The sequence below is a fragment of the Pongo abelii genome, chromosome 2 (genome assembly GCF_028885655.2).
Source record: "Pongo abelii isolate AG06213 chromosome 2, NHGRI_mPonAbe1-v2.0_pri, whole genome shotgun sequence".
Lineage (NCBI taxonomy): Eukaryota > Metazoa > Chordata > Mammalia > Primates > Hominidae > Pongo > Pongo abelii.
Window position 1 is genome coordinate 197,186,898 of NC_085928.1, and position 144,179 is coordinate 197,331,076.

Sequence of the window (144,179 nt, forward strand, 5' to 3'; positions counted from 1 at the left end):
CAAGGTTTTAGAAAGTGAGATGGTGGCACTCAGTAAAGAAGAGCTTCTTAGTAGCCAGGGGTTAGAGAGTGCTGCTACTACTGGATAATGAGCTCCATGTCACTGGAAATATTCACATTCAGGCTGGGTAACTGCTTGGCTCTCAATAGGCATTGGTTATTACTTGGATTTCAGAGGCAACCCTAATCCCAGATCACTGGGTCTGTCTAAAGATAGACGGTGAAGTCTCCCCATTCTATATGAAGAACCACCTTCTCACTAAATTAAAATCTGATTATTTTATGCCTATTTATGTCTTCATATGAAATGTGTCAGAGTCAATGGCACATCTGATCAGGATTAGACTAGATAATTTCCAAGATTCCTTTTACTCCATAATTCTGTTCTATACATCTTTGTATTTTCAGGTCATGTGGTAGAGACTCAGCCAAAGTGACTGAGTGCAAATATGATTCAGGTTTATTCTGTGGCCACTGTGAAATACACATCTGCTGTCCAGAGCAGTTTCCTCTCATTTCCAAAACAGAGGACTAAGTTGTCTTGTTTTATTGCTTTTCTTGGAAAGGTCACGCTCAGAGGCAGGGCAAGTGTATATCAGAATGGATTTTTTTTTCTCCTCCTTCCTCTACTTTCTTTCTTCCTTTTTACCCTAGTGAGTAGAGGTCTTTGATATAATAGAATGAAGGGACATAAACTTTGTTAGCATAGTAAGAAGTGACAGCTATGCAATGGAATGTGGTCAGTGTTAGTGGGAGAAAGGTTATTAGCTTACAGATACTCTACACTGAAGGTTGAAGCAAAGTCCTGAAGAGAAAGTAGAAGAGCAGAAGAGATCAAAGAGAAGACCTAGAAAGGAGGCCAGAAAAATAATGGGAAGTTCTGGACATGCATTCTAGGTGGACTCTCAGTGGACCTATTAGAGACTTGATGGAAGAGTAAAGGAAAGTTGTATCCTGTCCTCTGAACTCCATGAGTATGCCATTCAACTACAGTAAGATGGTCTGATAATGTACAGTGACTTCATTTCCTACTAGACCTTCCATGAACTGTTATTAGGGTTGAACAGTTGCATATCTTTCCAAAACTGCTTCAGGAAGAATCTCTTGGGGGTATAATCTGAAGATACATTCCCATAGTAGTGGCTGCTTGGCAACAGGAACATGCTTAAGGCTCAGTCTTCATGTCCTAAGCCAAAGGCTCGGGGTTAGTGTGGGTCACCTGGTTATTGACATTCACTGGATATGAAATGAGTGAGACTTATTTATCTCTATATCCCATGTGTACAGTATAGAGCCTGGCACATGGTAGTTGATAATTCAGAGTTTTTTAAAAAACAAATAAATGAATAAAATTTTTGCTTCCCCACATGTAACGTTGCCTTGCCCCTTCTTCAGAATAAGGGGAAGGGAGCTGTCTTTTATTCTAGATCAAATATCCTGAAAATAGGGAAATTAGTTTTTGAGGACTTGATGATTTCTCTCAAGTGTGCCCTTCTTCACTTCCTGGACCATGGCACTGTTCCCTTGGTAATATCCACAAAACATTTTCTGATGAACGCTTTTCTCAAAGACAAGATCTTGCACTTGAAAAAAAAAAAAAAAGCACAGAGACTGGGCACAGTGGTGCATGCCTGTAGTCTTAGAACTTTGGGAGGCTGAGGTGGGAAGATCACGTGAGCCCAGGAGTTTGAGACCAGCCTAGGCAACATAGTGAGACCCTACCTCTACAAAAATAAATAAATAAATAAATAAATAATCAGCTGATCATGATGGTGCATGCCTGTAGTCCCAGTTATTTGGGAGGCTGACTTGGGAGGATCACTTGAGCCCAGGGGATCAAGGCTGCAGTGAACCATGATTGAACCACTGCACTCCAGTCTGAGTGACAGAGTGAGAACCTGTCTCAAAAAACATAGAAAAAACAAAGCACATAGACTGGGCACAGTGGTGTGTGCCTGTAATTCCAGCTACTCAGGAGGCTGAAAAGGAGGATTGCTTGAGCCTGAGAGTTCAAGAGTTACCTGGGCAACATAGAGAGACCCCATCTCTGAAAAAAAAAGCACAGAGTTTTATGGGGATAAAACTTCAAGAGAATGAAGATTGGGGGACTTTGGATTTTGGGTTGTATATCTCTGAAGGGCCCTCGCTGATGATAGGCACATATGCCTCACAAAATTGAGCAGGAGCTTGGAAAAGAAGTTCAATGGTTGCTGTCGGGGTGGAGGGGAATCAGAGGAAGAGATTCTTATAAATCATGACTGGGCATGCAGAGGTGGGTGGTACTGGCAGGCTGGGTACCTGTAATGCTTTCCTTTGCTTTGTTCCAAAGGGAGCAGCCCTGCTGTTCCTATCTGGCTATGTTTTGGGATTGGACTTGCTGGATTAGTTTACTCTTTGGCTACTTTGCCTTTTTGATCCTTAGTTTGCTTTTTTTTTTGTTTTGTTTTGTTTTGCAATATAATGTCTACCTCTATCTACATCACAGAATTTGACATAGTGTTCTCAAGGCACTAAGCTCTTTGAAGGATGAAGGAAAATAATCAGGTACTGTGGTAGAAAGTCTCCAAAGATGACTGCCACAAATTACTTCCCTTCCTATAGGCACAGGCAATTTCCCCATCAAGAGCTGAAGTTTATTTCCCATTCCCTGAAGTCAGGCTGGCCCTGTGATTGCTTTCATCAACAGAATATGACAGGAGTGATGTTCTGGGACTTCTGATGCTAGCCTTAAGGAGGACTGGAAGCTTCCATTTATTCTTCCTAGAATGAATCTTCTTGGAAACAAACTACCATGTAGTGAAGAAGCCTAAGCAGCTAAAAGGAAAGACCCAAGTGGAGAAATACCATAATAGTGAATAAGGCATTATGAAAGTTCACAAATGGCAGAGGCATTGTGGAGAGGGAAGGGAAGTCCATATTCACGGTAATTGTTTCTTCCAGTGAAAACAAAAGTCTACCCCTTCCTTGATGGAAATTGTCCAGTGTAATCAACTTGCCACCAGGTCATTGGTTGGTTCCCCAAGGAATCATGCCCCAATCAATGGTTCAGTGTCGATCTCTCTCTGTTCTTGGAATTTGAGCATTGTATTAGTCCATTCTTGCACTGCTGAAAAGAAATACCTGAGACTGGGTAATTTATTAATATAAAGAAAAGAGGTTTAATTGGCTCAGGGTTCCATAGGCTGTACAGGTAGCATAGCTGAGGAGGCCTTAGGAAACTTACAATCATGATGGAAGGTGAAGCAAAGCAGGCTTGTCTTACGTGGCCGGAGCAGGAGGAAGAGAGAGTGAAGCGGGAGGTGCTACACTCATTTAAACAACAAGATTTCATGAGAACTCACTATCACCAGAACAGCAAGGGGGAAATCCACCCCTACAATCCAATCACCTCCCACCAGGACCCTCTTCCAACATTGGGGATTACAATTCGACATGAGATTTGGGTGGGGACACAAATCCAAAGCATATCAGACCCTCAGCAGTGGATTTAGAGAATTCCTTATATACCATTGTGATATTCCATATAGCATTGCTTCTGCCTGGCAACTCATTTCAACATAAAGGAAATCTGGCAATGAGCTCACACTCATGAAATTCATTAGTCTTAACTATATCACCCATAATCCTGAAGCAGTTGGCCTGATTGAACAATGTGGTGATCTTTGGAAGACTCAGTTATAGAAACAGCTGGGGGACAGGACCTTGCAGGGCTAGGATAATGTTCTCCAGGATGTGGTACATGCTCAGAATTAGCAACCACGATGATATAGTGCTTAGTTCCAAGAATTAAAGGGTAGAATGCAGTGGCTCTCTCAAAATTACCCCTAATGGTAAACTAGTTTTGTTTTCTTTTCTTTCTATACCCACAACTTTGAGCTCTGCTATTTTAGAAATCTTAGTTCCCAAGGAAAAAAAATGTTTCCGTTAGAGAAGAAAATTAAAAATTCCTTTAAAGTTGAGACCACTACATGGGCTCTTAATATCATGAAATCAACAGATGGAGGGGCTTACTGTTCTGGCCCAGCAATGTTGGGGCATTCTGGAAAGAAACAGTCTTTGTTTTGGGACTGTGAGGCACATTTAGATCTTTGGTACAGGATACCAGTAGAAACTTCCAATCATGGGTCCAGCCCTAAAACACACCCCTCCTTCTTCTCAAATGCCATTTAGGGATAGAAAATTGCACATAGCTGAGAATTTTTCATGAGTGCATCATTTCAAGAAAAAAAATTAGAGGCTTGTTTTTTCTTTTCATTGCTCTATTTTCTAGTTGGGAACTTAATTTAAAGCATTTTATCCACTTAAAACATGATCACAAACTTTAAGAAATTGGCCAGGGTGAGGCCAACAGCTTTAGAGATGTCTGAATTGGCATTCTCTAAATTGTAGATTCCATGGTGTCAGAGATCATTTGATAGAGAGCAAGTTGCAATACCACAGTATTTTTTTCTGTCTTGATAGAAATTTTTATTAGAGAAAATACTCTGCTATCCAGAAGAATGCATTATATTGGCCTCTGCACAGCAAGCTTGGGTTCTAAATAAAACTTAATTTGTGCCAATGGGGATTGCATCAGCTGGTTACACACACACACACACACACACACACCCCTCTGGTGATTCTTACTTTGTCTTCTGTCATCATAGTGTTTATTGTAGCAACACCTGCAAAATACTTCTAGAGGATTTGTTCTGGGTAGCACTGTTTGTTATAAGCTCCTCTCAGCTTCACGTATTTTCTGGGAAGGTCCACAGACCCCATTCTCATTTTGGCCAGTAGCTCCCACCTGTGGCAGTTCCCATCATATCTGTGAGGTTAGTCAAACGAGTTTACTTATTTAGGTGTTGGTTGCCTTAATTCAGAGGTAAGAATACTGACTTGAAGGACTGAAAGTTTAATGAAGGGTCCTGAAGAACTTAAAAGTTTTTCCCAATGCCAGCCAGGTGAGATGGCTCATGCCTGTGATCTTAGCACTTTGGGAGGCGGAGGCAGGAGGTTTGCTTAAGCCCAGGAGTTTGAGACCAGCCTGGGCAACACAGCAAGACCCCGTCTCTACATAAAAAATGGGTTTTCCAATGTTAATGTTCAGTGGCTTGATATATTTAATTTCTGTCCTTCTTGCTGTGTTCAGTACAAATCTAGTAGAGGCACCTCCCCAGAGATCGTCAACTATATAGCAGGTCCCAGGAGACAGAGTCTGGCTCCAGGCATTACCTGCCATGCCTCTTTAGAAGCTTCCCTCTTCCAACCAGTGGCCTCCATCCTACCTCCTGCCCTCCCAGGATTCAGTTTTCTAAGTATAAAGCTGTTTGAAACCATATATGACTAAAGTTAGAGGGGACCTTACCTTTGTCATCTACCCTAATTATTCATTGAACAGACGGACAAACTGAGGCCAAGGGAAATTAGTGACTTGCCCAAGGTCACAATGTTAGCCAGGAGCAGAGCTGGGCTATGTGTCTCCTGACTCCCAGTTCAGTGCTCTCTCCATTGAGCCAAGATGCCTGGCATTAAATGATTGAGGCTTTACAGTGTTGCTGTGCCTAGAGATGACTTTCTGTACCATATTTTCTTTGGTAAGATTTCAAGCTAAATATCTCTCTCAGCTCTAAAATATTTACACCGAGTATCAGGGGCCTGTGGACACCATTGCTTCATTAAGTTTGGCAGCAGAGGCAGCATCCCCAGCAGTAGCAGGGAGCCTGGTGGGTCAAGTACAACTCACTCCTCTTCTGGGGAGATGTGGCCTCACTGTGGGGGGGCCCAGTGAACCATTTGCTGAAATGATATAAACTTCATTTGCAATTCTTCGGGTCTGTAATGGCCATGTAAATGATGAAACACACATTTAGTTAGCAGATGTTATGTTCTAGATTCCATGCGGAGCATCACAATGGTCAAAGCTGGGGCTTTGTAGACAGTCATATAGGTTCAAGTCCCAGTTCAACTAGTTATTAGCTGTTAAATCTTGCGCAAGTTATCTAACCTCTAGACTTTAGCTTACGTATCTGTAAAATGGAGCTGCTGCTGATATTACCTACCTGTCAAGATTGTTACTGACTGAAATAAGTTAATATTTATAAACCACCAGAACAATGCTTTCTAAGCACTTACCAGGTAAGTGCTATATAGTGATTGCTATATAGTAAGTGCTGTATAGTGATTGCTGTTACTATGCAAATTAAAAATATATTCACATAAAACATTAACATGTATTTTTGCTAGGATGAAAAGATACAGATTACATATATTAGAATTGCTACCTATGAGGCTATATGGAATTTTTTTTTTTTTAAAGCGGCCAGGCACGGTGACTCATGTCTGTAATCCCAGCACTTTGGGATGCCAAGGCAGGCAGATCACCTGAGGTCAGGAGTTTGAGACCAGTCTGGCCAACATGGTGAAATCCCATCTCTACTGAAAATACAAAATCAGACAGGTGTGGTGACACATGCCTGTAATCCCAGTTACTTGGGAGGTTGAGGCAAGAGAATCACTTGAACCCGGGAGGTGGAGGTTGCCATGAGTCGAGATTGTGCCATTGCACTCCAGCCTGGGCAACAGAGCGAGACTCTGTCTCAACAACAACAACAACAACAAAACAACCAGGCAAGCCATTCTAAAGCCACTCACTGCTTTTAATCACAGCAGATACTGTTTTGTTATTATCCCACTGAGAAGATGAATAAACTGAGGTTAAAACAGTGTAAATCAAGGCATCAAACATTCATGAAGCAGCAGGAGAAGCACTTGGAAGATGGTTTCTGGTATCAGATGGGTGATTTTTAGGTCCTTCTTTTTCATCACTAAACTTCAAGATCTGCTGGCTGTCCAAAATTCATACTGTTTGAAGAGCCTGCTCAGATTCTGCTAGCCACACCAAGCTTTTGGAGAGAGTGGAGTCAAGATATGTGTTTTCCAATTGTAGGAAGTGTTGTCTCTAATGCTTGCAATGAGCTTCGTCAACAAGTTTTATACAAATAGATGGCAAGAGTGTAATGTGAGAAACTGAAATAAAACCAAAATGTCCTAAAAGACAGGATGGGCTAAATAAATTATGCCTATCCATATAACAGAATATAGGTAGCCTATAATGTACTACTACGGAACATGACCTAGAAAAATATTCATGATATATTATTTTCTTAAAATGTCACAAATTGGTATATAGAATATATGTGGTGTGCAGAATGTGTGTGTATACACACACATATACACATGTACATGTACAGAAAAATGGTAAGCGGGATGTACATATCATAATGTTAACAGTAGTCATCTCGGGTGGGGTATTATGGAAGAGTCTTTTCTTTCATCTATATTTTGTATTTTTTCTAGAATAAACCCATATGATTTTTTAAAAGGAAAAATAATTTATTAAACATAGCAGCAGAGGCATGTATAGTAAAGGCTGTTTTGCCTGTGGGTGGTGCTCCTCTTCTGCACTTCTATAATCAGCTTGGAAATAATCTTGTCTGCTCCTGCCTGGCTGATGCAATGCTCCTACCTTTGTGCACAGGTGACTGTTCTTGCACAAGGCCATTGCAGCATGGATCTTATTGCACAGTTATTCAGTACACAGTCAGCTACAAGCACTGACATAGAGCTTGGCACATGTCTGCAAACCCTACGCACATGCTCGGATATGTTTGAAATGAATGAATTAACGAACTGGTCTGGGGTCAACAGCTTGAATTTATTTGTATACAGGCTCTGCCATTTATAGGCTGGGTGAGTCCCAGGCTCCTGATCTGTACTGCAGCAATAGTAATCATAACTTAAGAGACCTCCAATTGTGTTTTGAAAATGGCAAAGTGCTGGTCACAAGATGGCTGGAGAAGCCGAGAGAGAGTTTATTATTATTGCTCCATCTACTAACAAATTTACATCTCCCCATCCCTCATTTCTCCTTGGCTGCCTAAGGCATCATGGTTACCATAGCAGCCAGATGCTGATGATGCCTCCAGGGGGCAGCAAGGTGAAACTGAGCCAGTTCCCAAGTCCTCACCTCCCCATACTCTTTCCAGGCCAGGGTGAGATGGTCTGAAGCTCAATCTCTGGTCAGGTCCCCCACTCTGTCTTGGATCATTTAGACCCACAAACTCTGCCTCTGCAGTCTCAGTTCAGGGCCTTGAAACACCTCTTCAGAGACTCCCTCCTCCCCAAGCTCTGTCTTCTGGCGCCCTGCCTGGTTGCCGTGGAAACAGGTTCCACTGCGGACAAAGGAGGGAGCTGGGTCCTGCTTCCTCCTGGTCTTGTCGATGAGGATTTTTAGACCGTGGAGACTGCGCTGCCCTGCCCTGCACCTACCCTCACTCTCCGTGTTCTCACTAAGGTGGAAATTGCCTTCCCTCACTACTGACGAGAGCATGTGTAAAAGTGTGACCACAGACGAGTGGAAGAAAGTCTTCTATGAGAAGATGGAGGAGGCAAAGCCGGCTGACAGCTGGGACCTCATCATAGACCCCAACCTCAAGCACAATGTGCTGAGCCCTGGTTGGAAGCAGTACCTGGAGTTGCATGCTTCAGGCAGGTGAGTAGCCCAGGAAGGTGGATTCCTGCAGGCCGCCTCTAGGTCCCTAGCTCTGGGGCACCTTCCAAGGAGAGGAAGATTACGTAGAACCCAAGTGTTTAGCTTCAATCTCACTATTAGGCTGGCGTAGACTGGAAGTCAGAGAAAGAGTCCCTAACTGGGAACTAAGACACTTGAGTTGGATTTCAGCTCTTCTACTCTCTGAGTCACAATTTTTCCATCTGGAAAATAAAGACATAGAATATACGTATGAGCCCTACACACTGACATTTTACATATTTTCTATTTTAACAATCTCTTAAAAAGTTGTTTAAAACCAGAGAAGAAGGGTTTGAGGCCCCCTGGGGGTCGAGACGTCTGTGCTCTGGTCCTGGGACCAGTTTAAATCTATTTAACTCAACTTAATTTCACTTAAAATATTGAATACATGAGATGTGCCAGAAACTGGCTCTACCACTGGCTCCATGGCTCTTGAGGAACTCGATTTTCTTTTTGGACCTGGCTTTCTCCTTTTGTACAGTGAGAGGTTAGCCTGTGGTCGACAGAGCAGCAGGATCGGCATCACCTGGAATTTGTTAGGAAAGCAGAATCTTGGGCCCCTTTTAGACCTGAATCAGAATCTGATTTCAAGAAGAGTTCTAGCTGATTAGTATGTAAAAACTATCTGAGATGAATTTCTAGCACTCTTGTTCATGGGTCCAGAGTGTAGGGGCTTACCTTTGAGACGTAAGATGGGGAGGCTGAGTGGTGCAGCCTGGAAGTCAGAAGCAAGGCCTTCCTGCCTGCCCTGGTTCAGCCAATTCACTTCAATTCAGGAAACATTACTGGGCACCTGTTTTGTGCTGGGTGCCGGCTCTGCCTCTAGCTGTGTGTACATGGATGCCTCTCTCACTCTCTTTGTCTCAGCATAAAACAAAAGATTAATTAGCTGATTTCCAGGTCCCTCTAGTTATGACATTTTTCAATCCAGGTTTTGTAGTCTGGTTCCTGAGAGGAGGAAACAGTCCCCAAAAGATGTGAGTGAACAAGAAGAGAATGAAAATGTGAAGCTCCTAAACCGGCTGACAGGAGGGGTTTCAAGGGCTGGACACTTACAGGCAGGACTCAGGAGCTTCTTGAAGACCTGGAAGGCTGTGGGGGCTGAGTGGGGAGGGCTTGTGGCTGCCCCAGACCTGGCTGGGGACCTGTAATCCCCAGCTGGCCCCAGTCAGGCCTGGGAGACTACAGGCCTTGGGGATCTGGGCACAGACTGCCTCCACCTCCAGGCCTTGTGATGCATTAACTCTGACACTGGCCTGGACGCTGATAGCTAGTAATGGTGTCATTTTCTCCTGATTTGGATCTAGCCTGTTCACAGTGAGTGTTAACAGATAGAACTGTGCAGATGGATTATGTGTTTCTTATCTGGTGTGAGAAGGAAGGACTCACCTCGTGCACCACGCGCATTTTGCAGGTGAGGAATAAGAATGACGCCCAGCGCTGGGGTGGTGGGAGTTAGGCCTCTGGAAAGCACTGAGGAGGTAGAGCACTGCTGGATGCCAGGTGACATCCTGAGGAACCTGCTGTAGTCCTAGGCGCACTCGCGAGGCTGAGTGGCTTCCTGGGGAAAGCTAATGAACCCACGGCGCCGGCAACACACTTCCTCCACCTCCAGGCTCTGCTTAGCCCCCACGTGCCCTCACGCCATTCCTAGGGCTGTTTCCACCACCTCTGCCCGTCTTCTATTCCTCCCTCTCCTCCCGTCTCCGCAGGTTCCACTGCTCCTGGTGCTGGCACACCTGGCAGTCGCCCTACGTGGTCATCCTTTTCCACATGTTCCTGGACCGCGCCCAGCGGGCGGGCTCGGTGCGCATGCGCGTCTTCAAGCAGCTGTGCTATGAGTGTGGCACCGCGCGGCTGGACGAGTCCAGCATGCTGGAGGAGAACATCGAGGGCCTGGTGGACAACCTCATCACCAGCCTGCGCGAGCAGTGCTACGGCGAGCGTGGTGGCCAGTACCGCATCCACGTGGCCAGCCGCCAGGACAACCGGCGGCACCGCGGAGAGTTCTGCGAGGCCTGCCAGGAGGGCATCGTGCACTGGAAGCCCAGCGAGAAGCTGCTGGAGGAGGAGGCGACCACCTACACCTTCTCCCGGGCGCCCAGCCCCACCAAGTCGCAGGACGAGACGGGCTCAGGCTGGAACTTCTGCTCGATCCCCTGGTGCTTGTTTTGGGCCACGGTCCTGCTGCTGATCATCTACCTGCAGTTCTCCTTCCGTAGCTCCGTATAAGATTCCGTGGTTGGGCCCAGAGCCTGTCGAGGGTGCCAGTTAGCTGATGGCAGGGCAGAGGAGAGACGTGGGTTGAGAATAGTGTCAACTTCTAGCGCTGGTGATGCCACTGACTCAGTGGGGATCTTGGACAAATTGTACAGTTTTTCCATCTATAAAACTTAGGGTTTGGGCAAGATCATTGGTTTATCATAGTGAAACCCAGGACCCCAAAGTTCTGCGTAGGTGCCTCAGAGACTTTTGGATTTGGCAAGTAGGCTAAGCTAGTGGGTGTCTCCAACTCCTGGTCTAAACACCCATCCTCCAACTCCTACCTCCTCCTCTTGCTTCGATCAGAACAGCTTTACTTTAGATGGGGTTCCATTTAAGATTTTTGTACCAAAAAAAAAAAAAAGTTTAGCTACTTTTAAAAAGTTTGAAAATTAGAGGACTGGGTGATCTCAAAAGGGCTTTCCACAGTAATGAGCTCGACCTTGCTCTTATTAGTCCCTCACCCCTGCCCCTCTTGATCTCCCACTTTCTCTAGCTGCAGCCTTAAATTAGCTTCTTTGCCCAGCCTGTGAGTCTCATCCGTGATTCTGCCTTCACACATGCAGCAGAGGTTTCCCTTGAAGTGCGAGAAGTGGGAGATCAGGCTGTTCCTTTGCTGCCAGGTACACAGGGTCTCTTGCTTTTGTTCTTCAGATTCCAGCTTCTTTCCACTCCGGGCAGATTCTGGGGTCTGCCTGCCTGAAAGATGGTGGTTGGGGTGGGGTCTCATAGAGGTAGGCTTCTCACCCACTGCGTATGAACTGGCAGAGAATTTAGGGGAGGTTTAGAAGACAGAGTCTTAGAAGCAAAGCACAAAATCTCTGAGAAGCATTATAATGGAGGGTCTTCAGAGTTCAGGGACCAAGTCTAGCAGATTCTCAGCAGTGCTGATGGCCAGAATTCAGCAGCAGGGGCCTGGCCTCCTGGGTTCTTTGCTGAAATTATAGTTGAATGGCTTTCTCACATTGGCCAAGCACGAGGCCTCTTGCCAAAGATCAGCTGTCCCCTAAAGCCGCAGGGATGGGGTATCTTCAGCAAGAGAGAGGGCGTTAAAGATGTAAAATTCTTTGTCCATGGGGAAGTACACAGATATGTGGGAGAACCTTACAAGGCTCTAAAATGAGATGTGATATGGCTTGAAATGGGAGGACAGACTTTCTGACAGTGGGGGGTCTGGAATGGAATTGGTGGGGATAGGCAGCAAGCTGCACTTTTGAGGGGCCTCATTTACCCCACCTCTGTTAAAAACTTGACTACTCTCCTCTTTAATAGAAAGTCACCATCATCTGTAGTGATGGAGGAAGGGGGTCACTTATATAAAGATGGGACACTTTAATAAAGACAGGATATCTTCCGTAAGGCTTAGTAGTCATTAATGTGTGTTTGAGATTCCCCCACTGTCCCAGATCTGTAATGAGTTATTGGTCCCCTCCATCCCGCCACCCTGTCTCCCCTTTTCTCCTTTCTGCCCCCAGACCCCACTGCCACATGAGGCTCTATCTAGCTCCAGTTTTGGGCCAATCTTGTCCACAGTCAGGAGGGATGGAAGTCAGTCATTCAGGGGATCAGCATAAGGTCAGTTTTACTCCTATCCTGGCTTGAATTCAAGTAAGCAGCGATGGCTTCCTTTACTTCATTCACAGAGTATTTATTTCTTCCTCTAGTCCGCATATTCTGAACACCTGCTATCTAGCAAGTCCTGATTTACTTGCTAGACAGTAGGTGTTCAGAATATGCAGACTAGAGGAAGAAATGAATACTGTGGGTGCAGCGGAATATAGGGGGTGCTCTCTGGTTTCTCAGACATCTCTGCTTGCTACAGAAGTTTTCAGCCCCGGCTGTACTTCAGAAATTCTGGGGAGATTTTAAAGAAATATAAGTACTTAGCCTCTACCCCAGACCAATGGGATCAAAATTTGGGGGAAGTGGGACCTGAGCATCTGAATTAGAATAAAACACCCAGGTGATTGACCTGTACTGCCTGGTGTAGTGCCTTCTAACTGAGGGATAGACTTCCTTTTGCATCTAGTTTTATGAAAAATGAGCCCTGAGATCTTCCTTGATGATTTGCCCTGGATTCTTTAGGACTGGGGCTCAGCTTCCCTTTCTCTAGCTGCCGTACTCACTCCCTAGCCTGTGCTCTGGGGATTTCACCACCCCTCACACTCCCTTGCTCCTGCAGGTTTGCTGCTACAATGGCTGTGTTCTGCTCTGAGAGTCTTTGTCACTGAGCTCTGCCACCCTTGCTGGGACATTATTAAAACTTGTTATAATTACTCACCCCTGCTAGGATGTAAGTTCCAAAAAGCATACACTCCATGGATTTCATTCACCTCTATTGAATGCATAACAAATGTTCAATAAAAATGTATTAAACGAATAAATGAACCAATAAGCTGAGCCACCTCCAGCCAGATCCTCACCTCTCTAGCATATTATGCTTGTGACAATATTCAGTGTCTCCTTCTCACTTCACCACTCATTCTTTCTAGGTCTTGAACTTATATATCCCAGAGCAAATCAGTTTAAATTAAGGTACTTGAAGTAGGAACGAGCTTTGTTTTTATTTTTGTTTTGTTTTAAGATGATAGCATGGGGTCATGTGAAGGGCCCTGAACCCTGCATTGGGAGCTGTGGGTCCTCATTTGACTTTAGTTGGGTTCTGCTGGGACTGTAGGGGGGTCATTATTCTCTCTGGGTCTCTGGGTCTTAGATGCTCTTACGATATGAAGCATTCTGAAGTCTGTCTTTGTGCCACCCTGTATTAGCCCATATAAAGCATTTTTACACACTTTCCAATGACAAGTTCTCCAGCCTGTATTTGAGCACCCCCAGTGACAGGAGATTATTACCACACAAGGCAGCTCATGCCATCTTTGGATAGTTCTGCCTTTTAAAGAAGACTTTTTCCTTTTAAGCCTCCCTCAAAAGGGTTTGAATTTTTTCACTTTCTGGTTCTAGTTCTCACAAGCCGGATCCCACAGGGGAGGATGTTTCCTGTTCCCCATACAGATCTTTTCTCAGCACTGCAGCCAGGGCTATCCTTTTAACCTAAGTCAGATCCTGCCATTCTTGTGCTCCCTTTTGTGTTCTGTAAAAGCCAAGTCCTGCAAGGCCAAACGTGATGTGGCTTCAGCCATGTTACTGACATCTTCTAGTACTCTTTGCCCTCATTTCTGTAGCTACCCTGGTTTCTTTGCTGTTCCCCAAATACATAGGCATGTACGTGCTTAGGGCCTTCTTCTACCTGTTCCCTCTGCCTGGAATGGTCTTTCCCAAGAAATTCACTTATCTTACTTTCTGACCTCCCTCAAGTGTTGGCTCAAGTCTCAACTCAGATGCTCTTCTCAGACCTTCTACTTCATGCTGTCACCTGTTTCCCCACCCCACCCTCTCGCTCCTGATTTGCCTTGCGCTTACCTTAGCCTATGTTTTCAGAAAGCAGAAGTGAAGGCAGAGGTTTATGTGGTAGTACTTGACTGGGGAGCATGACCTCAGAAAGCTGGAGTAAGACAGGGGGAGCACAGCAAAGCAGGAGGGAAATCCAATGGAAGGAGGCCTTGTCAAGTTGGCCATCTCCACTGGTGAAGGGTTGTTCAGTCCCACAGAACCATCTGAGAAGCCAGATGAAATGCATCTCCAGAAATAGGAACACTTTGACACTGTTGGTGGAACTGTAAACTAGTTCAACCATTGTGGAAGTCAGTGTGGCGATTCCTCAGGGATCTAGAACTAGAAATACCATTTGACCCAGCCATCCCATTACTGGGTATATACCCAAAGGATTATAAATCATGCCGCTATAAAGACACATGCACACGTATGTTTATTGCGGCACTATTCACAATAGCAAAGACTTGGAACCAACCAAAATGTCCAAGAAGGATAGACTGGATTAAGAAAATGTGGCACATATACACCATGGAATACTATGCAGCCATAAAAAATGATGAGTTCATGTCCTTTGTAGGGACATGGATGAAACTGGAAACCATCATTCTCAGCAAACTATCACAAGGACAAAAAACCAAACACCGCATGTTCTCACTCATAGGTGGGAATTGAACAATGAGAACACATGGACACAGGAAGGGGAACATCACACTCCAGGGACTGTTGTGGGGTGGGAGGAGGGGGGAGGGATAGCATTAGGAGATACACCTAATGCTAAATGACGAGTTAATGGGTGCAGCACACCAACATGGCACATGTATACATATGTAACAAACCTGCACATTGTGCACATGTACCCTAAAACTTAAAGTATAATAATAATAAAATAAAAAAACCCGGATATTTACATATATCCATATGTATATATATATATTCCCCCCCCCCAAAAAAAAAGAAATGCATCTCCAGATCACTTGGGGGTAAAGGGCTATCTATCCCCTGGCTCCTGTCTTCCAATAGCTGAAGGTTGCCCCATAGGATGTTAACTTCCCTCCACTCTGGGTTGTGGTACACTAACTGAATGAAAACATGAATGAGTAAGTGCTGAAAGGGTATCAGAAGACAAGGTTAGTGTCCTTGCTCTGACTTTCTCAAGGTACAAGTCCCAGTTTCTGACTTTTGCTGTCCTCTTCTGGTTGGGTTTCTTTCTGGGGGCCCAGCATCCACTCCACATCTTTTAAAAATAGCACTCTGACTTCCTTTTCCAGGAATTACCTGTCCCCCATGCAATATAACATGGTGGGATATCAAGGAACTCTGCACCTCCCCTCAACTCCCAAGCAAGGAGCACATGCCCTAAGAGAAATTGATTGGAATTTCAATGATGAGCAAAGTGATAAAAACACTAAAAATGGATGGAGCCTATCAATTCCAGTGGTGGCCCCCGACATGATTGTAAAATTGTTTCTGTTGTTTTTGCTATTCATGTCCCCTGCATGGCCAATTTTTTTTTTTTTTTTTTTTTTTTTTTTGAGATGGAGTCTAGCACTGTCGCCCAGGCTGGAGTGCAGTGGCACGATCTCGGCTCAGTGCAAGCTCCGCCTCCTGGATTCAAGCGATTCTCCTGCCTCAGCCTCCTGAGTAGCTGGGACTACAGGTGCCCGCCACCACGTGTGGCTAATTTTTTTGTATTTTTATTAGAGACGGGGTTTCACCGTGTTAGCCAGGATGGTCTCGACAGCATGGCCAAATTTTGTCGTTTGCTGAGACTTGTTCTCCACTCTTCTTTATGATTCTGCGAACTTTCCCCATAGCTTTTCAATACTTTCTCTTTTATGCTTAAATCAGCTGCCATCTCTGTGTGTTTCAACCAAAGGACTCTGACTGATATACCAGGACTTCTCCATTGGGTCAACTCTGATGATGAAAGCTCAGACCAGAGCTCCATCTGCCCTCTCCCTGGACCTTCAACTTCTCTGTTCTCTGTGCTGAAGCGCCTGCCTCAACCGCACACATTCCCCTCCAAGTCTTTCCTTTCCTTTTCTTTTCTTTTTCTATTTTTTTTTTTGAGATGGAGTTTCGCTCTTTCACCCAGGCTGGAGTGAAGTGGTGTGATCTTGGCTCACTGTAACCTCCGCCTCCCTGGTTCAAGCGATTCTCCTGCCTCAGCCTTCCAAGTAGCTGGGATTATAGGTGCCCGCCACCATGCCCAGCTAATTTTTGTGTTTTTAGTAGAGACGGGGTTTTCCCATGTTGGCCAGGCTGGTCTCAAACTCCTGACTTCGGGTGATTCACCTGCCTCAGCTGCTCAAAGTGCTAGGATTACAGGCATGAACCACCACGCCCAGCCAAATCCTGCCTTTTCTCCTTCCATTTACAATGAGATGTTTCAAGGACTGTTCATAGGCTGCCTCCATATTTACACTTCCAGTTAATTCTGCAGGCTAGAGTTCACCCCACAATGTTGCAGAAATTGTCCTCATCCAGCTCACAATCAGGCATCTTATGGCTACATACAATGAACACATTTAAACCTTATTTTTCTTGGCCTCTCACAGGAGTTCAACACTATTGACCAACTCCAAACACTCGCTTTACTTGGTTTCAGGGACACGCACCCTCCTGATTTACCTTCAGCTTTTCTGTCTCCTTCCTCTCTTCTTCACAGGTTTCTCTCCCTCTGCCTGCCTCCTGAATGTTGGTATTCTTTAGGCTCCAATTCCAAGTCTTAGTCTCTTTGATCGTCTCATATTTGTCCATGTCCTCTGGCTGATTGAATCAATTCTGAGTGTTCTTTAATATCTGTATGCTAATGACTCAAATATACATCTCAAGGCATAAATTTTCTTTTGGACTTCTTACATTTATGTTCTGGTTGACATCTCTGTTTGACTGTTTCACAGGCATTTCAAAGTTAACATGTCCTAACTGACTCTAAAATATGTTTTCCCTCTGGTGTTCCATAAAATTTTTTATTTTAACCGTTTTTAATTGTGCAATTCAGTGACATTAAGTACATTCACATTGCTGTGTAACCATCACTGCTGTTTATCTCCAGAAACTTTTCATCACCCCAAACTGAAACTATCAAATCATTTCACAGCCCCATGACAACCATCATTCAACTTTCTGTCTACGAGTTTGACTATTTTACCTGGTTTACTTTAATATATACAGAGTCATTTATTTTCTTCCCCTCATCTTTATTTCAAGCAACGACTTCATGTTTCCAGTGGCATAGTAGCCACAATATTTGTCCTTCTGTATCTGGCTTATTTCACTTAGTATAATATTTTCAAGGTACGTAATATTAAAGCATGTATCACAATTTCCTTCCTTTTTAAGGTTGAATTGTATTTCCTTGAATGTATATATGACATTTTGTTTATTTATTTTGTCTTAGTCCATTTTCTGTTCTTACAACAGAATACCCGAAACTGTGTAATTTATAAAGCAAAGAAATATATTTCTTACAGTTATGCAGGCTCAGGAGTCTAAGGATGAGGCGCTGCATCTAATGAGGGCCTTCTTGTTGGTGGGGACTCTTTATGGCATCACAAGGTGGCATCACAAGGTGGCATCACATGGCAAGGGGCTTAGCATGCTAATGTGCTCACTCAGGTCTTTCTTCTTTTTCTTATAAAGCCACCAGTTCTCCTCCCATGATAACTCATTAATCCATTAACCTATTAATCCATGAATGGATTACTCCATTTGCGAGGCAAAGCCTTCATGACCCGATCACCTTTTATAAGCCCCACCTTTCAATACTGCCACATTGGGGATGAAGTTTCGATATGAGTTTTTGAGAGGACACTCAAACCATAGCATTCTGTCCTAGCCCCTAAAAACTCATGTCCTTCCCACATACAGAGACATATATTCCATCTGCATAGCTCCAAAGTCTTAACTTGGTCCAGCAGCAAGTTAAAAGTTCAAAGTCCTAAGTCTTATATATAAGCCTGTGAAATCAAAACAAAATATCTACTTCTAATATACAATGGTGGGACAAGCATATGGTACACATTCCTATTCCAAAAGGGAGAAATAGAAAAGAAAGAGGGGGTAACAGGCTCTAAGCAACTCAGAAACCCAGGAAAGTAGACATTGGGTCTTAAGACTCCAGAATGATCTCCTTTGACTCCATTTCTGGCATCCCCTACACACTGGTATGGGGGTTGGGCCTGACAAGCCTTGGGCCCCTCTGCCTCTGAAGCTTGATTGGGGTCTGTCCACCCAGCTCTTCCAGGCTGGGGTCTTGGTGGAATTCCAGTCCCAGAGCTCCATGAGGCATTGCCCTACTGAAGACCTTCTGCAGCAGCTCTGACCCTACATTTCTGCTTGGCATTGTTCTAGTAGAGGCTCTCTGTGGTGGCTCTACTGTCATGACAAGTCTTTGTCTGTGCTGTCAGGTTATCAATGACATTTTCTGAAACTTAGATGAAGGCTTAATAAGCCTCCACAGCTCTTGCTTCTTGCAAGTCAGCAGAATTAGCACCATGTGGATGCTGCCAAGGTTTATGACTTACCCCACAGATCTGCAGCATGAGCCACACCTTGGCCTGCTTGAGTTCTTGCGGGGGTGGCGTCAGAGTACTGTGCCAGGGCACAGAGTCTGGAGGTGGTCTTGGGCAGTAAGCCCATAGAAAGTGCAGGGGCTTGCTCCCTGAAACCATTCTGCCCTCCTAGGCCTCTGGGTCTGTGATAAGAGGGGCAGCCTTGAAAATCTCTGAAATGCCTCTGAGGTCTTTCTTCCATTGTCTTGAGGAATAGCACCTGGCTCCCTTCTAGCCGTGCTAATCTCTTCAGCAAATGGCCTCTGGGCTACATCCTTGCTTTTTCACTTTTTACATGGCCGGGCTGATAAATTTTCAAATGTTTCCACTCTGCTTATCTTTTAATTATAAATTCTTCCAATTATTATTTTTGTTCCTCAGCCTCAGTGTAAGCTGCCAAAAGTAACCATGCAGCTGCTTGTTTTGCTTAGAAATTTATTCTGCCAGATACCTTAGCTCATCACTCCCAAGTTTGGCCTTCCACAGAGTTCTTGAGTGTGGACACAGTTCAGCCAAGTTCTTTGCAAATTTATAACAAAGATGGCTTTTATTCCAGTTTCAAATACTTTGTTCCTCAGTTCTATTTGAAACCTCATCAGAATGGCCTTTACTGTTCATATTTCCATCAGCACTCTGGTCATGACCACTTAACCAGTCTCTAAAGAGTTTCAAACTTTCCCTAGTCTTTTTGTCTTCTAAGCCTTCATCAGAATCTAGGCATTTCCTAGACTGCTCCTCCAAATTCTTTCAGCCTTTGCCCATTACCTGATTCTAAAGCCAATTCCACATTTTCAGGTATTCATTACAAGCAGCACCCCACTCCTTGGTACCAATTTTCTCTCTTAGTCTGTTTTCTGTTGCTTCTAACAGGATACCTAAAACTCCATTCATCCATTGAAAAACATTTGAATTGTTTCCACTTTTGCCTATTGTGAATAATGCTTCTACAAACATTAGTGGACAATGATTCATCTGTTTGAATTCTTGCTTTCAATTCTTTAGGTAATTTTGTTGTTGTTCAAAATGGGGCATTTGGAGTACAGCCACCTCTTCCAGTCTTTTCAGGCTGGCTTTGTGCCAGAGAAGCCCTTCACTAATTAGCTGGGCGTGCCCTGTACCTAGGGATCAGCTAGAGGTGAAAGCTTAAAGTCTTTTCAGTTCTTTTATGAGCATGCATCTTGCCTGGGCCTATGGCTTTTTCATTTTCCTAGTATACAGGCCTGCTTTTGAATGTCTTCATTTCCCAGAGTCTCACTCCAGCTTCTCCTCTGGGTCTTAGATGATCTATTGTGTAGCTCCACCTGTAAGGTCTCGCCACAGGTGTCTGTGGATCTGTAGTTTCCTTGAAGCTTTTTAAAGCAGACTCCCATGCCTGCGACCCTAGGTTAAAGAGGGAGATTAGCCCTCCAGGCAGCCCCACAAAGATGTTAAAACATTGCAAATAAGGTCTGATCTGCTCCTTCTGTTCTGAGGGAGGATATTGGGCATGGGCTGCTGCATCTCCCTGTGCCACACCAGGGAAAGGGTGGGTCTAGGGTGAATAAAAACACCATGAATTTCGTGATGTTTTGAATGAATGTGGCTTTTTCTTGACTGAGCATTCACTTCTTTGCTGTGGACCTTTTACCATTTTCCAACACTCCTATAAAGTTAATTTCATCGAGTTTCTGGTTGTTTTAATGTTTCTATGAGGGGAACATGGGTTTGGATCTGCCTCGTCTGCCATTTCACTGCAACACACTCAACTGTTCTCCCTGTTCTTGTCTTCCTACAACCCGGCCTCCACACAGGGCCATAATGATACCTCACACATGCTGTTCCATCTGTTCCTCTTTTCTCTTTGCCAGGCTAATTCCAACTCATTCCGTTTCCAGCCTACACTCTTTCCTCTTCATTTTATCCATTCAAGAATAGAATAGATGATCCTGCTAAGAACACGTATATTTTCCTCTGCTTTCCATTTCATAGGGTCCCCTTCCAACTGCAAGACTTTATGATTCTCAAAGTCTACTTAGGGAAGCAAGTATTTACAGAGTCATGGGATGTTAGAGTTGGAAGAACCATTAAAGGCTCAATCACTTCATTTCAAAAATGACAAAATGTGATGAGAGTGTGGGAGTAACTAACCCCAGGGCCTACTGTCAGGTGATGGTAGAGCAAAGCATCCAAGTCTCACCTAGTTTTAGTCCAGAACTGTTTCCCAAGACTCTTCCTGATCTGCTAGGAAGATGTTTCAATCTAAGGAGGCCTCACCTGCCTCTCTTATTGCCTGTTATACTTGTTGCAGATGGGGAATTCTGGGTTTGCTCATGGGCTTTGCTTCTGTCTCAGCAAAGATTTCTCTGTGATGATTCTTTCTTTGCACACATTGCCACATGCCACATAATGAACTTGTTAGATGTATCTTATGTGTTATAAATAAACTCCTCAGGGAAATTCCTGGATCCTGGGCCTCTCCCCCTGGAGCTTTTGTTTGCTTGTCTTGATGTTCAAGCCAGGAAGAGAACTACAAGCACTGAATTATAGTTCCAGAGGCTGAAATTCTTGGTGTAGGGTTGGGAAAAATTGTTGCCTTTATTGCTTTCCTCATGCCCATCTGGACAGAGGACCAGCTCAATGGGAGGATTCCTCCTGGGGGTCAGGAGCCCTGAGAACTGAGAGGACTGCCAAGTAAGGAATATGTCCGACATAGTAAGTCCATAGACTATCAGAGCTTTAAGACAATTTAGAGATGCTTTGAGCTAGGGCCCTTGTTTTGCAGATGAGAAACTGAATCCCAGAGAAATTAGGAAATTTGTCCAGCATTGTATATCATGGGGTAAGAGAAGATCATGAAATTTGGGGTCAGCAAACGCTTGAATGCTGGTTTTGCTACTTACCAGCTCTGTAACCTTAAGCAAGCCTCATTTTCCTCTTCATCAAAATGGAAATAATCCTATCTGCCTTGGAGGGCTATTGCCAGGAATAAAGAATACCCTGTCTGTGATAATGCCTGCTATAGGGCATATGCTCACTGAATGCTCATGCTCTTCTTTCATCCTCTTTCCCTTTTAATTTGCAGCTTCCTCTTTGAGTCCTGAAAGGCTCTTTTTTCTCTGTTATTTCAGTTAAGCTTGGTTGGTAAATACTTGAAAAAAAAAAAAAAAAGACAAGGGTTAACTTTGCAGCTTTGAAATGGTTTATTTATTAACTGTAGAGTTATTTATTTTCTTCCCTCATATTTATTTCAAAGCAATGATTTCATTTTTCCAGAAGCACGATGGCTACTCTTCATTCTTCAAAGATAGCTGTTTAAAAAAATCTCTTTAAACAGAAAACACCAGTAATTTTCTGGGCTCCATTCCCATTGGCTGGAATACCCCAGAGGAATTTAGTTCTTTTCCAAGTCCCATTCTGGTTCTCTGTGGGACTCCTAGCTAAGGAATTTCCTTTGGAGTCATTTTTGGCATTGCTTGGGTACTGCCACATGCACCAGGGAAATGAAATCTGCCTGTTATATGACTATGCCGTTACAGAGTCCTGTAGAGGTGGTTGCATTAGTGGTTGTGGTATAGAAGAGCTCATTGGCCTAGGAGTCAGAAAACCTGGATTTCAGACCTGGTTTAACCATTATGTAGGCTGCTGGCCTTGGGCGACGTAGTCTTTTCTCTCCCCTAGATATCAGTTTCCTTATTTGTAAAGCAATCAGATAAAGTGCCCGAAGGGTCTCTGCCAGCTTTGACCTTAATCACAAACTGCTACTTAGCCTTATTTTGGGGAAGGAGGGGAATTTGGAATGGTGTCCTAACCCTGACCCTTCCAACAGGTCACCTGATTGTTACCCCAGGATTTCAGTCTGCCTAGGTTGGTTTGGTGTTTGACCCTCTTATCTGAAATCTTCATAACATCTTTCTTTCCTTTCTTATCTGGAAACAAACATGTGTCTTACTCTCTGACTTTTCTCTAAAGGAATTCAAGTTTTTAAAGGCAGTTACCTTGAGAGGTGTTGTCTTATACAAGAACTTGGGTGGTAGTGATGAAATTTCAGTCTTTTTCTTAGCCTTTCACTTCTTTTAAAATAAGCCCAATAATCCTACATCACCATCTTAATAGGGTCATAATGATATTTACAGAATGTAGTAAAATATTCCCTATTTTCAAGATTCATTCATTTAATGGATGTTTATTGAGTGCATATTATGTGTCAGATATTTTTCTAGGCACTTGGGGATATGGCAGAGAGAAGAGCTACTAAATTGCTGTTATTGTGGATAGAGGAGCTAGACAATACACAATATAAGTTGAGATGTGTGGTATATTAGATAGCATTACATACTAAGAAGAAGAACAAAGTAGGCAAGGGAGATAGGAAGGGTAGGGAATGAAGTTACAATCTAAATTGGGTAGTGAGGGAAGGCCTTACTAAGAAGATGACACTGGGGAAAAAAAAGAAGAAGGAAACGAATAAGAGGAATGGCATGTGCCAAGGCCCTGAGGCAGGAGTATCCTGAAATGTTAATACATGAGGAGGCTAATGTGTGCAGTAGGACCAGAGTGGTAATGGGGATCAGGTCATTGTCAGAACATTGGTTTTTAATCTGAATTAGATAGGAAGCCACTGGAGAAGTTGAGTGGCAGGGTGTTGTTACCCAATTTACTGTCACCAAGTTGATAATAGACCACAGAGATACAAGAATGAAAGAGGAAATATTAGCCAGGAGGCTCCAGCAGTACTCCTTGCAAGAGGCTGTAGTGACCCATTCCAGGGTGGTAGCAGCTGTGGTTGAGTCTGGATGTACTTTAAAGGTGGAGCTGAGAGGATTTGCTGGTGACTCAGATGTGCAGTATGAGAGAGAGAGGAGTCAAAGATGCCCCAGGATTTTTGGCCTGTGCAACTGGAAGAATGGAGTGTCTACTTTCTGAGATGAGGAAGGCTGTGAGGAACAAATTTTGGGGCAATATGAGGAGCTCAGTTTTGGACATGGGCATTCTGTTAGACATTAAACATCAGAAATGCGAAGGTGGCAGTTGAAATATCACACCTGGAGTTTCGAGGAGGTGCCCAAGCTAGAGATGAAATTGGAGAGCCATCAGCATTTAGGTGGTTTTAAATGTCATAAGCCTAGATGAGATTATTTAGGGAGTGAGGGTAGAGAGGAAAGAAAAGAGGCCAAAGAGCTGAGCCCAGGGAATCCCCATGTAAAGAGGTTGGAAAAATAAGGAGAAACCAACAGGGAGGCTATGGGGACTGAGGCACAGACAGCAGGATTCCCTGGGGCTTTCAGAGCCTTGGGAGCAGAGTGAGGACTGGAATCCAGGCCTTCACAGCCAGGTTCAGAGCTCTGTCTACTGGCCCAAGGCTCCTTCTCTCTCATGGCACCAGCTACTTCTCGTATTGGAATCCTGCTGATGTCCCTTGCATGGGACACATTGTTTCACCGAATCTGAGCAAGAGGTGGATTTTTGTCTCTATTTTTTTTTTCAGTGCACTTGAAGTACTTCATAACTTTAAAATGCACTCAAATGAAAAGACTTGGTGGGAGGCCCAGACTGCTATCATGGATTTGGGCGTCAGACATGCAAACTCAGACCAAAGGGAGATGTTGTCAGAGTTGTTAAAAGAAGGATTCTGTTGTCTTGGATCCCACTGGCAGGCCTGGGCCACACGTGAGCATTTAACTGGCATGGATTAAATAAACCAGATGGTCCCAGGCGATGGGCAAGATGGGATAACGTCACAGGACAAATAGCCCAAGGGGAGAAGAGAGTCCTCACTTTCAAACTAGGTCAGCATCTTCTGAGAGTACGGGCCTGGTCTACATCTACACTGTGACCTTCGGATCTCCAGGCTTGCTCTGGTTGGTGCTGGCCTGTTGGTATCCATTGGGGTATCATAACCTCTGACTTTGTAGAGGTCTCCTTTGGGACTGAAAGATGCTGGCAGGGAAGACATGTTTTTGCCAATGCTGATCTGTCATTCAGACACTCACCCTGGGTACCGTCCAGGCCTGACACACCTTCCCATTGTCATCACACTGCTTTATCCTAATACCCCATTCCTCAGAGAAGACTCCCTTGGTGGCTTTGTGATCTGCCTAGGTGTTGAAATGGTCCTGGTTCTTTTTCCTTATTACCAGAAGCTCATTGCTAGGAATTGAGCTTGTGTTTCTGCATCCAAATGACATTTTTCTTTTCTTCTTGAAAAAAAAAAATGCCAACACATGAAATTGTTGCAAAGGCACTGCTTGTCTTCTTCTCTCAAGTTCAGAGAACCCATGGCTTCCTTTCTATGGACAAGTGCTGGTACCAGTGGGTTACAGAAAGACCAGGGACCTGGGAAACGATTTCTGCTTTTGGGTTTTGGTTTCTGCCCTCTTTTCTCTCTACTTCTCTACTAATTCACTGTGAAGTGTTAACAGAGGTTGAGAATCTGTTAGAAGTGACTTCTCTAGACCCAGCCCTAGGTTCTCAGAGCCCCCAGAAGGAGATTCCTCTCCTCCCTGTAAGCTGACCTGCCTCGTTCAGGACTATTAGGTCTCTTGCCTAATGTACGGTAGCCATCTTGAGTCTCCCTCAGTTCACTGCATTTAATGCCTCATTTGAAAGGGAAAGCTGATCACATCTCTCTTTTGTTTAAAATCCTTAGATGGCTCCCTATTCCCAAAAGCAAGCTGTGTATTCAAGGCTTTTTATAATCCTGCACATAGAGATCTTCCCAAATGGTGTGATGTTCTTTCTCTCAAACTGTCTGTCTCTCTAGGAGACTGTATCAGTCAGTTTTCCCCAAATGCCCGGTGTCCTTTCATATCTCTGCCTTCGCATATGCTACTCCAGGTGCCTGGGATGCTCCTCCTCCTCTTGGTTTACTACTGCAAGGTAAAACAGCACTGTTCTTTCCAGAAAACACTAGTGCAGAAAGGTCTTAGCAATGGTGTTGCTACTGAGAGTCACAAAATAGTTCTGGATCATGGGCTACAATATCAGGGAATCTATCTCATCTCTGTCTCTTGCCAGCTAAGTGACCTGTCAGAGGGTGCACACTGGCAGGAGAGCCTATAATAATGACTTTCAAATTGCATGTCCATTAGAATCACCTGTGGATTTTTAAAAGATCCCAGTGCTCAGGCCTTACTCTAGATTGATCATATTTGAATCTCTGTGGTTGAGACACAGACACTGGCATTTCTTTAGACTCCCCAGGTAATGCCTGTGTGTAGCCTTGATTGAGAACAATTGGTGTGCGAGTCAAGGGATTAGGCTCTAGAGTCCATCAGAATGGTTTCAAATCCTGGTTTCTCCATCTCCTAGCTGAGAGATCTTGGGTCACATTTTTTAAAATGACACTTTTGTTTTTAGAAGTATTGGAAGGTTGGGAAGATGGTACAGGAAGTTCTGATGCATACTATACCAGTTTCCTCTATTATTACCATCTTGTATTTGTTTAGTACATTTCTCACAATTAATGAACCAAGATTGATACATTATTATTAAATAAAGTCCGTATTTTATTCAGATCGCCTTAGTTTTCACCTGATGTTTTTGTCTTTTCCAGGATCCCATCCAGGATATCACATTGCATTTATTTGTCATATCTCCTTAGGTTCCGTATTAGTGTCCTGGGGCTGCCCAAACTGGGTAGCTTAAAACAACAGATATTTATTATTATACAGTTTGGAGGCTAGAAGTCTGCAGTCAGGGTGTTCCCTCTGAAACCTGTAAAAGAGAATTCTTCCTCACTTGTTCCTAGCTTCTGCTGGTTTGCTGGCAATCTTTAGCATTTCTTGGCTTGTAGCTACAAAACTTTAATCTCTGCCTTCATCAAGACATGATATTCTCCCTCATGTGTCTGTGTCTCTGTGTCTTTTCTTTTTTTTTCTTTTTTTGGGGAAGGAGTCTCACTCTGTTGCTCAGGCTGGAGTGCAGTGGCGTGATTTCAACTCACTGCAACCTCCGCCTCCCAGGTTCAGGTGATTCTCCTGCCTCGGCCTCCCAGGTAGCTGGGATTACAGGCACCCACCACCAGGCCTGGCTAATTTTTGTATTTTTAGTATGCATGGGGTTTCACAGGTTGACCAGGCTGGTCTTGAACTCCTGACCTCAAGTGATCTGCCTGCCTCAGCATCCCAAAGTGCTGGGATTACAGGCGTGAGCCACTGTGCCTGGCCTACTCTTCTTATAAGGATGCCCACCCTATAGGATTAATTAAGGGCCCGCTCTACTCTAGTATGACCTTTTCTTAACTAATTACATCTGCAATTATCCCATTTCCAAGTAAGTTCACAGTCGAAGGTACTGGGGGGTGAGACTTTAACATATCTTTCCCATTTTGGGTGCTCTTGGCTGTGATAGTTTCTTAGAATGTCCTCGTTTTTGATGACTTTAACAGTTTTGATGAGTGTTGGTCAGGTACTTGGTAGGATGTCCCTCAGCTGGGATTTACCTGATGTGTTTCTCATGATTAGCCTGGGGTTATGGGATTTGGAGAGGAAGAACACAGAGGGACAAAGCCATTTTCATCACGGCACACAAAGTCACACAGCATCCATGTGACTTAACACTTTTGTATTAACCTTGATTACCTGGCTGAGGTAGTGTTTATCAGGCTTCTGCACGGCAGAATTGCTGTGTCCCGTCCCACCTTTTATACTATATTCTTTGGAAAGAAATCACTATGTGCTGCCAACACTTAAGGGATGGGGACTCATGCTGCATCTCTGGAGGGATGCACGATTTTGCATTTTTTCAATGGGAGATTGGTCTATTCTCCCAGTTGATTTATTTGTTCAATAATTTATTCACATAAGTATGTACTCACGAATATTTACTTTATACTTTGGGTTATTATCCAATGCTATGTTGCTTTATTGCTCAACATTCCAGCTTTGGCCAGTGGAAGCTCTTTTATTTGGCTCCTGTGTCCCTTTGACATATCCCCAGCACTGTGTGGCACTTTGAGCATTTCCTCACTTTCTGGGACTACAAGATGCTCCAGGCTCAACTTGTGTGTTTCTTGCCCCAATCCCGGAATCAGCCATTTCTTCAAAGAGCCTGTGTTCCTTTTATCGGATGATGATATTTTAGAAACCAAGACCTGTGCACTAAGAGTGCTCATTGTTGCTGGGGTATTTGTGCTCCTAAGTCGGCTCACATTTTACACTTCACTGCACTTCAGGTTGCTCACCTGTAAAAGGGGGATAAGCTTAGTCCTTTCATGACATTTTCTTGTGAAAATTAAATTAGAGAATGTGTATAACAAGCAGATAGTAAGTACTCAAAAATGTTAGTGATTATTATTTCCCACATAACCTTTTACATTTGAGTAAACTTATACTTTTCTAAGTTCTTTCCTATCTGCTAATTCATCAGATTCAACAGCCTCAGGAGAGAGGTTATTCTACCAGTGTATAGATGGGAAAATTAAATAAATAAGGGAGTCAACCTATGCTGCACTAGAATTCAAGTCTTTTGATTTTGAGACTTATTCTAGACCAAGATTGGTTTCCACCTCTGTCATATGAGTGGTCTACATTCCCCTCTCTGACTCTTGCCCAACTCTAGCTTGAGGGGCTTCTTGGTGGTGGTGTTTCTTTGATTCTTGCTCTCCATTGAATAAGATTAACTCAGGACAGAAAGAAAGCATATACTCCAATCCAGAACAGGCCATTCACAGACATGGTGCCATATTTTCTAAACCAAACACTGAACATATGATTCAAATTTATTAAATGCCACTGATAATAGTAAATGTAATAAATGAGTGGCATTTAATAATTGTAATGTGGATGCAGAAACATTGACATTCTGGGATATTTTGATAATTTACATGAATAATAGGACAGGTATTTAAACAGAACTGACCCAAAACCTAAGACATGCTTTTGTGTCTACAACAATCTTCCCATCATAGTGTCTTTCCCTTCATGGTACAGTGATCCTACACGAATAGAGCAAAATGTTGGTAAATGAAAACAACTCACTATAATCATCAGTGCATAAAAAACACAAACAAACAGGGAGCTTTGACTCAATGCAGATGTTTATTGGAACTAATGTTTGTTTTTTCATAAGAGCAACAGCTTCTATTGTTAATAAAATCTGGGCGTGATTATTATTGCTAACAGCAGCACTCATGGTATGAAATTATAGCTTCAGTTATACAAACTGTATTCTAGAGAGGTGGGTTTTGGTTGCACAAAGAGGAGAACTTTTTAAGAGGCGGCACATTTAAAACATTTTCTTACTTTTTAAAAAATTAATATTCACAATCAGTGATTCAAAAAGCAGCAATTTTAAAGTTGAATGAGCTGCAATTGGGGGTAGTGAGTTTCTCATCAGTAGAAATGCTCAAGAGTGAGGTCGTGAAGTTAGACAAGGTTGTTGTCCTCACAGATACTCCAACCCTCTGCCTCTACGGCTCTGTGAGAGATTTGGGTTTCTTGGACCTTAGCAGCAGTGCAGGAGCTGGCACAGCTAATAAGTGCTTGTAGATTACGGGGAAGCCTGGGTTCCACGGCCTATTTAGACATTTTCTCGGGATAAGGATGAAATTGCAATTGGAGGGACAAACAGAATAAGCTGGGTCCAGCCAGAAGTCAGTATTTGTGCACAAACCTTGAGGCCATTTCAAGTCCTGTTTAGAATTCTAACTTTAAGGAGAAAAGCTCTTTTTGGTGTTGGTTCTGATCCCAGAAAGTGAGTCTACTGGACATGTGTTTTTGTGGGAAGAGCTGGTATAATAAAGGACATCTTGAGTGGACATTTACTATTGTTCTCCCTCCATCTGGAAGGCCTCCTCCGTCTTACCTGTGGACAAGGCTCCAGTCCAGTCACCTCTTCTGGGAAGCCTTCTTGATTGATATCTCCTCCCCCAAAACCTTCATACCAGAATGGTCTTTCTTTTACCTCATGACTTTCCGAAACAGCACTTGGCAGGGTTTGTTCTATTACATGATAGTCACTTACATATGTTTCATGTCTCCCAATAGGAGCTCCTAGAAGGTATAAATGATACTCTCTTCATCTAGGTAGTTCCCACAGCAGCCACCACAGCCTGGGATGTTGGGGTGTGCCCAGGCAGTGCTTGAAATGGGAAGGTATGGTGTCTTGGAATGCCTTGGGATGATTCCAAAACAGCATTACAGTTCTTCTTTGGCATTGAAAATGGAGTTTCTGCTAGCTTGACAAGTGTCTCATGGAGCTGGGTCCCATTGCCACCTTCCCCTTACAGAATAAACAGCAGGACACAGAGAGGTAGAATGACGTGTTTATAGAAGCAGAGGCAAGCTGTGAACTGCTGTCCCTGAGTATTCAGCCTGGGGCTTTATATATATATATATATGTTCTCATTCTCCATTATCTTCCTCTTTTTTTTCAAGAGACCTGGAATTACTCCAACAGCTGCATACAGGTCAAGAGTTAAAGTCCCCCCAGGGAAGATCAATTTCTATAAAACAGAAGACAGGAACTTGGAGCTTCTGATCCCTTGGAGGGCTTATATCTTGGAGCTCTGGAGGGCATAAGGTCTCTAGAAGCTTCCTGAGAGAGGATGCGAGAGGCATTTTTCTTGGAAAACACTTATGGCCTTGCAAGATTAGGGAGTTCAGGGTGAGGCTCAGGGGTGAGGAGTCGGGGAATGGCTGCTTGGGGTGAGCTGTGGACATCATAGGAAGGAAGAGTGTAGGGGCCTGGGGTAGTTTGTACCACGGACCACATCGAGCAGCCCAGTTTTCCAAGAAGGGAAGGAGGCCAGGGCCCAGAGCAGATGCTCTGCTTAAGGATAAGGAAGGATCCCTTGGCTCACACTTTGCCTGTCCCATGTCCTTGGGAACCCACCCGTAGTGGAAAGGGGTGGGTATTGCAGGAGTAGCAGCAGCATTTTGTCTGCATCAAAGTTCCTTTGAACTGATTGCAATTTTTGCCTTTTGGTTACATTGGCTTTACCTCATCTTATCAGGGGGAAAATGGCTTCATTGTATCTTAGATCGTCAGAGCTTGGAGGACCCTTTGAGATGAGGGAAAAGGACTTGCATAGGGTCATACAGGGGGCTAAGGGCAGAGCTAGTTCTAGAACCAGGTGTCTGCCTTCCCAAACCACAATCCCCAGGCTCCCTCCTGTCCCTGCTTCTCTCAGGCCCTCCCGCAATCTGGCATCTAGCGCATGTTCCTAGCTACATTGCTAGGGGACACACCATAGGACTCAGAACCTTGACTGTTTTACTTTTTTAGGGGTGAGGGTGAAGACTGATGTTGGGAAAGTTGCACGGTGGCAAAAAAGCATACAGCAGTTAAGGGCAGATGGAGATGGTCAAGGTTGAGGGGAGAGGTGTGTCACTGATCAGTGCTAAGACCCAGGCAGGGGTTTGTAAGACAGCTTCATCTGCCTGGTAGACACACCGACCTTCTGCTAAGGCGCATTTATTGAAAACAGTGTATGCTATGCACTGTGTTAAGTGCTATGCATCTATTAGTTAATCTTTTCCTCATCAGACTTTTATGAGGTAGGTAAGGTATAGCATTTCCATCTCATGAAGAAACTGAGGTTCGAAGAGATGAAGTCACCTGCCCAGCACTGCAAACTAGTAAGTGATAGAGCCTGGATTTGGCCTGTGTTCTGACTACTCCCCTGCTCCGTCTCTTTAAAGAGAGTGAAAAGGGGGTGAAGATACCTGCTCTATTGCCCAGTAATGGATAGGCTGAAGGAGGGGAGACGGGAGGAAGGAAAGGAGAAATGGCCGCTTTCATCGGAGGATTGTCCTCTGCTGCTAACTCAGCACAGCAGGTGGTGCTGGGGCTGAGGAGTCAAATTCAGTTCCTCACTCTGGTGACCCTCTGGATCCAGTCCTTGTTGTGGTGGATATAAGAGTATACTCCGTAGCGGTCCTTCTTCCCGCAGTCCTCACCCCAGGACACAGTGCCCACCAGGTACCACTGGCCTCTTTCTCTATTCAGGGTCACCATGGGGCCTCCAGAGTCACCCGCACAGGCGTCCTTTCCCCCTAGATGAAAAAGAGACACAGATGAAGATAAAATGCCCCCTCCCAGCCCGTCACCTTCTCCCATGTATTGGTTGTAGTTCAGAGAATTGGGCACTAGAGGGCACAGGAGACCGTTGGACCCAAACTTCAGCTCTGGGCAGTTCTAGGTCAGGCTGCATCAGAGCTCGAATAATTCTAGAAAGCACTGATTCAGACCTCTTTCTTTTCTTTTCCTTTTTTCTTTTTTTCTTTTCTTTTTTTTTTTTTGAGATGGAGTTTCGCTCTGTCACACCCAGGCTAGAGTGCAGTGGCACGATCTCGGCTCACAGCCACCTCTACCTCCTGGGTTCAAGTGATGCTCCCACCTCAGCCTCCCGAGTAGCTGGGACTATAGGCACCTGCCACCACGCCCGGCTAATTTTTGTATTTTTAGTGGAGATGGGGTTTCGCCGTGTTAGCAAGACTGGTCTCGAACTCCCGACCTCAGGTGATCCACCTGCCTCGGCCTCCCAAAGTGCTGGGATTACAGGCATGAACCACCGCGCCCGGCCATGGCCTCTTTCTTAAGGGAAACGCTGGACTTGGGAAGGGAATGATGAGCATCCTGTAGATATCTTTCCTCCGATGCATCTTCTCCTGTGGAATCCCTCCTCCCACGGCCTTCCTCTAGTCCCCCGCACCCCCACACTGCCAGCCCCCCAGATTGGGAGGCCTCTGTGCTTCCTTGCTGGCTCTGCACCACTCCCTGGCTGGCAGCGCCCCTGTTGTATGCCAGCCTCTTAACCCACCTTCCTTCTCCCCAGCACAGATCATGTCCCTGGTCACTTTCTTCTTCAGCGGGGCATAAGCCTTCTGGCAGGTGCTGTGGTCAACAATCGGGATTTCAATCTAGAACACAAAGCTGTTATTGGTCCTCACCCCTGGCTGAGAAGCCTCTGCTATTCTGACACCCCTGAAGACGGCTCCTCTCCACTCCATACCTGGATGGACCTGTGTCTACCTTAGACTTGATCTAAGAGACTGCCCCATGCTACAGGTGAAGGAACAGTTGAGTGGAGAATCAGTAGGCCCATGTTCTAGCGCAGTCTTGGCTATGAAGACCTTGGCTGTGTGAACTTGGGCAAGTAACATGCCCTCTCTGGGCCTCAGATCTCTCATCAGTAAGACAGAGGTAATAATACTTGCCTAGGAGATGTATTAGTCAATAGGACAATGTATACAAAAATGAAGATTGGTTTTCTTTTCTCTCATCCCTACTGTAGGACCTAGAACATGTGGCTTACTCATTGTTTTTCGGACTCTGAGACTCTGTTTCCTCATCTGAAAAATGGAAGTTGCAGTATTTGATATACTAATCACTGTACAAAGAGGAGAGGCATGAACAAGTGCTTTGTAAACTACACACACTGTATAAATATTAGTTACTGTGGAGTTATCACTGCTGGCTTTGCAGTAAGCACTTTCTTATGTTGTCCTCCCTCACTATAGTTGAGTATCTGTCTCGATGCTGGATCTGTATTTTATGCATTTCTATCTTACATTGCTTGGAGCTTAGTAGAAACCCAGAAAATATATGTATATTTTTTGTGATGCAGCAAAATTGATACATAAAAATAAGGCATTGTGACTATTATTGCCCTTGATCCAGTGTGGGGGTAACTGTTGGAGTAGATGTCTGGAATAAAAAGAGGAAACATATGATTCTCTTTCAGTCAAATCAAGAACTGAATGGGCCATATTCTCTAAACGGACAACTCCTGTTGCCCTTGCTGGGAGGAAACGAGAGGCCATTCAGATCCCTCTTGGGCCATGGACTTCCCTGGATAAGGGGAGAGGAAGCCAGGGCAGGGTGGTCCTGAGGGCAGGTCCTCAGCAACTGTTGAGCACCTGATTCATCATTCAGGTATCATTTCAGCATCACTTCCTTTGGGAATGCCTCCTGAACCCCTGAGACAAGATCAGATTCTCTTTCATATGTTCTGGAGCAACCTACATTTCTCTCTCACCACATTTACCACATCCATAACTGCTTTCTGTCCATCCCACTTGACCATGAGCCCAAGGGGGCCAGGGACCAGATCTATCCTTTTACCCCAGCACAGCTAGTAGCTAGTACAGCGTCTGGTACCAAGGAAACACCAAATAGACCCCTGGGAGTTACTGACTGAAGGGATGAATGGTTGTTGCAAATCCCAAATTTTAAAATATGTCAAAACAATATATGTGGAAGAATTTAGAAACTAGCTGTGTCAGTCATAGGCCCTGGTGATATCAGAGCCAATCAGTTCTTTGAGGGCAGCTCTTGTTGCCCCATAACTTTGCAGTTGGAAATAGTATCTTATGGTCTAGAGAGGCAAAATAACTTGCTTCAGATGACCCAGCAAGTTAGTAGGAGCCAAGACTTGAAACTACGGCTCCTTATTTTTAGTTCAGTGCTTTTTTTCTTTTTCCTGAAATGATAGGAATATGAACTTCTAAGTGTAACTGTCAAGTTCATTACTGCAAGGACTGTGGTTCTCAATAGCCTGGCTCATTCTGGCCAATTTGGTGTGCAGTTCTCATGGTGCGCAGCTGGATTGTCACTCATGGGGGTGTCTAAACTTGCTGTTTTCTGGGAGAATTTTCATAAGCTAAGCCTTTAATAAGCTACCAGGAAAACTTAACAGTGTTTAGAGGCTAGAGCCCATGACATGTAGAACAAACAAATCAAGCTTTCTGGGGTTCAAAGTTCCATTGAACTTTGGAGGTGGGTCTGGGCTCCTAGTTTCCCTCTCACCAACCCCCACCCAAGCCTCAAAATCCCTAAAGGAACAATATAGAGCAGGAAGGCCAAGTGCAGAGCTGAGGTGTCACTGTCTGTAGGTTTTAAAAGGAACTTCACCTCCATCAGGGTCTCTGGGAACCTTTGCAAGAACTGCTTCCCCCAGCCACTGACGATGACCATGGCTCCTGGAGGAGAGAAGATACTGTGAGAACAGAGAGGCTATCTGTGGGGTGTTTGGAGGGGTGCAGCTTGCAGCTCCATCATCCTCTTCTGTGGAGGAAAGACTGGATTGTTCTTCTCAGAGAAAGGTGGCATGGTGGGGAGGAAGACGTGAAAGGCAGCTGGGCTACAGATTACCTGCAGCAGAGCTAGGGGCACTGGTTTCTATGATGTGTTACTGGTTTACTTGTTTAGTTTTCTATTCTGTCCCACTCTCAACTAGTCTGAAACCTAGGGTCCATGACAGCATAATCTCATGCTTGGTCACTGCTATATCACAATGCCTATAACAATGCTGTCACATAGTAGGTGCTCAATCAAGAACAGCAAAGAAATACAAAGCCCAGCCTAGTCCACTATGTGCCTTTAGCAAGCCCTCCTCTCTGCTCCCCTTCTAAGCCTGTGTTTTCCTATCCATAAAATGAGGAGGCTGGACTTGGTATTCCCAAAAACCCCTTTCAGAGTTGACATTCTAGAAGTCTACAAGGTTGGTAAATCTGTGGGGCAATGTGGAAGTGGGTTGAGCACTGACAGAGCAATTATTTTCTCATTTGAAAAAGAGCCTGGATACTGAAAACAGTGTTGGGCTTAAAGTCAGAAAACCTGTACTATATCCCCAGATCTGCTTCATACAAGCTGCATCTCGGGTGAGTCACCTCACCTTGCTGACCCTTAGTTTTCTCGTTTGTAAATGAGGCTACAATGCCACCTTGCAAGGCTTGCATGGTTCGTAAATAAGTTAATGAACATAAAGCACCTGGCACATGGTAGGTACATGGCACCCAATGAGTCAAAGCCAGCTACACCTGTGCCTTTCCTATTGGCTCAGTTCCCCTAAATACTCCTCAGATTACATCTCAGCCATTTTTCTTTTGAGCTAAAGGAAGTGAACTTGATGTGGCACCACTGAAATTAGAATGAAAAGGAAGCCAGCTGGCATGGGTCACCTATGTTTAAGTATTATCTCAAACATGGAAATATCACAGCAACCACATGGGATAGCATCTCCAGGTAGGGGAAAGTACCTTCCTGCTGGGGTCCCTCAGGCAGACAGATGGGCATCACGTAGGCATTCAGCACTGGGCTCTCCAACAGCTCCACCAGTGCCACGTCATTCTCGAATGTGTTGGGGTCATACTGCGGGTGGAGAGTGATGTGTTTGACGCCGAGATGCTGTTCATTTTCATCTGACCGGATCCTCCAATGCTTGCCTGGGCAAGAAGAAGACATGTGAGGCATGGGGGCAATGGAGGATAAGGTCACACCTTGTTCCCTGTCAGCCCCCACCCCAGCCCCATCCAGCCCTTGCTTCCAGCCTTAGCCCTTTCACTGCCTTCATCCACCTTTCCCAGACATCCCACCCTATTGGTCATTCTCTACATAATCTCATGGGTCCCCACCTCTGTCTTTCTTCAGGAACTGATGCTGTTGCCTTGTAATGCTTGTTCTGATGCCTGCTGCCACATGTCCAATCCATATCATCACCTTCAGTGCCTGCGTCAAACATTACCTCCTCCATGTAGCCTCTGAGATTCTTGGGTTAGAAGTCTTTCCCCTCTGAACTGCCATGGCATTTTATCTGTTCCTCTTCTACAAAACTTACTGCTTGCTACTTTCCATTAGAGGTCTCTGTGCTCATATCTTATTCCTTTATTAGACTGTAAGCTCCCTGTGGGCAGAAACTAGGTCTTAATTATACTGTGTCCTTAGATCCTGGCATAGTGTCAGTAGGTAAATATGTGTGGACCTGAATTGAATCAGCTGGTCATCTGATTTTATAAACAAGAGGGGAAATCTGAATCGTATATGTATGATCCATTTGAAACCACAGGTTCATGGAAATCTAACAGGTCTTTGGAAATTATCTAGAGGCCTCCTCATTTTATTGTTGTGAAACTGAAGCATAGACTTCAATGCCTTGCTCATGGTCATGTGTCTGGAGAATCATATTTTGCCCTTGGACTCAGGTTCCTGGACCTCCATCTCAGGTGTCCTGCCCTGACAAATGAGTGAGTGAGTGAGTGAGCAGACACGCCTTGGAAAGGGCTGGTAGGTCATTCCTAGAACCACAGCTGGCTTCAGGAGTCAGCTTGCCCCTCACTCACTCACCCAGGATGATTTTGAAGTCAGAAGGGCTGAGCAAGTCTGAGTCATGTAGGGTCGGATCTTCCGGATCGAGCGACAGGTGGAGGCAGTGTGCAGCGGTCACAATCCAGCTGGAGCCTGGGGAACAGAACACACGTCTCATCATCCTTCACTACCGGGTCTTGCCTCCCTCTGTCTTGAGCTGAAGATCTTCAGGCTACTCTAGGGGACCCCTCAAGACGTCGAAAATGGCCATACTTCTCTCCATTGTATTTTATGGCTCCCAACTCAAATGCCCATATGATCCTAATCTGAAGATGAGGATTTAAATCTGTGATTTTTACCTGCCTATTCCAACCGAGGCCAGGACTGAACATTGTAAACAGGATTTCAGGGATCCTTTAAGCCCATGGCATTGGTGAGAGCCAGAGAGCCCAAGGTGGGTGCACAGAAAGCCTGTGTGGTCAACTGGCTGCCTTCTCAGGCCTTGCTTCTCAAAGTGTGGTCCCTGGGCCAGCAACATTAGCATCACCTGGAGGCTTCTTAGAAATGAAGACTCTTAGGCCGGCCCCACCTCGGATCCACTGAATCAGAATTTTCATTTTAACAAGACTCTCCAGTAATTTGTATGCACATCAAAGGTTAAAATTGATGAATCAGAAGCTACACTGGCTGCACATTAGAATTACCTGGAGAATGAAAAAAGAGTAAATCAGTGTCTGGACCTATATCTAGACAATTTATGTCATGGGGGTGGAGCCCAGGCACAGATAATGTTTTAAACATTTCCTTAGTTAATTCTACTGCTGCCAAGGTGGAGAATCACTGCTCTGATCTAGACCTTTCATTATATAGACAGGAACTCTGAGGCGTAGAGAAAGCCGAGATGTCCAGGGTCACCCAGCAGGTTGGTTTCAGGGTCAGGGCCAGGGCCAGACCCCAGGGCTCTTGATAGTCAGCTTAATGCATTTCCTGTGTCTCAGCTGGCATCTTTCTCTGGATAGACAGGCATCTGCCCTCTGTTTAATGCAGGGTCAGGCTTCCATTCACCTCTTATGTGGAGCAGATGACAAGCCCATAAGTAGCTGAGCCCAGAGACATATCCAAGATGAGCCAAGCAGAAAGAAAAGTTCTAGAACATGGGGGTGGGGGGGGGGAGCTGAGTATCAGGTCAAAGTTCAGGGTCGAGGGCAGAAGTGCTTAGTCCCAGAGTGGGTTCCAGGCACCACCTGGCCCTCTCAGAAGCAGCTATGTGCTCCTGGGTCCTGGCCAGGGCTCTACTTAGGCCACTCTTCTCTGCCCTGGGGCATTTTTTGATCCCTGCCCACGTCCAGGACCAGATTTTCCAGGTGGATCAGGTGGGCTGAGGTACCCAGGTTAGGAGAGCCTGCCTTGGTGTGGGGCTCTGGGCTGTTTAGATGAACCCAGGGGTGTGCACTGGCCAGTTCAGAGACATAGCTTGGCCTCCCAGCTCTGCAGATCCCTCTACCCAGGTGTCAGTGTGGGCATTAATGAGGTGCTTTCCCCTTCCTTTGTCCCTTGGCCGCTTTCCTGTTTCTTCTGCCCTTTCCTATCCTTCCCTTGCTCTTTAAGACTGAATGACAGGAGGAGACAGAAATGATAGATGAGGATTGCTGCAGGGAGTGCGAAGTGTGAGGGCATTCCAGCTTGGCTGAGGGTAGAGAAGTGAAAGTCAAACATTTTTCAAACATAAGTCATAGGGAATAAACACACAATGAATAAAAATACATGGTGGACATTAGTGGACTCAAAAATTCAAGGTTTGTCCCAGCTACTCGGGAGGCTGAGGCAGGAGAATGGCTTGAACCCGGGAGGTGGAGGTCGCAGTGAGCCGAGATTGCACCACTGTACACCATCCTGGTGACAGAGTGAGACTCTGTCTCAAAAAAAAAAAAAATCAAGATTTAAGAAAACGAATTCATTCTTAAAATTAGGTGCACACAATCCATCTCTCTTACTTGCCCTCTAACAAAATCGGAGCTGTCTGGTGAAGCAGAGTCTTCCCTCCCTCTGCCCTCATTGGCAGCTCTTCCTCCACACCACCCTGCTTCTCTCCAACTTCTCTTCAGGTCCCTCCTTCCCTGGCTTCTTCTCTCCTGGGTATCTTGTGCCCTGCCAGTACCTCTTCCTCTTGTTGTGTTGTTCCCTTTCATTTTTCTCTTTACTGTCTTCAATCATCTATCTTATTTTCCAGGTATCTCTCGTGTTCTCTGTCTCTCTCTGTCCTCTCCATTGTTGTCTTTCCAATTCTGGTCCTCTGTCTCCCTTCCCTTCTCTCCCTTAGTCCTCTCCCCGACTCTGCTCCCACTGCACTGCCCTCAGCCCTGTCTGGCCCTATAATACCTTCCCTTACTCTCTTTACCTCTCTGGGGGACTCCTTTGAGTGAGACCATTCATCTTTGGGCCTGTGAGAATGTAAGGATAAATTCCTTGCAGAGTAGGGATTTATGTAGCCCTGGTGCTTTGGCTGCAGCTCTAGCCCAGACCTGATGCCTTGCCAAAGGGATCCCTGCCCCAGAGCTGTCCACCCCTGGTTGGATCTGGAGGAGGGTGAGGCTGAGTGAGAGGCATGCCCATCAGCCTGGGAGTTGCCCATGCAGAGATGGGCCAAGCCGGGCCTTCTTCCTCGGGGGTGGGATCCAATGTAGAAGTGGCCTAGATAGCCTAGATTGCTATTCAGTTTTCTTTTGACATCACAACTGGAATAGATCTTAGATTGCCTGGACCAAACGGTGTCAGGGAGAGCCATTGGCTGTTTTCATTCTTGCTCCCACTCCCACCCACATTCCATTCCAAAGGTGACAGTCCTATTTCCCAGTGTTATCGAATCTGCCGCCTTATTTCCATTCATCATACCCTGTTCTTACTCTGAGGCTATATGCCTTCTCTCCCCACCACTGCAATGGATGCCTCACTGATCTCCTGGTCTCCAGTTTCACCCTCCTTTTTATCAATGCTGCCTTTGGAGAGAACTTTCCAGAACATACTTAACAACCTAAAGCAGCATTCAAGACAAGATAGAAATTCCTAAGCATAGCGTTCAAAGTCCTTGTAAATCGACCTTCCCTGATCCCCAAGGGTGAGTTTCCTGGCTCTCCCTGAACTCACAGCCCTGGCATGCCCTGTCTTTGACCTCCATATACTATTATTCATGGCTGAGAGACTCCCTGACTTTGTCCTTCCCAGTGCCAGAGACAGACCGGGATCCAGTCTAGTCAAGAACTCTCTACCACACTGTGCTTCTGCACCCTGATGCTAGTGTGCACAATGATTCTCAATGAAGAAATCTTGGTCAGTCTCCAAGGAGGGGGTTCAGTTCCTTAGCTTCCACTCCTTCCACCTTCTCCTTACCTAGAAGGGAGCCCCCGCAGAAGGGCTGCCCATTCAGGTGTGACAGCATGGCAATCCAGGGAGTGGTGCCTTTCTGGGCTGGGCGTCCATTGACGATCCTGGCCATCAGCTTCCGAGAGAACTTGGGAAGCCCACACACTGCATCCAAGGGAGGGAGGGAGAGACAGATCAGATTCTGGGCTCCATCTTGCCCACTGCCAGAGCTCCCAGCTCATCACCCTGTTAGGAACATCTACTATTTTTGCTCCTCCACCATTAATTGACCTTCCTGATAATAGCATCCCAATTTTTCTTTGGAGGCTGCACTTTCCTTATTCTTAGTCTATGCAGCTAGAGTTGGATTGACCTCACCTCTGGTTTCAGGGATAGGAATGTGACTGATCAAAGCCATGCACTTTCTGGTCACAGCAATTGCTCAGGGATGAGAATGTGATCTTGGCTGGACCAATGAAAACCTTACTTGAGAATTTTGCTAAACATATTACGAGAAAGTCATTCTCTACTGGAATTGCCAAGCTATTAGCCATAAGCCCAGATCTGCCAACAATCACTTCATTAAGAGTCTGCTGAGAATGATGAAGAAAAGTGGAGCTGAAAGTTGAGGGGCGAAGAGAGAGAGAGATTGCACCCTAATAGCTGAGCCCTTTGATCTAATTATATGTGAAGCCTTTTGGTACAGCCTTTTCAGTTATGTGTGCCTGTAAATTAACTTTTTTCCCTGTAAGCTGCTTATGTTGGGTTTATGTCACTTACAAATGAAAGAGTCACAGCTAATAAAGAATCATTATGCTCCAGCCACATGAATCTTCTCTCCTCAGAGAAGCCCTTCCTCAGGGCCTTGTGGAGTTGAAGATCCCCTCCACCACAGTGTCTGCCTGCTCCATCCCGTTTTCCACTGGCTTGGATTGACAGACACGCTCCCACATACACACTTTACAACTGAATAGCCCTTGGAGACCATCTGGTCTATCCCTTTCATCATTCAGCTAAAGAAACCAAGGCCCGGAGAAGGAAATTGACTTCCAAAAGGTATTCCATGAGTTAGTAGCAAGACTATAATTCTAGGTCTCCTGACTCCCAACTCTGGGCTTTTCTTACTCTGGCCAGCCCCATAAACTTTTAACTATGTGGCTTCCCAGAACACTCATAACCCAAGCCCCTGGATCCAGGCAGTCATCTGCTACCTTTGTAGCTGTCACCAGGCTGGAGAAAATCACAGATAAATGCTCTGTATCCACAACCTTGATGCAGCCTCAGCATCTCCCAGCATCATTCCACATGCCCACAGCCAGCTTCCCCAAGCTAATGCCCTGCTTCCATTCCCAACAGACGCTCAGAGCCCAATGAGTGGGAACTCCCTGAGTGGGAATCCCACTGAGTGGGAACTCCCTGAGTGGGAATCCCACTGAGTGGGAACTGTCCTCCTCACCATCTCTTCTTCCTATAAACTTTATTGTCTCCAGAACTAATTTTTCACTCTGGATCTCTTAACTTTTGAACTCTTGGAGACCTGGCCTTGGAGATCATCACCTGTCTCCTGTATTTTTCATCTCTCCTTATTCTATGCCTCCAAAACACAGTCAAGACTTTTCATCCTAAAAATCAGCTTCCATTTCCCCATTCGCCATTCATTCCACAGTCTTTCCTTCTCCTCCCTTCTATAGTAAAGCTTCTGAAAAGACGAGTTGACACTCCTTTCCCACATTCTTCCTCCCCCTTTGGAGCCGGATTCAGGAGAAGAAAAGTGCCATGTACTGCACAAACTTGGAAATAGGCAGCCATTTGAATATTTAACAGGTCTACAAATAGTAGATGGAAATAAAATGTCTCTGAGACCATAAATGGAACTTCAACCATGACATCTACATACAGAGTAGGATACTATTTTTTGAATCTTATCAGATACATTTTTCATCCCTAGGAATTCACTGTGCACTGTGGCTCCCAAGCCATTGAAGCTGGAGCATCCACGGTTTTAAGCAAAGGCTGGATAAGGCTTTGACTTGAAAGAGCAAAGCAGAAACCAAAGTCTGGTAAGACAGACTTTCATTTTGAAGAGTCAGGCTTCATAGTAAGAATAAAAAATTTGTAGGTTTCAAGGAACCAAATCATGGAGAACTGAACATGTAATTTTTACCATAGGGCTTAGGGAAGATGCGTGGGCAGTTTCCTACCTCTGAGAAAAGAGCTAAAAGCCCATCCTGGGAGACTGAGAAGGCTGGAGAGAGAGGAAGGAGGGAGTACAGAGAGAGGACCGAGAGAGAGAGGACAAAGGAAGAGAGAAGTCCTAGAGACTTGAAACTCACACATAGAGCCTCCTGCCTGCGTAACCCTCAGGGATGACGATGGAGACTTGATTCCTCTCCTAAGGAACTTCCATCCTGGAGTCCTTCATTGCGACTCTTAGCAGCATTGGGTGCTGTTGACTACTTCATCCCTCTTTACAACTCCTCCTCTTGGCTTCTGAAGCACTTTTCTCCCTGTGTTTCTGATCCCTTCCCCTCCCCTTTTTTTTCCCTTGGGGCCTCTCTTTTCTTCATGCCTTCCATGATGCTGGTGTTTCACCCATTTGGCCCCAGGCCTTGGTCTCCTTTTCTTATCTGTAAGTTTCTTGTAGATGATGCCCTCCACCTCTATGCCATTGTACTACCCATGCGCTGATGAACTTCAAATCAGTGTCTTTAAATCTGCCCTGTCCTCTAAAACTCACCATTCTTTACTGCCTGCTTACATTTCCAGCTGGATTGCTCATAAACTCTTCCAGCTCAGTGAAACCAAGCCCAAGTATCCACCCTTCACTAAATTTCTCCCCTTTGTTATTCTAGATGCCTGCTAATGTCTGAATCAATCACATCCTTGTTGCCTCCCTATTCTTCAACCCCATGTTCAATGAGTCACTAAGCTGCTAGTAAATCCCTAGGAGAAGGAGAGTGATGTGTCTCCCTGACTCCATGTCACAAAGTGCTCTCTATGTAACCTCACCATGCCTCAGTACCTCAATATGTCACAACATAAAGTCCAAGTATCAAAAGGAAAACAAAAATTGGAAATGTAATAGAACATGAGACACGATAGTCCTTCAAACCATAAAGTGCAAAGCATAAATAAGCTCTTATTTTCATTCTCAATAGTGTAAAAAGTATGGCATTTTCATTATGGTACAAACCAAAAACAAAGGCGAACCATGAGTGCGTCCCACGGTGAGACTTCACTATCACGTGCCACTCATGCTTGAACTTATCAAGAGATGCCTATAGGCCAAGCCCTGCTGTATATACCACTTAAATCTATTTAAACCGCCCCTCCTCCCGTCTGCACTGTCACAGCCCTATGGCTGGTGGGTCTGCACTATCCGTCATCAGGACAGTTGCAGAAGTTGCATAACTGCTTTCCTAGCTCAGCCCCTTCCTGTCCACTTTCCACACCATGCTGCCCACCCTCAGACATACTGAATTCAAATTTTCCAGTGGGTGAGACCCAGCAGTCTGCATCTTTCACCAGCACCCCAAGTGATTCTCACATACCCCAAACTTAGAGAATCACTCATTTCAGGACAGTTCAAATAGAGTATGCCTTTTAAAACTCTTCCCACTCAATGTCCACCGCTCTCACTTCAACCATGGCCAGCTTTCATGCTTTTTTCCACTCTGCCCCTTCCCTCCTATCTCCCACGCATCCTTTGAAGCCTCTGCAAAGCTATTCCAAGCCCCTCCAGCTGTATGAAATAGCCCTTTCTTTAAGTTCCTATAGTACTTAAATCTCTGTTCCTTTTACATTTAACTCCTTTTGCCTATGTAAGACCTATATGCACATAAGCTTGTCTTGCATGCCAGTTTCAACCCTTTGAAACTGGCACTAGAAACTAGCTGGCACAGAATATGTTCTCCGTGACACTGTAGTTGCCTGAGCGGGATTCATAGCTGGTTTTGCACTCAGTGTGTGGCACCACGGGTAACTTGACATACTGCAGAGCATCTGACAAGGTCCGTGTGTTGCTGCTGATGATCTCATCCAATGTCACATTGGGACTGGAGATGCCCTAGTCTGTCATGAGGCCCAGCACGTGGGGGACGGGCCTTCAGGCTCAAGTCCTTTGAAGGCAAGGACTTAAATGGCAGGCACTTAAATGAAGGAACGAGCAGCCTCTGAGAAGGAGACACATCAATAACCAAATCCTTTCCTCATTACCTCTTGGATAATGTCCAGATACCAAAAGTTGTACTTTTTCTGCAACAAGGGAGATTTTGGTTTAATGAGGAGGCCAATTTCTTTTCAAAAAAAGTCAAAGCAAATGAACACACTTCCCCAACAACAATAACAAAACCTGTAAGCCAAGGCTGTTGGTTATCCACGAGGGTTTATTTCCACTTTAGACCCCTGACGGGAGCAACAATGCAGAGGCCCTTTACAGAGTGGTGAAGCATATGATATAAAAGATACAAAATAGAACATCCTTTACATGTGCCATTCATAGACATAGGAGTGTGCTTTGATGAGCCGGTTGGAGAAGTGGATACTTCCCAATCATTCCCTCTCAGGGGCTTCTCTGTCTACCTTGCTGTGATGGAGATTTCCAGGCGAGAGAGCTCCAGGGAGAAGGAGAACAATCAGCCCTGTGAGGGCTAGAGAGGCTGCTAGCAGTCAGGGAAGCTCTGAGTGCTCCAGCTAGAAGGAAGCTGCAGGGGACCTTATGCCCTCCTGTTGCTGATGAAGAACCAGAGACTCAGAAAAGGAAAATGATTTTTCAAAGGTTATACAGCCAGTTGGGGGCAGAGCAGGGACTAGAACCCAGGACTCTTGGCTCTTTTCACTGCCTGCCATGGGTGAGCCTCTGATTCCCTTGACTCTGGAAAATGAAGGAGTGGGTCCCTCTGAACATCCTGCGGGGTGGATTCTCCGCCCAGCTCATGCCCCAGGGATGCCAAGCAGCCTGGCAGGATTTGGGTGACTTCCAATGTGCCCATCCCACTCTTTCTTCCATTTTCCTGCCCAAAAGCACAGCAGGACTTGGTGTGGGTCTTTTCTTTTTCCAGGTAATCGACTTAGCCCCCATATTTGGGTCTGGGGTTCAGGTAGCCTTTCAGATGATACATTTCAAGGCTGAAAGATTGCTTTGTGCTTGTCTGGAGCAGCAGGTGTGGACACCCATGGTGTCAGCTGGTGTTCTAGGGTGGCATATGGGCCCAAATGTGTTCTGAGTTGACAATGGGAATTTAAGGGCTTGGTGGGCCTCCCATGGCTATTCTGCTCCCACTAGTCAGCACAAACCTTCCCAACTTTCTCCATGTCCTTTGAAATTCCTTTAATGGGGAACATAAGGGATAAGGCTTATACTGCAAGAAGCTTTTGGGAGAGAAACCTCAGGCATGAAGGTGCTCCAAGGGATCACACTAAGAGAGAGGGGCTTGGCTATGAGCCATATCCCAAAACCTGAATGCTCTTCTCCTAGAGGAAGGACTAGGCCAAGGCTAGTCCCAGAAAGCAGAGCAGGAAAATATACAGATGCAGCATTCAGTTCAATGTTAGAAACCATTTTCTAATAGTCAGGTCCAAGCTCAGTTATACCAACAGTAGGACCAATGGGTTTGATAAGTGGTCAGGAGTGAATAAAGGCCACTGGGGTAAGAAGCATGGCCTGGAAAGGAGTGCTGGGATTGGCACAGAGGCCTTGGTTGAGCTCCTGCATTGTATTACTGGGTAGAGTGAGGCCCAGACAGGGAAAGAGACTTGGACAAGCTCAGGAACGCAGGTCTCCTGCCTAGAGCCTTTTCTCTATACCACACTGCTGCCTCTCAGGGTCCTGGGGGCTGTCTCGGTAGGAGAAGCCACCGCTAGGTCAGTGTGTTCCATTCCATTTGGTCTGATAAGTAATGTGGAGTGTGCTGTTGGAAGTGCAGTGTAGCTTCACTCAGGGGAGGCAGGCCCCGAGGAAGTAAGTCAGCTCACCGTTCCACCTGGGGCTCTACCACACTTTGTGGTGAGCCCATCTGCTCCCACACCCAGTCCACATAATTGGAGACCTTTGTGTAGACTCCATAGACCTGCTTGCTGCCACATTCTTCAGGTCCCCCCCAGGACACCAGGCCTTGCACCACCCAGCGCTGGCTCAAGTCATCAAAGATGACAAAGGCCCCACCGCTATCTCCAAGGCACGTGTCTTTGCCGCCCTCATAGTAGCCAGCACAGAACATGTTCTCCGTGACGCTGTAATTGCCTGAGCGGGACTCATAGCTAGTTTTGCACTCAGCGTGAGGCACCACGGGTAACTTGACATACTGCAGGACATCTGACAAGGTCCGTGTGCCGCTGCTGATGATCTCATCCACTGTCACATTGGGATTGGAGATGCCCCAGCCGGCCACCAGGCCCAGCATGTGGGGGGCCGGGCCTTCAGGCTCAAGCCTTGGCAGGCAGACAGGCATAACGTGGGGTCCCAGGGGCACGGGCTCCTGCAGCTGCACCAGAGCTATATCGTGGTTGTAGTTTTGGATGTTGAAGTCTGGGTGGAGAACCACTCGGGCAGCTGAGCTGTTGACCGCCCCCGATTTGTCTCGCACATCATGCAAGCCCAGGTAGACGGTGACGTGCTCCTTGGAGACTGGTATCACTGTGGTGTCTCTACGCTGGGAGCGCAGCACATGAGCTGCTGTGAGGATCCAGGACTCAGAGAGCAGGGCCCCACTCCCAAACCACTTGTCATTTGGCACTCTCGAAGTGTCCTCCACCACTATCAGGGCCTGCCATGGGAAGAGGCCCGGCTCAGCATTTCGGCCCCCAATGATCCTCTTGACCATGCTTGGCAGGGAGCGGGAGGGCTGACCACACTCTGTAAGGAGAAAGAGAGAGCAGGGACAAGAGACAGAGACTGGTCAGGTCAGCCATATGACAGGAGCCACAAAGAGAAATTCACATCTCACCCACTATAGATTATGCCACTGTGGGACCCTCACCTGCCTGGGTCATGCTAGCCTGGGAGAGCTCTACTCAGGGTCATTTTGGGTCTAAGTCTTTCTAGGCTGGCCCATCTCTAGTCTGGCTCTTCTGTAGATGGGACTGTCTCTGGACTGGACCACTCTGTACTTGGGCTTTCTCTATCCTAAACCACCTCTGGCTAAGACCACTTGTGACCCGGACCATTTACAGCCATCTATTTCCAGTAGTGGTCACTTCTCCCCTTCCTTCTCTAGAAAGGCAGGTCTTATTTCAGAAGTGGTCCATGCTATGGGAACCTAGAAAACTTCTGAAAGTTTTCTGTCCATGGGGACAGAGAGATGGAAGGAACCTAAAAAACCATCTAGCAGGTCACAGCAAACGCTAGACTGGGAACAAAGATGCTGGAAGCCTTGACCTGGCTTTTCTCTTTCATTTCCCATGTGACTCTGAGTCAGTAAATTTCCCTCTCTGGATTTCAATTTTTGATCTGCCAAATGAGGCATTTGGTCACAATGATCTCCAGGGATCCTTCAAATTCCAGGGATCCTTTAATTTTCATTTTATTTGCCTTGGCCATTACCATTTTCTAGGTGAGTAAACCTCCTGAGTTTAAGTGACTAGCCCAAAAGGATATGACTCTTAAGTCAGATAGGAGGAGCTTAACTAGATTCTAAGTCTTGTATCCTACACTGACTCAACAGGTATTAAGACCATGGGCATAGGACCTCAAACCTTTTCTTCTCTGTCCTAAAAGAATCTTGCTATAAATTGATGCCCATGGATTAAGGTCCAGGGCATCCAGGGTTGGGGAAAGGTGGCATAATCTATAAGCAATGATGCATGGACCCTACTCTGGGCCACCCATCATTGCACTCAGGAGCTGTGTAGTACCTTTAGGGGAAGGAGAAAGATCTGAGCGAACTTCATTCCACTGAGTTGCACCCTGAGCATGCACATGCACCACCAGCCTCCTGCAGCCAAATGCCTCTGGCCAGTGATCAGAAGGTCTTCGGCACCAGGCTCCCGCTGGCTAAGAACGTGCTTGCATGGCCCTTCCCAGGCAGGGTGCTTGGGTCTTGGAGGTAGACCTACTATGAGTGTGGGCCTCCTCCTGGTTCCAAATGGCCAGGCTACACTCCTTGGCCTGGGCGCTTTTGACAATCCTTTAGACACCATGGAACATTTGAGTTTTCTTGGCAACTTTGGGAGAGCAGGCTTTTAGCAACCTAATGCTTTTCAGATGCTCTTCTTCCTGAGGCCAAATGCTTCTTGCTTGATCCTGGGGCACCCTGCCATTCACCCCAGGCCAGATGTGAACTGGTCTTTGTAACTCTCTGTGGCCTGGCCTTTCAAAGTTGAGGGTCAGCCTTCCAATTACAAGTAGCAAGCTGCAAGGCAACATCTCAACGCAGCTCTGCAACTGGTCCTACATATATTTAGTGCTTCAAGGCCCTAATCTGGTAAGGGACACATCTGTGGCTTGGTCCGTGGTCACAACAAAGCCAGTACTAAACGGTACCTTTCTCCAACCAAGGTGCCGGTGGCACACTGCAGGTCACAGATCAGATCTGGAGAGACCTTGGGGAACACCTAATTTATAGATGGAAACATGGAAGTTCAGAGAAGGCAAGTGACTTACTCAAAGTTGTTAATGGGAAAGCCAGAACTCGAACCTGTTTATCCTGAGTTTAGCTTCATATCTCCACTGAAATCTGTTTTCTCCTTGATGTGTTCTTGTCCTTTTAAGAGGCTGAATGATGCAACAAGCTCTTGGGAGAGCTCATTAAAATGGGGTCATTCTTATTGGCTGCTGCCATTCCCCACCCAGTCTTTCCTGGGAGAAAGGGATCTTCTTGAAATGTTACAGCTTTGGCTATGCTGAAGCCAGATTTGGGTTCTAGAGGACAGTGGTTACTGAGGGAGGGTCTTTTAAAAAAAATGTGATACTCTAGGATTCAAGGTTCCTGAGGATGGCATAAAACATGATCATGGTAAAAGAATGGCTCGGCATTGCTTATGTTGCCATCAAAAGTATTGAATTCACCTTTCAGCTCTGCTCCTGACTTTCTACAAGTAGCTTTGTGCAAATCACTACACTATTCAGATAGTTTTCTCATTTATAAAATAAAAGGGCAAGTAATATTTGCTTAGCAGGCCCCCTGAAATGATGGGCCTTTTGACAATAGATGAGATGGCCTTCTCCATCTTGGCTTGCATCCTGGTTCAATCACAGTGTTTTGCAAAGAGAGAATTTACAAATTTCTGGCCTAGTCCAATGATACACCATGGTTCTGCCCAACACTGGGTGTTAAAATAATGTCATGACTCATTGTATCCAAGATGCTTTGTACAAACAGAGGATGACGACCATTAAAAGTCATAGAATAGCTGGGCACATGGCTCATGCCTGTAATCCCAGCACTTTGGGAAGCCGAGGTGGGTGGATCACCTGATGTGGGGAGTTCGAGACCAGCCTGACCAACATGGAGAAACCCTGTCTCTATTAAAAATTCAAAAAAAAAAAAAAGAAAGTCAGGCATGGTGGCGCACGCCTGTAATCCCAGCTACTCGAGAGGCTGAGGCAAGAGAATTGCTTGAACCCAGGAGGCAGAGATTGCAGTGAGCCAAGATTGCACCATTGCATGCAGCCTGGGCAACAAGAAAGAAACTCTGTCTCAAAACAAAAAAAAAGGTCATAGAATATCATAGGTCTCTTGGTCCTGATGCTTTACTTCTGAGGTATGGGATCCCAGACCCAGAGACATGAAATTACTTACCAAAGATCACAGTTAGGAAATGGCAGCATCAGTATTAGTACCTAGGGCCTTGACTCCTTGCCCAGGGCTTCTTCCCCTTCCAGAGGTGGCCACATGGGTTTCCAGCGTGGAATCTATCCCTAGCTTTTTTTTGGCTCACATGGTCTTTTAGCAAAATGGGGATTAGATCCTCTGGTTTGCTACAGCTCCACCATTCCTCTACAGCTCCACCATTCCTCTCTTCTCTGAGGCTTCACTGCCTGGAGTCCTTGGGTGTACTTCTGGGCAAGCCTAATTGAGGTAAGTGGAATCAGTAGAATGGGTGGGATGAACATTCCCTTATTCCACATCCTCATAAGTTTTTCTTAGAAATAAAGACCTCTTATGTGAACCCTTCCTAGTCAGTTCTTACCCCTTCACTCATAGACAACCAGGCATTGTTACTTCCTTCTTCTCTGGGATCCCATGGCACCTGTGATGGTCGAAACCTGACTCCCAAATGCTAACACGTTCTTCACTTCTTAAGGATGAATGGTAGACAACTCCATAGCCTTTCAATTTTCGTGTCTAATCTGATATCTAGAAGCCTCCTGATATGGTTTGGCTATGTCCCAAACTGGCTACGTCTCATTTCTCTCTTGCCTGCCACCATGTAAGATGTGCCTTTCACCTTCCACCATGATTGTGAGGCCTCTCCAGCCATGTGGAACTGTGAGTCCAATAACCTCTTTTTCTGTGTAAATTACCCAGTCTTGGGTATGTCTTTATCAGCAGTGTGAGAACAGACTAATATACCTACCGTATACTAGTATAGCTACTTTATACTGTATACTGTAGGGTTACTGAAATGTACCGTTAATATAATACACTATGTCAGTTTACCCAACACTCTCATTCAGCAAAATACAAATATCACCCAATGCTTAACCATATTGCAAATTTCCTGCTGTTTGTGCAAACATGCAGATGGGATTAGACAAGGCACCTAATTTTCAGTATTCCTCAATGCTGTCTTGAGTGATTGTATCATTAAACTACTGCCATTCTTGCTTTTTTTTAAAAAAAGTAAATTGTTGTGAATATTAAATTTTACACTTTAAAATTTAATATTACATTTTAGAAAAATGTAAATTGTTGTGAATATTAAATTTAACTTTTTGTGGATTATTTGTTTAACCCTAGAGTGTGCATTTTGGGGCTACACTTTTCTAAGTCGACTTGAATAGCTACACAATGTGATTGCAATGCAAATCACCCATACTATTTATTCATTTATTTATTTATTTATTTTTCAAGACAGAGTCTAGCTCTGGCACCCAGGCTGGAGTGCAATGGTGCAATCTCGGCTCACTGTAGCCTCTGCCTCCTGTGTTCAAGCCTCCTGTGTTCAAGCCTCCTGTGTTCAAGCCTCTGCCTCCTGGGTTCAAGCAATTCTCCTCTCAGCCTCCCGAGTAGCTGGGATTACAGATGCGCACCACCACGCCTGGCTAATTTTTTTCTATTTTTAGTATAGATGGGGTTTCACTGTGTTGACCAGGCTGGTCTTGAACTCCTGATCTCAGATGATCCACCCGCCTTTGCCTCCCAAAGTGTTGGGATTACAGGCATGAGCCACCACGCCCGGCCTATACTTTTAATGCTAAAGCAAATATCCTCAAAATCTGTATGCACAGTAACACTTCCTGTTACCACAAAATTTTCTTTCCGTTTTGAAGTGGAGTCAGTAAGTAAACCATGGGAATCGGAAAGGCTTGACTACGTTGCTGTTTGGAAGAAAGAATTTCTCACTCTGTCTTATCATGATGTTGTTTGTCTTATCATCTCTTCGATGGCATGGTGAGTGCTTGAGGACAGGGTGCCCACTTTTTAAATTTCCCTGGCACAAGAGCAGACGCACACACAAACTGTGTTATATGAAAAAGCTTGTGGCAAGGGCACAGAGAGGGGACAGGAGGGCTCTCAGAGTTACGGAGCAGGCAGAAAATACAGGCTGGTTTGAGAAGGTGAGAAGCAAGGCTTCTCTGACCTTTAACCTTTTGAAGACATCTCTTAAAAAGCAACCAAAGCATCACCTCCCCTGTCCCCCATCTCCCTGTTAACAGCCAGAAAACCTGGGGTCCTAGGGCCTTAGATGGAAAACCGTGAGGCAAAGGATTTGGAGGGTGAGGTACCTGGAAGGCAGGTGGGTAGGCTTCTCCCCAATACTTTATTCATCCAGACTCCTTGGGCAGAACAAGTATATATACCTGGATTAGTGAAAGAGGTTAGAAGAGGGAGAAAATGGTTGATTTGTAACACATGGAAAATAGATCTGGGTATTTAATTTCTCTAAAGTGAGTTATTACAAAGTCCTCCAAATGGTCATCTAGGCTCAGATACTATTGTCTCTGAGCCTAGATGTACTAAGAAGAATGAGGAAGAATGTGGCAGGTACTCTCTGGGATACAATCCTCCAAAGGGACCAATTAACCTCCAAATATCTTCAAATACCCACAGGGCTACCATCCTAGTCCCTCTATCAAACTCCCTTTGCAACATGAAGGATCTTTCTAAAATGGGAATCTGACCATGTCCTTTCTCAGCTCAGAATCACCAATGGCTGCTGTCACCCGGAAAAATAAACACCACACTCTTCAGCATGGTGTCTGTCCAAAGCTCTGGGGAATCCTACTCCTGCCTGGCTGAGGACCGCTCCCCTCCCCACCCCACGCTGCCCAGGTCCTGGAAGGCACCTCCGCCTCACTTGTCCCAAAGACCTGGGCTCACATGGCTCCCTGTTGCACAGATGCCCTTTCCTTTCTTCTCCATTTGACAGACTCTTTAATAAGCATACATTTGTGGCCACCGTCTCACTGGCATTTTGAAATAGCTCTAAGAGCTTCGTAACTCTTCCCTCTTTTAAAAATGAGGACTTGGGGCCAGATGCAGTGGCTCACGCTTGTAATCCCAGCACTTTGGGAGGCTGAGGCGGGCAGATCACTTGAAGTCAGGAGTTTGAGACCAGCCTGACCAACATGGCAAAAGCCAGTCTCTACTAAAAATACAAAAATTAGCTGGGCATGGTGGCAAGCTTCTGTAATCACAGCTGCTTGGGAGGCTGAGGCAAGAGAATTGCTTGAACCCAGGAGGTGGAGGTTGCAGTGAGCCGAGATCACGCCACTGCACTCCAGCCTGGGTGACAGAGTGAGACCCTGTCTCAAAAACAAAAACAAAGAGGAGTTGGAGGCTTAGATGAGTCAGGAGAATGTTCTCAGTGCTTGCATGCCAGAGAGGCAGAGCCGATGGGCCCTCCTTTCTCCCTGAGAGTTCCTTTTCTGCTAGGGACTATGAGTGCATGTGAGGGGGTGTTTGGCTGCCACAAGGCAGGGAGAGGCGGGTTATGTCTCTAAGCACTTCTCCTTCCAGTTCCTCCCAAACCCCCAGTGTGGCCAATGGGCAGGTTATTGCTGGTCCTTCACCCTCTGGCCAGTGTGCTGCTGCCCAGCCCCTGGGGCAGCCAGGGGTCTCTGCCAGGTGGCATGGGTGAGGCCTGGACAGGGACTGCTATGGCTGTGCTTGAGCTGTGGTCAGGGGATATGCTGGGCTACCTGGGGAGACAGAGGATCTGCTCCTCACTCCCCAACCCTGCCTGGACCCCTGTCCGTACCAGGGGAACAGGTCTTTGAAGGAAGGTCCCTTACCTGCAGAATGGGTCTGGCCTGGTGAGATGTTGCCCTCACCCAGCAGCCAAGGCAGAGACTGGGTGAAGCAGTAATACTGGCCATTTTTTGGAAACCCCAACTCAGCCTCAGACCACATGAAGGAGTTTAACTTGGGGGATTCTAGGCTTCCTTTAGGGTCTCGTTTCTTCCCTTAGTTGTGTCAATGTGTGACTCCTTCCCGCTCCCACCAACAACTCATTAGTAAATCAGTGCTAGATTTAAAGTTAAAAACAAAAAAGGCTGCTTTTTGGTTTTGAGACTGTTTCTGCATCTCCACATGGGCACAGTAACACAAGCTCATGGAAAGTGAGAACCTCAGGAGATGTGTGAGTGACACGTTTTGCATTATCAGGCTCTACACACTCATGAGCAGTTCTTCCTTTCAGAGCTGTCTCGGCCCCCAGTCCAACCCTGAGGCCCCGAGAGTGTGAAACGGGAGTGGGATGGCTTAGCATGGAGGGCTTACCTGTGATATTGTTGAGCATCTTGTAATAGGGCTCCTGACAGGAGTATTTGATCTCAGACTTGTATGTGGTGAGGTTGTTCCTTGTGGAGAAGGTGACCAGCCCGTGTTCCAGCTCTCCTGGGGCTCTACAGTCTACAACTGAGAGAGAAGAAGTGAGACCCCTCAACTGCCTTTTGCTCATCCTCCTTTGGCTATCTGATGGATCTGTCTCATGCAGATGTACAGGTTGTGCACTGCACACAATTCCAGAAAGCAATGTTACAATGCCTCTGAAGGGCGCCCCTCGGGTGTTCAGTGTACAGCCTGTGAAGCTACCCGTGGTCCTGCTTTTAAGGTCTCTCCCATTCATTATGGTACTACTGTGTGGTCAATTCACCTGCCCAGTGTCAATTTTGGGTAGGGAAAGGTCTACTGAGGTTTAAGCAGACTCCAGTCTCTTACCCACCAGGGCCTCTTTCTTTTACTTCTAGTTTTATTGTGCAATCCTCTCTGCCTCTTCTGCCCAAGGATGAAACCCTTGGCTTAGTGAGAAAATTCTAGCTGACATAAACCAAATAATCTTTTGTTCTTCTAGTCCCAATCCTAGGCTGAGTAGGAGCAGCTAATGTGCTCACATTGGAGTTTGGCACAAAAAATAAAAAAACCCAGCTCCTGTATGAGTACACAGCCCCACCCTGCTGCCTCTCTGCAGGAAGCTTGCTTGGCCGTAGAAGCCAGGAGGCAGGGTTGGAGGCGGATCAGCTTTCAGTCTTCCCCTGTTCATTTTCTGTAATTGTTGATGGCCAGATGTTTGAGCCATAATTCCCAGTACTGGACATGACTAAAGATGCCTGCTCCTCAGAGGTGGTCTTTGGGGAGCTTTCCAGTCCAGCTCAGTCTTGGGGAGTTTTCAGCACTGATGGAGTCCAGCGTGAGTCAGCTGAGAGTCAGGGCATCTTTTCATGGCCATATCAGAGGCTTTGGACCAAAATTTGTCAATCTTTTCATTCTTAAGGAAATCCTAATCTTACGTATAACAGCCTACGCCAGAGTTGAAGAATCATAGATGAATCATAGAATGTCACAGCTGGAAAGAAACCTGAAGTAGGCAATCTAGAATGTCCTCTTTATTTTATCTATGAGCCTAGAGAGGAGACTAGACTCGTCTAAGGACATACAGCAAGTTACTGTCAGAGTGAGAGCAAGATTTGACTTCAAACCCAGTGCTGTTTTAGTAAATGGAACTAGTGGTTCTTAAGGATCTGTTTTCCAGTTAAATTGCCTATTTTAGATACTAGCTGACCAATGGTGGACATCAAATGTCAGAATTTCCAGAGCCCTGGTAAAATTTCCAAAGTTCCATGTCCTTCTGAATTTTACCTGGTCATTTTGGGAAACAGTGAGATGTAATTTATCCCTGAGTGCCATTTAGACATTGTGATTTTAACTCTAGGACTCCAAATTTGTCTTTTTGATTAGCTAGAGAGTCCACTCAAAATGTAAATAATTCCAAGTCCCTCCGGGTTGGAGGAAAAGATGAAGGAAGGGAGTTAATATAGGTACTTCTTATCCACTAAGAAGGCCAACCAAGACAACTGGTTTTGTCCTGGCCTCCAGTCCAATCACCCTGGACAAATCATCTCCATTTGTTCTGATCATCCAAAAGTAGAGAGGCTCTTCTACTTTGTGAGGTAAATGTGTGCAGCTCAACAATAGGATAATGAGGCAATAATATTTATTATTTAAATACTATGAACAGTTTTAGATTTATTTTCTGTTGAAGCCAATTTTTCCTCCTTTTTCAGAAAATGCCATTGACTTGGTGCCTATGTATTGATATCACGCATCTCCCTTAACTTTGGTCCACCTGACCACCTAGTTCAGGAATTCCAGGGTTGGCTTTAACATGGCTAGATGGACGGGCCCCTGGGAGCCTGTTATGTGGCTGATGCTGGCAGATAGATATTTTCTGGGTGGAGGACCTACTTTCACATCACTTCAGAGAAGTAACTTTGCCCACTGATACAGCTGGCCCTACAACTAGGTAGAGGGGTGATAAATAGTGGAAGGTGGAGGGTCTTGGCAGTGTGGAGGGATACACTTTCTTCCCAAGTCCACAGTGGCAGGGAAAAAGCCATGTTTCTCCTGGACATGGAAGTGACTTAACCCCTCACAAGAGGCCTTGAGCAGCTCTGTCTGGCACAATCAGCACACACTAGACCCTACTTCCTCCGTTGGCCTATGCTCTTTGCTTTAGGAAGGGTTTTATCCTTTTCTCTAAAGTCCTGTCTGGCCAGTTCCTCACTCTGGAATCAAAACACCCTTCTCTTTCCCCTTGTATTGGCGGTACCGCCCAACACCCTATCTCCATGGTAATTTCTTGTTGCCACTTATTTTCCTCCAGACACACCTTTCTTGACCTGCAGTTTTAAGTGTGCTTTGCTGTATTGGGGGGCTTTCTAGAGAACGATGTGCAATCAGCTAACCCTGGCACTCAGGCCTGGGGGTTTGGGCTCTATCCCCCTCCCTGGCCTCATCTTCTTTCCTCCCCTTGGTGCACCCACCCTCCAAACACCAGCTCCTTCAGTGTGCTCCCCTGCTGCCTCCTGCTCCCAGGCCTTGCTGGTGCCATCCCTGCTGCCCGGGGCATCCTGTGTCCATGCTCTGGCCACCCTGGATGCTTGATGAAACACTCCTTCTTCTTGAAAGCCTTTCTAATTCTAACTGGGCAGGGCTGCTTCCTTGTTCTGGAACTCTTCACTCATGTTTCTTTGATGGGATGTATCTGATGCTGTCTGCATCAAAGCTATTACAATCATTTGGGTACATATCAAATCTTCCTCTTAAATTCTGATTCCCTGTATGGCACTGAGTATGATTGCTGTTAATACTTTGTAGGTTTAAAGACATTTATTCAACTGACACTTGTCTTTAGTAGCCAGCCCATCTCTTCTTTCAGTGGTGTCTCTAGCCGAGAATGGCACCTCAGTCTCCAGACTGCCTAGGGTTCTCCCCTCACCACACAGCCATTCAATCACCAAATAGATCGGGCAGTCCATTTAATGCAAAGGTTCTCTGATATGTGTGTCCAGATGTTCAGACGGAAGCAGAGATTCCAGCTGCCACTCCCCAGCCCTTTCTCTATCACTGTTTAGGACATGTGATGTCCCACAGCACAGAGCTGGGGCCACTGCTTTCAGGTGTGATACCTATCTTTTTAAAATTTTTAATCAGCGAATTTTAAGAAACATAGAACTTGTAAACCCCAGAAGACAGAACCTCTAATGATGACATTTCAGCCCCACGCCAGATAGGCGTAGAAGGGATACTTTTGTGAATGAGAAAACATTCAGATTTTCAAAAATCCATACTCTGTGAGTTATTATTTGCTTTACCTACTCATGGTGGTTAAGAAAGCAGCAACAGGTAACACCTTCAGATTCATAAAGTCACAGGCAGTCTGGCTCATTTAAACTTGACATGTAGAATGGATTAGAAACCACTTTGATCTGGTCAGCCTGAGGCCACATGATTGTATATTAAATATTATGTCTCTAGGACCAAGGGCATTTTTTTCTCCTTTGAGAAAAGTACAGTCCACTCAGAGGTGCTAAAATAAATCCCACATTTTTTTTTCATTATTTTCTGGAATAGTGTTTGAATGATGGGCAAACCCTCAAGTGGAGAATTTGTTTTCACACAAGTAGCAACTTCAACTGCTGAGATCATGTTGTTTAGCACCCATTCTAATCCACATGGAAAGGGGCACGGGAGTGTTGTTGGGTGGGGAGGGGTGGTGCAGCTCTGGGCCCCGGGGGTCTTGGGAGTGATCCATTTCTGGATGTCTGCATTGTGTGGGGTCCCGTCATTCACTCTGTCACTTGCTCTGACTTGAGTTCGCTCTCCAGATCGATTTCGTTTTCTGCCACCGCGGTGAACATCAAAGAGGGATCAAGAGATACAGAGGAAGGAAGCAGAGAGAGGAAGAGAAAGAGAGAGAGAGAGATTAGCAAGCAAAGCAGAAACAGTTTATGCAGGAAATACAGAAATTACTCCACCAGAATTGATTAAGAATGCATAGTTTAGGTACAGCCAGTGTGAAGAACAGTTTGGGATTGTGGAATTTGTATCGTTCTGAGAATTTGCAGAGTCATACATCCTGGCTCATGAGGATTATAAAATTCTGCCCCTGGAGGGAGCTTTGCCTGCATCTGGTCCAAACCCTCACTTGACAGCATTCAGAGTAGAACAGGGCTTGTCCGGGGGTCACCACAGCAAGGTGGAGGCAGGGCCAGCACAATGACCCATAATTCCCAGCTTCTTTTCTAGTGCATGTTTCTTTACCACACAGTGCACCCCTCTTCTCTGGAAGCAGAGATTCCAGCTGCCACTCCTCAGCCCTTTCTCTATCACTGTTTAGGACCTGTGATGTCCCATGGCACAGAGCTGGGGCCACTGCTTTCAGGTGTGATACCTATCTTTTTAAAATTTTTAATCAGCGAATTTTAAGAAACATAGAACTTGTAAGCCCCAGAAGCCTGGGGACTCTCAACTCCTCAGTCCTGTCCTTGCCTCTCCCCTAGGACCTAGCACAGTGCCTCGTACAGATAGATGCTCAATAAATACCTACTGAGTGAGCAAAGATGCTGGGTATGACTGAAATGGGAATTCTAATAGTCTTAATCCAGCCTATTTTGGGAGAATAGGGTCATATCAGGGAAACAATTTCTCTTTACTACAAAATGACAGGGTGTTCTGTTGTATGCTAATGTAAGTCAGGGAAAAATTATTAATGTTTCCTACTTTCCAAAAATGTGAATGAGAGAAACGAAACCACTTCCTAGTGAGGGGATTGGGTTGGGGCAGGAGGAGTCCGTTTATCTTTTGCATGTTTCTGGCCCTCCATGGGTATTGTATGTATATTAACCCAGTTAATCCCCACAGCAATCTTGAGGGCAGGAAACTGAGGCCAAAGAGTCTGAATACACTGATTACAGCTGAGAGGGACTCTCAGCTGGTAGAGTCTGCGTTTCTATCTACAACTTCCTAATTCCAAAGCCTGATTCTCTCCAGAACACCCCATATCCTCCTTTACCTTCTCCTTCAACATGGCCCTTGCTTTGTTCTGCAGAGTGCTTTGCTTAGAACCCAGTCACAGCACTGTGCCTCGAGCCTCGGATTGGAGGAGGTGGTGGCTGTGGCCACCACCACTTGAGTTCCGCCATGCCTGGACCTTGTCTTTTCTGTCTGACTTCCCTATGGAACTCTGCACAGGCATCCAGTCAACATTTTTTGAAACATTTTGTTAAAGTCATAAAATGCTCCCTCCTTCCCCACACTAGGCTCTGACTCCAGCTACATCACATGAAAAGGAAAAATTTCATCATATGAAAAGGAAAAGAACAAGCGTATTTTACTTCAAAGTTCTTCCTGGGATTTGCCTTAAGGGAATGTCCCCCTTGGGACAATGGGAGGAGATTTGTTTGCCTACTGAATCAAGGCCTTGTAGGAGAAAGGGAAGAGGATAGCGCTCCAGTTTGCATGAAAAGTCAGGAAAGGAAGACGGGTGGGACCAACTTTAATTTGTTTTTTGTTTGTTTGTTTGTTTGTTTGTTTTTTGAGACAGAGTCTTGCTCTGTCACCCAGGCTGGAGTGCAGTGGCACGATCTCGGCTCACTGCAATCTCCGCCTCCTGGGTTCCAGCAATTCTCCCGCCTCAGCCTCCTGAGTAGCTGGGATTACAGGCATGCGCCACCACGCCCGGCTAATTTTTGTATTTTTAGTAGAGACTGAGTTTCACCATGTTGGCAAGGCTGGTCTTGAACTCTGGAACTCAAGTGATCCACCTGCCTCTGCCTCCCAAAGTGCTGGGATTACCGGCGTGAGCCACCATGCCAGGCTGTAATTCTTGACCTCACCAATCCATTGTAAAGAAAATTCTCCCTTCTGTCTCCCTTCCTTCCCTGACTATTTCTGTCACTGTGCCTCCTCTCATCAATGTTGGCCATAATAAGTTTCTAAAACTGTGGTCCTTATAAGTCCTTCATTGAAATCACCTGGGCGTTGAGGGGTGGTTGCAGGGGGTGGTGGTGAGGTGAAGGGGTTGGAAGCTTGTATTTTTACAAAGCTCAGTAGATGATTTATATAGACTATATCATTTTAAAACCATTGGCACATATTCTAAAATATAAAGCTAGTCCAAACTCCTTATTTTATGGTTGAGGTGAAGGGACTTATTCACAGTCACAGAGTTGGTTAGGGGCAGAGCCAAGGCAAGAACTCTGGGTCCCAGGAGCCAGTGAAGAGCTGTATCCTCTGCTTCATGCAGGCCCACTGTGCTGACCCCACAGCCCTTCCTGCACAGCCCTAAATCATGACCTGTCTCAGAAGATGTAGGGGATATAGCTGATGGCCATGTGAAGACTAGCAAGGTCACTCAGCTCTGGGCACCAGCACCAAACTAGTTTCCTGAATTAGCAATTGCCGAAGCTGGTTTTGAACCTGGACACATGCTATTCCTTTAGTAAGTTTGGCAACCCATCTATGGGCTGAAGTAAAATTGGTATTTAACAAAGTACTGGGCCCACAAGAAGTTTCTTTTGGGATTCAAACGTCTTATTGCCAAAAGGGGCATTGATACTCTTTTTTTTCCCAACCCTTGTGTGTCTGTTAAATTCCTGCTCCCATCCGCCTTAGAGTGCTCCTGCTTTCACCCTTGCATGCTCTGCTCGGATCCCGCCAGTGTTGGGGAGCTCAGTATCTTTATAACAACCCATCAGGCTTTCTTACTTTTACAGGTGGGAATCTTGTTACTCCACGTCCCATCCTTCAGACACTCAATCTGGAATGTGTCCATCTCCATATTATCCTGGGAAGAGACAGGAAGAAGGGAGTGGGAAGAAGGAGTGGGAAGAGACAGGAAGAAGGGGTGGTGTCAGGGGTTTTTTCCTAGCAAAACCAACTCAAGCTCCACACGTGTCTTGATCTCGACTGAGATTTTCCACCCATGGGCTTCCAAGGGCGAGCTTGAAGGTAGGGAAAAGATACATGCTGAATTCATACTCCTTTTTCATACTCTGGAGAGGGGAAAGGGCTGTGTGCAAGAAGGGGTTTGGGCAACTATCTCTGAAGGGAAAACGGTAAGCATTGACTCCTTTTTCAGAGCAGTGCTTCTCAAACCAGGGCAAGCGGTCAGCATCTCCTAGAGGGCTTGTTAAAACACAGGCTGCTGGGCTTCTCCCCCAGGAGTTTCTGATTCAGTGGGGCTGGCCTACCCGAGCATTTGCATTTCTAACAAGTTCCCGGTGATGCTGAAACTGAACACCCCTCTTTGAGAACCATTCCTTGAAAGCGATGGTCCTCTAGCTTGGCTGCACCAATCACTGGTCGCAGCCCCAAAAAGTCTGCTTTAACTGATCTCAAGTGAGAGCTGGGAGGTGATTTTTTTAAAGCTAACCATGTGATTCCCAGAACTACTGCTTCTGGGGGTGGGAGAGTGAGGGGAACCCATCTGTTCCTTTTTTTATTTTTTGAGATGGAGTTTTGCTCTTGTCACCCAGGCTGGAGTGCAAAGGCGTGATCTCAGCTCACTGCAACCTCTGCCTCCTGGATTCAAGTGATTCTCCTGCCTCAGCCTCCCGAGTAGCTGGGATTACAGGCGCCCACCACCACACCTGGCTATTTTTTGTTATTATTTAGTAGAGATAGGGTTTTGCCATATTGGCCAGGCTGGTCTCAAACTCCTGAGATCAGGTGATCCACCCGCCTGGGCTTCCCAAAGTGCTGGGATTACAGGCATGAGACACCATGCTCGGCCCCATTTGCTACTTTTAAACTGTTTACTTCCTTTCCTGGTATCCCACTCCACTCCCCTCTATAAGCCTGATGAACTTTGTTACAGTTCTCAGCCTTGATTATAGAGCTGTAAAGATCCATATTTTAAAAATTCAAACCAGCTCATGCTCTGATTAAAATAACAAACAAACAAACTTTTGTGCCACTTTCAGAGTGTGAGACCGCCTGGGACGCATGCTTTGGAATTTCTGGAGCATTTGAAAAGTTGATGGGCAGCTAGGAAATTCTGTGCTGGAACTATGACAAGTTCTGGCAGCCCATCTGCCCTGGGGAGGGGGCAGGTTTGGAGAGTTTCTGTGGCCTGGTCACTCCCCTTTCCCAGGCAAGGCTCTGCACCTTCAGCACTTTGTAGCCTGTGTCACAGCTGACGAGCACTTGGTCTTTGAAGGAATACTTGGCTTGGGAGGGCTCGATTTTCCCATGGACAGGAGGCTGTAGCTCTGGGCACTCATTTCCTGGTGAGGAGCAAATGAAAGAACAGCAGGTGAGAAAATGAGAATTCTGACCTTAAAGGGCTAGTCCCTAGAAAGCGAGGCCTGATGAAGGTGAATAAAACATGAAACTGGGTATTGGAGGCATGGATCTTCCAAGCCCTGCAAGAGACTAATTCTGGAACCATGAATAGGGCAGTTTCCAAGTTGGACCACCATGTCCTTACTTGTAGAATGAAATGGTTGACCAGATGATTTCATTAAAACACAGGTTGGGAGGAATGTTAAATGTCATTAAATCCAATCCTTGTCTGATGCTTCTCTTAAAATATCCTCCGCAGTAGATGCCAAACATACTGCTCAGCTAGGAGCCCCACCAGGTCCAAACCTGCATCCCTCCTCCCTCAGCCACTACCTGCATCTTTCCTCCCTCAGCCACCACCCCTGGGAGGGCTAAGCATGGCAGCTCAGGGACACAGTGACAGGGAGCTCAATGCCTCCCTAACCTGTACCTTTCAGGCACGGACTCTGCTGATTACACGAACACTGTATTCCTACTTAACTGAAATTTGTGCCCCTGTAATTTTTACTCATTTGTCCTCTTGGGCCACCAAGGATGACCCAAATTGCTCTTTCTTCACAAGGCCCTTCTTCAAAGCATTAGAAAGGCTGTGATCATATGCCTCTGAGTCCTCTCCTCGAAAGGCTAAATCTGACAGGCTCTTCAGGCCTGGGCCTATCCCTGACACTTTTCTGAGACAAACTCCCCTTTGTTAAGATCCTCTCTACTCTCCCCCATCTGAGCAGTGTATGTGATAATGCAGGCAGGGCCAGAGTTTTAGTCTATGAACTGGATTAGTCATGCCCAGCTGCGATCTTTTGTCACTGTTGCTCACCCTCTCCTTCCTTGGGTTCCTACAGACCAGTTACTGCAGGTTGAATGGCTCGATCAAGGTTTGGGCTAGGACTGGCAGACTTGGGGGATAGGGGCATGAGACCCATGGGCTTTGCCGATGGGGGACCCACAAGGAGGCAAAGCACCATAATGAAACATTCTGGGCTACAAGCCCATATCCAAATTCTAGCCCTAGACTTGGAGAAGGCTGGAGCTGAAAAGGCCCTCCCCAAGTCTACTGAATCACTGTGTGAGGGCTAGAGTTCAGGAAACAAGATTTCTTTTTCTTTAATCTCTCTATGTGATACTGAAGTACATGTTTTGAAAACCACCAGTCTAGTCCACCCAACATTATTGCTGCCCTTGCCCCCATTTTATAGATGGAAAACTGAGTCAGGAGAGACCACGTGCCTTGGTCCCCAGCTGCTCAACTGGGAGTCCCATCAGGTCTCCAGAGGAGATCCAAGCCTGCACACCTCCTCCCTCAGCCACTGCCTCTGCAAGAGCTAAGCACAGCAGCTCAGTGTGACCTGGGAAGGAAGAGGTTACCTGTAGCCCTGTATGAGAGCCTCCAGCCCCGGTTCTCTCCTGAGTTGTCACTATGGAACAGGATCAGGACACTGTGGCTCTGGGTGCTGATGGGTTCTGGGGCTTTCTCTCCACAGAAAGGCCCCAAAACTTTTGGACCAACTTTGATCTGCAAAAGATGAGAGAGAGAGAAAGAGAGGGTTCCATCTGAGCAGCCAAAATGGCCGCTGCAGGTAACACCTCTCCACTGCACTCTGGGTTTTCTGGAAGCTTCCATATGAACCCTTGGTATTCACTTAGGTTTTTAGTGAGCCTTACCATTCACCAAATGGTTTCATCTTCATTCTCTCTTTTATAATTTACAATGGCTCTTGAAGTGGACAAGGCAGGTTAATAATCCTCTACTTAACTATTTACAATAGCAAAGGTGTAGAACCAACTCAAATGCTCAGCAATGATAGACTGGCATTGACGTGGCACATATACACTGTGGAATACTATGCAGCCATACAAAAGGATGAGTTCATGTCCTTTGCAGGGACATGGATGAAGATGGAAGTCATCATTCTCAGCAAACTAACACAGGAACAGAAAACCAAACACCGCATGTTCTCACTCATAAGTGGGAGTTGAACAATAAGAACACATGGGCACAGGGAGGGGAAGATCACACACCAGGGCCTGTCAGGGGGTGGCGGGGCAAGGGGAGGGAGTGCATTAGGGCAAGTACCTAATGCATGTGGGGCTTAAAACCTAGGTGACGGGTTGATGGGTGCAGCAAACCACCATGGCACATGTATACCTATGTAACAAACCTGCATGTTCTGCACATGTATCCTGGTACTTAAAGTAAAATTAAAAAAAAATCCTCTGCTTAAAGATGAACATATTGTGGCTCAGAGAAGGGCAGAGTGCTGTGTGGTGCATAAAGCAGAGATGATCTCTGCTGTCAAAGAACCTGCACTCTAGTTGGGGGGGACTAACAAGAAATAATAAACAAAATAATTATAGGCTGTCATAAGGGTTATAAAAATAATCAAGATGATATGCATATACAATAGAAATATATGCTATATGTTTATAATTGATGTAAAATCTATGTAACCTATACAAGTAATCATTCCTATAATGGTAATATAATAGATAATAACTTTAATTAGGTAATCAAGGAAGGCCTTTCTCTGAGGTAGCATTGGGGATCTGAGATACGTAGGATGAGTATGAGCCTATTTGAAGAGAAGGGAAGAACACTTTATAGGGAGAGAAAACTGCATATGGAAAGATCAAGGCTAAGGGTGGGAAAGAGCTTGCCTAGTGTTAGGAACAGGCGGGAAGCCAGGCTGGCTGGGCAGTGGGAGTGCTGTGGCATGAGGTTGGAAAACAGACAAATGCCACTTTGTGTTGAGAAATTTAGGTTTAATTTCAAGTAAAAACTTGATCGAATCTAGCTTTTATAAAGATCACCCTCAATGCTATGGGAGAATAGATTGTGTAGGGCAAGAGTGGAAGCAAAAAAACAAAACAAAACAAAAAACAGTTGGGAAGTTTTGCAGCTGAGCAGGAGGGAGGTGATGAGTTTGCAGGAGGTTGGGGGCAGTGGGGGAGAGAAGGCAATAGGCTCTATTATCTGATCCGGATTCCCCACCTCTCAGTCCTGCTTCTTTTCCACGTCTTTAACCTGTTTTTTCCCCATCTTTGAGGGCCATGACTCCTTACCTATCATTTGGTGACTTCTGAAGTCCCAAGTGACATCTTTGTCCTGTCCTTATTGAGGAGAGGGCAAACAAATGAAGCCCCAAGAGGTTGTGTGCTTGGGTGAGGCTCCCATGTGCAGCTCCTTGGGACACCATGGCAGGCAGAATTCTAGGGTGGTCCTCCTGACCTTCACCCCTGGTATTACTTTGTGATGATGTTATGTTAAATGGCAAAAGGGATTTTGCAGATGTATTAAAGTTATTCATTAGTTGACCTAAAGTGAGGGAGATTATCTGGGTGGGCCTAACTCAATCACACGAGCCCATTCAACACCGTTTCCTCCTGCTGGTAGCAGCAGCAGAAGTCAGGGAGATTTGAAGTGTAATAGGAATTTGATGGACGGGACTGTCTCTGATGGCAGGGGCCAATGTAAAAGTATCTGAGCACAACTTCTAGAGCTGAGAGCCACCACTGGCTGACAGCCAGGAAGAAGAAGGGGATTTTAGTCTTACATCTGCAAGGAACTGAATTCTGCCAACAACTTAAATGATCTTGGAAGTTGATTCTTCTCCAGAGCCTCTAGATAAGAGCTCCATCAGCTGACACCTTGATTTCAGTTTCATGAGACCCTGAACAAAGAACCCCATTGTGCTCACTGGGACTTCTGACCGACACAATACTAGGATAAGAAATTGGTATTGTTTTAAGCTGTTATGTTTGTGGTAGTTTGCTAACACAGCAAAATAGAAAACCTGTGGCCTATGCTTCCTGCTAACCCCCTCCAGCCAAGCTGCCTCTTAGCCTCTGTACACAAGTAGGGGACAGCCCAGGCTCTAAGTTCTAGAGTTTTCTTCTGTGTCCTCTCAGGCTTTTCTGCCTCTGTCACTGTTGACAGCTTTCTCCTGGGCAGTCTCATTTGCTGGCTCTTTCTGACCTCTTTTGTGGGTTCCTCTTCCTCCATCTAGGTCTCATAATCTATTATGCTCTAGCTTCCATTTTTTTTTTTCTAGGACATCTCGCCATTTCCACAGTTTAAATCAGCACCTCTTTAAACATTTCATGACACCCATCTTTATCCCCAGCTCAGGGTCTCTTCTGAGCTAGGCCCTAATATTCAGCTCTTCTTGGATGTCTTGACTGATCACTCTGTAAGAATTGCTGGTTTTACTTTCCACATATCTCAAAAATATCTCCCCCATTATCCCAGCCATGGCTCAAATTCAGGCTGCCATTCCTTCTTAATTATAATATTGAAATAACCACAAGTTGAGTAGTTATTTGCCTGTGGTATTTGTTCCGTCTTTATTTGCCTTTGACATAGCCTCTTCCCGCAAGTGGGCCCAAGCAGCATAATTTGTGAGGTCTGGGGCATAATGAAAATACAGGGCCCCTTATTTAAAACAAATTAAAATTTTCATACATTCTTCTTTGCCTTGGTAGTAGGTTAAAAAAATAAACAGAAGAAAAATAGTTTCATATGTTTATTAAACCAAGCACGAGGCCCTTCTGTGCACAGGGCCCTATGTGACGGCATGGGATGCATGCTCATGAGGCTGGGCATGCCTGCCAGAGACCTTTCTAAAATGCAGATTCACCTTACGACTCTCCTCCTCAAGCCACCCTAGTGGTCAGCGGGGTCATTTCAGATCAGAGATTCCTGGAATAGATCTAATCAAGATGGTAGATATTATTTTAAATAATGCCTTTTTGAGGAACTAGCTGCTAGGCTCTCTATCCTGGGAGAAGAAGGTGAAGGTTCCACAATATCAATTTTCCCAACTCAGCCAAGATTTTCCAGCATCTCCAGGAAAAGTGTTCACTGCAGGCTCACCTTGATGTAGTCATAGGGGCAGGGTACCTCAGGATGGTCCTCAATGTCAAATATGTCCTCAAACTGCAGGTTGACCATGAAACCCTCCTCCAGCTCGATGGTATAGAGGCATTCAGAGCTCTTGGGGTAAGGGTTTGGGAAGTCAGGGCTGGTGATCACCCCAGTCCTTTGAGTGAAGAGGTTGTCACTGCACTCCACTGTTGGAAACATAATAGAGAAAATGGCACATCGCAACCACGACCATAGCAAGCCTTGCTTATCTGTTACTATATGATTTTCCCAATGGTCCCAAGCAGTAGACAGGGAAGGTGTCGGTATCTCCATTTTACAGATGGGAAAAATGAAGCTTAAGGTTGCATGTCTAGTAATTTACCGAGTTGAGATTCAAGCACAAATTTTCTAATTGTCTGTCCAGGGCTGTTTACCCTGTGTGAAGATCCTTCTCATCAGATCCTCTGGTATGGGGGTCAGGGAGAGGGATCTGAGAGGGAAGGGTTTTGAGATGGAGTGGTCAGGGGGATGCCTGGACCTCTGTGATCGTGTCCTCCCTGTACCCGGAACTTCAGGAGATCCCTCATCTCCTACAGGCCCTTGACACACACCCTCACTTTCTAGCCCTAGCCCCTGTCTTTGTTTTGTTTTTCTTTATAGTGCTATTCACTCTGTTCAACTAAATGTAGCCTTAAGCTTCCTTCTTACTTAATTTTGTTTTACTGTGACAGAACTTTACTATGTCACCTAGGTTGGAGTGCAGTGGTGCCATCTCAGCCCACTGCAACCTCCGCCTCCGCCTCCACCTCCACCTTCTCCCAGTGATCCTCCCACCTCAGCCTCCTGAATAGCTGGGACTACAGGCATGTGCTACAACACCTGGCTGATTTTTGAAGTTTTTGTAGAGATGGGATCTTGCTATGTTGCCTAGGCTGATCTCAAATTCCTAGACTCAAGCCATCTGCCTGCCTTGGCCTCCCAAGTGCTGAGATCACAGGTGTAAGCCACCTCGCCCAGCCTCCTTACATATTTTAAATTCAGCCTGAAGGGTTCTGCATACATGGTGAACTGCAACCTAACTGGATTTTTAAGTAGACTGTAATCTACTCTCTTACTGTAAACTAAAAATAAAATCCTAAGCCCTCCACTGACCTGATTGGCTCCCTGTGGCAAAAGGATCTCCAGAAAAACCTTAAAACGGAATTCCTGTTCATGTTGGGGTGGTAGGTTAGACACTCCTTCTATAGCCCCTTTTCTCTCCAGTTTGGACACAACAACTGACCGACATTAATGTTAAATAGAGATCACGAGATTGAGAAAACAGACTCCTTGTGGCAATAAAATACCAGATTATAAATGATGAAGGAACTAAGGCCATGCTAGGCAAGGGTTAAGTCACGCATCCCTACACCGAAAGCATAAACTGTGTTCTAACGATGCTACAAAGTTTTTCTTTTTCTCCAGCAGCTGAACAAGTACTGGCCTTGTGGTAAGTGATATGAAAACAATTTTCAGCTCTACCAGATGCTGACTGGCCGATCCCCATCCTGTTCCACCAGCCATAACTATAGCTTTGAATGGACAAGACATTGATTTCAGTCACTTTCTCTTGATAAGAGACTTCTGACCATGGCCTGGTTCTCGCCAGTTTACAGAGGCTGCACACCTGAATGTCTCCCATCCTGAAAAGACGTTTGGACCCTAACTGTAATACATTTAATGTGAAGTCTCCATCCCAAAGTGAAATGGGTCATATGTTGCATTTATGTTTGTTCGATATGCATGTGTCGGGACCATTCTTATGAATATTCATAGCTCCTCTTATAACCTGTTGAATATGTATATTTAGCCAACCTGTTCAGCATAACCCCTCCTCCTTTTAATTGCCTATCTCTGGTGTTGGCTGAAGGCGGTGCTTCCCAGACTATGAGGATGGCCACGTGCTGTAACCCTTCATAAGGAATAAAATCTCCTCTCTTTTTCTAAACCTACAGATTTATAATCTTGATTTTTAAGTTAACAGTACCAATCACAGAGTTTTGGCCAGTCACAGGTGGCCATCTGTTCAAACTACATTCAAACGAGGCAAATACCAAGCTGTAAGTAATTTGGCTGTTTCTGTACCTGACTTCCATTTGCTGTCCATCACTTTCCTTCTACTTCCTATAAATATTATCCAGCATGAGCAACCCTGAAGTTGCTCTGAACATATTCTGGTGGTGGTAGGGTGGGTGCAGGGGAGGATTCTCAAATTGTTCTTTGCTCAGTTAAACTCTGTTAAATTTAATTTGTCTGAAGTGTTTCTTTTAACAGCTTCCCATGTTGATTTTCTTGCTCCCAGTAGACTGTAAGTTCTGTGAGTGCAGGAATTCTGCTTCGCTCCCCACTGCATTTACTGCACGCGAGAATCCACCGTCCTGGGAACCTAGACATGACTTTAGCCCTGCTAAGGAACATTTATTTGTCACTAAGTCTTTACCCTTGGGCCAGTTCATCCTAGATCTGGGATGTCAATGTTTCTACGCCCTAGTTCATTCTGCTTATTTGCAAATGAGAAAACTGTGGTTCTGAAAAAGGGGTCTTGACTAACTTAAAGTTTCACAGCTATGAGCTGCAGGACAAGGTGAAGATGGAAGTCTCCTGAGTTCCTGATTGTTCTAATTTTTTACCCCAAACATTCTCATGGGGGCGATCTTGCCCTCAAGAAAGCTGAAATTCCTTCTTGGTGGGGAAGGTCTTGCTTTTTAAATGCAGAATACACAGATGGACATACAGTACATAAACAGGTATATAGTCTATCTGTGATATTAAAATTTCATGGGGGAGGGGGGCCTTAGGAAAATGATATTTAAAAAAGCTCCTGGTGACGGGTGAAAATGAAGAAAATGAGTGAGAAATCTTGCTCTGCCCTAAGCATTCGCGGCCCTGACTGTACTGAACACATAGTAGATACTCAGTGAAAATTTAACCAAATAAAAATATAGAAACCATACACTCTTTAAGAAAAATCCTGCATATGCCTGTTCTTTTGGTTTTAGATTGCTTTATACTGATGTGCTATATAGGGTTTTAATCAGAAGCAAATAGCAGCTTTTGAAGGAGGAAGAAAAAAAATTTTGTCTCCAGATTTGCCCTCCTCCAGTGATCCCTCACTCAGCTTCCAAGTGAGATTTCAAGCACAGATGCTTATCCTGGACCACACTAATCTACTGGCTGTTCCCTGAAACATTCCAATTTCTGTCACACCTCTGACTGTTTGCAGAAGCTCTTCTCTCTGCCTGGAAGGCCCTTCTTCTCTTTATTCTTTCATCTCTGTCAAGGGTCACAACTCTGGGAAGTGTTTGCCTGCACAGGTCTGATTGTGCTATGTCCATACTTCCATTACATAAGTGTAATGGAAACATTAATGTTAAAATAGAGACCATAAGACACTTCACCATTTGCTTACATGCCCATTACCCCACTAGCCCAAGAGCTCCTCCTAGAAAGTGGCTAAACCCTTCCATTTCTCCATCCCTCCCTAAGCATGAGACTATAGCATAGTAGGTATGTTGATGATAGATGAAAACAAAGGTAGATAGAAGGAAAAGGAAGTTTTCTGGCTGTTTCTGTTTACCTCTTTCCTCTCTCTCTTCTTTCCTTTGGACTGAGGTCTCTCTATTATAGAGGAACTTAGGGGCCATGGAAAAGAAGAGAAAAGGAGTTGCTGGGTACAGCATAATTCATGGCTCAAAGAGAAAGAACTGGGAAACCCAAGTTTACCCCTAACTTGACCAGACCAATTGCCTACAGTAGGATAGGAGACAGCAACCTATATAGCAAAAATGCTGCCCAGAAAGAAAGATGGCCAAATAGTCTAGAGCTTCTCTCCTTTGGGAGAGAAGGTTTCCAGGCTGGGTGGGCATTTCTGCATCTTCATCCATGTGGTGTCTGAGGTGCATCATTGACTTCATTTTTACTTGTTCCTAATGCATATCTGTCTTTCTCTGAGCCTCATCTAATGTTATTGAGGATGTGGCCTAATAAGGGCAATGCATAGAATCATTGGTAGGCTCTACCTCTGCAGGTCCTGTTATCTGTGTGGAGGATGTAGCCGAAGCGGCAGGAGCAGTAGTAGCCGCCAATGTAGTTGTGGCAGTAGTGGTCACAAGACAGCTCCTCGTCCTCCCTCTCCTTGCACTCGTCCACATCTGTAGGGCAGGCAAAGCCTCTCCATCAATACATGCATGATGATGAAGACTACAGCCAACATTTATAGAGCACTTGATACGGGCCACTCACTATGTTAGGAGATTCATGCATTCTCTCATTTAATCCTCACATACAGCCCAGAGGTAGCCATTATCTTCACTTTACAGACTAGGAAACTGGAACTCAGAGAGGTTAGGCAACTTACCCAAGGTCACAAAGAGCCAAGTTCAAACCCAGGTAACTTGACTTCTGGTGGGACCACTATCCTCTAACAGTTATAATAATAACTGTGTGTGGGACAACAACCTCAGGAAGCATTACACATTTGTTATTATGCATTCTGTTACTATTCACATTCTATGGAGGATGAAATGGAGACATAGAGGCATTAACGAACTTAGAGTCCCACAGATAGCAAGTGGCAGACCCGGGATTTAAATACAGACAAGCTGGGTACAGAGCTTGTGCCCTTAACTTCTACCTCATGCTACCTCTTTCTTTCTTTCTGCCCCTAATGTGGGTCAAGCCCTGTCCTAGGCATTTGAATGTACATTTCCCCAAAAGGGATAAACAAATGGCCAACAAGCACATGAAAAGATGTTCAACATTGCTAGTCATTAAGGGAATGCAAATTAAACCACAATGAGGTACCACTACATACCCACCAGAGTGATTAAAATTTTTAAGAATTGACAACATCTAATGTTGGTTCAGATGTGGAGCAACCAGAACTCTCATACATTGGTGGACAGATAAAAAATGGTACATTTGCTTTGGAAAAGGTCTGGCAATGTCTCATAAAGCTAAACATATACCTATCCTATGACCCAGCAATTCTTCTCATATATTTACTCAATAGAATTGAAAACATACGTTTGCAAGAAGACTTGCACAAGAAGGTTCATAAAAACTTTGTTAGTGAGAGCCAAAAAATGGGTAGATTCCAAGTAGCCATCAATGAGAGAACGAGTAAACATACTTTAGTATATTCATACAATGGAAAATTACTCTGCCGGGAAAAGGAGCAAATTACTGATGCATGCGACACATGAATTAACTTCAAAAACATTATGCTGAGTAAAAGAATCCTCACCCCCAAAATATATTCTCTATGTGTTCATTTAAATGAAGTTTTAGGAGAGGCAAGAACTAATCTACAGCAGAAAAAAAATCAAAACCGTTGTTTCCTCTAAGGGAAGTGGGAGAAGAGATTGACTGGGCAGGGACACAAAGGAACCCTCTGGGCTGGTGGTAAAGTTCAGTGTCTTGTTAGAGGTTTGGGTTACACACAAATACAGATTTTTCAAAATTCAACAAATGTATACATGAGATATGTATATTTCATTTTATGTCAATTTTACACAAAAAGAAAAAATGCTGTGAACAAATATGAAACTCTAGCAAAATAATATGCATGCTCAATTATTTAGGAAGAAGTATACTGATGTCTGCAATTTACGTTAAAACACTTTGTAAAAGATGAATTGCTGGATGGATAAAGGGTAGATAGATGGATAGATATGTGATAGAGCAAATGCAGTAAGACATTAATGATAAAATCTATGTGGTGCACACACAGATTTCCATCGTAAAGGAGAGGTCACAAGGCAGTTTTCATCTTCGGAGAGAGAGAGAGATCTGAGGATGAGTCAGTTCTCCAACTTACCCACAGCCATGTAGTGGGCATCAAAGCCTGTGAATCGCTCCTCATTGGAGAAATCTGACCGGAAAGTGATGGACATGAAGGAGCCAGGGGAGAGGACCACCTCCTGTCCGGGAGTCTGCTCTGTGTCTGTGGTCTCCCTGCCACAGAAGGTTGCCAGCACCTGGTCCTCAGTTTCTACCTTTGAGGTCAAAGAGAAAGGGAACAAGATGAGCAGTTTCCCAGCTAGGCTTCTTTCCTTATCTTTAGAAAGAAAAAGGAAGGGGCCACTCAAGAGTAGGCTAGTCAGCCTGAGAAACCCAAAGAAAGGAGGTTAAGGATTCTTGAGAAAAGACGCATTACAGGTTAGTTCAATGTGGACATCTGATCAGTTTCATTCATCTTATTTAGTTCCATTAGAAGTAGCTTGATATTTTTTGTTCCTGTCAATAACCAAGCGGCTTATTTATTAAAAATAACTCAATATGAAAGTTTTTAAAAGTTAGATAACCTCGCAGACAGATTCTCTGCGCAACAGGAACTTACCACATTTCCAAAGAATGGAAACTGTATACACAACATAAGTCGTTCATTGAGTATCCAGTGTGTGCCTACTGCCGAGCAAAGCATGAGATGGAGGTGATGAGAGATAGTCAGACATAGTGCTGTGCACACAACAGCTGTGTTGAGATTGAGGAACACAGACACAGGCAGATATTACACAGTGTGACAAATGCTTTTACACAAGCAGAAGCACTGCATATGCACTCAAAGCAGGCAAACAATCCATATTAGAATATAAGCTACAGGAGAGAAGGACTTTATTTTCTTTATAGATGTGTCTTCAGTGCATGGAACAGGACCTGGCACATAATAGTTATCCAATAAACATTTGTTTACAAGAACTAAAAGTACAAGCCCCATTCTGTGAACAGTGAGTAGCCAGGGAGTCTGTGGGGATTGTAGGAGGAGATGTACTTGGAAGGATACATGGAAAGTAAATTATGGTTGGCCTTGAATGCCATTAATTCTGTGAGTAAGTGGAAGACACTGAAAACTTTTAAGCAGGAAAGTCATGTAATGAAAACTAATGTTTAGTAGGCAGTCTTAATACAGAAACTGTTTATTGGAATCATCCAAAAATAGTTTGAGTGTGTATCTCTGTGTGTACATGTTTGTGTTAAGACTTAGATGCAAAAAACATGCCTGTTTGCTAAAAGAACTCCCTTCTTTGGAAGAGCCAGAGGCCCTGTGCGAATTCAGAGAACCAAGCAGAGATCCTAAACTGGTGGCTTAAAGCTGATTTTATGTGAGACAGGAGTTTGGGAAGCTTCATATGATAGCTAGTTGCTATATTTATTTGAGTATGAATTCTTGATGTACCTATTCGATTATCTTATACCTAATCCAATTCTTTTAAGTTGTATTTGTGTTTGCAACCTCTGGACTAATATTTTAGCCAAGATGCATGAAAAAAATCTCTTACCAAGAATGATTCCTGCTGCCTTTCAAAGTCATTAGAGAAAAGTTCTCAAAGGCTGCCTATCTCTAGTAGCTTCTAATGAATTCATTGTTTTGTTCATTAGCTTAGCATGTCAGAAATATCTTGACATTTGACACTTCTGTTTTGAAACTAATGGTTTATTTATTTAAAATAAGTGGGAGTTTCAAAGAAAAACAATTTGCCCTGGCAACAAAACACAAGTACAATTAATCACTAACTTTGGGAATTGAAGTGTAAACAGAAGATGAGATCATGGCTTTGCTATTTATTCCTCTTCTCTGCAGATACCAGCCGAACTCACACCAGTCTTGTTACTGTAGAATGTGCCTATCTGCACACAGCTGAAATGTCACTTCCTTGAACCTCCCAGCTGCTGTGCTATTTTGTCTGACTCAGTTTTCCAGATAGCCAAAGCTTTACCTAACTATAACTAAAAATTTTCTTTTTGGTGTAACATTTTTAAAAAAAAGTACTTTAAAGAAGTACCCACTTTCTCAAGTGAAACATGCTAACCCTTTCTTGGTGATCCAGGGACATTGTTATGAATGTCAACTATTGTGACACTACATTAAAGTGATAATCTTGGGGATATTGAGTTGTGTAATGTCGCTTGACCTGGCATTAAACATTGCCGGACTATAAAGCCTTGAAATTCTGAAGTCTTCTTTATGTCATGTTTTATTTCCTGTCTTTTTGTCAGACTATTCACTGTACTTTTCTGTCTGCTTATTTTTAATATGTTGTGAATTAGAAACCAGTTAAACTGCTTTTGCTAGAACTTAATAAAAAAAAGCTAAATAGATTTAGAATGAGGGCCTGGGAAAGGGATTCTTCTGTGAGTAACTGCATGAACTAGAGTACACCATCTTGGTGACCTCTGCTTTGGAGTAATACGATATATAGGAACCTGGCAGTTGGAGGTCCTGGGTCCTGTTCCTGACACTGCCATATTCTGCATTTTGGGCCATCTCCTTTCTAGCTCTCAGTTATCCACTTGTAAAAACAGGGGTTTGGACTAGCTGAGCTCTAGATTCCTTTCCAATTCGGACATAGTAGTCATCATAGTCTAACATAGTTCTAACAAATCATCATAGTCATATATTATATAAACCAACCAGAAGATGGTAAGCAGGAGTTTTAACACACACAGGATTACTGCTTGCAGATGAACTTGAATTTGTTAATAATGAACAGTCATGCCTTGGGCATTAATAATTCTGGCTACACAGCCTTCTTTCTGGAACTTGGTATCCCCAATGCCTCTTGGGTTCTGCAGTGACTGGGACATGAACTTTTTCAAGTGAACCCACTGGTCATTTGGATTAGGGAGATACTACTGAGGGTCTGTGATAAATGACCTCCCTCCTTGTAACGTCTGGGCTGAAGGACCTTTTCATAATGGCAGATAAATCAGATAAACGGTTATCACCTGCAGAGCCACAGTATTCCAGAGAACAGGAAGCATGTCCCAGCTGAGGCCCATGGGAAAATTTGAGCCATACATCGTTTTAGAAGCAGAGAAGAGAAGGCCAGTAGCTTGGGGCCCTGGGAATTCAGCCTGCAGCTCAGAATAGAGTCCTGGAATATCAGAGCTGGGCAGGACCTTTAAGAGCTATTTCTATCTGCCTCCTTCTATAGGAAACAGAGGTCAAGAGAGGGGAAGTGACTTGCTCAAGGCTGGAGAGATAACATGAACATTTTCTGATATCAGTTTTGCTTTGGGAACTATTCTGAGATGAGAGAAAAGAACCCACCAACCCAGAGAGTACATGACTAAAGACACAGACACTTGGCCAAACAATTTTCCTGGCTCAAAGGCCTCTTGAAACCTTATCTTGGGTGCATGGACTGTCTCTTAGAGAGGATGTGGCTCAGTGACAGCTCCAGTCATAACCTAAACAGAGGGGTCACTGGTCCTGGTTAATATTTGCATCCTCTGCTGTGGAATATGGAGTTCTATAAAGATCATTTACCTCGGAGTATAGGCAGTTTGAGACCTAGCTTCTATTTGGACTGTCCCCTCTCAGAGGTCATCATATCAACATGATGGAGGGACCTTATCAAGTGAAGACAAAACATTCATAATGACGGAGGCCCATGTAGCTGCGAATAATAAACTCTTCATTTTTCTATTTCTTCTTGTGGGCAACTATGTCCTTACAGACTATTGTTATTTAGGACACCAACATGTGGCTGTATGTCCTCAATTTGTTTTCTTTCAACTCAATTCACCAAATATGTGTGTACTAAGTTCTGTCTACACTTTAATGTGAAGGGTGCCAAAAATTATTTATTTGTTATATGAGCTCAATAAGAAAGTTCCCTGCCTCTAGGAATGTGACACTTGGTAGAAGAATAAGATAAGTACTCAAAGGTATATGTGTTGGGGTATTATCAGGGTATGGTAAGTGCAAACAAAGATGGGCTGCCCTGGGGGTTTAAGAAATGGAAAAGATTGAATCCAGCTGAGGGGAATCAGAAAACATTTAGGAAGAAGAGAATAATCTCTGAGCTGGAGACTGAAACATGAGTAGAATTTAGGCAGGTAGAAATCACGGATGGAGGGAAGGGGGTGGGTAGAGTATGTAGTGAGAGGAAATAGTGAAGGCCGGGGGTATTCAAGTCTCAACTGCTCCTCCCCACTACCCATTACCTGGTGTCAGAAAGGGGCTCTGTTAAGGACAGAGAGCTGGGAAGGCAGATCTGAAAAGGAGAAGCCAAGAGGCTTTGGTTTCCATGAATTTTCTACCTCAGCAGAAACAGCACAAACCTGCCAGGCAAAACGATGGCAGGGCAGCAGGGATTGGCCAAATTTCTGTGGAAGGACAGTTACTCTATGGAAGAACAGCTACTCTATGGAAAGACAGCTACTCTATGGAAGAACAGCTACTCTAGGGAAGGACAGCTACTCTATGGAAGGAGAGCTACTCTCACTATGTATGGCTGCTCTCTGCATGTCCATAAATTCATTACATCAGCTAAACAAATGCATTGACAGCTACCAACTGGCTCCTCAAAGCAATGTATAGAGAAAGCAGCCCAGGGGGATTGCTCTCCTTTTATGGGTGAGGAAATTGAAGCCCAGATAATTTGAACAAATTGGGCAAGGTGACTGGTGAATCTAGTGAGTGGTGAATGAATCTCATGATAAATGAATCTAGTGAGTGGTGGATCCAAGTCCACAATTGCAGCATCCTGATTCCCTAGCCAGTGCTCCTCTAAGACATTAGGCAAATAAACAAAGGCTGTCTTATAAGCCAAATGCCTCATGACTTTGTTTGTCAATGTTCCCGAGCTATCTCCTGGAGCCTTTCTGAAATCTGCTCAGGGCCCTTGAGGAGCATTGCAGACTTAATTTAGGCAGACATTTAGGGAGTATGCTGGATTACCCTGTTGCCAGTTTAGTTAATCTGGGAGCTACGTTCCCCAGACTTTCTTTCCCTGTATAGTTCTAGACTAGAGTTGGCCAAAAGAGGAATTTGTGCAAGTATGAAGGGCAATAGTCATTACTCACTGAAGGTTGTTTTGTAATCACATACAGAGAAAGAAATGTGTAGATGTGTCCAATACATCCTCACTTGCTCTCACGTTCCTCTACCCTGCACCCGGCTCTTCTTTATAACTACTGGCTCTATGACCAACAGTGGCCCATGCCTATCACCAGATGCTTTCAGGTGAAGCCACAGAGGTGGTAGCTGCTTTCAGCCAACAGCTTCTCAGAGACCCTTTTCCTTGAGCCTCCCCTTCATAGTTGCACTTTGGCCCCTTAGGTAGAATTGACTTATCAGATTCCCTTGCAGATGCCAATATTTCCACCCATGCCAGGGCTTTAAGAGAACTGCTTGGTGACCTTTTCTGTAATCCTTTGACTCCCCATTCCCAATTTTTACTTGCCCAGCTCCTTCTATAATTATATGAATTCTAAGACCCATAAATATTCATTATCTCACATTACTCATAAAGACTTTGCTTTCCTGATTGAAGTGTGACTGAAATAGTTATTGATACCAGAAGTAGAATGCTGCAGTAACAAAAAACTAGAATATGTGGCTTCAGTTTTAGGATTGGCTAGCAAGTAAATACTAGAAAAACAGTGAGGAGACTGCTATAGGGGTCTAAAACAGACCACTTGAGTAATGCAGTGGTAATCAATTGGCAAAACTTGTCTGTGGCAACTTAGAAGTTAGAAAAATGTATGTAATGGGCTAGGTGTGATGCCTCATACCTGTAATCCCAGAAATTTGGGAGGCCAAGGTGAGAGGATCACTTGAGCCCAGGAGTTCAAGACCAGCTTGGGCATAATAGCAAGACCCTGTCTCTACAAAAAATACAAAAATTAGCCAGGTGTGGTGGTGTGGCACGTGCCTGTAGTCACAGCTACCCTGGAGGCTGGGGTGGGAGGATCACTTGAGCCTGGGAGGTTGAAGCTGCAGCGAGCCATGATCATCCCACTACACTCCAGCCTGGGCAACAGAGGACAGAGCAAGACTCTGTCTATGAAAAAGCAAGCAAGCAAGCAAGCAAGCAAGCAAGAAAGAAAGAAAGAAAGAAAGGAAGGAAGAAAGAAAGAGAGAGAGAAAGAAAAGAAAAGAAAAGCGAAAAGAAAAGAAAAGAAAGGAAGGACTATATGTAGTGAACTTCCATATCTGGCTAAGGCGATCTCTAGACAGAATGTTGAAAGTGTCAGTGTGTACTTCTGGTTGTGTATGGCAACGTACTTCAGGAAGAAGTAAGTCTTCAATATGTGAGCAGACCTTAGAGGAAATATAGAGGGCCCAGAACTAGCTGGGTTGGAAAACAGTCTATCCACTAGTAAAAGATTTTAAGGCCGGGTGTGATGGCTCATGCCTGTAATCCCAGTACTTTGGGAGGCTGAGGTGGGTGGATCATGAGGTCAGGAGTTCGAGACCAGCCTGGCCAACATAGTGAAGCCCCATCTCTACTAAAAATACAAAAATTAGCTGGGTGTGGTGGTGTGTGCCTATAGTCCCAGCTACTCAGGAGGCTGAGGCAGAAGAATTGCTTGAACCTGGGAGGCGGAGGTTGCAGTGAGCTGAGATCATGCCATTGCACTCCAGCCTGGGCAACAGAGCAAGACACTGTCTCAAAAAAAAAAAAAAAAAAAAGATTTTAAAACCAAAAATGGCTTCAGGGTAAATGTCAAATCAATGGTGTGGCTGTTAGAATCATTTGTTAAGACCTAGAAGATTTAAGGCAGTACCTAGTACTCCCTATCAGCCAGACCACAAGGCACCTAAGAATCTTAAGAGCATTGTTCTGTAGCACCCTGACATGCCCTTTAAAATAGGAAGGCCTATTTTGAAAAGAATTGTGGATATGTTTTTCATCTTGTGGAGTGAACTATATTCTGCTACATTGGAGACCCAAAAAGATTTTAAGGGAGCTATATCCGCTTGGACTAGAAATGACTGTGGCAATTCAAAATGAAAAGAGGCTCCTGAGCCTCAGGTTTCTATGTACAGAAAGTGAGCTGAATAGACTACTCAGCTACAAACATGGGCCATTTCTTACAGAAAGGAAAGAATGTCTCAGAAGACAAAGCTAAGAAGCCAGAGGCAGAGTCAAGATCAGAGGCAAGAGCCACTCTCACCACTCCCAGAGAGCAATGGACTGGGGATCCACTCTCACCACTCCAAGGAAGCAGAACTGGGCTCTAATCAAGGAACATTCTTGGTATCTGCAGTTGGCAACATGTGCCTGGCTAAATTTCAGAATTACTATGGAGCAGTAATTGCTATATGCCTCTCATTTTTTCCATTTTTCAATGGAAATTCTATTGTGGTTATCTTATTCTTCTCTCACCAAGACAAGGAGATATTGAGCATGTGGAGAGCAAATAACTTTTCTTTTGGGTTCAGAGATCTCTAGATCAAGAAGAGATATACTTCAAGAGCTATACCTTTGTGTGTCATCTAACTCTAGACCTGATTTAGATCATGAGGTCCTGGAGTTCAAGCCTGAATGGCTAATGGGATAAAACTTTGAGAGAAGGGGCAAAAGCACATTTCACATATGCAAAGGACAAGAATTATTTTTTCCCTAGGATAGATAATAATACATTGTTTGCAAAAATTATTCACAATAATCTCTTCCATTTCTGCACACAGATAATTCTGCAATATAACTTCACTGCTCATTGGTTGGCCTAACTTGCTTTGACAACAAGTATATGATACGTTAAAAGCAGTATGCTATTTCCAAATTTAGGCCTCAAGGGGCCTTGTAGCTATTAACAAAGATTCTTTGCTTAGCCAAACTTTAGTCAGGCTTCTGAAACGTCTCCTCAACTCTTCTGTGTACTTCCTTGTAAAACTCAGTTTTAGCAAAATCTTTGCTGAATCAGTGTAGCAAGAACGCCCCATCCCTGAAATCTTTTCACCCTAGAGATTGAATTGGGATCTTCATCCTCCACCATCCCCACAGGTGCTGTCTGATCATCTTGGCCTGTCATCAGCAAGAATCCTGTTAGGTCATTTTAGCTAGCACCCCCCTTACCCCTGATGTTTCCCCTTAGTAATTTAACATCCACTGACCACCACCATGCTCCCTGGCTATAAATCCCCACTTGCCCATGCTATACTCAAAATTGAGCCCAATCTCTCTCCCTCACTGCAAAATCCCATTGCCGTGGTACCTATACTTTTTGTCCCGGTACTGAATAAAGTCTGCCTTACCACACTTTAACAAGTGTCATTGAATAATTTTTTCTTTAACACTTCCACATGTGGAATACTGCCCTGAGGCAACTGTGTGAAGAAGCCCTGTGAGGCCACAGGGCTCAGCGGCCACATAGGGCAGAGATGAACCGTCTGATTAAAGTCTCTAGACCAATTCACTGGCGTTCACTATCAGCCACCAGATGAGCAACTGAGGTCATCTTTGACCTTCCAGCTTCAGACATGCCTCTGAACAACTGCAGCTGCATGAAGGACCTGAGGCTAATCCAGCAAAAAGACCATCTCATTGGGCCCAGCTCAAACGCCTGATCACAGAATCATAAGCAAACAAAATGGATGTTGTTTTAGCTACTAAGTGTTGGAGTGGTTTATCACACAGCAATAGATAACTTTTACAGCAAGTAAGAAAGTGATTTGGGACAAAGAACAGGCTGACATTTGTAAACTGAAATTTGGAGAACCACAATCTCATGGGTTTCTGGGGCCTCAAAAGTCACCTAGTCTAACCTATCATCTTTTTACCACACCCTTAGCAAATATCATACCACCTTTTCACTATCAGCTGCAGGGATGAGAAACTCAGTATCTTCCAAGATAGATCAGGCTGTTTTGGATTATCCTTGACTTTGAAAGTTATCTCTTGGTTCCGTATCTGGGAATATAACCTAGGGAAAAATATTCCAAATGTGGAAAAAAACTTTTATAAACAAAGATATTTATAGCAGTCATATGATAATAGAATATTAGAAATACTGTAAATATCCTTTTCTAGAGAAATAGTTAAATTAGTATTAACTTCTAAATACAAGCAGCCATTAATTATCACATTAATCGAGAGTTTATAGCAATATGGAAATATTCTTAGGAGGCAATATTAAGTGAAAAAGCAGAAAAAATAGTATATATGGTATAATTATACCTATGTTGAAAGTATGCATTCAAAATAAAAAGTAGAAGGAATTAGAGTAACTGTTAGCAATGGTTAGTGGAACTATAGGTAATTTTTCTTTTTCCTCTCTTTTTACATTTAAAAAGAAACTTGAGCTCAAAGCTGCTTTCCTCTAGCTTCCACCCCATGGTATAAAATCAGTTAATCCAAGTCAACAAACAAGGGGAGCACAGAGGAGGGGCAACTAAACCAGCCTGGAAGTGCAGGGTCATTCATCTGCTATCACCCTCCTCCCCCCGTGTCTTCCCTTCATTATAGAACATGGCGTGGGAACTCCTCAGCACTCTGTCACCTCCTCTTATTTCTCTAGCCCTTGGGTCCCAACAGAGTTGAAAAAGAGATCTTTGCTTCATAAACAACAAGGTGAAAAGTAAAATTCTGAGAAAATATCAAGAAACTCAGAATACCTAAAACTCACATATGGCAGTGTATGGCAGGGAGGGTCTCACGTCAGGGGACAGTTTTTGTGACTGTGAAGTGCAAGGAGTGAGTAGGTGGGTGTAAGTGGATGGCTAAGGGGAGAGAGAAGAGTTTCTTAGTCTAGAGTTCATGAAGACCTAAAGGACAAGAAAGGGAGAGGGACAGGAAAGGGAGAGAGACAGAAAAAGAGAAGAAAGATAGATCTTAGATGTTCAAGAAAGGTTGCAATAAGAACATCTGTGCCCTTTTTTGACTTCTCAAGGGTGAGTCAAATTTTGAATTGTTTTCAATTTGTTAGGTTTTCTGTTTCTTTAGGATGCAACCCCTTACTTATTGGGGCATCTCATTTTTATGTGATCTTCTCCAATGATTAGATGTTGGAAAAATTACTTAAACTCTGTGTACTGTAGGGGGAATTGTGTCCCCCTAGAATACATGTTCAAGTCCTAACCCCTGTTTCTCTGCATGTGACCTTATATGGAAATAGGTCTTTGCAGATGTAATCAAGTTAAGATGACACTACACAGGGTTAGAGTGGACCCTAACCCAATGACTGGTATCCTCATAAGAAGAGGGAAGTTTGGACACAGAGACACACACAGAGGGAAGACAGCCATGTGAAGACAGAGGCAGAGATTAGAGTTATGCTGCCACTAGCCAAGGAGTGCCAAAGACTGCTCGCCTACAACTACCTATTCTAGAAAGCTAGAATAGGCAAGGAAGGATCCTCCCCTGGAGCCCTCAGAGGGAGCATGGTCCTGCAGACACCTTGATTTCAGACTTTTCACCTCCATAACTGTGTGAGAACAAATTTCTGTTGTTAAGAAATTTAACAATTTAAACAGCCACCTAGTTTGTGGTCATTTATTACAGAAGTCCTAGGAAACTAATATTCTCTGTATATAGTTTTTCTCGTATGTAAAATAGTGAAAATAATCATATTTATGTCACAGAACTGTTGTAAATAGGATGGGAGGTGATATACATAAAACACTCAGAAAAGTGCCTGGGATATGTTGAGCGCTCAGTACATCAATGAGAAAAGCAGGACTGCTGAGATCCATCCACCAACTGAGATGACACATTCTGGCTCCCAGCTAGTGGGGCAAGGGTCACTTCATGCATTTGGAGAACATTAAGAAGCTGAGATTGTCCTTGGATACTGTTTCTCCATTTCACTCCTTTCCTAATCTCGCCGAAGCCATCAGCAGTGGTTTCCCCTTTTGTGAGGACCCACAACCCAGGCTGATAGAGCTGGAAGGGCACCTAGAGAGACCTCCCAGCCCAGCCTCCTCCTCTGGCAGGTGGCTTATTACCTGTTTGGCTCTTTGCACTTTACAAAGCCTTCCAACAGTCCTGGGGCTGAGAGACATCAAAAGGGAACTCTTAAGTTATGAAAGACGATCAGAGCAAAGTGAGGGATCTCTAAAGGCTTCTGTCCACAAGAAGACAGTATTAAGTCTAGGAATTTCTCTCTTTACTTTGCTGTGCTTCAAACAATTTTTCTAGATGTGTGAATGGTAGGCCAATGATTCACTGACAGCCCCGGGCCGACTCCTGTTCATTGTGCGGGCTGGGTACTCCTGAGCTCACCTTCACGGAAAGTCTATCACTCCCAGCTGCTGGGCCAGTGGTTAATGGCCCAGTCCTGCTACTCTGCCAGGTAGCTTTAATTTCAGTCAGTGATCTGAGTAGAAGCAAGTTAAAGGCACCTGATACCAGATAGAAACCTGGGTCTAGAAATGAAGGAGGCATCTGGTATGTGTTTGCATGTGTGTGCTGCACTTCAGAAGCTCTTGAAAGCCACGTAAAGTAAAAATAACACAGCTGGCAGATCTAAGCTCAAGTTGACTTCAAATGAGAGGTTCTGGAGATTGATGATCCAGTCTTGGCTCAAGTCTTTTGGCTATGAAAAAAGAGTAATAATAATCAGCCAGGCACCGTGGCCCATGCCTGTAATCCCTGCATTTTGGGAGGCCGAGGTGGGTGAATCATGAGGTCAGGAGTTCAAGACCAGCCTGGCCAACATTGTGAAACTTTGTCTCCACTAAAAAACACAAAAATTAGCCGGGCGTCCTGGCGGGCGCCTATAATCCCAGCTACTCAGGAGGCTGAGGCTCAAGAATCGCTTGAACCCGGGAGGCAGAAGTTCCAGCGAGCAGAGATTGCGCCATTGTACTCCAGCCTGGGTGACAGAGCGAGACTCCATCAAAAAAAAAAAAAGTAATAAAAATAATGATGATGATAATAATTCCTTGTTCTATGTGGAACTTTCCAGTTGACAGGGCACGTTTACCTTCTCTATTTTATTTGCTCCTAATGGCAGTCATGTAGTGAATGCACTTCAGGGAGACAGTTCTGAGTCCAGGGAGGTTACATGACTCCCCCAAGTCCACATAGCCTACAAGTAGCAGACCTGAGACAACATCAGAATGTTCTGACAGCCAGGTTTGGCTCAATAATTGGAATCACACAGCTGATAAGCCACCTGCCAGAGCAAAGGTCAGAGCTGAAAAGAACTTGAAAAGACCTCAAGTCTATACCTGGTGGAGGAATAGACTTGTTCAAAGTCAGTCAATGGCAGTGTCCTTTCTTAGGTGGAGGAACAGACTTGTTCAAGTCAGTCAATGGCAGAGCCAGTACCGGGGCCCAGGTGCATTGCTCTTCCCAGGATGGTGTTCTTATTTGTTAATCAGGGTGAAAACCTCCCAACAGAGCTGGGTGAGTCCCTAAGCAGGTATTGTATACATGCAAATGCTTGGCACCATAAAGAATGTGGGGGCCTGAGAAACAGCTGTTGGGGGCCAGAGAAACAGCTGGCAGGTCCTAAGAGTCCAAGGATCCCACTGCTGCCAGGAAGGATTGCCCATTCTTGGGAGGGCTCTGGACAGAAAAGGGCAGCATGAGCAGAGGGAGAAGAAAGAGCTGGCAGGCAAGAGCCTGGGAAGCGGGCATCCCGCAGGTGGGAAACCAGCAGTGCCCACCGTCTCAGAGGGAGCTGGGCTGGGGGGTGGGGTGGGAGGGAAGAGTCTGGAATTGTGTCTGGGAGGGAGAGCCAGGGAAGATTGGCACTCTCTTTGGCCTGAGAATGGCTCAGACTCCCCCACCTCACCCCTTCTGGGACTCCAGAGCTGAGCTCATTCATATGCAAATCCCTTCAGCAACTTGGAGGCTGGGCCCCAAACAGTTCAGGACAGGAAAATAGCCCCAGGATGGGAAACACAAAGGGTTGTTGTGTTCTTTTGCGGCAGAAGCTGCCTGGCTCCAGGTGTGTCATAGCCAGGATGTGGGTGAAGGCAGTGATGCGGCTGGTGCTGAGTGGACAGAAGGGGCCGCCTTGGGCCAGTGTCTTCCAGCAGAGTTTCAAGGATTGTGAGCCACTGTGTTCCGGTGACACTGCCCAGGACCTTGCCCCGACTCAGGCTAAACTTACATCCTCAAATCTTTGCACAGAAATCCTACAAGAGCGCTGGAATAAGGACCAACTGTCATAGCTCTGCCACTCATACCTCAGGGGTCACTTAAACCTCCCCAGGCAGTAGGTGTGCTGGAGCCGGCAGCTCACACCAGTTTATAAGAGCCAACGGTCAGCTTTTCAGAGATTTTGCTACCCTGTTGTTAAACAGACATCATCAAGGTTCATAAACTTACAATTAAATAAATTCTATTAGAAACCAGTTGTATGAAAACCAGTTCTGTGAAAAGTCATTACTTCCTAATTCTGTGATTGTTCTATGCTCTATGCTCTGCGGGCCCTCTGTGTCTGTGCTATCTGAATGTTGAGTGATGAGCCACTGCGCATCTCTTTGCCCCCATTCCCTGCCCCCACCCCCCAATCTGGATGTTGGCACTCACGCCCCTGTCTCCAGGCCGCAGTTTTCACAAACGTAAAAAGTGGACATTAATACTATCCTCTGAGCATCAGGTCAGATGAGATTCGGGGCATGAAAGCAGCTTGTAAAGCCTGCCATTGCCTGGCACCGTTTAACAGGAACCCTGTTTTCCAGTCTCCCATCCCGCCCCCCATCTGTACCTCTCAGTCTTCATTCATGTTCCTGCCCTCCAGCCACACTGCCATCCTTGCTATTCTTCAAGGATGAAGTTCTGAATGTTCCCTCTGGTTAGAGTGCCCCCCAGGGTAGCCCCCCTGACCAAGAAAGCCACATGGCTAACCTTCTTACCTGCTTCAAGTGTTTGCTCAAATGTCACTCTCTCAATGAGCACCACATTTAAATCAGAGCCCCCATCTCAACTCATGCGGAGCCCTGCTCTATTTTATTTCTTTGTCCATAAACTTATTACTTAGTACATAATTTAGTTATGTATTATGTTTAGTGTTTATTGTCTGTTTATCCCAGTGCAATGTAAGCCTCACTTTAGAGATTTCTATCTGTTCTAATTACTGCTGTACACTAAGTTCTAATAAATTGTAGGCACTAGATGAATATTTGTTGAATAAATGAATACCTCTTCTTCCCTTAACTTTTCCCTTTATAAGCACATCAAAGTAAATTCAGGCACTGCTCTTCACCAAGGTGTTTTCAAGAGCAACCTGTAATATACTCAAGCACAGAGATATGCACCCCATGTGCACCCACACCTGGGACCTTCCCAGCTCACACTCACCCACATGCTCTTCCTCAGCACTGCGAGCTTCCTTTTGTTTTCCATCACCCTGAAGCCTGTGCTGTTTGCACTTTTGGCATAAAATGAGCTTTCGTTACACTTTCCTGAAGCAAGCTCATTTTCATTTTCTAATTCTTCTGAATCAGCTAGAATTGGTGTTTGGGACCCGGTGTCTCTGGAGTGGGAGAATTCCACTGGAGACTACAATTGAAATTCATGAGAAATGTTTACCCATTTCTCATTTCCTTCTGGGGCCAAGGCCTCCTGTCCACTCCCAGAGAAAGAGCAGAGTTACGCAGTAGGTGAAGTGAGTTCAGCCCGAAGGTCGAGGGCATGTTCTAAGTAAACACAGAGCATTGCACAGAAATTAGGAGCTTAGGGGTCAGAAGAGTCCCACTTGGGAGCGACTTACCTCTCAATTACACAGCAGGATGCAGACTGACCCAATGTGACCTGAGGGAAGGGGCATTGGACTGGGAGTCACAGACCATCAGAACTGGAAGGGTTTGGAGAGGCCAGCTGATCCAGTTCCCTCATCAGGCAGATGGGGAAACTGAGGCCTTGAATGAAGACGTGACTTGCCCAAGCTCTCAGCAGGAGTCAGCAGCTGTTTTCTAGGCCAGAGCCCTTTCCACTGCCAGGAGACATGTGCCTTTTCCTGTTCTGCCCAGGACTGTGCTTTCTACTGGAGAAAACACAGACATAGGCCCTGAACTCATGGGGCTGGCAATCTAGTGGGAATGAGCTTGAGCTCATCAGAAATGATGCACTACAAGCAGATAATACAAGCACTTGCAGATTCACTGTAGTTCAGATTCCATTTTCTATTATTTTTAAAAAACATTTTTTTCTCTCAAAAGATAAAAGAGAACGTTATTTAAAACAATCTAGACAATATAGGGACCCTCAAGGACCTTCCGGTTTGCTAAATTTTATGAAATCATCTTGACAGATAGAGTATTCTTTTAGGAATAACGCATGGCCGGGAAACACAACAGGGCCCCTCCCACAATAAAGCCTATTCTGAGGAAGGCTCCATAGAGACACAGAACCATGACTCAGGGAGTTAGAAGAGCAGGGGTTCAAACCTGGCTTTCCTGCAGAGACTTGAACAAATTCACTTGTACCTGTTTCCTTTTTTGTAAATTAGGTGCAATAATCCCAATCCCTGCTCTTCCTATTCCATGGGAATCAAATTAGTTAATGGATTAGAAACTGCAAGTAAAATGTGTGTTTCTACAAGGTAAATACAAAGGAGAAATAAATAACCTCCTGCTTTTGAATAGTGCTTTGGAAGCACTTTTCCATAAATTGCTAGAAAAAACTGAGTAACATTAGCAAGGTCATACATAGCCAGTCAGTGGTAGGGTCAGAGTTGATAAGAAAACTGACATTCATTGAGCATCTGGTGATACCAGGCAGACACTTTATTACTCATACCATTGCCTTCATTACCACTATAATAGTACTTTTGAGCTAATTAGAGATGTGTTGGACATATGTCATTAAAGCATTTACTTAATTTGGCATTCACAGCAAGTCTATGAAATAAGCATCATTATTATCTCCATTTTACAGATGGAGAAGAAAATCTTAGCAAGGTTAAGCAACTGCTCCAGTAAGAAGTGGAGGCAAGACTTGACACTGGGTCTGAATGACTCCAAAGTTTGAGCTCCCAACCACTGAGCACAACTGCGTTTTGCAGTACTGATTCCACTTAGACCCTCATGTCATTCAAATCCTCCCACAACCTGTGAGGAAGACTTTGTATTCATTAGGAACTCTTCCTTTCAACTGATGACAAAACCATTACTGAGGGAGATCAAGGAGCTTTGCCAAGGTTCCTCATTCAGATGGTGGCAGAGACAGAATTTAATCCTCAGTGTGTTAATCCTCTCTCCATCACTGTCTCTGTGCTCTTTCTACACCCACTCTTATGACTCTTTAAGCTGTGTCTCAAAATTTAGACCAGCATTTCCAGCTGTATTCAAAACTCAATGCACTTCAGTGCACTCTATATCTTTCTAAATCTACACATCTTCACGTTCCTGATCTCAATTTCTGGGTTAAGTAGCCAATAAGTTGTCATAACTGGGGCTTAAAGCCTCTGATTCCTCCTTTTTCCTCTCCCATATGCAGCCAGTTCCTGTGGAGTTTACCTCTGCACATCCTACCTGCTCTTCCATAGCTGTCCAGGAGGCCTGTGGGCTTTCTTGAAGTATACTACGCTCCACATAGTCATATCCAATCTATTTAGCACAGCCACCTAAATGGCCTCATTCAGCGGCTCCAGTTTCTTTTGACTTTACTAGTCCTTGACATCCCTCACGCAGCTCCAGATTAATCTTCCTCAAGCATACCCCTGACTGTGTCACATTCCCGAAACCCCACTGCCCCACCCCTCCACCACATCACAGCTTCTAATTGGAGGTCCTAGACTTAAATGCTAAAAGATGCCAGGCAGAAAACATAAACGAGTGAAACAAGCTGCTATGAATTCTTTAGACAGAAATACACACTTTGCGTGTTAAATACAGAGGGATATTCTTCACTCTGCAAAGAAATTTTTCCTGAAATACGTGTCTTTCTCAAGAACTTTTAACTTTCCTACTTTTGATAGAGACACTGGGGAAAAATGATTCACTTTCTTTACTGTAAAATCAGCAATGGTGCCATTAAGAGGCAAGAAAGCATTAGCATGGGGGAGCTATAGGGAATGGTGGGGACCCTACTCCACAAGGCCACCTCTTCCTGGTGCTGGCTGATTGCTGAAGGCAGGAAGCTGCAAGAGTTGCCAGATTTTCTAACATTCTAAGAGAATTTGGAAATGTAGATTGTCATGTGAGATCGGAAATTTTATGTTTTCATAATTCTTTCTTCTTTTTTTATACCCCCAAATCATAGTATAAGTTAATATTAGGCCTGCCAACAAAATCCATCTGTGAAATTAATTCAACCTTTGACCACTCGTATGTGATTTGGGGAGCACATGCTTAAACCCAAATTTACCAAACATTTCTCAGTTCACCCTCAGACAATCTTTCTGGGCTTTACATCTCCCCAAAACATGCCAACTCTGATTATTCTCAGTTTTGCATCATTCCCATCCTCTTCAACCTCCCTGCTTTGATGGTAGCTCTGCTAAGAAATCCTACTTAGAGAACTGCACTGCCAAATTATTATTTACCTCTAAAGACTAATCTCAAACATCAACTATTTCCAAAGCCCTCCCTGGCCATCTAAAAATGACCACTCCCAAACTTTTATGATACCCCTTGTGTTACTTTGTCTGGCTTTATTATGCACTTATTTCATTACATTCTATGGAACCGTGAATTCCTTGAGGACTTTATAGTTCATTTTACTGCGAAGAATTCTTTTTACTGATCTTTGCAGACCCAGTCTTTGGCATAGTGTCCAGCTTATGGTAGATTTTCAATAGAATTACTGTGCTTCATTCCATAGATAATGGGGAGGCATTGAAAGATTTTTAGAGTAGCATAATCAAAGCTATGTTCAAAGAAGATCCTTCTGGATACTCATAGAAGGTAGGCTAGATGGGGAGAGGCTGACATCTGGTAGACATATAGAAGGCTATTACAATAGACTAGTTGAGAGGAATAAGAATTGGAACTAAGGAACTAGCAGTGGAAAGGTTGGAAGAAATGTCAAATACATCAAGGATATAGGGTTAAAAGGAGAACAGTGGCATTGCATTACATAAACATGTCACAGATGCTATTAAAATATTACACATGGTGACATAAAGAGAAAAAAAGAAAGAGAGTACAATCCAAATGCAGATGATTTATGCTTCCTTTTACAGCGAATAGATGCCATGAAATGAACTTGAAATTGGAACGTGTAATCTGCTGTTCTCTTGGGGGTTCTGGTTTATAACTATCTAAACTCTCTCCATAACTATAGCTTCATAGTTTTTTTGTAAGTATAAATGGACCACTTCATCTGGTGCTCAACAAAAGGAACTTTAATTTCTTGCATTTTTGGAAAAAAATTCTTTTCTGGACATCTAAAAGATAATGCTTTACAATATTTAGGGGATTTTTTAACGGTAAGTTTGACTAGAGACAGTATTTGTCTTATATTACAACATAAAAACGAATCATCCACAAGATGGGACTTTGCTGTTTTTTAATCTGTTAAATAATTCTGTTAAATAAATAGAAGAAAAGACTGAGAATCTTAAGATGTAAATTCTGATACAAGCATGATGTTGACCAATCAACTGCCCTTCCCTGGGCTTTGGACATGATGATCATAGGGTTGGATCATGATTTCTAAGGTCTTAGATGCACAGAACAACAAGGAAAAGTAGACCTTAGAGACCATCTGGTTTAACCGTTTGTATTTGAAAGAGGAGGAAACAGAGTCCCTTTTAGGTGCAGTCATCTGCCCAAGGTTAATGAGTATAGAATGACACCCAGGACCCAGGCTGCCTGACTCCCTGACTAGTATCTGTGCTTTGCCTCTTCCCTGTAGCATTAACCAGCCTTGATTCGTATGCTTCATCCCTACACTGCAGGAATCTAAACATTGCAGCCACATTCCAAGGAAGCAGATGCTGCTGTGCAGATGTGCATGAGTCTTGAAGACCAAGAACTGTGGGAAATCAGGCAGGAGAAGAATTTTCATAAATGTGAGCATCCGGACCACAGACTTGGGAGTCCTGCTCTTCTTCAGGCTACTGATGAGCAGTATGAGCAGTTCCATCATCATCGCCCTGATGGGCCTGGGTGGGAAGGGCAGTTTGTGGGGTTGGGCTGGGCTGGAAAATGTTCCTGTGAGTTGGAAGGTTTCTTAAACCTACTCCTATATAGGCCTGGGAGGAGAATTTAGTCATAGAGGAAAAATGCCTCAAAACAGGGAATTTTATCCTGCCAAAGGCAAGTCAGTGATATTTTAAGTTGCTTGGTAAAGGACAGTGTTGGCATGATATGTTTACAAGTTCTGTGATGACATACCACCAAGACATCCCCAGCAGGCTGCAGGCTCCTACTGGAGTGCTTGCAGTTATGCAACATTGAGAAGCAGCTGCTGTAAACATACGATTTCTGTTTTCTGGTGTTATCCTGACTATGATAAGGAGGGTTTGGTGGGGTCATCTTGGAAGTTCTGGTGAGGAGGATTGGGATTATAATTCCAGAATTGAAAGGACCATGGGGATCATCTCGTTCCACCCTCTCATTGAACAGAGCAAAAAACAGAATTTTGGAGAGGGATGTGGATTTACCTGAGGGCCACATGGCATATTTGCACTTTTATTCAGATGGAAAGGGAAGAGCTTCTCTTCCATTTATAGCCAGAAAAAGCATATATGCTAGGGGCTAGCGTTGGCCAGGCGATTAGAAAAAGTCAGTGGGTTTCAACTAAGTGTGGAAGACTTCTGGGTTTGGGATTTCAGAGGCAGACTGCTCACCAACTCTCTGAACTCTGACCTCCTCTTCTGTCCAATAAGAATGTGGCCAGAGCAGCAAGATTCAAGCCATAATCCCTCAAGGTGCTTCAGGGTAACCAAGGAGGATGAGCAAGCAGAACCACCTTCAGCTAGAGCAGCTCACTTCTGTCTCTTCTCTATGTTGGGCCTAACTGAAGATTTTCAAGAAGAAAATGCGGGCCGGGTGCAGTGGCTCACGTCTGTAATCCCACTTTGGGAGGCCGAGGTGGGAGGATCATGAGGTCAGGAGGTCAAGACCATCCTGGCCAACATGGTGAAACCCCATCTCTACTAAAATACAAAAAAATTAGTCAGGCATGGTGGCATGTGCCTGTAGTCCCAGCTGCTCGGGAGGCTGAGGCAGGGGAATCACTTGAACCTGGGAGGTGGAGGTTGCACTGAGCCGAGATCGCGCCACTGCACTCCAGCCTGGCAACACAGCAAGATTCCGTTTCAAAAAAAAAAAAAAAAAAGAAGAAGAAAATGTGTACTGGGGAGAACATTTGAAAACCACAACTTAAGATGAGATGCGTCCCCAGAGGGCCCCTGCAGCCTGACATTCTGTGAGTTCTCAGCTGTAGGAGGGCAACTCACTGGGTGTGTGTAGGCAGGGGCACAGGGTGGTTTCCACATGAGCACCAGTAGTCAGCCAACTAGCATGCAGCATCCTGCAGAGGGGAGGCCTGCTGGTGCCCCACGGCTGTTGAAACCTCTGCAGAAGGCTAATGCTGACATTAGGATGGCCTTCTGGAAGAGAGTCAGCTGTGCAAGCATAAGTGGAGAAATCTATCTCAGCTCCCGCCGCCACCATGTTAAATCTCTTCTTTCAAAGGAACTGGAAAATTGTCCCAACTCACAGATGCAAGGACGGTAGGGCACTTCAGGTAGGCAGCTCAATCCCTAAGTTGCCTCAAGTAGACTACTTCTCTGTTATGCCCAGAGGTCATCTGTCTAATTTTGGAGCAGAGAGGGTGCTGTAAAATAATATTCTTCTCCACTCCATGTCATTTGGGGAGTTAGTGACAGATCTGAGAGCAGAAAAGGCATTTCCTGAATTCCATGTAAGGGCCCAGGACCGTGCTGCCCCTTCCAGAGGGCCCATGTCCATCTACTTGTGGTTTCAGGAAGGAGTCTCACCACTCTAGATAGAAGCCATCAACCAATTTCCAAAATATTCTTTAGCCAAGAAAGCCAAGCTTTGGATAGAAATCTATTCCAATGTCTTTAATTCAGTGTTAGGAGAGGTCTTCAGATTATATTATTGCTCTTGAAAAGTATCATCATTTTTTCCCATTAACAAAATGCTGCTTTATGTCAGCTGCTTCATCTGCCTTCCTTGGATACTCCACTTATTTGGAGCAAAGAAATGAGCTAAATCCTCTCTTGTGTGTTTATCATCTTGATAAAGGAGACCTAACAAGGTTAAATTTGTCTTCTGTCTGAAAAAGAATCAAACTTAAGAGAAAGAGTTGCTCAATGAATATGAAGTTAAGAGTCAAATCTTAAGGAGGAGAGGGGGCAAATTATGAGAAGAAGTCATTACTACAACTGAGCAAAAAAACTCTATAATTTCTGTGATCTTGAGCCTCAGGTACCAATAAAAGCTATTGGCACTGACAAAATTTCTAGATGGTTGACATGTTTGAAAGTGAGAAAAATATGGTTAGAAAGTTCATATCTAGCCTTGTCTGAATCCATGGAACTTATTGTCATATTAAACCAGTGTTTGGTAATTTTTCTTCTGGTTAAGACAACCCTCCAACCAAAATATTAAAGAATGCCATGATTTTGTGACCAACATTATTTGGGGGAATGGGCTGGGAGATTCCACTTAGCCTGAGGACCCATACCTACAATCCATCTTATCCTGGAGTTTAACTCTGGATAACCCTTTTATCCTGAAAAGCATAACTGGCCTTTTGGTCAGAAAGTTCAGGTTAGGATGATACATACTCATGGCCTCAGTGAAGACCCCCTGGTTGATCCTTGTGACCCTGAGAAATTGGTTCTATTTTTAATGAATTTATAAAAATTGCATCTAGATTACCAATCCACATTGTCTCTTAGAGCAACCAGTTCCACCTTTTCTCATTCTTTATCAGTTAGTCTTTATTGCCATCACTGTTTTCTATCTTGTGCAATGGCTATTTTCAAGACTCATCTTTCTTTTTAAGAGGCTAGATCTTTTGTGTCCTAATATTTCCACCGTCCCTAGCACAGGGCATTCTAAGAGGGCATCATCCCATACAGCAGTGGTTGTGGGACATTGAACAACATCTGGACACATTTATGATTGCAATAAGTGGTGGGGCAGGGGCTGCTACGGGCACCTAGTTGGGATAGAAGCTAGGGATGCTGCTAAAAATCCCACAATCCTCAAGACAGCTTTTCTCAGCAAACTATCTGGTTAAAAATATCAGTAGTGCTGAGGTTAAAAATCCCTACCATGGAACACCAATTTTGGAAAATTTTTAGATGCAGAGACCAATTGTAAATGGGACATTACAGGCAGATCCAACATATACAATGAAAACATTCTACATATAAAATAAGTGGAAGTACAGTGCCTTTGTACGCCTCTGCTGTATCTTAGGCTCGGTGGAGAATAGCTTGGGAGTTGTTTGGTGTAGACAAAAGAGCATGTGATTCAAAAACACAAGGCATGGATTTGAGACCTTAATCCGTCACTTACCAGATGTACAACCTTGGGTGAGTTGCTTAACCTTTCTGGGTTACTTCTTTACCTGTGAAATGGGGTCATGGCTCCCGTCTCAAAATTGTTTTAAAGTTTGATTGAGATTATAATTGTAAAAGCACCTTGTAAACTCACTTCTCTGCTGTTGACCAAATATTCTGGTTAATACAAGGTTAATTCATGTTGAATTACTGGCTATGGAATAATGAGTCTACAATAATACTAAAAATATCTAAATGCTCTAGAGTTGTTTGATGAGAACCTCTTCCAGGAAGCTGGAGAGAGCTTAGAAGGTAGGTTCTTAGGTCTCCACATCTTTTTTAAATAGATATAACTGCAATAAACTTGATCCCCTAGAAATATTCTGACCTTTTTCAGCCTCACTTTAAAAGAAGAACAGCTTCCCACCCGTGGAATATTTTTTTGTGGGGGGTTCTCTAAATTCCAGGGTATATTGTTTTGATGCGGTCCTGCTCTTCCCCCATATTTACTTTTTACATCTGCTTCTGATAGTGACCGTCCCCTCCCTACCCACGCTTTTACTGATAAAATGCAAACTCCTTGGCATAACATTCAAGGCCCTTAAGAATCTCCCCTCCACTCACCCTTCCTACTTCATCTCTGACTCTTTACTACTGTATACCCTGCACTTCCCAAATACTTGATCTTTATTTGGGAAATTGGACAATGCTTTCTAATGCCTCAACTTTGGACATAATTATGGTTCTCTTTCCATGTTTACTGCTTACTCTGAGGTCTCTGAGGTCTCTGCCCTTTTCTGCTTGTTGAATTAAAGGTGACGTTGGAACAGAGGCTGGTAGAAACAGTAAAGGCTTTGAGAACAGGAAGAAAGAAGGGATGTTGTGTTGGGCTGAGTCATACTCTATCAGCTTCAGTTTCCTTCATGGACCTTTCTAGTTCTACCCATCAGCTTGCACTTAGCTTTCCACCTTGACCTGAATTCATACCATTGTGATGTTGTGTGTCTCTCTTACTATATGCCACCCTGGAAGGGTCTAATTTCATACTGCCTTGTCTAAATCCCAGAAGAGAGCCTGGCCCAGTTAGGGGACATCAGGAGTCTCACCTTCACATAGTCATATTCACAAAGGTAGGAGGATTCCAAGTTGAAGTGCATGAAGTAAAGCTTGATCCGAAACCCATCTGGGACAGTGATATTCCAAGTCACCTCTGAATCACTGGGATAGGAGTCTGGATAACCAGGCGACTGGATCTGGCCAAACATATCGTTTAGCTCCACGGTGTGGGCTGAAGCCTTTGACAGGGAGAAGCACAGAGCATGATAGAGAAGCAGCCACCTGAAAGACATGAATGTAGGTCTACTTACATTTATAAACACAGGCCCCCGCCATTCGTCTCAATCACAGCCAGGAGAACAAGATCTCAGCATGTCTCTGTCTCTGGCCTGCTGTAATGAGCTTTCCCCTTCTGACCTTGCCTCCTCAGTCTGTATTATGGGAATATGGTAACTAGATAATTTCTAAGATTTCTTCTGGTTTTGCTCATTCAAAGCTCTGATAATAGTATTAACTTAAACTCCTAGAAAGTATCACATTTGGGAGTCTGACACTTCCATTTTACTGTTGAAAATGTACTTTTCTTAATTAAGTGAAAGTTGATATTTCTCTAGCTCAGCTTCATTTAACTCTTGATTCTCTTTTCTAAAAAGTAAACGTTATCATACTGGGATGAGGCTTAAATGCATTGATGGAATCCGTAGTACCTTAAACAGATTTAACATGTTCAAAATGGTATTTCACCACAAACTCAGTCAAAGTATGCAAAATCTTTAATAAAGAAAGAACAAGCAAAGCAAGTTTTCTTCCTCTTGGTAAAAGGATCAAAAACCTACAACTTCTTCCTGTAGGAGTCAGAGATAATAGACTAATAAAGAGTTGCAAAAGAGGCAAGGAAAATTCAATAAAACTTACAGAGAACATCACCATGGCTGACGCAATAACGAGGCAGAATGACCAAGGCTGGTCAAAGCCCTTCTGGTCAGTCTGTACTCACCACACCAGGCTTCTAACAGACTGATTCCACTGTGAGGTCCAGTGACCTTGAACTTAGTGGGCCCAAACTTGCCTCATCACTCCTCTCCTAATCTTTTCTTGCTCTCATTTCTGATTTCTGTTCATGGTATTACCATCAACCAGTTCCCTGGCCTGAGCTTTAACCATTCATCTTTTCATTTACCCCAGAGTCAACAGTCACCATGTCCTACTTATTCTGCTTCCTATGTTTTGGAAATCCATCTCTCCTCCTCTCCAGTTAATTACATAGTTTACATTTTCCTATATGGCTTATTGCTGTAGCATCCTAACCAATATCCCCAACCTACCCACCAGCAGTCTTCTGCCAAAGCTGATTTTCTCAAACACAGATGTGACCATGCTGTTCTACTGTGTCTGCAGGGTAAAGCGTCTGCTCCTTGGATGGCTGTTGAGGCCCTGTTGATCTGGCTGATCTGTCCTTCCCACCTCATCTCAGTAGCCAGCCCTGTGAGCCCCCTGTTATTCTGGGAGCACGCCATGCCCTTCCATTCCAGCCTCATTGCATGTGCCCTGCTCACTCCTCACCTACTTATACTCCGCCATCTTGCTTATCCTCCACCATCCAGCTCAGAGCTTCCCAGCTATGGAGTATCCTTTCACTCCTCCACAAGCCACTGCTCCCTGCACATTTCTCTATCATTGTGGGTATCACATTGCACTACGTTAGACACACCCTTTGGAGTGAAATGTACTTGGATTTAAGTCCCAATTCTTTCACTTACTGACTGTGAAAACTTGGGCAACTAGTCTCCCTGAGCCCCAGTTTCCTGAGATGTAAAATGGAGATTATAATAGCTAATTCATAAGGCTCCTATGAGCATTAAAGATGATGTATATAAAGGTCCCAGTACAGAGTCTGATATATAACAGATGATAAATGAATGAATCCATGAAAGTGGGGCCTAAGTCTTAGATAGCCTAAAAAGTCAATGCTGGGAAACCATACCAGCATCTTTAGATTAACAATGATATATTTGCTAATCAGGAAGTTGTTTCTCTCCAATACCCAGTCTGCCCATGTATTCAGATGCATATATCTGTATAATGCATACATTTGAGTTTTTGTGTATGTAAACAGAGCAAGATAACTACATACATAGATTATGTAGCTATGTCATGTTAATATTTACATAAAGTGTAAATAGGTAGGTACAAAAAGTCTGAAAGGATATACACCAAGGTATTGATAGTAGTTATCTCTGAAATGGGAATATAAGTATTTCCATTTTTGTGCATATAGAATGTTTACATTTGTCAAGAAGGACCATGTACTATTTTTTCAATAAAAAGAAAATACATTTATTTAATTTTTTTCAAGGTCCCTACAATAGCAATATGTGAGATTCTATTAAGAAAACAAAATGTCTTAATCCCATAGCCAATGTCAATATTTTCTTAAACCAATCTGTGGAAGGAGGGCCTCAGAGGCAGAAGGAAGGGAAGGCATATGTCCAAGTTAACCTGTGAATTAGTTAGAAAGCTGAGTCAAAAAACCAGTTGGCAGGGCCCAGGCATCCCATTTTCGAGTGAGGAAATGAACCAGTGTTAACAGGGCTGGGAGTTCAGGTTCAGCCCTGCTGAGGAGGGGAGGGCACTGGCCCTGGGTCAGAAGAGCTAGATTCAGCTCCAGCATTGACTTTATTTATCCTTTCCATTTTAGGAGGTCATGGGAGGTCTTGTTTCCTCATCCACTGAGTAGTAATAATAACGACTTCCCACAGCACTGCTATCAGCGTAAAGGAGGATGGGGAAGTATTTTGGTAACTGTCCAGCCCTAGCCAAACATTAGTTATAATTATTCCATCCCGCTACTTCCCGAAAAGCAAGAGTCAGGAATGAGCTTTGGCTCCTAAACCGGACTTCCCTATAATAGCGACACCCAAATTATGCAAGGCCGAAAGGTCAACTTCCTTCATGACTGCTTTTTCCAGACCACATTGAGGAGACACTGAGCCTCCTGAGGCCGGTTCTGTCAAGGACTGGCAGCAGACAGCCCTGTGTAGCCCAGAAGCCTGGTGCCATGTGTGGTAGGCAACTGGTCAGCGTGGGAGGAAGGCCCAGGAAGCTTTCCCTTCTACTTTGTTTGCATCTCAAAATGGTTTCAAACATATGAAACAAATATCTCCCTTCATGTAATGGGCTTGAGCATATGCTTGCCTGCTTGTGTTAGGGGCTGTAAATTGAAGAATATAAGTGGCAGCTTTCATTCCTCGTCACACTCTCTGAATGTTTTTGGCTTCTTGTATACGAGGCACCGGCTGTATCGTTCCCAACACCTGCTATCTGTCCTCCAGCTAATCAAAAAGTTTAGCTACATTGCAGAAATGTCAAAAGTAATATATAGAGCTGAGATTTTAGAGGCCCCACTGTAGGAACAGGCTAGCAGGACTCTGTAAAAATGCCTGCATATATCTATGATTGTGGCATGAACGGCACTTGCTGTCTTTTCCATACACTGTCCGTACATGCCCCTTGTTTCAGCCCATACCACACCAAGACTCCATTTTTGAATTGAAGAGTTGGAAGGGACTGCATGGATCCCTTACGGAGCACCCTAATTTGACAGACGATGAAAAGGATACCCCAAGAGATGTCACATCATGCTCAATACCATATGGTGAATTAACTTCAACAGAAGAAGGGAATAACAAGAGCTCACAGAAGAAGCTGGGTCCATGCCCATATCATGCCCAGGCATCTGGCCAAAGCAATTAATCCTGTGAAAAATAATTTAAAAACCCATAGCTTTATGTGAAAAATTTAAAAATATTAATGCCAAATTCCCTCCCCAGGAGATTCTGGTGTAATTGGTCTGGGGTGAGGCCTGAGCACTGTCATGTTTTAAGGCACCACAGATCATTCCGATGTACAGTCAGAATTATAAGCCATCAGTTTAGAATAATACACTTGGCTGAAAGTCCAGTAGAATATAGTAGAAAAAATCCTGAACTTGGAGCCCGAAGACCCAAATTTGAATCTGGACCTTTTCATGATCATCAGTGTGGTTTGGGCAAGTTGCTTAACTGCTTTTGTACCCACAACTTATCCATAAATCCTTACTTCATCCAGAATCTGAAAACCAGATGAGACAGTGCTCTTGAAAGTGCTCTGCAAACACTGAAATACTGTATCCATGTGAGACAAGACCTGCTGGAGACTTTTCTAGTGGAGCACTTTTCTCATAGTTGCTTGGCTATTCAAAAGTTGAATTCAATTCAACAAATAGGTATTGAATGGCTAGTAGGAAATAGACATTATGTTAGGTGCTGGCCATACAAAGATGAAGACACAGATCACGTAACTTAAGGAGCACTGAAATTTGTAAGGGGAGGTGGACATTTAAACAAGGAGATACTACAAGGACAATAAGAGATGCAGCTTCAAGGGACAGAAACAGAACAAAGGACAAAGGAGGGGATGTTCACTCTGGAAGATGGTGGTCAGGAGAGAGAAAGAGATATTTGTGCTAGCTTGAACAATCAGGTCTTCTAGGTGGAAAATAAGAAGGTTGCTCCAGGTTGAGGGAAGAGCATATGCAAAGATACAGAATTGTTACTCAGCCAAGTAGTTTGATATGCGCTGGGGCACTGAATGGTAGGGTGGGATTCAGACCAGATCATTGACAGATAAATGAGATTATCATTCAATGCAGATTGACATAAATCACATTTTTTTTTGGAGAAAGAAAAATGATGTTTAATGGCAGGTTTAAAATTACGATGGATTTAAAAAGAACAGAATTATTGCACTAATTTTTAAGGACCTGGTTATCTCTCCGAACCACAGGTAATCAGAGTTCAAAGAGTTAACGTAGTCTGAAGCCTCTCGTTGGTCTCAGACCCAGAAAAGTTGCTAGGTTACTTTGCAGAAGAGAAACAAATAAAAACACTTTCCCAATTGAAAAGAAAATTAATAGTAAAAGATGTGTTCGGACTTTACACATCTGCAGAGCATTTTGTGTGTGTGTGTGTGTGTGTGTGTGTGTTTAACAGCATTAACACTTAAGTAATAAAAATAACTAGGGTGGTTGGGTTTTCAGACTTGCAGGAAAGAACTTGTATGAAAGGTCTGGTAAGGAGTGTCAAGTATAATGAGGAATAAGAGAGGTTAAAGAGTTTAAAACCAATTAGAATTTGAAGTTCTTGATTTCAGAACTCTAAAATCCTTTTTTTTGTTTTTTAAGTGTGATATCTCTTTAAGAGCCATTTGGTGTACTTCATAGCCTGATTCATGCCACCAGCTGCCTCTGATTTCAATGAGAAATGCAGAAAATTTATAGGGAACTGTAAAATGGGGACAGATTTTTAGTTTTCTAAATTGAGGTTTAACTGGCAAACTTGTAAAGGTTGAAGAAACCACAGAGCCAAGCTATGGGGAAGCTGGTTTCTTTTCTGGTCAGGACGAATAAACATACAAACACATATCTAACTCACAAAGTGTTGAAAGAGAGAAAGCAATGCTCTTTCCAGAGGAGGAACACGGAAAAATCAGCCTTGTGGGTGAACAGGAGGAGAGTCACATTCGCCAGCAGGCAGCACCCTGTGCAGGCAGCGGGAGAAATCCGAGCTTCAGCAGCGTCCAGAGCAGGATTTGCACAAAGTCTCCCGTTTCAAGTTTTATGTCTCCTAGAGTCCTGGGGAAGGCACCCAGCCCACCCACAGCTCCCTTCTCAGAGCCCTAAGAATTGATGAGAAAGCCCCTCACTACCACACGCAGGACACGCAGGTGAGTCTGTCCAGTGACAAGGTCAGACCCTCCCTGCTATTTGACACCAGTCCCCAAAAGGGAACCGTGCCCTCTCCTCCCCTGGCACGTACCTCATTTTTCTGCCTTGGGTGCTCCCGGCTGCCCAGCCTTGGTCCTCCCAGCTTGACTTGCCTGTGAGCTCGTGCCCGGTGTAGTGTCCGTGATGCCTTATCTTTGTTCTGAGGTCCCTGTGTGTCTCTGGAATTGGCTGGCATTCTCCATTCAGGTCACGCCTTCCCTTGCCTGCAACAGATCCCCTCTCCCCCTCTCTCCCTCTGGCTTTTCCTCTCTCCTCTCTCTCTCCTTTGACTTGCTCTTGCACTCCCAGGAACCTGACAACAAAATCTGTCTTCTTGCCGAAAAGATCTGCTCCTTCCCTTCCCTCCTTTATCCTGCGTGGCTGACTTCAGCCCTTGAGAGAAAATAACTGAGGGGCTTAAGCAGGTATTTGTATCACTGTGTGTGTGTGTGTGTGTGTGTGTGTGTGTGTGTGTGTGTATAGAGAGAGAGTGAAAGGGGACAAAGTCTAATTTCTCTTTAGTCTCTTTTGCCAGATGACTATAATTTTCCGCTTTTCTTCAGGACACCCGTGAAAGAAAAGCAATTAAATAGAAACAACCAACTATGAAGGCAGTTCTAGCACCTACACTAGAAGAAAAAAAACGTCTAAATCCCAGAGCGTCTGTCTGCAAATAACTACAAGTTTCCTTGTGAGCAGAGCCCCAAATAACTAGAGGTTTTCTCATGATCAGAGTCACAAACAACGACAGGTTTTCCTGTGAACAGAGCCACGGGCCCGGAACTGGGGGAGCACTAAGTCCTGAAGTTGGCTGGTTGTTCCTCCCCATGAGCAATACCTGTGGCACTATTTACCGGCTTGGAGCGTGCGCGGCTCTACTCCAGCCAAGAAAGGGCCCATCGCAGCAAGAAATCTCACTGCCCCAGAAAGACCTGGGCCTGTATACATGTCTATACCCATGGCTTCTGGAGAAATCAACACTAGATCTAAGATGAGCTGAATAATAAGAAAATTACCCCCTCCACAACAACAACAACCAACACTGAATAGGGAGAGGCATATCTGGGTATAAAAGTTAAGTTTGACTGTGCACCTTTTCTGTGTTAGGCACAGTGCTAGGCACTAACATCATCTCAGTTACTTTCACAAACTGGTGAGAGTGCTGCTGTTATACTCATTTTACAAGTGAGGACACTAAGGCTCAGAGAGAATATGTCACTTGCCAAGATTATCCAGTTATTTATGACTCCCCACCGCCACTAACACTAGAAGCTAACAGCTATTGAGTGCTATGTGTCAGGCACTGCTCTAAGCACTTAATATATGAATTCTTTTCAGTCATCTTTATATCTTGTATACATGGCTGGTAATAGTCTCATTTTTCAGAGGAAATTGACCAGAGAGGTTAAGTAACTTTCCCAAGTTCACACAGCTAGAAAGTAATAGAGGCAGAATTTGAAGTGTTAGCCACCGTATTACGTTGCTACTCATTAACATTTTATAATGCATATGGAATTTCAAATGCACACACACAGACAGCATTCACAGAGAAACTCAATTTGAGTCATTTTGAAAAGAAGATTAGACTCAGAGTTTAGCTGTAATCTTTCCTTTCTACCCAAGACAGCTGTGCACTTTGGGCACAATACCTAACGTATCTGATTCTCTGTCTTCATTTGGAAAACGGGAGTTCCTTTGAGGCTTAAATAAGACTGTGCTTGTAGAAGTGTCCAGGGGAGTACCAGAGAGAGGGCTGCCAGCCACGCTAACCAAAGCGGCAGACACATGCACTGTCTACCCTCAGATAACGTTCCTTTGGCACGTTCTGGGGAACAGTGGCTTGACTCTCACTATACTTCTTACTCCATTTTCTCTCCAGTTTCTCTAATTTTCACACTTTTGAATGTCAGCCTTGTCAAGCTTGGCATTATCAAGAGGCTGTGGTTGATAATGCAGGTACAAGTATATGAGATGGGAGGATATGTTTGAACTCAGGCACTGTTTTAGCAAAATGTGTTCTGTCTCAGTCAGCACAGGAAAACAAGCTTTTAACATTCCCATTAAGAAGACTCACAGGCTCCGCACACATTAAATAACTCTCACAAAACAACATTTTAATGATTTAAGTGTAAATGAATCAGAAACACATGGACGACATTTCTCTTGGAATACACAAGGGTTTTAAAACTGAAGGAGAAAGAGCTTGGCAAAATGCACACCGTGCTGGGAAGAGGGCCCCTGCCCAGTAAAGACATTCCCTCAATTCATGCTGCCACAGAGTTTGCCCTCTCCTAATTTAGGACATATACTGGGAACTGCAGTCATTTGTTCTGGGTACAGAGGGAAGAGCTTGGGCGAGAAAGCCATCAGCTTCTCCTTGTAAAGTGTCACAGAGCAATTAGGCCTCCTGGAATAATTTTCTAGCCATGTTTCTTCAAGGCTGCCAATGTTCAACGGAAAGCATTCGAGATGTGTTCTAAGCCAAAGTTCTGCCAATATATAGCAGATCTGATATGTGCGCTTCCCTGGGAGTTAGCCAAGTCTCAGAGGAAATCTGCATAAAAACAGGAACTACGTGGCTCAGGAATGATCTGCATGTGATTCAGGGCAGTTTTCTACTCGGTTACACTACATATTGTCTGATGCTTTTGATGAATCTCCCTGAAGTGTCACTAAGAGATTGTGGGTCGTGAGGGGTGGAAGGAAGGGAAGGGACATTAGGCTGGAAATAGAACTGGGCTCGGTGACTATAGGCCAGCTTGTATGTGACCTTGGGTAAGTCACTTACTTTCTCAGGGGCAGGGGTTGAGGGGTGGAGGGGTGGGGCATCAGTTTGTTCAACTGTGAAATCTCGGGGTTGGACTCGGTTGAGATCATAGATGTCAATATGTGGATATGAAGACTATTAAATGATGTCGTTGGGAGGGGGTTAGGTAGTTTGCTAGGCCTAAAAGATTGTCAAGGAGTCCAAAATAGCTCTAATAATCTTGACATTTGCTTTTTCTGTGCTCATAATGTTACCATTACTCAGAATTTAATCATAGATATTCAGCAAAAGTAATATTTAAAAGGGTTCAACTAGTTTTTTGAGTTTGGCAAAAGCGATTAAAAAAATGCATACAAGGAACTGACATCATTTAGAATCATGAAAGTGTAGAACGACTGAGATGGGCTCAGCACCCGCACACTATAGTCCTATAGTCCGGGAAAGGGATCAGAGAGCTGACTACTAAGGGTAAATGCGGCAATATTCCTACCACTGGAACAGGTTTTGGTTTACATGTTCTACCAAAGTATTTATTTTATGCAATTTTTGAGCTAGAGTTTCTGGAATTCAATGAATGGGTTAGAAAATGTAAAGAATTTGGGCAATGACTTTTTGTTGGCAAGGGCTGAAATCCAGGGTTCCTATAGAATATCTGAGAAACTGATAAATAGCTCCAAAGATTGCAGCTTAGAATTAAAATTTGGGTTCTTCAGCACATTGACTGACAGCATGCTGAAAGTCCTGGCTTCTGAGTCTATCAACAGAATAATGGGGAAAATATTTTAAAAAAATGACAATCCTTGAGCTTCATCCCAGGAGATTCAAACCCAATGAATCTGCAGGTAAGGCTCCTGAATCTGTAATTTGAAAATCTCCCCTGGCATGATTTTGCCACTTTTGGTACAAAAAACATAATGATACATTTTATCATTGATGGCTCCTTAGATTTGATAAGATATAATTTGTATATGCCAGATACTTTTATATGTATTATTGCATATAGTATTCACATCTTTTTACAAGTAAAGACATTGAGGTTCAGAGACACTAAGCCTGCCCATGCCTGTAAGTGAATGATGTATGTCTAGAGCCCAGGGCCCCCTGATCTCAAGTGCAAGGCTCTTCCCCGTTGTCTGCAAATTTCTTGTACTTCTTATGGACTCTGAACATTCATGTGCCATGCTGTCATGTGATTACAAGATTTTAGAGAAGACAAAAAATAGCTTCTATTTAAAAAAATACATGATTAGGCTCTGTTATGGGCTGAATTACATTCCCCTCAAATGCATATGTTGAATTTCTAACTGTCAGTACTTAAGAAGGTAACTGTGTTTGGAAAAAGGGCTTTTAATGAGGTGTTTAAGTTAAAATGGGATCCTTAGAATGGGCCCTAATCCAATATAATTGGTGTCTTTACAAGAGGACATTAAGACACAGACACACAGAGAGGGAAGACCATGTGAAGACGTAGGGTGAAGATGGCCATCTGCAGGCCAAGGATAAAAGCCACAAAAGAAACCAAATCTGCCAACACCTCCATCTTGGACGGGTTTTGTTTATAGTCCCGAAAGACACAGTCCTGAAATCTATAATCCCAAATATTGAAATTCCCAAAAATCAAAACCTCTAAAGTCTAAATCCCTAACATCTAAAATCCCCAAAATCAAAATCACAAGATAGTTGCATCATATTAGGTGGAACTATTTACTTGGTTACTGTCTTTATGCAGAGGAAAATGGATTTCAGTTGAATCCTCAAACCATAAAGACGGATTTGGAATTAGGTGTGATTGAGATTTCTAAAGGTGAACTTCAAGGTGTTACCAATAAAGTTTGTTTTTTTCCATTCTGTCCAATGTGTTTGGCAGAAACTTCAGATGAGTGGACTGGTCACGTGATACAGCAATGACAAAAACTTCAGTATTGGCATTCATTCCAGCTGATGGCATTCCAGGAGCTTTTAATGAATTAAAGCCACATTTGCCTGAAGAAGCCAGAGAAGTTACTAACTGGTTCAAAAACGATTACATGCGTGATGGGCAGTATTGTTGCAGTTCAATCACCAGTATTGCTTCCACCAGATTTGTGGTCTATATATGTGTGCATATGGAATAGATTTCCACAGACCCACAACACGGAAACATGGCACAGAAGATGGGAAAACTTAATGGGGAATACTCATGTAGATGTGTACTAAACCATAGAAGAATTTTGAAAAGAGAAGTGTCACATAGAAAATAAATGTGAACATATTCTCCAAGGACAGCCATGTCCTAAAAGAAAAAAAGCAGCCTTTTTTTGTGATGTGAGACTTCAAAATATAGTTAATGACTGTGAAAGTTGGCCAGCTCTTATGGACTATCTCCATGCAATTGCCTATAATCTAGCTCCATACTTTTTTATTTGTTGAATTTTCTTTTTAGTTTTTTGTTTTTGTTTGTTTTTTAGATTTTTTCACTATTTGAAATTGTCAGCATTATGTTTTATAATTTGTTATGCTACCTATTTCATCTTTGCATCATTTCCAATACTGTATGCATCGTATAGAGAGTTTTAGAGAGTTCTAATTTGCTTTGTGCATTTTTGCAAATGTAACTCCATGAAAGTATATTATCAAAATGTTGAACTTGTGTGTAAGCAGCATGTGTGTGCATAAAGACATTAAAACTTCCTCATTAAATGAAATTGTATCTTCTTTGTACATCTGCTTTTATGAAAAATAAAATTTCTCAATGCCTTGGCTCTTTGGGCAACTGATGTGGTGGTGATATGGTGGTGACTCATCACGGTTTTTGATCAATCTTATCAAAAGACTTAGAAGAAGCTAAGAATCACAGTATTTCAGATGACTGCTGTATAAAGCTGGGGGCACACAATTACCAACCATAGTGTGATATACATTTTTATATTTTGCTTTTTGATCTATTTCTTTATGAATATGGTTCATCTGCTCATAACTGTTATACCCATGTGACTGTTGTTGGTATATCTGAGTGTTTCTGCTTGCAAAAATATGGTATTATTGTCCATTTTATTGTGTAAAGTAGCCTATGAAGAGTTCTGTCATGTTTTTATATGTTTCTTAAATAAATCCCCTTTAAAAATGTAAGTAAATATTTTACAACATTTTGAAAAAGTTTTTTGTTTTTTTTTTTTTAAACGGAGTCTTGCTTTTTTTTGTCATTGCCCAGGCTGGAGTGCAATGGCACAATCTCAGCTCACCGCAACCTCCACCTCCTGGGTTCAAGCGATTCTCCTGCCTCAGCCTCCAGAGTAGCTGGGATTACAGGTGTCCGCCACCATGCCTGGCTAATTTTTGTATTTTTAGTAGAGATGGGGTTTCGCCATGTTGGCCAGGCTGGTTTTGAACTCCTGACATCAGGTGATCCGCCCACCTCGGCCTCCCAAAGTGCTGGGATTACAGGCGTGAGCCACTGCGCCCGGCTGAAAAAGCTTTTTTCTAAAATATTTTTGGGATTTTGATTTTTCAGGATTTTAACATTGGGGATGATGGCATTTGCGATTATGATTAGCTCCCATCTTGGACTTCTGGCCTCTAGAATTGTGAGAAAATAAATATCTGTGATTTAAGCCCCCCAGTCTGTGGTGTTTTGTGATGGCATCTCTGGCAAACGAGTACAGCTGGCTTACAGAAGGGCCTCCCAAAGCATGAAACCTACACCACCAGGGGTGTCACATTGATTTCACACATCACATTCATGGAATTAACAAACACTGGGTCAGTTAAGGCTCTGTTTGGTAGGAAGTAAGAGAAATCTTGACTAATGTTGAAGTACATGGGCCTTATTTTCCTCACATCGCAGGAAGTAAGGAAGTAGGCAGGGCTGGGGCAACTGCTCAAGATTGTGTCCACTCTGCCAGCCTTAGGATGGGGCTTTTCTCCTCATGCTTGTCACCTCTTGGTCACAAAAATGCTGCTGTAACTCCAGACGTCATGTTCACGTTCAAAGTGGGAGGGGGGAAAAGGAGGACAAGGATGAGGTAGCACTGGGAGATTTCTGCTTGTGTCTCACAGGCCAGAGTGGGGTTGTGCAACCAGCACTAGCAGCAAGGGAGGCTGGGAAGTCAAATTCTTATTTTGCAGCTTTTATGGCAAGGCAGGCAGCAAGGAAGACCAAGGTTGGAAATGGGTGTTGCATGAGTCAGCTCTCAACATCTGTTACCATACGTGCCAAGAAAGTGCTGTCTTTTTCATTCGTCTTTCATTCCTGATATTATTAAGAAGAAAGTTAAGAAGAAAGCTTCAAGGGGCCATTATGCCATTAACATTAATTTGCCTCTTAAAAAGGAATGATGGGTCTCAGATTCAGAGCTTGTGGAGGCATTAGTATTCTAGAATTTGACAATTTAAAAAAAGTAGTATTGCTGGGTGCGGTGGCTCACGCCTGTAATCCCAGCACTTTGGGAGGTCGAGATGGGCAGATCATTTGAGGCCAGGAGTTCAAGACTGGATTGGCCAACATGGCAAAACCCTGTCTCTATTAAAAATACAAAAATTTGCCTGGCATGGTGGCAGGCGCCTGTAATCCCAGCTACTCGGGAGGCTGAGGCTCAAGACTTGCTTGAACCTGGGAGGCGGAGATTGGAGTGAGCCAAGATTGAACCACTGCACCCCAGCCTGGGCAACGATAAAGCCCAGGAAGCCAATTGAGACTATGGCTCAGACTATGCCTATGTACCCAAATGGCTCTTCTTTGACTCCATTTCAAAAAAAAAAAAAAAAAGTATTATCAGTGGTAGTGACATACTTTTTTTTTTTTCTTTTGAGATGGAGTCTCGCTGTGTCGCCCAGGCTGGAGTGCAGTGGTGAAATCTTGGCTCACTGCAACCTCTGCCTCCCGGATTCAAGGAAGTCTTGAGCCTCAGCCTCCTGAGTAGCTGGCTGGGTTTACAGGTGCCTGCCACCACACCCGGCTAATTTTTGTATTTTTAATAGAGACAGGGTTTCGCCATATTGGCCACTCTGGTCTTGAACTCCTGGCCTCAAGTGATCTGCCCATCTTGGCCTCCCAAAGTGCTGGGATTACAGGTGTGAGCCATTGCACCTGGCCGACACACTTTTAAATATGTGGATTTCAGTTAAAAATTCCAGAAGAGATTTAATCAAAAATATAGAAATAAGTAATAATATAGGTGGTATTAAGACATATGAAAAAATGTAAAGATAAATTACTAAGTGTTAAAAATGGCGATGTTTACTTTTATGGGTCAACCTGACTAGGTTAAAAGATGCCCGGATAGCTGGTAAAATATTATTTCTAGGTGTGTCTGTGAGGACCTTTCTGGAAGAAATCATCATTTGAACCAGGGGGCTGAGTATGGAAGATCTGCTGTCATCAATGTGGTGGGCATCATTCATTCCATTGAGGGCTTTGGTGGAACAAGAAAGCAGAGGCAGGGTGTGTTTGCTGTCTCTTCTGGAGCTGGGACATCCGTCCTTTCCTGTCGTCAGACATCAGAGCTCCTGGTTCTTGGACCTTTGGACTCTGGGTCTTACACCAGTGGTTACACGCCTATCCCACCCTCCGAAGCTCTCAGGCCTTCAGCCTTGGACTTAGACATCACTGGTTGCCCTGGGTCTTAGGCCTTTGGACTCGAACTGAATTGCAGCTCCGGCTCTCTTGGTTTTACAGCTTGCAGATGACATATCCTGGAACTTCTTGTCTTCCATACTCATGTGAGCCAATTTCTATAATAAATCCCCTCTTATAAATCTATATATTTCCTACTGGTTCTATGTCTCTGGAGATCCTTACTAATACAGAAACATTGCTCCGGAGAGTAGACTCAGTGAAAGCACCCCAGCAAGGTGGGAGAGGACTGTAGTGTGAGTTGCGATGCCTGAGACAGAGGCCAATTTCTGTCCTAACCCAATGTGAAACCTTGAACTTTTGGTCTTCCTTGGGCTTTGGATTTCTAATTCGCAATGTTGAGCTGGATTTGGTGTTGTGTGTGTGTGTTTGTGTGTGTGTTTAAAGCACATTTCTACTCAGTTTATGACATCTCTGTTTCAGTGTGTGGAACTATACCTATTATGTTATTATTAAGACTGGATTATAGTTTTAGAGGCTCTCAAAGCAGTTTTAAAAAGGGGCTGCACTCTGGTATGAAACAAGACGTTATTCCCAAAAAGAATGTTTCTCCTTTAATACTCATTTCATCCTGAAAACAACAAAAAAGTCAAACATTATCATCTTTACTTTACTTACAAAATTAGCAATATTAAAAGGAGGTAATTGAGTCCAAGAGGAGAGAAATACCTTGCCCAGAGTCACACAGAAGGTAGGTGAGGCTGGGATCATGAACACAGATTTCCCTGTACTCATGCTCTTTTTTTTCTTTTTAACATTTGTTTATTTAAATTGACAAATAAAAATTGTACATATTGATTGTGTACAACATTATGTTTTGAACTATATATACATTGTAGAAAGGGTAAATCAAGCTAATTAATATATGCATTACTTCACACACTTTTTTTTTGCACTGAGAACATTTAAAAAAAAACTGGTCTCCGCAATTTTCAAGAATACAATATGTTGTTATTTACTATAGTTGTACAATAAACCTTTTGAATGCATTCCTAACTGAAATGTTGTATCCTTTGACCAGTATCTCCCCACCACATTACCTCCGCCAACACCCTAGCAGCCACCATTCTACTCTTTACTTCTATGAGTTCAACTTTTTTAGATTACACATTGCTATAGTTTGGATGTTTGTCGCCTCCAAACCTGATGTTGAAGTTTGATTCTCAGTGTTGGAAGTGGAGCCTAATGGGAGGTGTCTGGGTTCTGGGAGTGGATCCCTCACGAATAGATCAATGCCCTCCCTCGGGAATGAGTGAGTTCTAACTCTATTGGTTCTCATAAGAGTGGGTCTTAAAAAGAGCCTGGTGGCTGGGCGTGGTGGCTCATGCCTGTAACACCAGCACTTTGGGAGGCCAAGGCGGGAGGATCACGAGGTCTGGAGATCGAGACCATCCTGGCTAACACGGTGAAACCCCGTCTCTACTAAAAATACAAAAAAAATTAGCCGGGCCTGGTGGCGGGTGCCTGTAGTTCCAGCTACTTAGGAGGCTGAGCAGGAGAATGGCGTGAACCCGGGAGGCGGAGCTTGCAGTGAGCCAAGACTGGGCCACCGCACTCCAGCCTGGGCAACAGAGCAAGACTCTGTCTCAAAAAAAAAAAAAAAAAAAAAAATTAGCAGGTCATGGTGGTGGGTGCCTGTAATCTCAGCTACTCAGGAGGCTGAGGCAGGAGAATTGCTGGAACCCAGGAGGCAGAGGTTGCAGCCGAGATCGAGCCATTGCACTCTAGCTCGGGCGACAACAGCGAGACTCCATCTCTAAATAAATAAATAAATGCCTGGCATAGCCTCCCACCCCCACTTCCTCTCTCTTCATGTGATTAATCTCAGCACAGGCCAGCTCCTCTTCACTTTCTGCCATGAGTGGAAGCAGCCTGAGGACCTCGCCAGGTGTCCAGTCTTGAACTTTTCCAAGTATCAGAATTGCGATCCAAATAAAACCTTTGTGTTTATAAATTACCCAGTCTCCAATATTACTTTATAGCAACACTACATGGACTAAGACATGCATGTAAGTGACATCATGTGAGATTTGTCTTCCTGTGCCTAGCTTATTTCACTTAACATAATGTCTTCCATGTTTATCCATGCTGTCACAAATGAACAGGATTTCCTTCTTTTTGAAGGCTGAGTAATATTCCACTGTGTATAGATACCACACTACACTTTCTTTATCCATTCATCCATTGATGGACCCTTAGATTCATTCCATATCTTAGCCATGCTCATATTCTTTTATATTAGGTTGTTGACCATTCTATTTGAGAGTAAGTACCCTAAAAAGAAACTTAATTGTTTTTTGAAGGTACAAAGTGACCTTTGCTTGGTCAACACAGCCTGGCTTTCTAGCACATGGTATTGTCAAATAAAGGTACACTGAGATGTTTTTTCTCCTGAAGAACAAAATCCTCACACTTTCTCAGCTGCCATTAGGATGATCACTTCTAGAACCTACTTTAGTGACTATGTAAGAAAGGACACCTCTCCCCTTTTTCCAGCCTCTCAGCCCAACCTGCTTCCCACCCTCTTCTTCATTCTTATCCAGACCAGAGTCTGTTTATTAGGAGGCAATGAAAGTGTCATCAACTGGCCATATTATACATTAACTTCTCCTGCTTTCTGCCCTATTTCATACAGTGAAAAAACAGCTTGGGACCAGCCTCCTTTAAATCATTCTGGCTTTGTCTTTCTTTCTCCATGCACTTCGACAAAGGGTGATAGGAGACCAAGATTAGGATTTAAGCTCTGGCAGGAACTAGGGATGCCCCACTTAAATCAAAGGAAGCCCTGTCATTTAACCCAGAATTACTGAAGAGTCCAGTGCTATGAATTCAGGTAATAGCCTAGCTGGTAACACAGGATACCTGGTTTCCTCTTTGGTTATTTTCCCCATGGTAATCTTGCAGGAGCATGGGTGAGGTATTAGGAAGAATTCTGGAGGTTTGTTTTGTTTTGTTTTGTTTTTTGTTTTTTGTTTTTTTTTGATGGAGTCTCACTCTGTCACCCAGCCTGGAGTGCAATGACATGATCTCGGCTCACTGTAACCTCCACCTCCTGGGTTCAAGTGATTCTCCTGCCTCAACCTCCTGAGTAGCCGGGATTACAGGCACCCGCCATCATGCCTGGCCAATTTTTGTAGAGACGGGGTTTCACCATGTTGGCCAGGCTGGTCTTGAATTCCTGACCTCAGGTGATCCACCAGCCTCGGGCTCCCCGAGTTCTTAAGTACTTGATACATATACCATCTGTTATCGGTTGAATTGTCGCTTCCCCAAATTCATATGTTGAAGTCCTCGCCCACCGCTGCCTTAGACTGTGACTGAATGTGAAGACAGAATCTTTAAAAAGGTGAATAAGTTAAAGTGAGGTAGTTTGTCTGGGCTCTAATCCAATATGACAGGTGTCCTTATAAAAGGAGATCAGGGCACAGACACAGAGGGAAGCCCATGTGAAGACACAGGGAGAAGACACATCTGCAAGCCACAGAGAGAAGCCTCAAAAGCCTCAGAAGAAACCAAACTTGCCAACTTGTTGATCTTAGTGTTCTAGACTACAGAATTGTAAGAAAATAAACTTCATAGATTTCTGTTGTTTAAGCCACCTAGTCTGTGGTGTCTTGTTATGTCAACCTAGCAAATTAATATACTCAGCCATACCTCCTTTACCTTTGCTCACCTAAGTTTATTTTATATTAATTATAGTTCTTTTCTTTTCTTTCCTTCTTTCTCTCTCTTTCTCTCCCTCCCTCCTTTTCTCTCTTTCTTTTCTTTTCTCTCCTTTTCTTTTTCCTTCCTTCTTTCCTTCCTTCCTTCCTCTCTCCCTCCCTCTCTCCCTTCCTTCCTTTTCTCCCTCCCTCCTCTCCTCCTCTTCTTTCTTTCTTTCTTCCTTCCTTCCTTCCTTCCTTCCTTCTCTCTCTCTCTCTCCCGCCCTCCCTCTCTCTCTCTTTCCTTTCTTTCTAGTAATGGGGTCTCATTATGTTGTCTAGGCTGGACTCCAACTCCTAGGACTTCAGGCACATCCCACTGCACCCAGCCCAATTATAGTTCTATCCATTCATGTTGTCTCCCCTTTCCCAGAGGTTTTTCTGATGCTACAGCCACATGGACCAAGCATACTCAACCATAGGACATGAGAAAGTAGGCCATATGAAGCAAATGGACCACATGACATGGTCCCAACATCTGGGGAGCAGGGCTCTGATCATGGGAGAATCAGGGTTCTCGCTTCCCTAACTCCTTACTGATGTTTCATGACCATTACTTTTCCACTCTTTTTCCAAATTCTTCTGCTCTTCTTCCACTCTGGCTATTCTGTATTTACTCATCTCTGTCACTGTCACCTTTCAACCTCTTTGTCCAATCCTTCATTCCTTTTGCTTGGGGATGTGTCACCATTGCTTACCTCTCCTTCACAATTGCTCCTAGTGCCCTGGGCACACTGGGCTCTCAGTTCCTTGACCTCTTCACCTTCAAAGATGACTTCCTCCACTTCACCTTAGCCATCTATTATACCCATAGCCATGTCTACCTCTGAAATCTGAAATTGTTACACACCCCACTCTCTAATCACAGTCTTCTGTCTTTCTAGGTCTTGCATTCTTTCAATAAACTTCTGTCTAGACTTCCACCTCATCTAGTTTTTTTGCCACTACTTCATTTTATACCAGTCTATCAGAATCTGTTGGCCTTACATCTTCCTTGAATTCCACAACCAGTCGCCAGCACTCCTTAGATGACTCTTTTTCTGCCTGTTTCTTGACTCTCTTCTTACTTCAAAGGAGCGGTACTTTGTCTTCTGGTAAATTATTGAGGATCTAAAGATAGTTAGACTCTCTCTGTCTGGGACACTCCCAAATAAAGTCTCATAGTTCACTCCTTCACCTCCTTCAGTTCTTTCTAAACATGTCAGCTTTTCAGCAAAGTCCTTTGTGACTACTTTGTTTAAGGATGCAGCCTCTATTCCTATCCCCATTCACTATCTCCATAAGCTAATTTATTTTCCTTCATGGCACTGACAACTAGCTAAGAGGCTATTTATTTTGATTATTTATTGGTTTATTGCTTGCTTTTTACCCCACTAGAATAATATAATCTCCAAGTGGAAAGCATTTTTATATTCCCTATTTACTGTTGTAGTCTTAGTACCAAGGATAGTGCCTTTGTTTTGTACATAGTAGGAAATTAATACTTATTTATGGAATGTGGCTTCTTCCAAGAAAAACTTAAATACAACACATATTCTCAAAACTTGGCATATAATTTCAGGAGGCTGATGGCCCTCCTGAGGCCTGAAGCTCTGAAGCTCAGCTTCAACCATCATTCCTGAATATGTTGCATACACTCTACCAATATAGACTTAAAAATTGTTAACTACTGATCACTGACAAACCTATTTTTTTAGTCTAAATGTCGCTGCTCAATTCCCCACCCACAAATCAAATGACTACTCACACTTCACTGTAAAGATTCAAACATTAGAAGTTACTTATGTGGAGGGTACAATAGTAAGAGGCTTTATTCTTATTTATAATACAACAAAGCTTTTGATGCCTGGCCTTGTAAGCCATGGTCAGGGTTTTGGTTGTATTCTTAGTACAACAGGAAATCACTGATGCATTATAAGCAGGAGTGTGGAACAATGTAATTCACAGTTATAAAAGGTCTCTGTGGACATGAGGAGAATGGACTTGGAGGATGGGGAGACAGGGAAACCAGCTGGGAGGCTGTGGCAGTGGCCAGGACCCAGGCCACTTATACTAAAAGGCACAGTGAGCACAGAGCCTGGGGCCACAGCACCATTAGGGGCCCATGAAAATGTTTTAATTTTGATTTCTTTAAAAATCAGAATAAAAAATAATAAATCCAGCTTGGATTACATCTGCTTTTATACCAACATAGCACTAAATATATACTTTTTAATGTTTTTTGATGGATGAGGAGGCCCATGGAGGTCATAAAGAGGCCCTGGGTATGACTTGGATACAGCAGAGTGGGGACAGTGGACATGGAATCAAGTGAACAAAGGCAAAGACAAGAGATGTTTTGTAAGAAGAAAAGCCTGAACCTGGCCATAAAATGAGAGTGAGGAATAAGGGAGGGGTAGAAAGCAAAGATAAGTATCAGAATTTCTGCATAAGAATTGGCTCCATTTACTGAGATGGGGAAGACAAGGGGAGTGGGTGTCAAGCAGGGATCAGAATGGAAACAGCCTCGCCTGCCAGACCAGTGTTGAAAATTTATGGTGTGTGTCAGTGCTTCTCAACCCTGGTTGGACATCAGAGTCACGTGGGGAACTCTAAGAACTCAAACTTCTGCCACATCCCCCAGACCAACCAATCCAGAATCTTGACAGTGGGCCAGGGCCGAGGACTGCAACATTTTTAGGCAATGGGGCTACACAAAAGTTTTTTAAAACAGAAAATGATACGGCCAGAAGTGATTTGGCTTGGCTGTTTGGCCGAGCGCGGTGGCTCACACCTGTAATCCCAGCACTTTGTGGGGCTGAGGTGGGCAGATCATGAGGTCAGGAGATCAAGACTATCCTGGCTAACACGGTAAAACCCCGTCTCTACTAAAAATACAAAAAATTAGCCAGGCATGGGCATTTGTAGTCCCAGCTATTCGCTAGGCTGAGGCAGGAGAATTGCCTGAACCTGGGAGGCGGAGGCTGCAGTGAGCGAGATCACACTATTGCACTCCAGCTTGGGTGACAGAGCGAGACTCTGTCTCAAATAATAATAATAATAATAATAATAATAATAATAATAGTAATAATTCACCTGTTTGATAGTAATATGGGGGATGGGAAGGAGTGGGTGAGAGACCGGAGGGTAAGCCAGGGAGCTAACAATACCCAAGTACCCAGGTCTCCTGATTCTCATGCCCCTCCCTAGGCTCAGGAAAAATGTCAGATAAGGCCACTCAGAAAAGAGCTGGAAAGACCTTCTGGGTCCTCAGCCAGAGCCCGTCTTGCCTGAGGGTCATGGGCGTGGAGCACAGGGGCTGGGTGGTCCATTGGCTTCTCTGGCCAAACCACAGGACAAATTTAAACACTCCAGCTGTCACAACACAGCAAATCTGAATGACAATGGCTTTTTTAAAAGCAGGATTTTAAAAATAAAAATACTAACAAAAAACCATCTCAGGGAAGCTGGCTAATCATAAGGCATTTTTTTATGTGTAAACATTCAATTTAACTTATTTTTTAAATTAATTACTTTGTAATTGATGAAAATTGTATATGTCTATGGTGTACAACATGATATTTTGAAATATGTATACATTGTAGAATGGCTAAATCAAGCTAATTAGCATATGTATACTATTACCTCACACACTTTATCTGTGGTAAAAACTCTTAAAATTTACTCTCAGCAATTTTCAAAAATCCAATACATTGTTATTAACTATTGTCACCATGTTGTACAAATACAGCTCTCGAACTTACTCCTCTTGTCTAACTAAAATTTTGCATCCTTTAACCAGTACCTCTGCATCCCCACTCCCACCTACCAGCCCTTTACTTTTTAAGTAAGTTGAACTCATAGAATTTGAGAGTAGAATGTTAGTGAGATTACATGGTATTTGTCTTTCTGTGCCCAGCTTATTTCACTTAACACAGTGCCCTTTGCTTTCATCTATGTTGTCACAAATGACAGAATTTTCTTCTTTGTAAAGGCTGAATAATATTCCATTTGTGTGTGTGGTGTGTGTGTTTGTGTGTGTGTATCTTTCATCAACAGACACTTAGCTTGTTTCCATATCTTGCTATTGTGAATAATGCTGCAATGAACACGAGGGTGCAGATATTTGAGACACTAATTTTGTTTCCTTTGAATATGTACCCCAAAGTGGATTGCCTGGATTGTATGGTAGTTCTATCTCTAATTCTTTGAGGAATCTTCATACCATTTTCAATAATGGCTGTATAAATTTACATTCCCAGCAACCGTGTGCAAGAGTTCCCTTTTCTCCACATCCTTGTCAACACTTGTTATTTTTTAAGCCATTCTAACAGGTGTGAGGTAATATCTCATTATAGGTTTGATTTGAATTTTCTTGATGATTAATGATGTTGAGCACTTTCTAATATACATGTTGGCCATTTGTATGTGCTTTTCAGAAAATGTTTATTCAGGTTCTTTGCCCATTTTTCAATCACGTCATTTTGTTGTTGTTGTTTCTATTGAGTTTTATGAGTTTCTTATATATGTATCTTGCAATATCAACTCCTTATCAGACACATGATTTACAAATATCTTCTTCTCTGTCAGTTGCCTTTTTATTTTGTTGATTGTTTCGTTTTTTGTGCAGAAGCTTTTCAGTTTGATGTAGTCCCACCTTTTTATTTTTGTTTTTGTTGTCTGTGCTTTTGGTATCGATCATATCCAAAACATTATTGCCAAGGCCAATGCCAAGGAGCTTTCCCTCTGTGTTTTCTTTCGGGAGATTTACAGTTTCAGATGTTACATTTGCCTTTAATCCACTTCAAGTTTCATATATGGTATAAGATAAGGGTCCAATTTCATTCTTTTGCATGAGGATGTGCAGTTTTCTCAACACCATTTATTGAAGAGCCTAAGCTTTCCCTATTGTGAACTCTTACCATCGTTGCCAAAGATTGACTGTAGATGCATGGGTTTATTTCTGGGTTTTCTATTCAGTTTCATTGGTCTATGTGTCTGTGTTTATGCCAGTCCCATGCTGTTTTGATCACTATAGCTTTAATTATTTACTTTTATTATAGTTTGAAGTCAGGAAGTGTGATGCCTCTAGCTTTATTCTTTTTTCTCCAGATTGCTTTGATATTTGTGGTCTTTTATGGATCCCTATGAATTTTAGAATTGTTTGTTTTATTTCTGTGAATAAAGCCATTGGAATTTTGATAGGAATTGGATTGAATCTGTAGATCAATTTGGTTAGCATGGGCATTTTAACAATATTAATTCTTCCAATCCATGAACGTGAGACATCTATTTGTTTATGTCTTCAATTTCTTTCTCGATGTCTTGTAGTTTTTACTGTATAGAATTTTTCCTTCCTTTGTTAAATTTATTCTTAAGTAAAGTCATGTGCTGTATAACAATGTTTCAATTAATGATGGACCGCATATACAATTTCCTATTGCTAGTGATTTCTTAGCCGTCTTAGCATCGCAGTGCAGCACATTAACTTTTCTATGATTAGAGATGCTGAGATACACATTGTGTTCCAACTGCCTATAGTATTCAGTACAGTAACATGCTGTTTGGTTTTGTATCCTAGGGGCAATAGGCTATACCACATAGCCTAGGTGTGTAGTAGGTTGTACTATTAAGGTTTGTCTAAGTACACTCCATGATGTTTGTACAATGACAAAATCACTTAAGACATTTCTCAGAACATATCCCTGTCATTAAGCACCACATGACTGTATTTTAATATTTTTATGGGATTGTAAATGGAATTTTCTCAGTTTCTTTCTTTTTTTTGAGATGGAGTTTCACTCTGCCACCCAGGCTGGAGTGCAGTGGCACGATCTCGGCTCACTGTCACCTCTGCCTCCTGGCTTCAAGTGATTCTCCCGCCTCAGCCTCCCAAAGTAGCTGGGACTACAGACACCTACCACCGTGTCTGGCTAATTTTTTTGTGTTTTAAGTAGAGGCAGAGTTTCACCATGTTGACCAGGCTGGACTCAAAGTCCTGACCTTAGGTGATCTGCCTGCCTGGCCTCCCAGAGTGCTGGGAGCCTGAGTCACTGTGCCTGATCTCTCAGTTTTGTTTTTTTGTTGTTGTTGGCGGGGGCGGAGGTTGGCTAGTTTGTTGTCAATGTATAGGAATGCTACTGATCTTTGTATGTTGACTTTGTATTCTGAAACTTCACTGAATTTGTTTATCAGTTTTAACTGTTTTGATGGCATTTTTAGAGCTTTCTGTATATAAAATCATATCTCTGTAAACAGAGACAATTTAACTTCTTTCTTTCTGAATGGGATGTCCTTTATTTTTATGTCTTTTTCTAATTGCGCTGGCTAGGATTTCCAGTACTGTGCTCAATAGAAGTGACCAGAGTGGGCACTCTTGTCTTACTCCTTACCTTAGAGAAAAAGCTTTCAGCTTTTCACAATTGAATGTAATGTTAGCTGTGGGCTTGTTATATATGGTTTTCATTGTGTTGAATTACGTTTCTTTTATAGTTAATTTCTTGAGAGTTTTTTTTAATCATGAAAGGATGCTGAATTTTGTCAAATGCTTTTGCTGTATCTGTTGAGATGATCATATAGTTTTCCTTCTAAATTCTGTTAATGTAGTATATCGTATTTACTGACTTGCATATGTTAAACCATCATTGCATCCTAGGGGTAAATCCCACTTCATCATGATTAATGATTTTTTAAATATGCTGTTGAATTCAGTTTGCTATATTTATTTTATTGCATTTTCCCATTTATGTTTATCTGGGATATTTTCCTGTAATTTTCCTTTCTTGTAGTATCCTTGTCTGGCTTTTGTATGAGGGTGATGCTGACTTCATAAAATGAATTAGGAAGTTTTCTCTCCTCTTCATCTTTTTTTTTTTTTGGAAGAGTTTGAGCAGGATTGGTTTTAGTTCCTCTTTAAATGTTTGTTGGAATTCACCCATGAAACCATCTGGTCTTGAGCTTTTCTGTACTGGGAAGTTTTTCGTTACTCACTCAGTCTCCTTACTCATTATTGGACTGCTCAGATTTTCTATTTCTTCATGGTAGGTTGTATGTTTTTTGGGATTTATCCACTTATTCCAGATTATCCAATTTGTTGACATAAAATACATTCTTTGAATTTCTATGGTAGCACTTGTAATGTCTTCTTTTTCATTTATAATTTTATTTATTTGAGTTTTCTCTTTATTTTTTCTTAGCCTAGATAATTGTTAATTTTATCCTTTTTTAAAAAGACCTCTTAGTTTTGTTGATTTTTTTATGTTGTCTTTCTAGTCTCTGTTTTATGTATTCAGAAGTAATCTTTAGTTCCTTCTGTTAACGTTGGGCTTAGTTTGTTCTTTTTTTCTACTTCCTTGAGGTATACAGTTAGGTTGTTTATTTGAGACTTTTCTTTTTTCTTAATATTGGTACTTATTACTATAAACTTCCCTCTTAGGACCACTTTTGTTGAATTCCGCACATTTAGTTATGTGTGTTTCCATTTTCACTACTCTCAAAATACTTTTGGATATCTTCTTTGATCCATTCGTTGTTCAGGAGTGTTTTGTTTAATTTCCAAGTTAGAATTTGGAACAGAAATTATTTATAAAACAGGCATTTGCTACTGAGCATGTTTTGGTCTTCAGTTAAATTCTTTTTAACTTCTGGCTCCATGGTGTAATGGTTCTGGAATTAGCAACAATAAAACATTAGTTACATTAGTGAGTAATGGTTTTATTTAAAACAGAATTAAAATGTCAACGCAGTGGTGCTGATAACTAAATATCAACTCTCTAAGTGGCTGGCCTTGTGAATGTCAGAGGCCATGGCCACTACTAATAGCGATTAGGTTGGTGTTTGAGACTCATGAAGCAACCTGCATTTCAACTTGCTATTTTATCTGAACCTCAAAATCTTTTGGGGAATACTTAGCATAACTTCTTTTACTGGTAAAAAATCCTAAAGCTCAGAAAAGTTAATCTGCTGGAAGTCACAAAGCTTGTAGGCAGTGACAGAGCCCAGGAGGTTATAAAGCAACCTAGTGGATAGAGCGAGTCTGATTCCAGGCCTCAAGCAGTTTGGGTGTCCGTGTAACTCAGGTACTGGTATGACATACAGTCACCGTGTATGAATGGGGAATAATGCCTACTTCATGAAGACATAATGTGTAAGCTGCTTAGTGTAGAGTCAGCCATTGACTTGAATGCTTCCTGAATGTTAGCCATTTTTTTTCATCGTCCATGTAACTTTCCACTAGATCACCTGTGTGTTGACAAACACAACCACAGGCAACCTTCAACTTATCTATTTTCCCAGATTATCCAGGAACATTCCCCCCACACCAGAATTGACTAAATTTGCTCAGTTCTCCCCTCTCAGCTTGTTTGTTCTAGACTTTGGGGAAATTCCCTCACTCCTTCTTTTCCTTCCCTCTGCTTTTGCAGCCAGCACTTCAGCCTGAGCTCCATCCTCCCTTCTCTGAACTTGAGTCCCAGCCTCCTGGTTCTGGAGCTGTAGGGGTGGGGGTGGGGAGGGGGTGGGGTTTATAGAGGGCAGGTCTTTGTTGTAGGTAGGAAAGGAGAAATAAGAGAAGCTGGAGCAATTTCTCCCTCTAACCTTTGTCCTGGAAGAATGAGACCTGCTCTGATCTCCCAGGCCCAAGGCCATGCCATCTCTCTCCCAGGCCATGCTATCTCTATCCCAGGCCATGCCATCTCTCTGTCTCTCTCCTCTGGCCATGCCATCTCTCTCTCTCTCCTGGGCCATGCCATCTCTCTCTCTCTCCTGGGCCATGCCATCTCTCTCTCTCTCTCTCTCCTGGGCCATGCCATCTCTCTCTCTATCTCAGACCATGCCATCTCTCTCTCTCTCTCCTGGGCCATGCCATCTCTCTCTCTCCTGGGCCATGCCATCTCTCTCTCTCTCTCTCCCCTAGACCATGCCATCTCTCTCTCTCTCCCAGACCATGCCATCTCTCTCTCTCTCTTCCAGACCATGCCATCTCTCTCTCTCCCAGACCATGCCATCTCTCTCTCTCTCTCTCCCAGACCATGCCATCTCTCTCTCTCTCTCTCTCCCAGACCACACCATCTCTCTCTCTCCCAGGCCATGCCATCTCTCTCTCTCTCTCTCCCAGGCTTTGCCATCTCTCTCTCTCTTCCAGGCCATGCCACCTGTCTCTCCTGGGCCATACTATCTATTTCTCTCTACTGGGCTATGCCATCTCTCTCTCTCTCCCATGCCATGCCATCTCTCTCTCTCTCTTCCAAGTCATGCCATCTCTCCCTCTCTCTTCCAGGCCACGCCATCTCTCTCTCCCAGGCCATGCCATCTCTCTTCCAGACCATGCCATCTCTCTCTCTCTTGCAGGCCATGCCATCTCTCTCTCTCTCTCTCTCTCTCTCTCCCAGGCCATGCCATCTCTTGTCCAGGCCATTCCATCTCTTTCTATCTCACAGGCCATGCCATCTCTCTCTCTCCCAGACCACACCATCTCTCTCTCTCGCAGGTCATGCCATCTCTCTCTCACCCAGGCAATGTCATCTCTCTCCCTCCCAGGCCATGCCCTCTCTCTGTCTCCCAGGCTTGGATCTGCAGTTCCCTTGCTAGAGTCTGCTTCACTCCTCTTCTCCTCATTGTAACATCTTACATACCCATGGTACAAGCATCAAGAACTCCTGAGGTGTTTAGTTATACCTTTTATTTTGAGTTAATTTTATAACATTCAGTTATAAAAATAACACAGAGATTTCCCATGTATTCTTTATGCAGTTTCTCCCAATGGGAACATCTCATCTAGAACTTTTATATTTAAGTATCTTTGTTTTATTCTTCAGGTTTATTCACATGCAGGAGAAAGTTCTCAGATCTCTTCTGAGGGGACAGAGAAGACACAACATTTTTAAAAATTATAATAATGGGTTTTTTAAATTATTTTTTCAGGCAGGAAAAGTGAGCATCTGCTTTACTTAGACTCATCGTTGCTCCAGGGACCATCCATGCCCTTAACAGAAACCTCTGGCTGAAAGCTTCTGCAGGTGCTGTCCAAAGAGAACTGCACAGGCAGGAGGGAGGAAGAGAGCAGGTGCAGTGTTGAAGGCACTTAAAAGCCTCCTGAAACCTTGCACTTGGGCGTGATCTTGGAGGCCAACCACTCAATTCTTCATCTGATGCTTGAGTCTCAACCTCTGCAGAACACTTTCAGTGTTAGGAGCTCACCTCTATCTAAAAGCTTTGCTAACTTGGAATGCCAGAAAGTTCTTTCACTAGGCATGAGAGCAGGACTGTGTTTTCTTGTTCACTGTTGTATTCCTACTGCTAGCACAGCGTTTCCCAACACAGTGCTTAACAAGTATTAGTTGAGTGAAGGGATGAATGAATGAACTAATGATCAGACATATCTAGCCCTGTCTGAGAGGTTGGAAGCATGCTCTCCCTATGAAGGAAGGGGTGGAGGCTGCCCGGGATGCTACAGTCATGACCGAACCCAGCCTGTCAGGGACAGAGCCAAGCCCATATGTGGGTGCCTTGCGAGCATATGAGCCCTTGGAACTTGAAAGGGATAGAAATGCTCCAGGGTAAGAAGCCACTGGGGTTGGGGACACGACAACTCCTTCAGGTGTTCTGAGTGCTAGGGCCGAGTGGCAGCCTTTCTCCAGAGTCCTGACTTATTACATTCCTGGGTAAATAGAGGGAAATTTAATTCATATGTTCCCCAGTTATTTACATAATTCTGAGCAAGACACCACCATTGTGTAAGAGCCATTTGACGTTGGTGGCACTGCTTTCTTTTTTCCATTCTGAGAAGAGTCCTTGAAGAAAAGCCAGCTCCTTCTTCTCCGAAGAAGGAAGGGGCAGGAGCCCAGGGAACTGTCATCTGGACCTGGCAGGGCTCTGCAGCGTCTGGGGAGACTGTTTTCAGTGAGATTCAGAGAGGAGGCTGAGGAGAGGGGTTAAGACAGGAGCACCAGTGGGCTGCTGCCCAGCCCTGTGCCCCTGTGGGCTCTGCCAGCTGCTACCAGCAGGAGCTTGGTGGAGGGAGGAGGTAGAAGCAGCTGGGAGGTGCAGTGGGAAGGTGGGGTCTTCCAGGCAGGGGTCCTCCAGTCTTGCATTCTGTCATAACCTTGGGAAGGTTACTTTCTCTCCATAAGCCTCAGTTTCCCCTTCTGCAAAGCATGAGGGTGTACCTGGTTCTGCAATCTTTATGGGTTTCCAACAGCCTATTTATTCTAGGACTCTTTTTTGTGTCTTATTGTGAATATTATCTGGCACTCCCTAGACAAATGTCATTTAAAAAATATTTTTACCATAATCCTCAGTAAGAAATACATTTTACACAGTAGCCTACTTTATATAACTGAAACAAAGGTTTCATAAATTAATACTTACACTTTCTATGGGGATGGACATAAAGATGGATGGAATAGAAGAGAGAATGCACACATAAATCTGTACACTTATGGTCAATTGATTTCTAACAAGGGTGCCCAGGTAACTCAATGGGGAAAGATGGTCTTTTTAAATAGCAGTGGGACAACTGGTTATCCAGATGCAAAAATAAATAAATAAATAAATACATACATACATACATAAATACATAAACTTAGAGTCTTACTTCACATGATACACAAAAAATTGATTAGTAAATGGATCACAGACAGAAATGCAAGAGCGAAAAATAAGGAGTGACTGATTATACTTATACACATAAGGAATAGGATCATCCTCACAGACACTATCCTGAGTGAAAGAAGCCAATCATGAAAGCCTAAAGGTTTTATGATTCCATTTATAGGGAATTTCTAGAAAAGGCAAAAATAATAGAGACAGAAAGTAGATCAGAGATTCACTGAGGCTGTAGGACTGTACACAGGCAGGAGGGGACTTGGCTGTCAGAAAATGGAAGGGTTCTAGAACTGTGATGGTGCTTACACAGTGGTACCGATTTACTAAAACTCATCAAACAATACACTTATAAAGGATGGACTTCATGGTATATCAATCATAACTCAAATAAATATGACAAGTAATAAAATTAAATCTAAAGTATACAGATGATAAATTATTTGTTCATTTTTTAAAATGTAGGTTCTCTGGGTATGACGAGTTAGTTCCAAACCACCTCTTATTACTTTATTCATCTCTCTTCATAACATCCACAGCATCATTACACACAGCCATTGCTTATCAATGACTATTCACTTGAAAATATTAAAAAGAATATATACATACTGATTGAATTTATTTTGAAAACTGAATTGTCTTAAGAAAATGAGTTTTATAAGTCTAAGCAGATTTTTCTACATTTTTATATCCAATACCAACAAATGCCACTAGCAAATCATAATTAGCCACAGATTCAAGCACATAAATTTGTCATACACACTACAGGCCCAGTCTAATGGTTCTGAATGCTTGTGAAGCACAGGGAAAAAAGTTCTATCTCTCTGTAGGAGTTTAGGATGGGAACCAGTCACCTCCAAACCAGTTGATGACTAGTTTCCTACGCAGTTCAGTGGTTTCAAATCTAACTGATCATCAGAATGATTCATTGACCTCATCCCCTGCCCAGACTTAATCAATTGGAATTTCTGTGGGGACACTTCTTAAAAAGTTTTTCCAGGCCGGGCGTGGTGGCTCATGCCTGTAATCCCAGAACTTTGGGAGGCCGCGGCAGGAAAATCATTTGAGGTCAGGAATTCAAGACCAGCCTGGCCAACATGGTGAAACCCCATCTCTACTAAAAATACAAAAATTAGCTGGGCGTGGTGGCACACACCTGTAATCTCAGCTACTCAGGACGTTCAGGCACGAGAATTGCTTGAACCTGGGAGACAGAGGTTGAAGTGAGCTGAGATGGCACCACTGCACTCCAGCTTGGGTGACAGAGTGAGGCTCCATTTAAAAAAAAATTTCCCAGGTGGTCAGGGAGGTTTATGAGCCTCATTTGTAGCCATATCCTTTGGTATAGTCAGTTTTGAGATACATCACAGAGAACTAGTTTCCAATTATAGCTTAAATAGCAAGATTTGCAAATAAAGGACATTAAAATATTATAAAGAACAGTATAGATTAAGTTGCCTCAACAATCACACCACCCACTATTTCTTACCTTTGCATCTTTAGAAAGAATTGGTATAATAGTTGTTAGGCTAGAATTCTGCAAACCCCTGAGAACCCACATTGATAACCTCAAATTCTTGGCTTTTCAAAGCCTCCTAAGCCTTTTTAGTCAAATGGAGATACCATCAATTAATTTTTTATGTTATCATTTGCCATTAGGTCAAGTCACCCTCCTGTATTTGCACAAGCTAATTTAAAAATCAACTGCAGAATTTCCACTTACACTACTGAAGCCGGTTTGTAGCTCTTCCCTCTAGATTGTAAATATCTTTTTGAATCTTCAGTTATTTAATGAACTCATCAATTCTTCCAGATTTATAGTATTTCAAATTTTACCAAATGAGCTTTTGTATTCAGGACATTTATTTTCATTGCCTCTACATTTAATCAACCTGCGAATCTATTTTCCCTCACACTTTCCCCTTGCTTCTAGCCACCTGCCTCAGGAGGGAAGGGGCCCTCCTCCTTGGTCCTCGGGAGCCTCCCCTCTCCAGCGGTGCCTGCTCTGTCTCGTATCCACTGCTTGTGACTCTCAACCTGCTCATCTTCCACAGCTTAGACCGATATTAAATCTTTGCCATCTGAGAAACAAAATCTTTCTTTGGCACAAAATTTCCCTTCCCATTCAGCCTTCATCCTCTTTCTCGTTTTCTTTCCCAGTCAAGCTTCTGGAGAGAGGAATATTTCCTGAGTTCTCTTTATTTCTCTTCTCCAGTTAGCTCCTCTTCTCTATTGTCTGATTCTGCCCTCGTTGTTCCAATAAAACTGCTGCCAGGTGGAGCCATTAGGAACCCTCTGAGTGGCCACATCCAATCCGTAGAGTAGGTATGAACCCGTTTTTTGTTCACACCTACTTTAACTTTCTGGTAGAGTATGTTTTGTGAACGATTGTCTCCCTCTTAAAACAATCTTCCTTTAGTTTTTCACACATTGTCTGTTCTCCTTTCTCCTTCCTATACCCCGGACTGCCCCCCTTCAGCTGTAATCTCAAGGCACTCTTTCCCTTTCATCCCTTGCAAATTGCCTCTGTCTTTGACTGCCTCCTCCTCTTATTCTCCTCCAGTGACTCTTCAAGTGTGGCTCTGGAATCATTTGTATCAGAAACACCCAAGGAGCTTTCTGCTTGCTAAAGGTATGACCGGAGTTCTAGTCCAGACCAACTGTATGGATTCTCTGGAGGTGGGTAGGAACATGCATTATAAGCTGTCTCTCCTGGAGATTCTGACACTTTCCCTGGACCACACTTTCCCACGGCCCCTCCACCCCCACCCTGACAGGGTCTTGCTCTGTCACCCAGGCAGGAGTAAAGTGGTGTGATCACGGGTCAGTGCAGCTTTCATCTTCTAGGCTCAAGTGATCCTCCCAGCTCATCCTCCCAAGTACCCGAGACTACAGGCATGCACCATCACACTTGGGTAATTTCTAAATTTTTTGTAGAGATGAGGCTTTGCTATTTAGCCCAGGCTGTGGGCCATACTTTTTCTGTGTGTGTGTGTGTGAGACAGGGTCTCGCTCTGTTGTCCAGGTTGGAGTGCAGTGCCGGGATCTCAGCTCATTGCAACTTCTGCCTCCCGGGTTCAAATGATTCTCATATCTCAGCCTGCTGAATAGGTGGGATTAAAGACGTGCACTATTTTTGTATTTTTAGTAGAGACGGGGTTAATGTTGCCGAGGCTGGTCTCAAACTCATGGCCTCAAGTGATCCACCCTCCTTGGCTTCCCAAAGTGTTGGGATTACAGGCACGAGCCACAGTGTCCGGCCTGTGGGCCATACTTTTTAATGTTTCCCAGTTCATCTTCCCCACTGCTGCCTTGACCCCATCCCATTGCTCTCCTCCTTAAAATCCTTCATGGGGCTGTCCTCCCTACAAACAGACGCTAAGCTCCATATCCTAGAATAAAGGACCTTTGGTGATTTGGCCCCTGTGCAGCTCTTGGGTCGCCCCCAACTCTCAAATCTGCTCTGTGCCCCGGAGATATCCTTAACACACCTGCTTGCTCCCACCCTGAGACTGGCAGTTCCCGCTCTTGCACCCACCTTCCAATCTCAGAGTGGGAAACAGCTCCCGAACGAGAGGAAAGGCCTAAGCCCCATTGTTGGCTCTGCCATTGATAAGTCACATGACACATTGATTATACAATCCTTGAGCCCCAACTCATATGTAAGCAAAGAGAGGACTTCAAACTGATTTCAGTTTTGGAATACTTAAAAAAAATCAGAAATACAAACTTCGTACAAATGTGTTGTGAAAGGTGCAGTAACAAGTCGTAGCCACCAGAGAGCACTAGAGGATCTCATTCAGCACAAGCGCGGGGCTTTGTCTCCATGTCTTAGACTTCATTCTGGGGGTGGTCTACTGGAATTTGGAGCTGATGGGTGTCATCAGCTCCATGCCTAACCTTTGTGTAAGAATATTATGAGACAGAGGAGCAGAATCTGTCACTTAAAAACCTCACTTTGGGGGAGGCAATGAAACTAGTCGTTAGTTGTCTTTAAATGCACAAATTTCAAAAGCAGCCCTTTCCATGCTGGCTGGTGCATTTTGAAGGCTGTCCCAGTACTCCCACCCTACAGCTCATTTTTGGACCTCATATGCCGGACACATGGAGGGAGTTGTTTTGCTCGGGTTCTAGTGGAACCATCTGTACATTCCTCACTCTCTGTGGGGAGCAGGAATTGATCACAGGAAATGACCTCAGCTGCCTTGGGAAAGACGGACTTCCCATCCCTGGGGCTTTGAGCAAATCTGGGTAGTTGAGGGGCTGAGGAGGTAATTCTAGACCCTCCTGTGGCTGGGTTTGAATCTGAGACCCCTCTGAGGATCTGATGAAGGTCATGGACAATCCTCTCCAGAACACTCATAACATGCAGATTATTTCAGCAGCTTCGCAGACCTTTTGTCTAGGGACCCAGGCTACGGACTATTTAGGGATCCTCTCAGCTTTAAGAACCCAATGTCTTATAGTTGTACTTCACAACGAGCTATGCACATTAGCAGCGTTCTAATTTGTAGGAAGACTAAACTCTTGGTTATTTCCTCTGGAGAAGTGGGGGTGATGAATCCCACTGCTCAGGAATACCTCAATAGTGGATCATCCATCAGATCTGGGCTTTCCTATGAGCACTTCAGCCCCTTAGAGAGGGTGCATTCTGAAACTCTCCTGCAGGGGAGGCTAAAGAGCCACGCATATCTCCAGTGAGTGCCTGCTCTCTGGGGATGCGTCCTGGCCACGCAGGGAGGAAATGAAGCTTCTTGCCATGTCGGTGTCCACACCTCAGTCCTGAGCTTTCTTTGTAAATCTTTCTGTGTTCTGGGAAGCTCCAGGGACTCTGCCTGCTTTTCTCTGCACTGTACATCTCCTCCATATGCTCCTACCTTTGGAGTTCTTTGCATCCTGAAGCTTGTGACCTAGAAGCCTCGTAAGACAAAATAGCTAGCAATGACCTTGGGATTAAGATTCTCAGTCTTGTCTTGGCTCTGCCGTTTATTAACTGTGGGACTCTCGGCTTCAACTATAAAATAGGAATAATAACTCCTATTTCTTATCTTATCGGGTTCTTTTATCTTTATTTAACAAATGTGCACTGAGCGCCTGTTACATGCCACTCCCCGTCCTTAGCACAGTTGATAACAATGAATGGGACAGACATGATTCTCTGTCTTGATGAAGCCGACAGTCCAGGGTAGTTTGAGAATCAAATCAGCAAGTATCTGAACACCTTCTGTTAACTACAGAGTGCTCTACTCACACACTCTTCCTACTGCTTTTGCTTGATAACAACAACCTTGATCTAGAGAGCAGTGAATCATTTGAAAACTCGTAACACAGCTCCCTTCTGAGCATACAGCAGTGCCCTTGCGACACGGTGGGTGCAAACTCTCCTGGGGGTCACAGGGTAGAGTCCCTGACTCTCTCCCAGCCTTGACTGAACTCATGGGGTCTCCTGGGCTCTAGCAACAGCCATGCTTTCACCTTGTATGCGTTCTTTCCCCACAGTGCCCTGAGCCTTCCAGGAAAATTGATTCACCCAAACAAGCAGGTCAAGATTTCCATTTGATCTTATTGCTTCATGTGGTCCTAAATTCCCATAGCCATAGTTGCATTTAGAAAGTAAATTAATATTAGTAATGGGGAGCTGGGAGGCCCTCAACTCCCATTTCTCACTCTTATCCCCTTTTCCTCTCCAGGTCCACTGGCTGGGTAGGGCTCTGTGTCTGGGCAAGGAGCCATCAGTGGATGGGCTACAGATGAGCAGCAGTGGCCCAGTGGTTCTAACTGCTCAGAGGCCTTCAGGCGAGAAAATGGGGCTCTTTCTTATCCCAAGGGCTCAGAAATATAAAATGTTGTCTCTAGCCTTTTCCCAATACTCCTCTCAGTTACAGAAATACCTGCTCCTCTTACCGGGTGGCTTTAAATGGACATTGAGGCATTCAGGCAAGACTTGCACGTTGAGGGACTATGTTCACTTGAGAGAGGCTCCGTGTGTGTGAAGGTCACTAATATCTGCATTTTTATTGAAGAACATGTCAGACTTCAGCTATTTCTGTTCTGCGAAAATTATTCAGAAAACTAATTTTTCTGGACAGAGTGAAAAAGACAGGGAAAGGAGGAATTAATGATTAGGGATTTTGAATTCCTCTCTCTTGCTTCTGAGAAAATTGAAAAATACATGTCAGTTCTGCGTTAAAGAAGACATGCGGCTCATGCCTGTAATCCTAGCACTCTGGGAGGCTGAGGCAGTGGATCACCTGAGGTCAGGAGTTCGAGACCAGCCTGGGTAACATGGTGAAACCCTGTCTGTATTAAAAAAAAAAAAAAAAAAATTAGCTGGGTGTGGTGGTGCACGCCTGTGATCCCAGCTACTCAGGAGGCTGAGGCAGGAGAATCACTTGAACCCAGGAGGTGGAGGTTGCGGTGAGCCGAGATCGTGCCACTGCACTCCAGCCTGGGCAACAGCAAGATTCTGTCCAAAAAATGAAAATAAAAAAAAAAAGACGTGTGAAATGTTCATGTACAAAAAAATGTAAGGCAACCACACGCACACATTCTCTGAACGTCAGCAGTGCCCTAGAGGTGGGGTGAGGTGCTCTGAGGGCTCCCTCGAACTCAGCTGAGGGCAACCCTGTCCTTCCAGATGCTCAGCTCCAAAGCTGTGCTGGTGTTTCTGACCCCTCTTTTTCTCTCATGCCACACATCACACATCCGGCCAGCCAGGGAATCCTACTGACTCCCTTTTTCAAGACATATATCTAGTACCCACCCACTTGTCACATCTTCTACTGTCACTGCTGTGATCTGAGCTGTCATCACTTCTCTCCAGGATGATTGCGGTAGCCTCCTAGCTGGTCTCCCTACTTCTACCCTTCTACCCTACACTCTGTTTTAAAAGCCACAGCCACAGTCATCCTGTAAAGCAGAAGTCACGTGGATTTATTAAGTCAGTCCCCTTGTAAGCCCTTCTATTAAAAACACATTTTAAACTATTTGTATTTTCTACTGATCACTGGAATATCCTGACAGCAGAGCCTGCTTGTTCTTTGTTTAGTAGCATTAACCATTACCACCCCTTTGGCTAGGGTTTACTTCTTTTATTTATTCTTAAAGACAGAAAATTTCTGGAAGTGAGGTAACAGCAGAAATAGGTTGAGGTTTCTTTGAAGTTGTTAATTTTTACTTCCTGCTAGCTAAATTGGGCCTGTGGTTCTCCTGAGAAACCCAGAGCAGTGATTTTAGCAGAGCTCTGCCAGGGTTAGGTCCAAGGGATTCATTCAAGGCTGGCATAAGAGATCGATTGGGGAAAAATCAAAGAGCCCATGCAAAGTCTACTGGAAATAAATGAGTCTTGGATGAGCTTCATTAATCTGCAAACATTCCCTGCGTTTTCCTCCTCACCCATGGTCTTTTCCTTCAAGGGGTTCTTTGCCAACGAAGTTCCTAGATCTTTATAATGCAAATGTGATCTGAAGAATGGGTGGTAATATTGATGATAGCAAATAATTATTAAGCACTCTTTTGGTGCCAGGCACTATTTTAAAAATTTTATATCCATTCATTTATTCACTCATCCAACAAATCTATTTTGAGTATGTGCATACAAAATTATCTGAGACGGGTCTCTATCAATGTAGAAAGTTTATTTTGCCAAGGTTAAGGACACATCTGTGACACAGCCTCAGGAGGTCCTAATGACATGTGCCTAGTGGTGGCTGGGGCACAGCTTGGTTTTATGCGTTTTAGGGAGACGTGAGACATGTAAGATATACATTGGTTCTGTCCAGAAAGGCGGGACTACTCAAAATGGGGGTTTCTAGGTCATAGGTAGATAAGAGCCAAAAGCTTGCATTCTTTTGGGTCTTTGATCAGCATTTCACTGAAGACACACTCTACATATAAGAGGGGGTAGAGGAGGAATAGTCTTTTATGTCTTAGTCTGGCTCAGTGAATCTGCATTTTTACATAAACAATAGGGCAGAGGAAGCAATTGGATATGCATTTGTCTCAGGTAAGCAGAGGAATTACCTTGATTCTGTCTGTCCATTGTCCCACACCTATGAAGATAAGCTATCAATTTATGTTGTCAGGGTGAAATTCCACAGAACTGGTTTAGGGCAAAGATCTTGAGGCCCACAAGGAATTTCCTTGCAGGCAAATTATGAGGGAGGTATATCGTTTTTTAAAAAATCTTTGCAGCTATCTTATTTAGGATTAAAATAGGAGGCAGGTTTGCCTGACGCAGTTCCCAACTTGACTTTTCCCTTTCACTTAGTGATTTGGGGGTCCTGAGATGTATTTTCCTTTCACAAACACTTATTGCATACATGAATAAACAAAACAGAAAAATAAATCCCAGCGCTCTAGAGCTTATAGTCTAGCACAGGGAGGCAGAACATATATGATAATCACATGAATAAGTAAATTATATTGTATGTTAGGAGGTGATGGGGCAGGGGAAAGAAAAGGAAATGAGAGCAGGGATTACAATTTTAAATAATTGTAATCCAGGTAGGCCTCATTGAGGTAGTGACATTTAAGCAGAAGTAGTAAGAAAGTTATCCCTGTGGGTAGCTGGAGGCACAGCAACCCAGGCAGAAGGACCAGCCAGTGCATGGACTCTAAGGGGAGAGCAACTTGGATGCTCCAGGGCCAGCAAGGAATCCTGTGGCTGGAGTGGAGGAAGAAGGGGAATAAAAGGGATGAGGTCAGAGATATAAGGGTGGGCAGAGGCCATGAAGGGCCTAAGGGGCCACTGTAAGGGTTTGGCTTTCTCTCCAAATCAAGTAGGATCAAGTAGGGAGCCACTGGAGGACTTTAAAAGTGAGCTGACTTAATGCGACTTGTGTTTTACAAGATCTCTCTGACTGCTGAGTTGAGATGGACTGTAGGGTGTGGAATCCTGAGAAGGTAAGGAAGCAACAATGAAGAAAGGGCCCCAGGTTGGGAAGAACAATCCATGGGTATGATGACCTTATTTGGCAGGCACAATGACCTTATTCCACACATAGCCCCCTTCAGCAGGACCCTAAAAAACTTCCCTCCAGCCCCGGCATCTTTGCAGATAGTCCTTTCTCTGCTGTGCTGCCCACTGCCACCTTGCAAAAACATTTCATGCTTTCTCTAATAAATCTGCCTTTTTGTACCTACAACTGTCTTGATAAATTCCTTTACCACCCGTGAAGTCAGCCCCAGCCAGTTACACCCATGACATAGGGTGCAAAAGTGGAAGTCCAGAGGCCAGTCAGAGGCGATTGAAATAATTCTAGGGAGAGACGATGATAGCTCAGCAGAGGAAGTGAGAAAGGTTTAGATGCCAGATATGGTTTAAATGTAGTGCCAGTCAGACTTCTTGACTTAGTGAGTCTGTGGAGTGAGAGAAAGTGAAGAGTTAAAGATGAGTACCAGGTTCTGGCCTGAGCTCCTGGAAGGACGGAGTTGGCCATTACTGAGAGGGAGAAGAATACTGGTGAGTAGACACTTGGAGGAAGATGAGGAGTCCAGTTTGGGACATGTTAAGCTTGTTGGTATCTACTAGAGTGGGCAGCGGGACAGGTGAGTCTGGGATTCAGGGAACAGGCTTGGCTGAAGGTATACATTTAGAAGTCTTTGGTACACAAGTGGCAGTTAAAACCTTGAGCCTGGAAGAGCTCGCTGAGGAAATGTATGCACACACAGAGGAGGACCAAGGACAGGGCCCTGCGGGCTCCAATGTCAGGAGTCTCAGCGAAGACGAGAATGAGAAGGAGCAGTCAGTGAAAAACGACAAAGAAAGCCAAAGTGGTGCTGTCCCACAAGCCAAGGAAAGGAAGTGCCTCAAGGAAGAAGCAAAGATTGGCTGCATCAAATGCTGCCGGTGGCTTAAGTAGGAGCACGGCTGAAAATCAACCACTGGGCTTAGCAATGTGGAGTCACTGGTGACCTGGACAAGAGCTCTTCATGTGGAGTAGTCAGCATGAAAGCCTTAGTTCGAGTCTCTTTAAGAGAAAATAGGAGGAGAAGAACTGGAGACAGTGAATATATCAGCACAAGAATTTTTGCTGCAAAGTACTACAGAGAAAAGAGGGGGTGGAAGGCAGAGGAAGTGGAGTCAAAGGAAGCTAAAAACTATTATTTTTTATGATGGGACAAATAACAGCCTGCGTGGATGCCAATAAGAGTGATGCAATAGAGTGGGAAAAACCAACATGATATGAGAGAAAAGGAAGTGCTCTTAAAACAACGTCTTTGAGTAGCTGAAAGAGGGTAAGACCTAGCCACTTTAGGTCTTGGTTTGGACTTCATGGTAGTCTACTAGGCTGCCGCAACAAAGTACCACAAACTGGGTGGTTTAGGCAACAGAAATTCATTGTCTTACAGTTCTGGAGGCCGAGAGTCCAAGATCAGGGTGTGAGCAGGATTGGTTGTTCTGAGAGCTGTGAGGCAGAATCCGTTCCATGCTGCTCCCCTGGCTTCTAGCATTTGCTGGTAATTGTTGGTGTTCCTTGGCTTGTAGGTGCATCACTCTGATCTCAGCCTTCATCTTAATATGGCATTCTCCCCATGTGGATGTCTGTGAATACACTTTTCCTCTTTTTAAGGATCAGTCATATTGAATTAGGGGCCCACCCTCCTCCAGTATGACCTCATCTTAACTAATTACATCTGCAATGACCTCATTTCCAAATAAGGGCACATCCTGAGGCCATGGGGATTAAGACTTTAACGTATGAATTTTTGGAATACACAATACAACCCATAACAGCTTTAGAGAAGAGATGGAAAATTTGTTTTTAGTAATAAAAGGGGAGGTAGAGGATTCGTTTGAACATGCTGGCAGTTTTATGGATATATTTGTGACATTCCATAGAAAGCTCATCTGATTGTTTCCATTTCCTCAGAGATGTGGAAAGCAAGGTCAGTGGCCGCAGGTGTGGGCAATGGCAGATTGAGGAGAGAGAAGCTGCAAAATTGTTTCTAGCAGGTGGGAGAGTGAGTAGAATAAGAAAATACAATATGGTAGCCAGGTAGCCTTAAGGGCACACCTGTGGTCCTTGGTCCTATATTTAAAGCAGGGCAGTTTGTGTGGTCGTGGGTTTTTCTCAAGCTCCCACGTGCATGGTAGCAGGCACAGAGTAAAAGGAGAGTTGTGATTAACAAGAGTATTGGTTTTGCAAAGCGAGTACAGCACACAGAAGAGAAGGAGAGGCAAGGGAGTTGAGAGTAAATATAAGGAAGTTGTAGTGATAGACCCTGAAGAAAAAATTGGCTAAGAGGGAATAAAGGACCTTACGTGGAGATACCATGATTACACCAATTTTACAGGTGTGGAAAGCGATACACAGAGAAGTTAAATACTTTTTGAGGTTTGATCAGTGGCAGAGCCAGAATCCAAACCCAAGCAGTGTGGCTCAAAGCACATAGCTCCCTATGAGAGACACAGGATCAGAAAGGCGGGAGGATGGAGGCAGGAAAGACAGGGCATCAGATTAGAGTTACAAAACTGATTCCTTCTGCTGACTCCCCACGTAACCTCAAGGAAGGCATTCCTGTTCCCTGTAATATGATATTCCATGACTGCAATGATTCCCCTCTCATCTTTGGAGAAGGATCACTTTAATTTTACCAACCCCCCATCCTCCCTTCCTTTCTTTCCTTAAATGTACACAATGTTTCACTATTCACAAAATCTTTTATATTCATTTTCACACTTTGTGTCCACAGTCACCTATGATAGCAGTTATTATTATTTCTACTTTCAAGATAATACAATGTGGCTTGGGATAGTGAAGAGATGAACACAAAAGCTGGCTAATTGCAGACCTAGACTTCAAGTCTAAATCTTTAACTTTAAATTCAATTCTCTTTGCATTTCCTAAAATGCTTTCTTCTAAAAATAGTGTTTTCCTGAGTTTGAAATAGGTGAATTGGAGAGCAGGTGTATCCCTGACAGTGGAGGAGTTTGCACTAGATTAGCACTCTTCTGAGATTCTGCAGAATAAATTCAAGCAGTGATTGTGGTGTTAGAGTAAATGACTGCTCACATGCTTTCCACCCTTGACTCTAGGATATGTCAGGGAATAAATGTCTATGTTAACAGAAGAAAGCCTTAACTAGAATGTTTATATCATGTTTAGTATGGCAGGTGAATTTGTCTTATTTGTTCTTGGGGCTGTTTTCTATAAAAACAAAAATGCTTCCAGAATATTTGGTAAGCCTCCTTAGTGAAGTGTATTAATTTGAACATTCATTCATTAATTCATCAAACTTTTATTAATCCCTTGCTATGTGCCTGGAATTGTTCTAGCTGTTGTATCTTTGTCTTTAGGAAGTTCAGTTAAGACAGACCTATAAATAAACATTCACCCTATAAATGCTGTGGGAGAAATATGCCCTAAGTATTAAGGAACACAGATCTGGGACTGAGTCACTGCCTGGGCAGAGGAAGGAGGATTTCAAGTTGGAGGTGACATTGAAGCTTCTTAGAAGAGTTTTCCTGGTAGTGCAGGGGAACAATTGCACAGCCACCACAGCTCTCCCGAAACTGGTCTTGGCACGGCCTCACACCTGGAATGACAAAGCCCGTACCACACTCATACTTCAAGACAAGCAAAGAGCAGAATGATTCTTTCAGCTCTGAGGGGCCATGAGATTCAAAAGACAGACACTGTGACCAACATGATTAGGGACAGGAAAGAGGGCATGAGCAGGCAGAATTGATGTTTCATTTAGGCTTCTTGGGTAAGACAGTAATGTTTTCTTCAGGGTCTATTGCTACAACTTCCTTGTATTTACTCCCAACTCCCTTGCCTCTCCTTCTCTCCTGTGTGCTGTACTTGCTTTGCAAAACCATAACCCTACCCAGGCTTGTTGTCAATCTTGTGTTTCTCCAACCAATAGAAAAAACAAAGTCTTCCTGTTTCAGAGGGAAGGACAGAGGATTGGCATGGAGAAGACTTGACAGATGACCTACTCACTGCTAGCTAGATTCCTGGCCCACCACTTCTCCTGCCTGAGCCACAGCTTATACATTATGGAGCTGATCTGGTCTCTGGTAATGAGTTTATGGATGACTTTTTTTCATATTGTTTTAGCTTTACTTTCCATATTTGCTGCAATGAAAATGTTTTAATTAACCTTGAAATATTAATGTATTAACCTCAAAAAAGCGAAAATATAGGGATTGAAGTAAATGGCTTCTAAGACCCATTCTAACTTAAAATCTGATTTTAAAAAGAGAAGCAGTAGAGATAGAGGGAAAAAGAGGAGAGCATATGACTTTTGATGACTATAATACATTCTTTGAATGTCTTTTCATAGTGGCTGTAATTTATCAAGCTTCAGGTCTTGTGAAAAACACTTAACATTTTCAAGTTAACTATGCACATGTAACCACTGGGGTCTGGCCTTTTAAACACATATATTCATCCTAGAATAAGGAAAGGCAACATAGTGAAATATTTAAAGGATTTTTTTTTTTGTCTTTGGATTATGTTTGGGTTCATGCATTTCCCAAGTGTCTCTGAGCCCAGTGCTAATAAAATTCAAAGAGAGGCCCACTTCCTCTACATGTGAGCATTGGCAGACTACTTCCCCAGACCTAGAGTGTCTCAAGACCCACTAGTAGTGCTGTCAGTCTTCACCTTGAACTCCCTTCACAGAGCCAAGTAGCAAGCCAGATGAATGAGTGCAACAGGACAGTGCCTCCTAGTGCTGTGGCCCCAGAGGCAGGGATGTACCTGTGACATCCAAGAGAAGCTGGAACCCCTCCACCCCCCACGCCTAAGTCTGGGCACAGCCACAACTCATGACCTAGAGCACATCCCATTCCTCCACCACAGGACTAGAGTCAGATTTTGGTAAAGAAAGAACACTCTCAGATGGCCTTGAAAGCCATCTCTAATACAAAGTTGAATATGTCACCAATAATCACTAAGTATTTAAGGAAACAAATATTGAGAAAGAAAGGAACAAAACTTAACAGAAAATAGCACCTTAGGAAAGAGAAAATTCAGTAAATAAAATGTAGAAACTATAATTAATATTTACATTTATAAAATAAGAACAAGCTGTTATAAAAAAGTACCAATTAAAGATCTTAGAAATGAAAAAAAAAAGCTGGTTGAGAAGAAAGTCAATAAATGGGCTGCAAAGACTCATTGGATATATGTGAAGAGAAAGGTCTTGTGCCACAAGACTGAATGGAATGATTCTGCCAGTACTTAAAACAGAAGGACCAGCCAGGCATGGTGGCACGCACCTGTAATCCCAGCTACTCTGGAGGCTGAGGCAGGAGAATCACCTGAACCTGGGAGGCAGAGGTTGCAGTGAGCCGAGATCGCGCCACTGAACTCCAGCCTGGGCGACAGAGTGAGACTCTATCTCAAAACAAACAGACAAACAAACAAACAACCAAACAACAGAAGGACCAAGAGATAGAATATATGGGGAAAGTTAAGACATTCGGGGGATAGTGTAAAAATTCCGGCATTTGTAATAATAAGAGTACAAGATGGAGAGAACAGACAAAATGAATGAGAAAAAAATCAAAGACATAATATAAGACAATATCCTAGTGCCAGAATTTTTTTTTTTTTTGAGATGGAGTCTCACTCTGTTGCCCAGGCTGGCATGCAGTGGCATGATCTTGGCTCACTGCAATCCCTGGCTCCCGGATTCAAGTAATTCTCTGCCTCAGCCTCCCAAGTAGCTGGGATTACAGGCGCCCGCCACCACACCTGGCTAAGTTTTTTGTATTTTTAGTATAGACGGGGTTTCACTATCTTAGCCAGGCTGGTCTTGAACTCCTGACCTCGTGATCCACCCACCTCGGCCTCCCAAAGTGCTGGGATTACAGGCACGAGCCACTGCGCCCAGCCTAGTGCCAGAATTTTTAGATTGAAGGGGCACACCAGGTTTCTAAGCAAAATGAGTGGGAAGAAACAAATCAACCCTAGACATATTCTAGCCAAATTTTGGAAAATGAAGGCAAAAATAATATAAAAGCTTCTAGAAAGAAACCAAAGATTATGTACAAAGGAGAAAGAATGGAACAGTAATAAACAACAAGCTTCTGGTTGGCAATAATGGCTTCAAGAGACAATGCAATAGTATAGTATCTTCAGTGTTTTGAGGGAAAATAATTTTGAACCCAGAATTCTGTACCGACTCAAATGATCATTGAAAGGCAAGATCAAAATAAAAGTATTTCAGGATACAAAAGTCTGCACAATTCTCACTATAAGAATTCCTGAAAGCTCTAATCTTTAAAATGAAAAAGGAATACAATGGGAATTCATAGGAGAGAGAAGTATTCTTGAGTAAAGAAAGAAAATTTAAAATTAAATCTAAATAATTGTTGGACTATAAAAAATCAATATTATGCTAGATCCCAACCCCCAAATGTTCCCTATGTAGGATGTGGATAGTAGGAAGTTATGGTTTTTGTTATTATAAATAAGGGAGAGTATAGATAGCTTAATTTTAGATATACAAAAATGTTTATTTGTGTTGTTTGGACTATAGCAATACGTGTGAACTGCTTTTGGAGTTTGAAAGGAAAATTAACAAGATATGAATAAGAAGAAAAAGAAAAGAATCCTTCATTAAAATGGGAATAACATTCTTAGTGAACACCTCAATTGCTGAATAATTCCTTAATTTCCTTCTAACATCTGTTGGTTGCCTATCTAAATGAGAGTAAGAATGGGCAATATTTACAAGGCTTAATGCCCAGGCCCCACTCCACATCAATTAATAAGAATTTCTGGCCTAGTATAGTGGCTTATGCTTGTAATTCCAGCACTTTGGGAAGCCAAGGCAGGAGGACAGCTTGAAATCATAAGTTCAAGACCAGCCCGAGCAACACAGTGAGACCCTGTCTCTACAAAAAACAAAAATAAATTATCCAGGCATGGTGGTGTGTGCTTGTTGTCCCAGCTACTCAGAAGGCTGAGGCAGGAGGATCGCTTGAGCCCAGGAGTTCAAAGTTGCAGTGAGCCATGATCATACCATGGCACTCCAGTCTGGGCAACAAAGCAATGGCCTGTCTCTAAGAAAAAAAAAAAAAAAAATCTCTAGGGGTAGGACCCAAGCATCAACAAGTTTTAAAACTCCCCAAGTGAGTCCAATGCAATGTGAAGCTGGGTTGCTAACCAGAAAAATAGAGAACAGGTCCTTCAAGGGAAAAGGTCTCATTTCAGGTGGGACTAGATGGCAGAGTGACAGTGGGAGGGCCCCTGTACCCTCAGACATTCATTTTGAAATCTCACATCTCTCTGAGTTGTGAGAGCTGGTATGGAGGAGCTCCACAGGCCCTGCCAGAGTTGAGGAACCCCACTTCTGTAAGGCCAGTCTCAGAAAACATAGAATCCACTTACTCTTTTCTAAAATGTACCACATGGGACCCACGCGAGTGCAGAGCTCGCCTGTTCCTGGTCGTCAGAACTGGTACCCATCCTGCTGCTCTGTTTGTGCAGGTGCAGCCAGACATGGGGCCCTTCTCTTTAGGAATTTGTTAGGCATTTGTCCACAGCCATGGGTCAAAAAGCCCATAAAGACATTCTCGGTTTACAGTAGTGGTCAGGGCCGTTGCTCACTGCTGCTGGTCCCAGGGCCAAGCCTTGCCCAGCCTAAAGTTCCTTCTCCTCTCCTCCCTGCCTGTTCAGGATCTACTCAGCTTCTCTGGGAAGATATCACTTCTTTCTCTGAACTTCTGGTCTCTTCTTTTTCTTGTCTTCCATCATTACTTAAACATTTGCTATCTTGGCTCCTAAGTAGATGTGCCCTTCCTATCTGGCATTTTTTTTTTGAAATTCCCTGTATTAGTCCATTTTCACACTGCTATAAAGAAATACCCTAGACTGGGTAATTTATAAAAGAAAGAGGTTTATTTGACTCACAGTTCCACATGGGCAGGGAGGCCTCAGGATACTTACAATCACAGTGGAAGATGAAGGGGAAGCAAGCATCTTCTTCACAAGGCAGCAGAAGAGAGAAGAGCAAAGGAGAAACTTCCAAACACTTAAGAAGCCATCAGATCTCATGAGAACTCACTAGCTATGATGATAGCAGCATGGGGGAAACTGCCCCCATGATCCAGTCACCTCCCTCCCTTGACATGTGGGGATTACAATTCGAAATGAGATTTGGATGGGGCACAAGCCAAACCATATCACTCCCCCAAACACTTGTTTGGTTCCAAAGTCCAGTGTAATGAAGAAGCATTTAAACCTGCAGTCTCTGCATGTGCTCCCAGTAGAACCCACCAATGTGTGTGTCAGTCTCCTGAACCGTTCGCTTCTTTTCCTCTTGGCTGATATTTGTATTCCGTCAGACAATGTAGGTACAATTTGTGTTTGACATGATGAAATGCACATGCCTTTACATGGCATGAGCTCTTCCTCATCCAGCACTCGTCAGCCTCGTAAAACACCACACCATCTGCCTTCCAGTTAAAATGGATTCTCCAGCCACCTCTCTAAGGCTCTGCACCTTTGCTGGGAGAACATGCCACTCAACCTAGTTCTCCATTCATCATCTCTGGAAGCCTTCGTGGACTCCCCATTCAGAGCTGAGCTCTCCCACCTCTGTGTTCCCTCACTATTGTGTTCCTCGTTCATGGTGCAGTCATCACTGTGGTAGTTTCCGTTGTTAAACCACAGGAAACTAGAAAACAGAGGTCAAGTCTCTGTCTTCATGTATGACCAGCACAGTGCCTAATAAAGATAAATATTTATCAGCTGAATGAGTGAATCTATGATTGATTGATTCTTAGATGACTAAAATCATCTAAGACCCTGACTGACAAAAGAAAGCAAAGATCTTGAGCTGGGCTTAAAACCAGAGTTTAACACGAGAATTTTTTAAATGCTTACTCCCAATTACGACTCTTCAGCCCAAAAGATTCAGATTCAGTAGGACCAAGGCAAGGCCTGGCAAACTGCATTTTTAAAAGCCTCCCAGTTGAGCCTAATTTATCAGCTCTGGCGACCTGCTGATGACTTGAGGATTCTTCTTTGGGAAAGTCTGTGCTTTTGCCTTTCTCCCAGGGCTCAGTGACAAGAACGATGTGGCAAGTCACTGGATCTGTTTGGCCCCTCACTCTCTAGGGAGGCTGAAGAGGCCACTTAGTTCTCTAGCATTCTGACCCTGCATAAGTAAAACCATTTACAGCCTGACGCCCACTGAGGGCCGTGTCCTAGGCAAGACAGTCATGTGCCCAAGCAGAATGCAGAGCCACGGAGCCTAGCCTGACAGCAGATTTGCATTTTGGCTAACTTCTAAATCCAAG

The 144,179-nt window shown here is 43.9% G+C and overlaps 2 protein-coding genes across 13 annotated transcripts; one reads left to right on the top strand and one right to left on the bottom strand.

Annotated features, from left to right (window-relative positions):
• The first annotated feature begins 5,886 nt into the window (after positions 1-5,886).
• RTP1 (receptor transporter protein 1) lies at positions 5,887-12,552 on the top strand. 2 transcript variants are annotated; one of them, XM_054553113.2, is made up of 3 exons: positions 5,887-6,116; positions 8,335-8,532; positions 10,284-12,551. In XM_054553113.2, the coding sequence occupies exons 2-3, from the start codon at positions 8,369-8,371 to the stop codon at positions 10,801-10,803; spliced, it is 684 nt and encodes a 227-aa protein (XP_054409088.1). In that variant the 5' UTR covers positions 5,887-6,116; positions 8,335-8,368; the 3' UTR covers positions 10,804-12,551. The 2 variants fall into 2 exon arrangements, with proteins under 2 accessions (XP_054409088.1, XP_002814442.4); XM_002814396.5 differs by lacking the exon at positions 5,887-6,116 and having other exon boundaries at positions 8,022-8,532; positions 10,284-12,552.
• Positions 12,553-28,779: 16,227 nt separating this feature from the next.
• MASP1 (MBL associated serine protease 1) lies at positions 28,780-102,538 on the bottom strand. 11 transcript variants are annotated; one of them, XM_002814397.6, is made up of 16 exons: positions 102,308-102,514; positions 96,503-96,734; positions 73,093-73,270; positions 71,294-71,425; positions 67,245-67,441; positions 63,740-63,887; positions 62,201-62,319; positions 60,800-60,878; positions 54,032-54,169; positions 52,036-52,110; positions 40,176-40,313; positions 36,828-36,941; positions 35,744-35,929; positions 34,617-34,684; positions 32,524-32,623; positions 28,780-31,756 (listed from the first exon to the last, which is right to left on the bottom strand). In XM_002814397.6, the coding sequence occupies exons 1-16, from the start codon at positions 102,310-102,312 to the stop codon at positions 31,566-31,568; spliced, it is 2,100 nt and encodes a 699-aa protein (XP_002814443.3). In that variant the 5' UTR covers positions 102,313-102,514; the 3' UTR covers positions 28,780-31,565. The 11 variants fall into 11 exon arrangements, with proteins under 11 accessions (XP_002814443.3, XP_009237911.2, XP_063578452.1 ...); XM_009239636.4 differs by having other exon boundaries at positions 96,503-96,755; positions 102,308-102,390; XM_063722382.1 differs by lacking the exon at positions 71,294-71,425.
• Between the last annotated feature and the right edge of the window lie 41,641 nt (positions 102,539-144,179).

What these genes read in the sequence shown, in the direction of transcription:
- RTP1 (XM_002814396.5), top strand. Translation starts at nt 8,261, where the DNA reads ATGAGGATTTTTAGACCGTGGAGACTGCGCTGCCCTGCCCTGCACCTA. An exon ending in GAGTTGCATGCTTCAGGCAG is followed by an intron (nt 8,533 to 10,283) that starts GTGAGTAGCCCA and finishes CCGTCTCCGCAG; the next exon opens with GTTCCACTGCTCCTGGTGCT.
- MASP1 (XM_009239634.4), bottom strand. An exon ending in CAAGATTCCCACCTGTAAAA is followed by an intron (nt 54,170 to 60,799) that starts GTAAGAAAGCCT and finishes CTTCTCTCTCAG; the next exon opens with TTGTAGACTGTAGAGCCCCA. An exon ending in CCTACCCACCTGCCTTCCAG is followed by an intron (nt 47,002 to 52,035) that starts GTACCTCACCCT and finishes TTCTCCTTACAG; the next exon opens with AGTGTGGTCAGCCCTCCCGC.